Below are 108572 nucleotides of genomic sequence, written 5' to 3'. Positions count from 1 at the left end.
ACGTGAGTAATTCTACTCATGTGAGTGTTTGCAGAACTGAGGCCTAGCTTTGTAAAGGGGCACTGTCAATTTAAATTTGGCTCAAGGTTTGACAGTTGTAGAAACAAGCCCTTGTAAAGCCCAGCACCAACAAAAATATTTCCACAAATTTAAAAACAAAAGCCAAAACCTCCAACAAAAGCAATTGTTTAAGTAAATAAACATTCCCCTGCTGAGTTTCACACCCAAATATTAGAGCACTAAAGACTTAAAAGTGAAACATTCTAAATAACCAAAAGTCAGAGGAACTTAATTGATTCTCATTGTCCATTTTGCACAGAGACTGTTTTCTGCTTCCGTTTCCCTGGCAGATCCCATACCTTTCTCTAAAACTGTGCTACTGTATGTGATCGCAAATGTCCCTGAGCTAAAGCTCTGTATAGGAGTTTGTACTTGCTTTGTGTCCTTCATTCAAGAATCTCAAAGTAGTATATAAACATTCACTTTCTGTAAGCACTGTAGCACCCCTGTGAGGTACGTGAGGTGCACTGTCCCTTTGTGTTGTTTTTATTACTGTAGCCAATTTATGGTTGAGTAACCCTACTTAGATTGTAAGCACTGTCTTTTTGTTCTGTGTTCGTACACAATGGGGTCCGGGTCCATGACTAGGGCTCCTAGGCACTATGGTAATACACGTCAGAATTAAATAATAGTACTATTAATAAATATAGAGGCAGGGAAAGATGATTTGCTCATGGTCACATAGTGAGCTAGTGGCCCTGTTGGGAATGGACTGATGCACTGGGGGCTAAGAACACTTGTGCACAGGGGCTCGGGAAGGACTCAGAAGTTTTCCCACAATATGCCATGAACTAATTCCTAAAGCGGCTCAATTTAGTGAGGTGCTAAGGCCCCTGGGATATGTCCCTCAAAAATCCTAGTGCCGAGCCTGTATAATCACAGGTACATGGGTGTGAGTTGTGTGCAACTCTGCAGTGCAACTGCTTGGAGGCGGGGTCGGCAAGCACGGCTCTGCGTGCATATGAGCCACCAGCTGGGTACACTCTGCAGTGTAGACATACCCTAAGACCTAATAGTCCTGATTTCCAGTCCTCTGATCTAATCACTAACCTACACTCCCTCCCAAAGCTCCAAGTATCTTCTCTATAGTGACAGGTTTCAGAGTAGCAGCCGTGTTAGTCTGTATCCGCAAAAATAACAGGAGTACTTGTGGCACCTTAGAGACTAACAAATTTATTAGAGCATAAGCTTTCGTGGGCTACAACCCACTTCCGAAGAAGTGGGTTGTAGCCCACGAAAGCTTATGCTCTAATAAATTTGTTAGTCTCTAAGGTGCCACAAGTACTCCTGTTATTTTTTCTCTATAGTGGATGCATAGCCTGGAGAAAGATGATCTAAGGGTTTGATTCTGGGAAGTGCTGAGTACCCATTATCTTCAGCTGCTGGAAGCTGAAGGCATAGGGTTTACCATTGTATTACTGCAATGGTATGGGCCTTTATTCTAGGATACTGTTATATTTTCCCTTGAGAAGGGAAATTTAAATAAATCCTCTTTCAGTGAGAGAAACAGTCTCCTTTTGTCCTGTGTAATTCACCGCACATGTAGTACCTTGCATTTTGCACAATCCAAGGACCTTCCCCATCCCCACGTCTCTGCCATACCACTGGCACCTCAATTTTCATTTGCACTGCTCCTCTGCAAATGAAAGAATAAATTGAAAGCAGTGTAAATGTGCAACTGTTATTTGCAGCATGATGGAGAGCGCTTGGTGAGGGGAAAGGGCTTCCGCTCACAGAGGAACTGATTTCACTTTGGGAACCCTTCAAGGGCAGAAGAATCTGAAGGGAGAGGAGTTTATTTTCTATCATTTTTCATGAGCAACCGGAAATGAGACTCTGGGGGGAGCTATTTCAAGGTATGAGTTTACCATCTGTGGCCTCTTGAAATTAATGAGTATGATTGATCAGCTTAGAGAGGCACAATATGTTTGTGCTGCTGTTACCGTTAAGTTAACCCAGTATGGGTAGTATATTATGTAAAGCTGCCTTACAGATCCATCCCAATGGAGGCACCCTATCTGGAGTACTGACATGCTGTTTTGTAGGATGAAATGGGAGACAGACGTGACCTGATTGTTCAGCCAGGCAGTCCCATTACACAGCCCAATCCATAGATCTACCCTGATCAGCAAGGGAACACGAGCTGTAATCAGATTAGGGAAACTGCCACATCAGCTGTCCTTCCCCCAGGTGATATACTTAAGCTATTCTGGGAAAAAGTCTGGCCCTGGGGTTGCCAGGTGTCTGGTTTTTTACCAGAACGCTGACCGAGCCATTAAAAGTCCGGTTGGCACGGGGCTGGCAGGTTCCCTACCTGGCTCCGCCCGACTCCCCAGAAGTGGCAACATGCCCCTCGGCTCCTAGGCGGAGGGACGGCCACGGGGAGATCTGTGTGCTGTCCTTGCCCCACTTCGAGTACCGGCTCCGCTGCTCCCATTGGCTGCGAGGGCAGCACCTGCGGGCGGAGGCAGCATGCAGAGCCACCTGGATGTGCCTCTGCCTAGGAGCAGAGGGACATGTCGCCGCTTGCGGGGAACCGCCTGAGTGAGTTCTGCCCGGAGCCCGCACCCCAAAGCCCTGACCCATTTGTCTAAGGAGTGAATTACACAAAGCGTCCTGCCAGTTGGACAAATAGGAGGAGAGGTGGAGAGACGGAAAGGAGGGGTTTAGATGACTATCATGGGCATCAAGGAGTCTGTGGCAAGAGAGAACATTTACTTGTGAGTCACATATTCGGAACAAAGATATCACCTGCCAGTAAACACAGCTGAATTGTATTGCATTCACGCTCCAACTGCTACTATGCACGCACCTCCTACTCAGCGGTGGCTCCAGGCACCAGCGCTGCAAGCGCATGCCTGGGGCGGCAAGCCGCGGGGGGCGCCCTGCCGGTCCCTGTGAGGGCGGCAGTCAGGCAGCCTTCGGCGGTATGCCTGCGGGAGGTCTGCCAGTCCCGCGGATTCAGCGGCAATTCGGCGGCGGGTACGCCGAAACCGCGGGACAGCGGACCTCCCACAGGCATGCCGCTGAAGGCAGCCTGCCTGCCGTGCTTGGGGCGGCAAAAAAGCTAGAGCCACCCCTGCTCCTACTGTCATCATTTCCTCACTGTAGGAACCTTCTAATGATGGGGAAACAATGACATGTTTGAGTTAATATAAAAATGGAATTAGCGGATAGCTCAGAAGTGGTCAAAAGCTGATAACGGTGCTCAGTAAATATGTTGTATTTGGGGTGGGTGGTCTTTTTTTTATTTGTAGTTTTTCCCCTCTCTTTCTTGGCAGCCTCAAGGAACAAGAGGCCAGAACCAGATTTTCCCATGTAACAGTTGGGGCAGAAACGTGTTTAAACCATTGTGTCTCATCATTTTGCAGAAGGATGGTCTGGTGGTTGGGATGCTAGCCTGGGACTTGGGAGCCTTTGGGAGCAGGGATTCGCTCTCTTCCACTGACTTCCTCTGTGATCTTGGGCAAGTCCCTTAGCTTCTCGGTGCCTCAGTTCCCCATCTGTGCAATGTGGATGATAGCACTTCTCTACCTCCCAGGGGGATTGTGAGGCTAAATACCTGAATGACTGTGAGACTCTCTGATACTATGGTAATAGGCTTTAGATAGATTCTGTAAGCTGGTGCTTCCTGAATTCAGGACCTCCCCAGAGAGTGTGGAACTTCTGAGTTGCGTTTCCGTGTGTCCCCTACATGGTGAATGCCCCGTGCTGTAATGAGTTCTGTTTGAGCTCCCTATTGACATCAGTGGGGTTTCATGTGGGCACAGAGGTCCACTGACAAGTTTATTGGTCCGGGCCTAGATAAGTGTAGGCAGAGGCATGGGGTAGCAACTATTAAATTTCATGGTGGAGTTTTCTGGTGAGTTCTTCATTAGGCCTTTCACTTAACTATCACAGCAGGTACAGTTAGGTACTGCCTAATATCTTATCAGGCTGGGCCACATTTCATATGTGAGCATAATGCTTGTGCCCATATGGACCCCAGTGAAGTCAAAAAATCCTGTAGTTAGTAGTGCAATATGGGTAAGGGCATGTGCCAGCTAACATCCATATGGGATTATCCTGCTCTCAGGGTTTATGTATCCTGCTCTCAGCTGGACCATGAAGGAATTAAGCCTTTCCATTGGGGAGGAGGGAGAACAGCTCAACGCGTAGGGAAGACTGCCTCTTGCAAAGGAAAAAAACTGGGATTTGTGCCCCTTTTTGCTTCTTCATAATGGAAGAACAAGGCCTGAAAGCATGTTGTAAAAACAACAACAAACCAAAACCAAACCACCCCCCCAAGAAACAAAAAAACCTAAACAAACCAACCTTTCGCTCCTTCTTTATTCATCATAAAGAAGCAAAAAACAAAGGACCAAATCTAGTTTTTCAAAATTTCAGGCCAGCCACCTTTAACCTTTGTCAGGTTCTGGAGAGAAGCCCATAGCTGTGGCTTGTTTTGGAAGGTGCAGGTGACAGCTGGGCCTCAGTAAGAGAAACTCATAAGACATTAAGGGTTTGGTTGGGAGACTCCAGGGAAGGAGTTAAGTTCCTGCGTACTCTGGGGCCTGTGTTTGGGAGCAGTGGTCTCTTCTTTATATACTTCTTGCTGCAAGGCAGGCCTGTGCTATCGAGCTACATCCTGCTTGTGTGTTTCATTTCCCTGTTGCTTTGGGAAAATGACCCCAAAGAACTGATTTTGGTCTGAACTGAAGAACTGATTTTGGTCTGAAAGAGAGAGAGACATCTTAGTTTATGCTGCTTTCGTATTGCTTGCTTCTTTTAAAGGGTGAGCATTTTGTTTGCAATAAATGGTGTACACAGGCAGGCAGAATTGTAGAAAAGACATGTTTATTGGTGGCCAACTTATATTGCTGAGTTCCAGGTGTCATGCCAAAATGGATCCATCTTGAAACCTAGCCATCTTTCTCTAGTCCCACTTATGTTTTGACACTGGGCAGCCCCTCTTACAAACCCATTTTGAAAATACGGTCTCGTGTGTGTAAGGGCGTGCCTGCCTTGGGGAAGAGGTTTTGGTAGACTGTGTATAGGCCAGAGACAACAGATCTAGTAAAGGGAGGATGAATTTCAGCTTTCTGTGTCCTGGCCCTGACTCGGTTGGCTCTCATTAAAAGTTAGCTTTTAACAAAACCTGATTTCTCTGTTTGTTCCATGTAAGCGGCCACATGAGCAGTCATCCAGCCTCTCCAGAGACTACAACAGCCCTCTGTGACTATAGACATAGAGTCCTAGCAGCCCTGGGAGGGAGCACACATAAGTAGTGTAAGACCAAGATATGAGCAGCTTTAAGACTGTTAACATCTAGAGGAGCATCTCCATTCAACTTTAAATATTATCAAAAACTACCTCAGCTATTCCCTAGACAAAGAGTAAAGACAGTAGCCAGGGTCCTGGCACCTGACTAACAAAAGCTACTGCTAGAACTGTGTATATTCTCGTTGATCTCACCAGTGATGACCAATGTACATATCAAGAAGCAAATATAGGTTTATAGCAGCAGATTTTCCATTCAAAGAACAGAAGCAAAACATTGTTTGCAAAATGGACAGAGAGGAAAATTACTAAAGGAAGAAACAGAATGTCAAAATTGCTTCTTAGTCTGTGTGAGTCCTTTCTAGGATTCTGAAAGAATTTGACTTGAGCAGCAAATGTAGCTGGTTTATTTAAAAGTTTATTACAGATAATAATTATAAGTTTTGGGAAACCAAAATAGCAATCTCAACAAGTACATTTATAGGATCCTAATCAGTCTCTAGGTCACAAGTCTGAATGCTCTCTGCCTGCTTCTTAGTTGCACTCAAGCATATTAAACATAGGCCAGTATGCAATATAAAGATGCACCTCAGCCCCCAATTCTGCAATGATGGCAGATATTAGTGGGTCTCTGAATGGACCCAATGATTCACCCGTGCAGAGATAATTGCAGGATTGGGGCTCTAGTGTGTAATTTATCTTGCATTCAAACACATACCTTTCTCCAGTGCTTTTAAAGTGATAGTGATTTTTTTTAAGTTGACAGTGCTGTTGAAAACACAGCACAAGTGAATAGCCTAAATATCAAATGATATTCTTCTTTATTTGTATTGCTGTTGTGCCAAGGATTCCCAATCACGGACCAGAGCGCCATGGTGCTAGGCGCTGTACAAACACAGAACAAAAAGACAGCTCCTACCACAAAGAGCTTACAGCCTACACACTTTTTAACTGAAGATAAAATTCACCAGAAAAGGTAACAATTATGGGTTTTGTTATTATCCCCTAATATGCAAGTAAGAAAACCAGTCAAGCTTGTAAGATGGGTTTGTTAATCACTGGCAGTCACTGGGCCAGATCCTCAGCTGGTATAAACTGGCACAGTTTGTCAATGGAGGTCAATGAGAGTGTGTCGCAGCGTGTTTGGTGCTGTACAAATGAAGAGATAGTTCCTGCCCATCAAAAACCTGATCATTCTTTGATTCAGGAGTTCCAGGATTGGGCTTTTCTATTGGTGCAATAGATAGAGCACCAAACTGTGAGTCACCTGAGTTGGGTTCTATTCTCAGCCTGACCGTAGACTGACTGTGTGATGTAAGGCACAAATGCTCTGCGTCAGATTCCTCATATGTAATTGGAGGAAAATACTGCTTCTGCTTATCCACCTTTGTGGAGCACTGTACGATCTACAGCTGGAAAGCCCAATACAAGTGCTAAGTATTATTGCTGTTTATTATTAAATAAACTGTGAAGAATGTAGAAATATTGAAAAGCAATACAGATAAGACTACTTGACAGTTGCCTTTGAATGTGTATTGATTTTAAGATCCTTGTGGGCATGAAAACAAGGCTTTTGCATTTAGCATCTTGACACAGAATTCTGGTTATTGTAATGCAGACTCATTGATTGGTGTTGAATGATTCAGGAAAGCTTCCCTATTGATTACTGTTGCTGACAGATAATTCTTGCCTTGAGGACTTATCTACACGAGACTTCACCCCCTCAAAAAAAAAATTTCCCACGGTGGTTGTTATTGGTGTAGCTCCACTGATTATTGCAATGGTGGGAGTGCTAGTGTAGACATGTCACTGGCATTTTAAACACTGTGGACCTGATTTTCCATTGCCCTGTACCCTGTGTGGTCATTTACAAAGTGCAGAATGGGTGAAAAATGCTACTGAGGCTAGGTCTACACTACCCGCCTGAATCGGCGGGTAGAAATCGACCTCTCGGGGATCGATTTATCGCGTCCTGTCGGGACGCGACAATCGATCCCCGAATCGACGCTCTTACTCCACCAGCGAAGGTGGGAGTAAGCGCCGTCGACGGGAAGCCGCAGAGGTCGATTTTGCCACCGTCCCTACAGCGGGGTAAGTCGGCTGCGATACGTCGAATTCAGCTACGCTATTCGCGTAGCTGAATTTGCATATCTTAAATCGACCCCGCCCTGTAGTGAAGACGTAGCCTGAGTCTGAATGGTAGAATTTTGTTCCTACTTTGCTCTGGTATAAATGACTAAACAAGGTGCAGGGCAATGGAGAATTGGGCTCTGTGTTGACTAGACGAGCTTTGATTTAGAGTTTGGGCCCCATCTCTAATCATTAAATATATCTCATCCTAACAACCTTTCTACTCTTCTTGTTGAGTACACAGAGAAAGGCCCGGATTGTGATTTCAGACCCTGGTTTGTCCCCTTCATCCTTACAAAATCTTCTGTCATCTTTAAAATGGCTGTTTTCCCTCTTTCTCTGGCCTCTCAGCTGAAGCACCTGGTACCTTTTGAGTTTCACTGGTTGACATTTGAGGCTCTCGTGATGGGAGTGTTAATGTCTCTGAGGACACCATCTGTCAAGGCTGATTCCCCACTCTGGCACTTCGAGTGCAGTAGGTGGGGGCCCGCAAGGATTTTAAAAATTAATAGTTGCCACTCCAGGCAAGGTTACAGCTTTTCTCTGACCTTGGTTTGGTAAACACTGCCACCACCCAAATGCAAAACCCCTTTTTTGGAACCCAGGAAGGCGCACTTGGGAATTCCTCCCTGTGGAGTACCCTCAAGCCCATTCACCTCCCCTCCAGGGAAGAGCTGAGAAAGAAAACAAAGGAAATTAGCTGTTGCCACCAGCTAATTAAACAACATATGCACAAACCTCTTAGGACACCAAAAATCCAATCCTGTTCTTAAAAAGGGTAAATTTTATTAAAAACAAAAAGAAAGAAAATACATCTGGAACTTAGGCTTTTGCTAGATTTTAAAAGAGCAATTCCAAAAATTAAGCACCCAAAATAGCTTTCTTGGGGGTTCAGCTTAAAGGTTACAAGCAAACAAAAGCATCTGGGATTAGCACATAGGAGGTCACTAGCCATAAGAAATAAACAGAAATAAACCTAATTGCGTCTTTCTAAATATTCTTGATCTACTTACACATTTGGGAGTTCCAGATAAGTAGTTCTAGGTATGATCTGATGATTTATGATCATACCTGGCTTAAAGCTTCTCATAGCATAACTGCTCCCTGTTCACCTGGTTCCCAGACAACAACAGCAGCGACAAAGGGGAAGTTTTTTCCCATTTTAAAAAGTTCTAGCCTTCCCATTGGCTCTTTTGGTCAGGTGCCCACTCCCTTTCCTTCACTTGGGGGACTTTTTTAACCCTTTACAGGTAAAGCAATCAGAGAACAGCCACCAAGAGGGACTTTACAGCTAACTTACTGGCTGGATGTCCATAAAAGGGAGCTACCTCCCCACCCTTCATTTATCATACCATCACTGACAGATGTGACCTGTAAGATACCAGCGGTGCTCCCAGATGCCAATACGTGTCCGTGTTCTATATAACACTGCAGACATTTATTTCTATTATAATTGGAAGTGATCGTCTTAATGTCAGCATGAAGAGGACACTAAAAGTTAATGGCTTGAATAATGCAATGTCCCTTCCCCCAACATGTTGAACCCTCTCAAATGACCCCTTAAAATTTGATTGACGGGTCAGGCCACTCCCCACTGGATGATGAATCTGACTAAATTGCAAGTTGTCCCAGAGAAGACAGGCTACTATATTTCAGCAGGACGCGTCAGGCTACTGCCTGAGACTAATCCCCGGGTGTTATAACCTTTATCCATGATCTCATCCTACCTTAACAAACATTAATTAACGCTCACAACACTCCTGTGAGAACATTAGGTTTAACAAATCTCAGATCAATAAAAAGGTTTCCATTTTTTCAAAATGTGAATTAAAGCAGGTTTTGTTTGTATTTCAACATTTTCCCCTATAGTGTTTGCAACTCAGACATTGCAGCAGAGCTAGTGCTGGAGAGTCAGAAGGGACAAGAGACTAGGGACAGAAATGGAACAGACTTAATCTCTCTTTATTTTCCTAGTGGAGAGAAAAGCATAAAGTAAACAAGCAGCATAACTAAGGCCTTGTCTACACTACAAAATTATGTTGACCTAATTTACGTCAGCATACAGCCATCACAGTTGTTAAATCACTTGTGTGCACACTTGGCTCCTTGTGTTGGCAGTGTGTGTCCTCACCAGGAGCGCTAGTATCAATTGTACTGTCAGTGTGGAGCATTGTGGGATGGCTCCTGAAAGCCAGTAACAGTCGACGTAAGCAATGCAGTGTCTATGCTGCTGACACTGCATTGACCTAGCTACATTGACCATGACTCTATGCCACGTGGGGAGGTGGTGCTACTCAATCGGCGTAGAGAGGCACTTACATCGGCAGGAGCCAAATTTAAGTGAAGATACTTCCACAGCTCAGTCGACGCAAGGCAGCTTACCTTGACCTAACCCTGTAATGTACACCAGGCCTTAGTAAACAAGGTCAGGTTACACAGTGAATGAGCGGCAAACCCAAGTTCTGACTCCCAGTTCTCTACTCTGATCAATTAAGATTGCTGTGCCAGACTGTAAGGCCTGGTTTATACTTAAAAATTAGATCCCTCTAGCTGCATAGTTCAAGGCTGTGAAAAATTTCACAACCTGAGCACTATAGTTAGGTCAACCTAACCTCTGGTGTAGGTGCAGCTAGGTCAACAGAAGAATTCTTCTGCCAACCCATCTATTAGATGGACTAACTACATCGACGGAAAACCCCCTTCTGTCAAATTAGGACATCTACGCTGTGGTGCTACAGCGACTGTAGTATAGACATGGCCTAAGTTAGAAAGTTCCATGGCTCAGAGATGTTGAACAAACTCAGCATTGGTCTGTCTCTCAGATGATGTTACTATATTTGGATATTTTAAGGCCAGCAAAGACCATTGTGATCACTTAGTCAGATCTTGACATGCAGTAGTTTAGGTTATTGTACTTGGAAATGACTGAGTTCTTATGTTAACAATGACTGTCAGCCATAGGTCCTCTGTGATTGGTATTCAAAACAGTTTAACAGTAAGTCTCAATCATACCTTCTGCAATGGTATGGGAAATGGTTCCATTTCCAAACTATACTATGTTAATTTGTCATCAAGGCCAGTTGAGGAAAGCCCATTCTGGAACCCATTGTTGACAAGAGCTCAATTTCCCAGTGTAGATGGAGCCAAAGGGACATTCTAATCTCCCCAGAGCCATGGATTACAACCTTCAGTATAAGAACTGAGTGAAACAGCAAGAGGCTGTGAGGAGTATAGTGAATTCTATGACAACAAACTGGTTTTAGAGACATTGCACTGGTACATCCAGCAATTAAATGTTCTGTTTTCATTACAAAGGCTTCCCATGTCACAGCCTTTTGCATTCACCTCCAGCCACTGGATATATGGGCCTATAGGCATTTTGAAAACCCATTATTAGTCTGCTGATTCTGTTGCCTTTCGTCTCTCCCAACCCACCGACTCCCATTATTTATTATTCTCTGCGCCTCCTTCTTTAACCACTAGGTGTCACTGGGCCTCACAACAAAAGTCCATTTATATGCTGGTTCTTCCTAAGTAATGGGAAATGATCCATGCAGATAAACAGGAGCCAGAGAATGAATCTGCATGGTGTTCCCTAATGCAAGATCTGGAATAGTTGCAACTTGGACTCCTTATGCATTCCATGGGTGGCGTACCCGAGCCCACCTATCCACTGACACTTTAAAAACCCTTGCACCCCAATCTGGGTCTATGCAGGATATGCGATATATATGTATCTTCTCATCCTTGCAAACGATACCTGTAACCCCCCATAACCCAAGCCTGACCCCAGATGTACAGTACCTTGCCTCTTAACTAGTGTGTATTTCATTTTAAACATTAACTTTAATAAAATTTTTAAATCTATAGCTGGTAAATTCATCCGGCGGCAATGCAGAGCACATGTTGAATTGGGGTGGTGCTGGGCCAGTTTTCAATCACTTCATCTAGTTTTGTTTGTTTTTGTAATAAATGTAGCTCTGGTGAAAGGTGCTATCAAGGGCAATAGCAGTGCAAGCTTCCCCCACACTTAAACAAATGTGCTGCAATCCTACCCCGGAGGGACCACGAGGGGAGAGTAGGTAATTCAGTGTCTGAGTTCATTTTATCCTTGACTTCCCCTCTCAGAGTGCCCCCAAGGCAGTAAGTTAACACCTGACATTGCAATGGTTTTGTGACTGGAGATCAGAACACAAAGTACCACCTGCTCACTTTGCATTGGTCCCCAAACAGCCAACATAAAATCTCTCCGTTGCCACTGACCTAACCTAGATTTAAACAGGTAATCTGAATGCTGAGGTGAAATGATCCATATCCCATTAACAATCAACTCCTTGCGTCATCCAATCCCTTGTTGTTGTTGCTGCTATTTTTTAAGATTTAAAATTATTATTACTTAAGGCTTAATCTTACACCTCTTTGGGGGAATGACTGTCTTTTTGCTCTAGGTTTGTATAGTGATTAGCACAATGAATTCTGGTCTGTGACTGGGGCTCCTAGACTCTATAGTAATACAAATAATAAAGTAAATGTAAAGCTTCCATTAACTTCTTTTTAAAAAACTTTTATTTGTATTGCCTTTATATAAAATATAAACACATAAAACAAAACGCATGTAAATACACGCACAAGATGGAAACACCATATAAATTACAAAATTCAATGCTCATTATTTATAAAACCTGGAAAAACAAAACATAACCAAACAAAAAATCCTGAACCCACAGAGGTCATGCAGGGCATTAATTATTTAAGTGACTAAATAGATAAATAAGAGAACATAACCTATGAGTATCGGGGACTATTATATACTAAACTGCAAAAGTATGCAATAGTTTCGTGTGTGAGCAGACACCCTCATTTTCCTCCCAAGCATTTCTATTAGACAGAGTCATTTTTTCCATGAATGCAGCAGTAAAGAGCTCACTATGCCAGTCTGTTTATGAGGGAGGAACGGCAGAGTTCCATTTTCTCAAAATAACTCTTCTGGGTACTAAAATAGTTACTGCAATCCATTTCTCAATGTTAACTGGTAATACCAGCTCATCCAGCACCCGTAAAATACACAAGTTTGGAGAAAGAAAGAAAGAAAGATAGCAACCCTTAAAGTTTTTGAGAGAGCACTGAATATGGTGTTCCTGAACACATGCATTTTTAGACAGGTATAGAGGATGTGTGAAAGGTTGGCACGTGGTTGTTTGCATCTCCACCACTGTGTTGTAAATCTAGCCTCAAACAAATGTTGGGGAGTCCAGTAGTATCTAGAAGAACAAGTCTCTTTCATATTAAGCCAGGTATCCTCCCAGGTTTCTGTTGTAATAATAAGGCTAAGTTCTTTTCCCCATTTTGGTTTGAGACAGAGGTTGAGAGGATAATGCAAAGCATTAAGCCACCACACATAATTCCTACAAAGTGACTTTTGATTTCATATTTCTTAACATGTTCTTTTAGAGGAGAGAAAGTTGAAACAGAGCAGTTGTCTCCATCCTTCAATGAATCCTTGAGCATAGCCTCTGAAAGAAGGAACTGTGAGACAGCGGTAGCTGATATTTCTTACACATGTAACTGAAGGAGACCAGTCTACCATTTTATAATACGTCTTTAATTTTTGTTAACCCTTTTCCTATCCAAATTGCTTTAAGCATGGAGTTAGCCTTGACCATGACGCATGGGTTACCCCACAGTGGAATGAGAAGAAAATTAGTAAGATTGGATGCTGTAACAGGCTTAATGTTGCAGGGAGCCCCATGTAGATACAAAGATTGGATTGGATTTTCCCTTAAGGGTGTGGGTAACCTCTTAAGGTATATAAAAGAAGGGAGGGAACCAAATGGCATAGCTAAGCTTTTTTCAATCTTAAAACCAGGCTGGTGTATATACAGAGCTACTGGAGGGGAACCACCTTATAATAGGATGCATTTGGAATGCTAGATAATATAGATACATCTCTGGCGACCCCATACCTCCAGTTGCCAGGATTTTTTAAGGATCTTGTGTGACAAGAGAGGCTGTTTTTTATCCCATATAAATTAAATAATAAACCTGTTTATTTGAACAAAGAGCAAGGGAGAGACCTTGAAAGGCAATAGGCTAATGATACAAGTTATTTTTGGGCAGATATTCATTTTGGCTATTTCTATTCTCCCCAATAAGGACAGAAGGAGGAGACACCACTCCTCTACATCTTTGGAAATTTCTTTTAACAGATAATCCATATTTATAGAAACAATTTTGGAAAGATAGGACAAATGTTGACACCTAAATAAGTTATTTCCTTGCCTATTTGAAATGGAAAATGCTGAAATTGAGAAGAATCTGGTCTTTGGGTATACCCATTGCTTGTGTTTTATTCCAGTTAATGCGAAAACTAGAGATTTCCCCAAAAATATCAACTACATTCAGTAATGATGGATTCCATTAACTTCTGTGATGCTGGATCAGGCATTTAATCACAGCAGAAATGAAACAAAAGTTATTTCTTTCCCCAATTGTTTTGGTTTAATTGAAATACACACAAAAAGATGTGAATAGATATGAAAAGCCAGGCACACCCTGTACATTTGGAAAGTTTCCATAACAACTCCTTAAATCAGAAGGAGAACAGGACTTTGAAAAGCTCAGAACCTAGATTATAAATGATCTGTTCTCTATCACGTTCTCCCGCTGAGCTTTACCCCATCACGACTACTGGCTTAAATTAGCATGCCATTGTAAAGGAAAATGTCAAGATAAAAACAAAGTATCTTAAAAATAAATTCCTTCCTTGCATTACTAACAGTCTTATAAATTATTATCAGAGAGTCCTTTAAAATCTAATTAACTTTTCATTATTTATCTCATGTTTTATCTTTGAACATCATTGGTCATACATGATGAAACTCGATTGGCCATAGACCAACCCCTAAACAACGGGGATTAGAAACTTTTCTTGTGAGCAGGTTATTCCATAACTGCCTTCTGTAGTTTCTTACACCTTCCTCTAAAGCACTTGGTACTGGATGCTGTCAGAGACAGAGTGCTGGACTGCATGGGCCACTAGTTTGATCCATTATGGTAATTCCTCTACTCAAGTTTTCCTCGGGCATCTTGGGAATTGGTACTGCACCTCCCATGGCCAGGCCCACTATGTATATAATATATAACTAAGCAGGAGACGGGAGCTAAAGTGAAATCTTCTCCTCTAGCTGAGGTCTGGTTTACACTTAAAATTTAGATTGACCTAGCTATGTCACTTAGGGTGTGAAAAATTCAGATCCCAAACCAAAGTAGTTAAGCCAACCTACCCCCACAGTGCAGACATCACTAGATTGATGGAGGAATTCTTCCATTGACCTAGTTACTATCACTCAGGAATATGGATTACTTACATCAACGGAAAAAAAACATTCCATCGATAGAGGAAGACAGCTGTGCCTATAGGGTAGACATGACCTGAATCAACTTGAACCTAGCTGGTCTCAGCTGGACTTCGCTCTTGCATAGATCACAGTGTATTCTAAACAGTTATAGCATGGAGTTTCTACAGCTGGCACCAGCCCTGGATCAAGAGCCTGTTCAGTCCAGTGTGAAAGAGTAAAGAGATTTTTATTTGCACATTTCTCTTCACCTCAGAACATTGACAACTAATTAACTCTATTAAGACTTCAGTCCACGTTTGCTTGAAACATTAAGCAACAAACAGATTGAATCCATCTAAGTCTCTGCTGGCCTTCGACCAACAGAACAAGTATGAAATATGATACTAGATGAAATAATTCTCTCTCTTAAAGGAAGTGTTCAAGAGGACAACACAAGATGCATGGATGGACTCTTCATCCCCAACCTGCATAGTCCATTACAGAGTAAAATGAAGCATATTTAACAAAAAATTAATACCACACTGTTTTCTCCAGAAGAGGTACCCATAACCACTGTGCATGAATTCATTATCCATCATGGTCCCCATTCCCTAAACAGTGATTTGGACGTAAATGTAATGAGTTTATTCTGAACAGATTGTGGCCCTGATATTAGATTTCTTTGGCAAAAGTTTTGCATGCATTAGCAGTACATTAAGCAGGCACATTAGATTAGGGTTTACAGTGAATGCTTTTCTGCAGGAAGTACTGGAACAGAACGTCCCATAAACAGCTAAAATAGCAGGGTAGGTGTCTTGATGTGTCAGCCACTCAGTGCTCTCTGCTTTGGAAAGGTCAGAGTGCAGCATGACAAGATAAGGGCTTTAGAATGTGAAGTGGCCCTCGGAACACTCCCATGGGATGGGCATTATTAGGCAGATGGGGAAACTGAGGTACAGTTTGAAATTATGTGACTTTCCCAAAGTCACACAGCAAGTTGGTGGCAGAGCTGGGAATAATACTGAGGTCTTCTGTCTCTGAGGCCTCTGCTTTAAACTCAAGACCATGCTTTCAGTAAACAGGTTCATACCTGGCTTAGGCTGGGAATTAAATGTTTCATTACAGGCTAGTTCCTGGTAGCCTCAGTTGTCCATTTTACTACTCCCCCATGTTGAGCAGCACAACTAGAAATCTTGACTCAGGTGAAGAATAGAATGGGGATAGCCAGGGAGGCTGCAAGTCAAGACCGAGGTGCATTTTCTGAGCTGTGTGGAGCCCCAAACTGTAATAGCTGCACATATTGAGGCTCAAGAATGGGATGTGGAGTAATGGGCGGGGTCGGGGGGGTGGGCAGAGCTCTAATAGAAGTGGATGCTCCTGCAGGTGAGGAGTGAAATACAGTGGTAGAGGAGCCTGGAGCCCAGGACTGACATAACAGGGAGCACTGTCAGCAGCAGTGTTTGTGGCTCTGTTCAGTACCATCAGTATCTCACTTTCAAAGGCATAACACTCACCCTTAAATTATTAAGTACCCAGAGTTCTTAGATTAAATTAGCTGTCATTGATCACACTGGGGTTGGATGAGTTAAAATGATCACATGCCAGGTTGCCCTCAGAATAGTTTATGGCTTGTGGGCATTTGCAGGCCGGGGCATTCTCTGAAATTTTCCTCATGGTACACACTCACCCTGCAGTGGCAGTTTGGCTCTTGTCCTGAGGGGCTGGGCCTTGCTCCCTGCTCCGGGAATTGCACCCTGGTGCTTGGAGTCGCATGACAGAGGGGCCACTGGGCCAAATTTCAGTGAGTGGCGTTGTGAGCTGGTGAATTGGGTCGCAATATCACTTGGTTTGGGGCCCTCTCAAACAGGGTACCCATGGCAAACTGCTTCTTTTGCCCCCCATCTGGGTGGCCCTGCCCCCCAATTGGTGCCCCTGCCAATAATACGCACTGTGCACACTGTCCATACATCTGCAGGCACCATTGTTTACAGTCTTTTCCAGTCAGACTTACTTTGCAGAAACAAACACATGACAAAAAAGTGTCTTCTGGGAGATTCAGCATTTAATGGAGGTGCCTTGGGAATGTATCCATATCTTGATCTATCAGTCTGATCCTTTGCTATGCCAAGGAGAGCACCTAGGCACTGGTGTGTTAGTTGTTGTTTTTTCTCTGGCTGACTGGTACATCAGTCAAACAAGTTGACATCATCCCTAGATCTCACAATGGGAATATTGTACATTGACTGCAGGCACAAATCCTCATTCAGCAATAGGAATCATGCCTACCATAGGAATCATGGTACCAGGGCTTGAATTGAAGGGGTACTGAGGACTGGCACAGCCTTAAAAATGGCATTGTTAGACCCAGAATTTGTCTCCACACCCCCAACATTACAGTTGTTGTTTACCCTCCATACTCCCCTACACATCTCCCATTCCCCTGATAAAAATCATCTGCCTCTGAAATGGGTATTACAACCGTGCTAGAATCTCCTAGGTTTTGTAGAGCCATCCCCCATCTTCATTCCAAAACATCCAGGACAATCCTTATTATCTTGAGTCTGTCTTACAGGAGTCTCAAATTTATCCTGCGTCTCTTGATGCAATGCTGCGAAAGAGCATCCCAGCCTGCATCTTCATGTGGTGATGTTGAGTTAGTATGAGGTGATGTAATGCTATGATGTAACTTCATCATACCGTGATACAAACATCACAGTGTTGCAGCATGGGCTTTATTGTATTTCCCAAGTCCCAACAACAGAACATTCACCCTCAAATGAATAAGAACCTAGATTTGTTGTGTTAAATCAGTTCTGTGTCACTGACTACAGTGGACAGAATTTATTTCGGTATCTTTGGACACAGCCTACATCAGATAGGCGTTTAGGTGCAAATATTTTGTCCTGCAGGAGAAATGCCTAACGACAGAAACCCTAAGGCTGAGTCGAAACTGCAGACCAAGGTTGTTGGGATCCCAGATAAACATGTGTTCATCATGCCATCTGTCTACACTCGATGGCTTTGTGGTTGTAATATATAGGGAAGTAGTGTCGTCTAGCAGTGGGTTGAGCCTGGGACTGATGTCAGAAGCTCCAGAATTCTAATACTTGTATTGCCACAGTTTGATCTTGAACAAATCACGTATTGCCTGATTTTTAAGAGTAGTTGAGTACATCCAGCTCCTATCAAACTCTGAAAAGCAGGCAAGTACCCTCGTTGCCTCAGTTTCCCCCTCTATAAAATGGGGATAATACTTTAACTCAAAGGCAAGTTGTGATTTTTATTTAAATCATTATAATACAGCACCCCAGATGTGTGACATATTACTGCTCTAAACACATGGTTGATATAAAGTGATATCAGTGCAGAAAACCTATTACTAAAATACCTTTTATCATGTGGGATCCCCAAGCATTTAATAAAATATACTTATAAAATAAACACTTCACCAGGGCCGAGGCGAGGGAGGGGAAGCCGGTACAAATTACCGGGGCCCGGCAGTCTGGAAGGGGGCCCGGGACCCGGCTTCCCCCCCCTCTCGTCAGCCCTGTTTAGCCGGTCCGTCCTTGCTGGGGGGCCCGAAAAAATTCTGGGCGCGGTTCCCCCCCCCTCTCGTCAGCCCTGTTTAGCTGGTCAGCCCTTGCTGGGGGGGCCCGAAAATTTTTTTCACCAGGGCCCGAACCCGCTCTCAGAGGCCCTGCACTTCACCCATCACTGAAATGTAGCCACTTCTAAAGTGGAACATATCAGGTGATTAACAGTGCACAGAGTTACTATATAATAGTTCAGGACAAGAAGCAAAGAAGACTCCCTTGTCTAAGGAGAATTTAGAACATATCAATCTAAATTGAAATTCTGTCAGCACTTATATCCCTATTTGAACCAAAGGTGTCATAGAACCTTTAAGCAGTTAAGACCCTGCTTGTAACATTTCATTGAGAAACAGATGATCTCAAAACCCCTACTTAAAATGATTTGAGGGGGGGGGGAAAAAGTCCCCTAGAGAGAAATAATGGCTACAGTGAGAAAGACACTGGTGAGATTGACCCAGATCTTCAAAGGTATTTAGGTGCCTACTTCCATTGATTTAAATGAAAGTTGGGAGCCTAAATACCTTTGAAAACCTGGACTTTGTCTTTAATATTTTCCCTGTATGGCACTTCAAAAGGAACAAATAAGCATTTGACATGCTGGTCAATGGAAGGTCTTTGTTTACATTAGCAGGTTACATTAACAGTGTATGGAGGAAGTGGTGTGTTAGTGAATCATAGAGGAATATGCTGCATTTTTTCCAAGCGATGCAAGGACACTTTTTCCCCCTAAAGTAGAAGTTCAGATAATTCTTTAAGGATCAGCAGAAATTCTGGTTTCATTCAACTTTGGAAGGCAAAGTCTGTAATTAAACAAAGTCCTTCCTTCCTGGAACAGGAAATGTAAAAATAAGGATAGTGTATTTCCAACTTCTACTAAGGGAGGTGAGAATATAGCCACTTCTTTTTGCCACAAGACTGTACGTACATCTTATTTCTTGAAAGAGACAGATTTCAAATATGCATGTCCCCATATAATAATAAACATGGTGAACTAAACAGTTTCAGATATAAATATGCTTATATGTGTTTCTTTTACAGCAGCATATGGGCAAGATGAAGGCATACAGAACTTCCATCCATCCTGATTTCCAAGGCAGCTGCAGCATGTGCTAGTGGACTAGACATGGGACTGAGAACAAGGGATTCCTGTGTTCTGGTAGGGTTGCCAACTGTCTAATCACACAAACCCAAACACCCTTGCCCCGCCCCTTCTCTGAGGCCTTACCCCCTGCTCACTCCATCCCCCCTCCCTCCGTTGCTTGTTCTTCCCAACCCTCACTCACTTTCACCAGGCTGGGGGCACGGGGTTGGGGTGCAGGAGGCAGGGCTAGATTAATGCAGGGGCTTTAGGGGCTGCAGCCCAGAGCGTTGGGGTAAGGGGGGGCCCACAGGCCGGATGCAGCCCGTTGCTTCTTTTCATCCAGCCTGCGGCAAGTCTTCACGCCGCAGGCCAGACACCAGTCCCCGAGCCTTGGCGCCTCCCCCGGGGCTGGAGCCACGAATGCCGGCTTGACGATGTGCCCCTGCGGCCCCTAGGCAAGGGGCGTTCAGGGAATCTCGGCACGCTGCCCCCGCCCCCAGCACCATCTCCGCAGCTCCCATTGGCCGGACACTCCCAGAGCCCACACCCCGAACCTCCTGCTGCACCCCAACCCCCTGTCCCATCCCTGGCCCCACCTGAGAGCCCACTCCCCCAGCTGGAGCTGCAACCCCCTCCTGCATGCCAATTCCCTGCCCCAGCCCTGAACCCACTCCCCCACTCCAAAACTCCATGGACCCCACAAAATCCAATAGCACCGGGCCCACAGGAGAGTTAATCCAGCCCTGGCAGGAAGGGGTGTGGCGTGCGGGTTCTAGGAGGGAGTTTGGGTGTGGGATGCAGGCTCTGGGCTGGGGAAGTGGGTTGGGGTATGGGAGGGGGTGAGGGGTGCAGGCTCCGGCCGGGCGGTGCTTACCTAGGGCGGCTCCCGAAAGTGACTGGCACATCTCTCTGGCAGCAGCTCCTAGGCGGGTAGGACAGGGGGTCTTTGTACGCTGCTGCTGCCCACAGGCACCACCCCCGGAGTTCCCATTGGTCACAGTTCCCGGCCAATGGGAGCTGTGGAGTCAGCACTCAGGGCGGGGGAAGCTTGTGGAGACCTCCTAGCCCCACCCAGGGGCCATAGGGACATGCCGGCCGCTTCTGGGAGCGGCATGGAGCCAGGGCAGGCAAGGAGCCTGCCTTAGCCCCGCTGCACCACCGGACTTTTAGGCCTAAAATCTCCCGGTTTGGCTTCAGTAGCCTCTGGGAGGATTGGCCACCCTAGTTCTGACCCTGGCTTGGACATTGACTCTCCCTGTCCCTTTGGTCAACTCACTTAAAGCTACATTTTTAAAAAGTGGGTACCTCAGTTTTTGGGTGTCCAACATGTGCCTCATTTTCAGAAGCATTTCACACCCAGAAATCTAGTTTGCAGTCAGCAGGAACTGCAAGCATTCTGACAATCAGAACTCAAGCATCTCAGATTGGGCATCCAAAATCTAAGGGCACTAAAAATCAGAGGACAACTTGTAAAACAAAGACCTTAACCTTCCTGCCTTTGTTTGCCCACCAATACAATGGTGACTGTAATCCTACCTCACAGAGAAGTTATTAAAGTTAATGGAAAGCATTATAAATCCTAAATTTACCAAAATATACATAAAACCCTCCTGCAGATGAGGCAGTAGAATTCCACCTATTTGGACAACAGTCCCTTGCAAAACACTTCCCAAATCTTGGCTAATAGGAATAGACTCCAATACAAGCAGCCCCTGCTCTGCTTCTCCTGCCACAGGAGCCAGAGGAGCAAATTCTTCAGGTTGGACTTTGGGGGCAGTCAGAGGATAAAAGAAAGGAGTCAGTTATGTTTGAGGGGAATGGGGTGGAGAAAAATTGTTTCACAGGTGCTCCCAAAACTACTAAGGCCAGCTCTGCTCCCTGCCAGTGCTGGATAGTTCTCTCCTGAACATTTGCTAGGGCTTTCTTCAATGTATACAGCCTGTATTCAGCTACTTCTGGAAATATGATCTGTATGATAAGCTGGAACTGAGTCAATGCCCTAGACTAGGGAACAGGATACAGGAGGACTTTATTACGACTTGGGTTTCCTGGAGGGAAGTCCAGTCAAAGAGGTGGCTTGCATTCTCCCCGGGGCTATTGTTCATTCAGACTTGGACCCTGGCCTTTTCTGTTTATTTATCCAGACTGAGCATCTCCTTGCATGCCAGTCCTCCTGTATACAGTAAACAATGGCAGCTCATTGTAGTGGTAATAAATGCAGCAGTAGCTATGACCTTCCTCCTCTTCCTAGGATCATCTGATAATCTGAGTTCCCTCTGCCCTCTTCCTGCTTGTTGCCAGGCTCAGGCAAGAACACAATAATATGTATTTTCTAGAATTTCATTCCTGGTCTGAACAACTATATATAGGCACTTTCACCAGTAGAAAAAGCTGTGGTTAACTTGAAATTTTGTTTGTTTTTGTACAAAGTCCCATTTTCACTTGCTCCTGCCTTTCTCAAAGATTCTCCTTTGGGGTTGGAATTTGCCATGCTTGCCTCTGCGATTTGTGTTTGTGTGTGTGAAAGAAAAGTTTGAGGACGATCCTTTCGATTGTTTTTGAGATACAAGTGTGAGTATGGGGTACAGGGGAGAGACACGGTGGACCAGATCCTGAGCTGGTATAAATCAGTGTAGCTCCATTGGCTTTTGTGCTCAGTGAAGTAAATGGAGGTGCACCGATTTATACTAGCTTGGGACCAGGCCCTTCTCCCTTCTCCCCCACTTAAAAAAGGAAAAGAAAAAAAAAATCTGACTCTCTTTTAGACACCATGCAGATAACTCCAAATTGGCTGAGCTTTGCAATGCCAACCTGTGAATGGCAGTTTCCCTCAGCAAGGTGTCTGCACTTTGCAAAGTTTTAAAAAACAAGACTGGAGAAATAACAGGGATAGACGTCTGAAAATATTTCACCTGGCCTGCACAGTAAGTAGAATGTGCTGATGTGGCCAGCCCTTGTACATACACAGCTCAGAAAGCATATACAATTAAATAGCAATTAATCCCTCCTTAAGAGTCTATTTTGCCATGGTGCCTACAGAACCCAGACTGCTGATAACAGGTAGGGAAGTGACAGTGGTGCCTGTTCCTCTTTCCCTTTTTCCTACAATCCATCATCCCTACCTCTTTCCCTTTATAAAAGATCCTAAACATGTAGCTAACTAAAGCTGTGCTAAATCCTCACCATATTCATTTTTTGTATGTTTTAGCCTCATCTTCTACCCTTGGTCTGGTTGCATCTTTAGACTGAAAGCCCTTCAGGGCAAGGGTTTTCCCTTTTCTATGTTTGCACTGTGATCTCAGTCCCGCGGTGACCACTCTCATACTACACATATTTAATAATAATAAGCATAGTGGCTGAGATGGAAGTGCTGGGCTTTCAGTTGCTTGTAAGGATTTTTAAATAAAGGGGATACGGTGCAAGGGTGTCTCACACATATGTACGTTAGAACGCCTCATACCCTCCCAATCCCCATGTATATATATACACACACTGTAACTCCTCCTTCCCCAACCCACTTTAATCTTCTGGTTTCTTTGAGTATTATTTCCCTCCCTCCCTCCTTCTCCATTTTGCTCTAAACCAAAGAAATTCCATGAAACAAACAAACACAAAATCCAACCAAAAATACCCTACGCTAATGCAACAGTCATCAGGAAACACTTAGCTGAGAATGAACTCTCACCTTACCTTAACTTCGTCCCCTTTGTGCTTAGGTATCATTATATGGTCTTTAATTTGCAACATGTTGTGTATTATACTGAATGTCTTTGGCTTCAAGCTTCTAGGATCCATTCCTTCAGGATGCTGTGGATTATTTTCTCAACCCTTCTGCAAGATAAGGTTTCTCTACATGGGGAAATTGCCCAGCAGAACTGTACCGGTGTAATTATACCACTGTAGCGGTATGACTATAATTCCCTGTGTGGACATTCTATTCTGGAATAAAAGTTACTTTTTTGGTACAGCTTAAACTGTTTCCAATGTGACATGAGTTATAATGAAAAAAACTCTCACGTGTGCACGTGGCGGAGTTGTACTGGCATAGCTATAGTGGTATAATATTAATGCTATAGTTCTGCTGGTCAGTTTCCCCGTTTAGGCAAGCTTTAAGCAGCTGAGGTTTTCCTCTCTCTCATCCTAGCCACTCCCTGGTGAGGAAGAGTTGAGAGTTCTGAAAACCACTGAAGAGCAGACTAGGGAAAGTACAACTATGATTCCTTTTTAGTTTCAAAAAGTACAGTGACTATGGATGTCTGTAGCAATCACAGAGCCCCTTTGGGCCTGATTTACAGATGTGAGTGCCTGAGTCACAGTGCCGGTTCTGCATGTGCATATTAGCATGTAAGTGACTAGACAGAAAGGAGCAATGGCAGCTGCCAGCTAGTCTGCAGGAATTTCTATGCTGCTAAATCTGTTGTAATTGACCTGGTGTTAGCAACCATAATTTAGGCAGGGCCTAAGCTAAGGCGCAGGAGTTGTGCTTCTGATGTACCTAGTGGATGTTTTATCCCAGTGTGGGGCTGGTAATTTCAGATAGCTGGTTATATTTTATTGTGCTTCCTCCTGGTAAAGAACACCTAATCATTTCTGCGAGGCGAGGCTAATTTGTCAAGGTGGGATGCCAGCTGTGCTGCTTGTGCGATGAGATAACAAAATGGGAAACTTGCTTAGAGTGGGAAATAAAGGTCCGCTAGTCATCCTGCTTGTGGTATGAAGCCCAGATAGGCTCACGGCTGTCTCCCATTCCTCACTGAACATAAATCCGTCAGAGGCACTATGATCATTTCCAGTATGACACACTATTTGTTATTGTCTCTGACTAAACCAAAGTTTTCATGCTGCTCAGCTCAGGAAGCGACCAGGCCTGTGCACTGCATCCTCACCACCTTGCCAGCCTCAACGGGCCCTGAAAATAGCATTAAACAAAGACCAATGGTTTCTATTAGACTTTTTAATGAAGAAGCCTTGGGTTCCAGATGTGGCGATCTACCCCCAATGACAAAATAACCATTTTCAATATGCTTACATTTCAGGAACATAGAGATTCATTTCACACACACAAGCATAGCAGCCGTTGCATAGTCAGAAAGGCCTGTGCAGACCTGTGAAGGGAATGCAAATGAATCACAGTGAGGCATGGAGTGAGGGAAGGTATCTTAAGAGCTGTTCCTAAATGATGGGGCTGTTATAAAGAACTCTGTATAACACCCAGTGTGATTTGACATTCATTCACTAATCAGAGTCATCCAGCTCCCAGTGAGTCACTTGTTCCACTCCTCTGGAAACATGTCTCATACTGTATCCAAAACCACTTGATTTGTTCATATAGTTTTAAAAGGAACGGACAAACCATAGTGACCAAAAGTTGTTGCCGTCTGAGAGCTGATCCATGAAATGAGTTAACAGACCTCAGTACAGTTGCTAGTTGATGGGTGTCTACATCACAAAAAAACACCCCACTACAGTATGCACTTGGCAGTCTCTGTGGAGCAGCATCACCTTGGCTTGGATCCTAAACAATCCTCTTGCTCTTACATCTGGTCTACACTACACCTTTAATTCGGATTTAGTGGCTTTAATTCGAATTAACTCTGGAACCGTCCACACAACGAAGCCATTTAATTCGAATTAAAGGGCCCTTTAATTCGATTTCTGTACTCCACCCCGACGAGCGGAGTAGCGCCAAAATCGAATTTGTCAATTCGAATTAGCGTTAGTGTGGCCGCAATTCGATGTTATTGGCCTCCAGGAGCTATCCCACAGTGCACCATTGTGACCGCTCTGGCCAGCAATCTGAACTCGCATGCACTGGCCAGGTGGACAGGAAAAGCCCCGGGAACATTTGAATTTCATTTCCTGTTTGCACAGCGTGGAGAGCACAGGTGACCACAGAGAGCTCATCAGCACAGGTAACCATGCAGGCTGATAATCGAAAAAGAGCACCAGCATGGACCGTACAGGAGGTACTGGATTTGATCTCTATATGGGGAGAGGATTCAGTGCTAGCTGAACTGCGTTCGAAAAGACGAAATGCCAAAACTTATGAAAAAATTTCCAAGGGCATGATGGAGAGAGGCCACAATAGGGACACAGATCAGTGCCGCGTGAAAGTCAAGGAGCTCAGACAAGCCTATCAAAAAGCAAAGGAGGCAAACGGTCGCTCCGGGTCAGAGCCGCGGACATGCCGCTTCTACGCTGAGCTAAATGCATTTCTAGGGGGGGCCGCCACCACTACCCCACCTCTGACTGTGGATTCCGAGCTGGGGATAATCTCATCAGGGACACCTGATGATTCCGCGGAAGGGGAAGAGGAGGAGGAGGAGGAGGACGAGCTGGCAGAGAGCACCCAGCTCTCCGTTCTCCCCAACAGCCAGGAACTGTTTCTCACCCTGACTGAAGTACCCTCCCAAGCCTCCCAAGCCAGCACCCAAGACCATGACCCCATGGAAGGGACCTCAGGTGAGTTTACCTTTTAAAATATAAAACATGGTTTAAAAGCAAGCATTTTTAATGATTAATTTGCCCTGAGCACTTGGGATGCATTCGCAGCCAGTACAGCTACTGGAAAAGTCTGTTAACATGTCTGGGGATGGAGCGGAAATCCTCCAGGGACATCTCCATGAAGCTCTCCTGGAGGTACTCCAAAAGCCTTGCCACAAGGTTTCTGGGCAGTGCAGCCTTATTCCGTCCTCCATGGTAGGACACTTGACCACGCCATGCTAGTAGCAAGTAATCTGGTATCATTGCCTGACAGAGCCTGGCAGCGTATGGTCCCGGTGTTTGCTGGCATTCAAGCAACATCCGTTCTTTATCTTGCTGTGTAATCCTCAGGAGAGTGATATCGCTTAGGGTAACCTGGTTGAAATAAGGGAATTTAATTAAGGGGACTGAGGTGGCCGTTCCTACTGGGCTGTTTGCCTGTGGCTGAAAAGAAATCCTTCCCTGCATTTAGCCAAGTGCAAGGGGGGGGGGAGGATTGGCCCAGAGCTTTTCGCGTTTTGCTAGCAGGGATCTTCCCTGATACCAGCCACGCGGTGGGGGGAGGGATAAAGCACTCATCCCAGAGAATTCATGGCGGGTGGGGTGGTGGTGTTAGTTTGGTTCCTGCAGGGATCTTCCCTGATACCAGCCACGCGGTGGGGGGAGGGATAAAGCACTCATCCCAGAGAATTCATGGCGGGTGGGGGGGGGGTGTTAGTTTGGTTCCTGCAGGGATCTTCCCTGATACCAGCCACGCGGTGGGGGGAGGGATAAAGCACTCATCCCAGAGAATTGGATGGGGGGGGGGTGTTAACCTTCAGCAGCAGAAAACAAGCTAACAGGAAAACTGCAGCACAACGGGCTTTGCTTGGTATGTGGGAAAGCAGGGCGCAGAAGCCTAAAGACAGTGGCTTACCATGGCAGCATGCAAGGTGAATTCTGTTTCCCCGACCTGCGTCTGTGATCTCTAGCAGCAAAGCCACAGGCACTCAATATTAAGAGGCAAAATGCGACCTTGCACAGAAATCACATGTGCTATGTAATGTGAATAGTATACACCGTGAAAGAGTATAAGCATTGTTCTGAAAAATGTATCTTTTAAAAAAATTCTCTCCTTTTTTCACTCCCTCCAGCAGGTGCAAATGTTTCAAGCCTCCCTCCTCCTTCCCGAAGGCTATCCCAGATAAGGCGTCGTAAAAAAAAAACGAGAGAAGAGATGTTTTCCGAAATCATGCAATCCACCAGGAATGAAAGAGCTCATCTGAATGAGTGGAAGGAGACGGTTTGCAAGTATAGGAAAGAAGCCAGTGACCGTGAGGACAGGAGGGACCAACGTGAGGACATGAGGGACCAACGTGAGGACAGGAGGGACCAACGTGAGGAGAGGAGAGACGCTCGAGATGAGAGGTGGCGGCAGGAAGATCAGAGGAGTCGGGAAGCAACGCTGGGGCTGCTGCGTGAGCAAACAGACATGCTCCGGCGTCTGGTGGAGCTTCAGGAACGGCTGCTGGAGAACCGAGTGCCGCTACAGCCCCTGTATAACCCCCCTACCTCCTCACCATGTTCCATAGCCTCCACACCCAGACGTGTAAGAACACGGGGGGGGAGGCTCCGTACACCCTCCCATTCCACCCCAGTGGACAGCCCAAGCAAAAGGCTGCCATTTTTTTAACCTTTTTTTACTGGGCTTTTCCTTCCCGCAGATCCTCCTCCCAAACCCCACTCAGGTTCTGTGCCGCTACAGCCCCTGTATAACCCCCCTACCTCCTCACCATTTTCCATAGCCTCCACACCCAGATGTGTAAGAACACGGGGGGGGGGAGGCTCCGTACACCCTCCCATTCCACCCCAGTGGACAGCCCAAGCAAAAGGCTGCCATTTTCTTAACCTTTTTTTACTGGGCTTTTCCTTCCCGCTGATCCTCCTCCCAAACCCCACTCAGGTTCTCTCCCTCTTTTTATAATCAATTCATAAAGAATAAATGATTTTTAAACAATGGTGACTTTATTTCCTTTGAAAGCAAGCTGGGGGAAGGGGGAGGGTGGGTTCCTTACAGAGAATGAGTCAATAAAGGGGGCGGGTTTTCAGGAAGGATAAACAAACATAAATTTCACACTGTAGCCTGGCCAGTCATGAAACTGGTTTTCAAAGCTTCCCTAATGCGCAGCGCTTCATCGTGTGCTCTTCTAATCGCCCTGGTGTCTGGCTGCGAGTAATCAGCAGCCAGGCGATTTGCCTCAGCCTCCCACCCTGCCATAAAGGTCTCCCCCTTGCTCTCACAGAGATTGTGAAGCACACAGCAAGCAGTAATAACAATGGGGATATTGGTTTGGCTGAGGTCTGAGCGAGTCAATAAGGATCGCCAGCGACCTTTTAAACGGCCAAATGCACATTCTACCACCATTCTGCACTTGCTCAGCCTGTAGTTGAACAACTCCTGACTCCTGTCCAGGCTGCCTGTGTATGGCTTCATGAGCCATGGCATTAAGGGGTAGGCTGGGTCCCCAAGAATAACAATTGGCATTTCAACATCCCCCACGGTTATTTTCTGGTCCGGAAAGTAAGTCCCTTGCTGCAGCCGTTTAAACAGATTGGTGTTCCTGAAGACGCGAGCGTCATGAACCCTTCCCGGCCAGCCCACATGGATGTTGGTGAAACGTCCCTTGTGATCCACAAGTGCTTGCAGCACCATTGAGAAGTACCCCTTGCGGTTTATGTACTGGGTACCCTGGTGCTCCGGTGCCAAGATAGGAATATGGGTTCCATCTATTGCCCCACCACAGTTAGGGAATCCCATTGCAGCAAAGCCATCCACTATGACCTGCACATTTCCCAGAGTCACTACCTTTCGTAGCAGCACCTCCGTGATTGCTTTGGCTACTTGCATCACAGCAGCCCCCACAGTAGATTTGCCCACTCCAAATTGATTCCCGACTGACCGGTAGCTGTCTGGCGTTGCAAGCTTCCACAGGGCTATCGCCACTCGCTTCTCAACTGTGAGGGCTGCTCTCATCTTGGTATTCTGGCGCTTCAGGGCAGGGGAAAGCAAGTCACAAAGTTCCATGAAAGTGCCCTTACGCATGCGAAAGTTTCTCAGCCATTGGGAATCGTCCCACACCTGCAACACTATGCGGTCCCACCAGTCTGTGCTTGTTTCCCGGGCCCAGAATCGGCGTTCAAAGCCTATAACCTGGCCCATTAACATCATAATCTCCAAAGCACCGGGGCCCGCGGTCTCAGAGAATTCTGTGTCCGTGTCCATGTCCTCATCACGCTGGTCGCTGCGCTGCAATCGCCGCCTCCTCCTCCTCCTCGCCTCTTGTTTCTGGTCCTGTGTAAGCATAAACTCCACGAGAAAGCGCGAGGTGTTTATAATGTTCAAGACTGCGTTCTGGAGCACAACGGGATCCATGCTTGATGCAGAATGGAGTCTGCAGAGTTCACTCAGGAAAAAAGGCGCGAAATGGTTGTCTGCCGTTGCTTTCAGGGAGGGAGGGGGAGGCTGTACCCAGAACTACCTGCGACAATGTTTTTTGCCCCATCATGCACTGGGGTCTCAACCCAGAATTCCAAGGGGGGTGGAGACTGCGGGAACTATGGGATAGCTATGTAAAAGCTACCCACAATGCAACGCTCTGGAAATCGATGCTACTATGGTAGCTTGGACGCAAACCACCGAATTAATGGTGCCTAGTGTGGCCGAATACATTCGAATTTACAAAATCGGTTTCCTAAATTCGAATTATATAAATTCGAATTAATCCTGTAGTGTAGACATACCCTTAGAGGTGATCCCTCTATGTCAAGTTGAGGCACAGAGTGGGGAAGGCTGCACAGCTGTTAACAGTGCCTTTTCTTGAGCCTCCTTGAACCAGCCCTGAATTAATTAAAAAGATAAATTAAGAAAAAAAAATTAAAAAGAAAAAAATAAAGTGCAAAAGGCCAAGAACTCCATAGTACCATTTCCAAATATGCAAGATACAAGAAAAGAGGATGGGACAGCACTTTTTCAGTGGTTCTCAAACTTATTTGATTGCACCCCCCTTCTTTGTGTCTGTAGTTTATGCCCCCTCCAACTCCCCCGGCATACAAGTTCATATACCAGTTAAAGAAAAATCAACCTGCAACTCTCACTAAATATTAAAAACGGTAAGGCATTGATTCAAACAGAGCCAACGATCCATTGTAATAAGAGCAAAAGCAAAACTGCGATTGTGGTCAATGCTTCCAAATTAAATGTGCACACTGCGTCGTAGCAAACGGATTAACGTATAGAGGGCAACGACTTTGTATAATGCTATGCAAGATTAACAGAAATCTGTCAAAATGCACAGCGCCATGTAGAGTCAAATGCACAGCGCCCTCTGAGGACCTGATATGTCCGGATGAATCAGCTTTGCTAGTTATTCATTGCTATGGGTAAAATGTGCACAGTAGGGTTTTTTTTCTCTCCCCTAAAGCTTCTCAGGCCTCCCCAGAATACATTCCATGCCCGCCCCCCAGTTTGAGAACCTCTGCTTTACATCATCGTGTTAGGGCCTGGCCTGGGCTAAAAGTGCTTTATGAGCCACTGTAAACAATTATCAGCCACTGATGGAGAGGCACTGGGAAGAGTGTGGATGCTACATGCCAGCTTTATGAGACAATGGGGGTAAGAGAGAGTGTGTGTATGTGATGGGCCACTCATCGAGTGAGAACAGAAGGCCTGTTAGGCGCAGTCACACTTAGAACAAGGTACAAGTCTCGGTGTTCTTGTTCTACAGTCTGGTGTGGAGTGGAGCTATGGCAACCCAGCCTTGAAAGAAGCATGTCTACATGGAGCAGCTCCTGTCCAGGATTGGATTTAGGGACAGGTGACTGCCATGGGTGCTGGGCTTGGGGTGCGCTGGGCTTGGGGTGCTCTTTTTATTGTTAGCGACAAAGGGGAACATAGAATATTTGAAGTAAAATGTTTCAGGTATTCTGTATGTGGATCCATTTTTCACTAATCTCCTAGAATGTTCTGGGCCTTCGTAGAATCTCGTGAAAACTTCCAGACTTTCTGAGAACTACATTTTCCTCCAACCTCCTAGAATGTTGTCAGCCATGCCCTTGTGGGTATTTAAGTGGCGGTGCGTCACCCGTCAGTCAGTGAGATATAAGGACGAACTGAAATGAAGTGAGAGCCCAACTGTGACATGAAGAGAAGAAATAGGGGGATCCTTGCACTGAATCCAAGAGCTCTCTTCATCCCTTGTGGCTGCCATTCCTTCAACTGGTTGTGTCAGATGCATCATCATCTTCTTTAGATTCAGTATCCTCTTCGGAGTACTGCAAAGGATATGCTTCCTGTTTTCAGCATCAGATGCAAGATCCTATAGACAGTGGTACAAATTTGACTGTGAAGCTGGTAAGTGACACTCATTATTTTATTACTTGAAAATGCCATTGGCCAGTCTTTGGATCTCTCTGATGCTGTGCTTCAGTTCGCAAGGGCAAAGGCAACAAAAACGACCTTTTTAACCTAAAGGACTAGGGTTAACATTCTAAGGCTGTCATCTACTGTAACACTATTTAATACTGGTCCATCCAATGCTGGTGCACAGTTCAATTTCTTGATGTTAGTACATTTCAGTTATTCTTAAAATTAAAAAGTTTCTATAAGCTTAGAGGAAACAAATTTTTTTATTTGTTTATATATGCCATGAATAATCACAGATTTACAGATCCTAGCATGCAAATTTATCATCTTATATGACAGGAATAAAATATGCATGCTGAGTGGAAAGAATGAACAATTTGTGGCTGTGAATGTTTGTCCATGTTCTTAGGAGCTTAACAGTATCATTTCCAGCAAAAGTCTGCATGAGGACAGTGTGTTGCATTGGTTTTTTTTTACTATGATTTCTGGTGTGACTGTAGAATATTGTAGGCAAACACTTCTTTGGTCCTTTTTTCTCTTTAGATTTTCCCTCCCGGAGGGCTAGTCTATTTGCCTTCTCTCTTACAGGTTTGCTTCAGACATGCCAAACAGTGTCCTAAAGAGGAGAAAGACTTAGAACCACAGGAGTTAGAGATGGAAAATCCCTCAATGTAAGATCAGTTAGCCCACACACACCATCAGCCAATGCAGAATTGTGCCTAGACACAGATAGTCTAGCGCTATGCTCAGTCTCATTTTAATTGTCCCAAGCAATAGGGCTTCCAGAGTGACTATTCTACAGTGTAACAGATTTATTTCATAGCCAAAAGACTTTTAATGGTACTCATCCTAAATTTTATTTTGCTTAATTTCAGTCCCTTATACCATTACTCCTAATTATACCCCCTTGTGCCTCCCCAAATAGTCCTCCTTTCTCCTTGGTGTTTTACACCTCAGATAGTTCTAGACTCTTATCTTGTCCCCCTAGCACACCTAGCCATATTTAGATCTTAGGTCTTTACTCACAGGGCTGTTTCCAAAACCTTGATAATTTTTGTTGCTGTTCTATGAGCAGCCCTATACTTTCTGATAATGGGGTGCCTAGAATTGAATGCAGTATTTCAGATCTGTTTGCATCAGGGCTATACAGAAAGGTACCATTATCTCTGTCTCTGTGACTTATGCAGCTCAAAATTGCATAGGTCTTTTTGCTGTCATCTCACATTAGAAGCATGTCTAATGCCCTGTCCACTCTCCAGCTACTTTAGGTCTTGTTCAGCATTACCACTTCTCAGAATCTTCCCGCCCCCTGAATATCTGTGATTCAGAGGATCTCTCACCAGATGTAATACAGCCACACTTTTCCATGTGGAATCATATTTTGTTTCTTGAGTTTTGACTTGCCAAGCTAACAGGATAACACAAACACAGTCAACACTTTCAGATGGCGCTCAGGACTTGAACACCACTGCTCCCTTTTGCCAGAAGGCACCTTTAAGCAGCAGTAAATGACATATATCTAAGAGGTGAGTAACTGAGGCATAAAGTGGTGATATGATTTGCACAAAGTCACACAGCAAATCAGTGTCTGAGCCAGGAACAATATTCAGAATTCCTGACTCCTTATTCATTGCTCTAGCTATTAGCTGTGTAGGCAGAGCTACAGTGTGGTCTAACTTCTGGGAAGCGTATGATACAGAAGACAGGTAGGATCAAATATCCATGATAAAGTTATGCAATGTGCTGCATCCACATGGATTCACTCTTTCACCTGACTGAAAATATAAAATATATTATAAGCCAAACCAATAAAAGGTCATGTTTTTTAGTGACACCTCTTGTGGGTTTGCCCTCTTTAGAACAGCCTGTGTGAGAGCAGGACATCTGAATGGGTGAGGGCTGCAGTGCTATAGCAATCTTGCTGTGGGGAGAACGTGTGGTTAAAAAAACCCCAAGGTATTGCTGCAGCAATTTCATGCATAGCTGTTCAATATGTAAATGGAAGTGATAACATCTTTGGTGATGCTGATTTGGGTGTTCTTCAATTCTTTTAATGATGCTTTAATCAGATCCTACAGGGAGTAAACTCCTCTGTCCCACAGTCTGTTTGCAATGTGCTGTTTGATCAGGTGCTAAGTATTGTCGTTTTCAGATGATTGCTTTTCTGAGTGGTGAAAGGAGTTTCCATCAGGAACAATCTTCCTGTACTTTTTCATGACTGAAGCTCAAAGGCAAAATGAAGCTGCTAAAATCATCTTCCTTGCCCGTTAAACTGACCACAGCACCTCACTCTTTAAATCTTTCCACTGGCTCTCCCTGACACCCTATTAAGTTTACATTTCCTGTCCTCCCCTTCAAGGTCTTTCACATCTCTAACCCTCCCTTCTTGTCTCATATCACATTGCAATCTCATTGCCTCCACTCCACTAACAAAGGCAGGCCCCCGGGACTGAATTAAGGCATTTGGGGGTCCCAGGCACACCATGACAAAGGGATCCCTTGTGGCCCCACCCCCAACTTGGAATGGAAGTCACAGGGTGCCCTCCCATCTTTCCTGGAGAGGCATGGACAGCAGTAATGGGGCGCTTTTCCTCCCCAGGAGAGGCAGCAGGGACTCTCTTCGACCCCCTCTCCTCCAAAGAGGCAGAGCTGGCAGCAGAGTGTCTCCTCAGTCCTTAACACAGTGTATCTGCTTTGGTGGCTGGAGTGGGCTCACCTCACTTTTCTCCTCCTGCCACACACACTGTCCCCTGCTGGGATGGAGTTGGCAGGAACTCCCCTGAGAAGTGGATCTTGGAGTTAGCACCCCATTGAAATGCACTACAGTCCCCTCCTTCAAATCCCTCAAAACCCACTTCTGCCATGACAACCGACAGGAAATTCATTAATTATGGCTGGGTTGAAGGGCAGATGAGGAATAAGTGACACTTTATCGACTTGGCATAATTAATAAGTATACAGATATATAAAAACTGTATATCTTTGTATGTCACATGTTTTCTTCGGGGCAGGAACACAGGGGGAAACATGTCCTTTGTTCAGCCTGATTGGAGCTTTTAGGCACTTATTCAATAGTAATACATGCTGTTGATATACCCTTTAGCAGCGTTTCTCAAACCAGGGTCCGCGAACCCCTGGGGGTCCACAAGAGTACTCCAGGGGGTCCACAGGCCCCACTGATCAACTCCTCCCCCTCTCCGGCATGCAGGAGGCCCTGGGAGGGAGGGAGAGAGAGGGAGGATCAGGGAAGGGGCACGCTTGAGGGGGGGCAGGAAGAGAAGGGGCAGGGTGGAGTGGGGTTGGAAGAGGTGAGGTGGGGCCTTGGGGGGAAGGGGTGGAGTCGGGGTGGGGCCTGGGGCTGAGCAGGGAACTTGGGGGTCCACAAAAATTTTTTAAATCAAAATGGGGGTCCTCAGGTTGCTAAAGTTTGAAAACCGCTGGCCTATATAATAACAGTGAGGTTCCTTAGAGGGAAAAATACAGCTACATGATTTTAGCTGTACACTCATTTGTCTCTAAGGTACAGAAATATGGGTTACATTTATTTGTTACACATATTTAGCACCACTTACTTAAAGGTCTTGATGGGTATTAAGTTAGACTCACAACACTCCTGTGAGAGAGGCATTAATTATACCTTTTAATAGGTAAACCGAGGCATAGAGCTATTAGAAGCCCATTCCTGAAGCCATTGAAGTCAATGGCCCCAAGAGACTTGCTCCAAGGATGCACGTGGCATGGACGTTTGTGCATTGGGCTTGTGCTAGCTTAGCCCATTGTAGGATCAGAGCTCAAGTCAGCTGCATAGATGTGACCAGAAGGCACTGAAAGGCAGTAGTCCTAACCTCCAGCCCTGTTGGTCACAAGTGTGCAGGTCAGGTACAGGTTACTTAACAGAAGCAGAACTCTCCTAATGTGTTAGCAAGTAAGCAAGACGTGTGTGTGTGTGTGTGTGGTTTTTTACAAACTTTGGGCTTGACCCTGCAAACACATCAGCACCCGAGTAACTTGAATCACCTGGGTAGCTCCACAGACGTCAGTGCGACTGTTTCTGTGCGGAAAAGCGACTCAGGCATGTGTTTGCAGGGCCGGGGGTCTGTGGCTTTTCGGAGGCGCTGCAGGACTCTGGCTGCACGTGAATAGCATTTCAGCAGCGTCCTGCCCAATGCCGACTGACGATTACTACCGCTAAACAGAACAAACTGCAAGGAAACCTGCCGCCACCGGAAAACCGTAGAGAAAGCTGGAAAACAAACCAACCCAAACCACCTATCGCGCACTGGCTTTCCATTTCTAAGGCTGTCCAGCTGCGTAATGTCCTAGATGCGCCTCAGTTACTTCGTCTCTCACTCCTTAATTAGTGTCTGAGGCAAATTCCTGCCAACCTTTCCCCTGGGCGTGCAACGCATTTGGGCTCAGACCCTGCTACGCTGAATGCTGACTCCGTGGAAAGCTGGGAGAGAAGCTCTCTCTTGAAGTGAGATTCGTTGTTCTGTTGAAAGCATCCAAGATCTGATCATATTAAGGAACCGCCTCCTGCCCCCCTCTTAAAGTCACAAAGCCATAATATTTTGCCTTTCAGTTTCCCCCTCGTGGCGTGCTGTGCTTATCTAAACTCCCACCCACCGGAGGCTGGATGCAATTTCAACACATTGCTGCCAATTAAATGCAGCATTTCAAAAATGTTTGTATTTAGCAACAGAAAGCCAGTGACCAGCTCCTTGGCAGTCCAGGCAGGCGCTGTTAAGGGTGAGCTTTAACTGTGCAGACTCACACATCCCGTGCACGGTGCCCCTAATTCAAATCTTTGGTCCCCTCCCTCCCCTTAAAGTTTCCTCTGATCGGCTTTGTTACACTTGAATGTCTAGCATTAGCTGTGCCGGAGGCAGAGGTGCTCCAGGAGGAGGAGGCATGTGAAATTGTTGCATCCTTTTCTCTCTCTTCTTTTTCTTTAAAGGCTAAAGAACTTAAACTTCCTGAAATTATTGAATAGAAGCGGAGCGGACTTTTCTTCTTCCCCCAGGAGCTGGAAAGTGACTAACAGTTCAAGGAAGGCTCCAAAGCCGAGAGAGATCAGCAGCACACTTCCTTTAGGGGACTCCCTGGACTTTCCCTCTCCCCCATTTGTCTCTCCGGGGAGGAGCCAGCGAAAGGCACATTGTAAAAATAAAAACTGGACCGGAGCCAGCAAGTGTAAAATTCTAAGTGGTATTGGTCAGATCGCGGCGGATAAAGTAGAAACTCCTTTACTTCGTGATGTGAAAAGTCTCAGGAGAGAGCTGAAACATTTCTAGCAGCGGTGGGTTGTTTCATCTCATTTCCTTCTCCAAAAGCCGCGATGCAGCCCTAACTTAACATAAAAAGGGGGTGAGTGTAAAATACACTTTCTTTTTTGTCTTTACACTGGCAATCTAAGGTGGTGGGGAATGCATTGTAGTTTAGCGTAATGCAAAGAGGGGAGGGGAGACCTCTGAGGAGCTGCAGCAGCAAATGGCAATCATGTAGATTTCGGATCAGAGTGTCAGCATTTGTCTGGTTTGAACAGGAGATAATCGCAAGGTTGTTGCCATTAAAACGGCCTCTGTTGTGTTAACAAGATATTTATCTTGAGAGAGAGTTTGCAACAACAACAAAAAAGTTTGGGCTGTGTCTGATCTTCTATAAGAACCGTGTGCTTTATATTTTAGGATGACACTTTCAGCTCGTTGGGTTGTTTTTGTCCAGTTGTTAATGATTATTGAGGCATGGGATGCACTGACAGCGAGAGCCTGCTTGATTCAAAACAAAACAAAAAAACTCAGCAAGTTCTCCATTAACATAAATAAATAAAAATAGAATCTCCGGGCTTTTGATATCTTTGAAGAGCGTTGCCAGTGTAGACTAGCTCTGAGTCATCCCGAAAACAAAATGTCTCATTCTGTCCCTTCCCCTCAGGAGACACAATAATTCTGAAACGGGGGGTGGGAAAAAGAGAATTTTCTCTGGCATTTTCGGTTTGCTAAATGAATTTAATTAGAACGTAGCCTGTTGCAAAGAGACTGAAGCCATGTAACTGGCAGTGATCCTGTCCTAAAAGGCAGAGCAGAGAAGAGAGATCCATCCCTCTTTAAGCACCCCCCCCCATCTTTTCTCAGTAGTTGTGTAAAGTTCATTTGTCTGTCTGTTTTGTGAATGAAAATGGAAAGTTTCTTGTTCCCTAATAACTGCTCAGGGTCTCTGTGCACTGGGAGATTTTTGTACCTGACTGTTTTTAATAGACAAAATGTTAATAAAAACCGAGGAGTCCGGTGGCACCTTAAAGACTAACAGATTTATTTGGGCATAAGCTTTTGTGGGTAAAAAAACCCCACTTCTTCAGATGCATAGAGTTAAAATTACAGATGCAGGCATAAATATACTGGCACATGACTGTTAATATTTTCACCAGAGTTTCTATTAGTAGAAAGAATCCCAATACCCTTCTTTCCCCTGTTTTCCGAAATGTCCCAGCACTTGCAACTCTTGTCACTTGCCTGGGCTGGGCAGAAATGCGAATGTGCATATGCAGGTTTTGGGGTGATTCAGTTTATAACTGTCTATACTCTTTTTGCTGGCCTTCTAGTCATATGAGCTCTGTCCCTCGATTTTGTGTATTTTTGTTTGTCAGCACCAAGTTCTGCGCATATTTGTAGACAACACTGTAATTCTGTGGTATGAAAGGTTTCAGTTATGCTGAAGTCACCAGTGTCTGTGGTTCAACACATAATATCTGTTTACAGTGTGTGTATGTATGTTTAGAGTATATAGACAGTTATGACTTCAGCTAGGTTGCATAAATTCAGCACAGAAATTGATCTACAATCTTTCTTTTCCTAGCATAAAAGCCATAGAGAAACTGTATCACAGGCCACAGTGGCATAAACTACTTCTTGGTTAGTTTCATGTCTTCATAGTTCTAATATTTATTCAAGATTTTTCCCTAAAAATCCCCAGACATTCTAATAGCTTTACAAACTATGTCAATTCTGCTCTCTTTACCCATGTGAGTAACTTCATTAGCCTTGTCTACGTACAAAAATGACCTGTGACTGACAATGTGTGTGAGCAATCGGTGCAGCTAAATATGTGCAGTGCTGAACATAATCTGTCCTGGTCTGCAGTTGCAGTTAAACCATTTCAGCACCAATTCAGCTGCGTCTGTCATCAGTAGTGGGAAACTTCTCATAATACAGACAATGTTACTGATTTCTGTGTGAGCAGAATTTGTTCCACAACATGTCAGTGCAGCCATCTCTGGGGTGGACCGCACCAATCATTTAAAGGAGTGCACAAGAATAGTATAAAAACAATAATAAATAATATAATAAAAAAAAGGCCATTTAAATAGTTTGGGACTGACAGGAAGAAATACTTTTATCCAAGTGTTTTGGCAGGGGGAATTTAGTTAAGCAGAATGCATTTACCTTTGCTGTAATTTCCCCAGGACAAGGTGGTTAAATCTTCCTTAAATCTTAGACGTCAACTGAAAAGTGACATGGGCTCAATTTTGCAAACCTCATTAATTTATTTCTCTCTTCCCCAAACCATTTAGTTTTCCTGGTGTCTTGATTTTATGTATTAAAGCCCACTTTTGGGGGTAGTGTTGGCTGCAGGTTTTAGGGGCTGGATCTCTTTCTCATCTCTTCTTCTACCCCAGACTTTACTTTCGTCCTACCTCTTTCGGAAGAGCCTTGTGCTGTCTTTACATATTGCATCTGCCATTTAAAATCAGAAGGAATAGCTTGGCCTTATTACAATTAGTGTGCTGGGGCTAGGGAAATCTTACCCATTTCCTGTCCTGACTACTGTAAATGAGGATTCCAGGTGAAGTTTTTATAGACGCATTTGTATGAGACTATTAAAATGCTTGTGTGGTGAAACATGTTTTACAGATGTTAATATAGTTTTACTGATCTTTTTTATTGGAAGGGAACTACGTAAAATGTCAAATGTATATATTTTTCCTGTTTTATTACCCTCACCACAATGTTATCCTGATGTCTGGAGCAAAGTATATCTTAGACCAGTGGTCTCCAAAGTGGGGTGCGCGCAGTTTTTTTTTTTTGCTTCTGCAGTTCGGGTGGGAGTCCGAGTTTTTATTTATTTATTTGCTTCGGCGCAGTGCTCAAAAAATTTTTACTGATGGGGTGCACGATCAAAAAAGTTTGGAGACCACTGTCTTAGACAATAACTGTAAGGATACCAGTGATAAATATTTAACAAATCCATGGTCACCTACAATTTCATGGTTGTTGTTATGTTGCTCCCCATGGCTGCTTGGAACCTCAGTAACAGTAGTGATAGAACTATGATCTTCTGCTTCATGAGCATAGGACCCTATTATGGGAACTAAAGGAGAATCTCCATTAGCTGTCGCAGCATAGGGCAACAGGTCACACAGTTCTACGGTTTTAAATTCATTTCCATTAGAGTCCAGTGGTACGTGCAGCCACACACCAGCTCTTCCATTATACGTCATATGGTATGTACATTTGAGGATATGAAATATGGCAGTAGATTTTAAGATGGAAATAGAGATTTCATTAGATCTTTATTTCTTTTAATCTAGTAAGGAAGAATATCTAAAAGCACTTTTATTCATAGTGTCTGGGCTCAGTTTCCCTGATTAACACCATTCATAAATTCTAAAACCATTATTATCTAGTCTGACCTCTTGCGTAATGCAAGCCATAGAACCTCACCCAATAATTCCTGCCTCAAACCCATACCTTCTGATTGAGCTGTAGCACGTCTCTTAGACAGGTATTCATAATTTCTTCTCTGAGTGAATATGTCTAGGGTACTACATTTTATATGAAGAAGGTAAATCAGGTTCTCCCATTTACTTTCTCATAATTCAAGAAAAAGGGGACTTCAGATGTAATGCTTTTTTGTTACACAACCCATAATTAACACGTGTCACTCACTGCCAACAGGATGTCATTGTGGCTAAGATCTCACTAGGATTGAAAAAGGGATTAGATGCGCATATAGCTAGGCAATAATGCGTTTACAGTATGCTCAGGTTACAAGCCAATCACTAATTGATGGGGTTAGGAAGAAACTTCCCCACAGGCAGATTATTCCATAATTGTACAGCGTGGGAGTTTCTGGCACTTTTGTTTGAAGTGGCTGGTTTTGGCCACCGTCAGAGACGGGACACTTGGCTAGATGGATTTGATCCAATATGGCAATCCCTGTATTCCTATTCTTCTGCCCATCAATGATGAAAACTTTCATTTCAAAATGGTTTAACTTGGGGATACTGTGGTGGATTTTTTAAAAAGAACTCTTGATACATCAACAGGCAACAAAGCCCATTAGAAAGCCTTCTTTCACTCTATAAAAGCAAATAAAACTGGAATGTGGATATTTACAGTGTAGTTGACAGCTAGCATGGATATCATAATTGCACTCACCCTTCAAGATAAAGGCTCCTCTAAACAGTTTTGTGTAACCAATTCATGGATTATACAATGTCAGTTCAGATGAGTTCAAAGACTCGCAAGGTTCATTTTCAAAACTGAAGGGCCCAGCAATAAAAAGCTGTGTTGCCATCACTCACAATATTTGGTGTTTTTCTTAAAGTCCCAGCTCCCAGGAAACCTCAGCTTCCATTTAAAAAAAAAAAATTCTAGCTCCTATAGTTGTAAGGAAAAACAATTTGAAAACAAGAACAAAGTCTATCTCTAAGGCTCAGAAACCAGATGGCAAGGAAAAGAACTCAAAATCTATTAATTTTTTAAAACCTTTTGGTTTTTAAGTCAGTCACATGATTTTGGGAGGCTTGACTCATGATTTTTGAACATTTAGAGTTGACAGTACTGTTAACCACAAAAGTCTGACGTTGTTGTCTACACTAGATTTATTCTCTTAACATTTATCACTGGTGAGACTACAAATGTAGATTTTATACACTAAAAAGACATGTACTGTGATCCTGTTCTAGTGTTTGTCTAATGGAGGATAACAGCCTACTACTGATGCAAGCTGAGAGGTCATCTTTAGTTCAGTTATGTAAACAGCCACTAGTGTTCTTAATGGGCACGTTTTCTAACCCAGGGATAGACAACTGATGGTGAAAACACCGGTGGCTGGTCTGTTCAAGTTCTCCCACTGTTGTTACTACTGGTGGAGCTGCAAAGGTGGGAAATGCTAAGGAAGTGTCCAGTGCAGAAAAGGTTTAATTTTGCTAGATCACTTCTACTTATTGTATGGATGGACCCTAAAAGATTTGTGGTTATTTAAATTGGACTAAGTCATGTCTAAAGAGATCTTGCGTTCTCTCTAATTAGCATCTCATAAGCAATAAAATAGGTCATTAAATTTAAACTGACATGGCTTGCTTGCTTTCACTGTGATGTGGGATTTTTTTTTTAATTGAATTTGAGCAGTTGATCAGCTACATTTTTCTTTTTCTTTTAAAAAAAATCATTTTGCCAGATTTCTCCATATGCAGAGCAAAGCTCTTCTAATCTTCACAAACTATTCTGTGTGACTAGGACAGTACACTTGTCTGAATTAATACATTTACATGCTTCCTGGAGTGTTGCTGCAGATGTTACTAGTACCATTGGAGAGAGACTGAAAACAGGATACAGCAGTTGAAAGTTCATGTTGGTTTTTGAATTTGAATACATAAATGTGCTAGTTATTCCTCCGGCCAGCTAAGGCCCAAATCATGCAAAAAATTTAGGCCCTGTCTACGCTAGAAAGTGTTGTTGCTTACTCATGGTCATGAAAAATCCACACCCTGGAGAGAGATAGCTATGCTGACCTAACCCCTGGTATAGACAACACTAGATTGATAGCTGAATTCTTCCGTTGATCTAGCTACCACCTCTCAGGGAGGAGGATTCCTACTCTGATGAGAACCCCTCCCATCAGTGTAGGTACTATCTTCACTGATGTGCTACAGTGCCACAACTGCAGCGCTGCAGCCGTGCCACATTTGAAGTGTCAACGAGCCCTATGTCTTCACTACCAAAAAAAAAGTGTGATTTTTGCAGGGAAATAGCTGGAGTTAGCTATCTCACGGTAAAATTCTAGTGGAGACAAGGTATAAAACAGTTCCCTCTAGGGGTTTTCAGCAAGGTTTGAAGTGAAGACCTTCAGCACAGACTTCTACCATTTGAGTTAAAGTTAACCCCTTAGCATGTACCATGTAAAGTTAAACCCTTTAGCAGTAGGCAATTATCCTTCACTGTACAAGCTCTGGAGAGGGACCATGGCACAGCTTTTGTCAGTGTTTTAAATCTACACTAGCACTTTCACCAATGGTAAATTTTAAGAAAATAAACCTACTGTAGAGAAGGCCTTACTTCTATGGTTAGTAGTATTGCCAACCCAAAACATTCAAAAATCATGAATCAGGCCCTCAAAAAGCATGAGATTAACTTGCTGTAGTTAGTCACGGTCAACACCACCAGGGGGTTATCTTGACTAGCTACACTGTGATGGGAGAACCTCAGATGTTTGGATGCTGCTAAGCTTGGCAAAGCTATGAGCAGTGGAGGCACTAAAGCTCTCTGTCTGCAGACTCAGACAGCATTGGATTGGGTCATGGTTAAAGGTTACATTAGCCAGAATAGCTAGAACAGGGATTCTCCAACTGGGGGTCGGGACCCCTCAGGGGATCACGAGCTGTCAGCCTCCACCCCCAAACCTCACTTTGCCTCCAGCATTTATAATGGTGTTATAAATTAAAATACTTTTTTATATATTTAAGGGGGGTGGCACTCAGAGGCTTGCTATGTGAAAGGGGTCACCAGTACAAAAGTTTGAGAACCACTGAGCTAAAATGTTCTTTTTAAATGAAATCTTTCAATTCTGCAAAAAATGATGGTTTAGCACTCCATGTTTCTCTATTCTCCCCTTCCCCCAATCAGGAAAAGGTTCTTACTTGTCCCTGGCAAATGGTGTGTAGTTTTCTTAAGGCCTGGTACTGGATCTGTATTATTTCAGTTTTAAAATTTGGTTGTATCTTTTTGCCTCAGGTTGTAATCAGTCTTGTATTGTGGTGGTTGCTTAGCGGGAAATCTAGTTTGTCTTAATCTAGATTAAATCAATTCACTTCTCTTAAAGTCTGTAATTCAAAAGCGCTTTTAATTTCAGGCAGATCTGCTATGTGACTATATGGATGAGTTGTTCTTCTCTAGCACTTTCCACCCAAGCATTTTAAAGTGTTCTACAAACATTTTAAGCCTCTTGACACCCATAAAAGGTAGGCATTATTTCCCCCATTTTTCAAATGGAGAAACTGAAGCACAGGAGTTAAGTAACTTGCCAAAGATCAGACAGGAAATCTGTGGTAGAGACAGGAATAGAACCTAGTTCTCTTGGTTGCTAATCCAGTGCCTTAATTACAACATCATTCTTTCTCTGTATGCTCTGGAGCATGATCTGATCTCTTTGGCTCAAAACTAAACTAACTGGTCATAAAGAAGTTCAGCCTTTTATTTTCTTAGAATTTTCATAAGGAATTTTAGTGCTCGTAGTACATGCGTGACATACACCTATTTCACACCATAGGTTCCAAAGAGGCCTCTGTGGTGTCAGAAATAGAGTGGGTCTTTTCAAACTGTGGTGGGCTAAGTGCAAAGATTTTTCTTATGCTTCGGTTCTCAGACTGTTCCTACCACCCCCACCAAGTGTCTTGCTTGGAGTTTCAGGTTGATTCAGCCTCAACAGCTCAAAGCAAAAGTCACTTGAAACCACTGAGTTTCTTTGTAAACTTTGCATGGTTTTGCTGTTAAATCATTCATGGGGCCCAGGTTTGAGAGAACTTTCACTGAATCTGTTTAGAGGCTATAATGAAATCTTTCACCTTGGAAGTTTCCTGGCAAACACTGGAGAGATGGTTGCATCCAGTGGGTTGGGAGACCTGGACTCCATTGCTACCTCTGCTGCTCACTCATCTGAGGGAGTCACTCTAGGGCTCTGTAATTGCATTCCCTCATCTGTAAAATGATATCATGATGCTTTCCCTCCTTTGTAAGCACTTCGGGATCCTTGTGGAGTGCTAAGGATGAACACGTCACAAAGCTGTCTGGATCCCTTGTGATCTTTCATGAGATTATTTACCGAAATGAAAGAGGGGCTGCAAAGCACGATATGTTGGAAGGGCTCGTGTGAGGGGTTCAAGTACATGCCAAGACTGCGTTTTGAACTTGTTACTACTCCCATCCACAATCGCATCACTGCTCTTAGATCAGGGTGAGATGGTGGGAGATATAAGCAGAGGTACATGTTTTCCTCTGTGTTATAATTTGGAGATGTCGTCAGCCTTAAGTTAGTTGAGCTTCCGGGCTTTAGTCCAGCTAAACATGGCCGCCTTTCACATTCTTTAATCATTAATTTTTGGTATTTAATTATAGTACATGTGTTTTGTCTGGGTCATGAAGCATGTGCTTTGTGTTTCTTGGCTGGCTATTCCTGCATTCTTCTCTGTCTTTTGCTCTGAAGTCCAGCCGGCCCAGTGTGGCACGTAGTGTTTTAGTCTTCTGTATTCCCCTAGCTGGGAGCCTGAGACTTCTAAAATTTTTGGTTCTGAGGAATGGTGAAGCGGCAAGTTCAGTCTTCTTGTTGGGGGCAGCAGAGGGGAGGAGCTGGAGGCGGGGAATCCTGGTCATATCACCCCTCCTACTTACAGCTGTGAAATTGCATGCAGAAGTTGTTGCTCTGGCACTTTGGAAAGGAGATGCGTATGTACATGTTCTTGACCAAAGGTAAGGGACCTACAACAACATGCATTAAAAGGGGAGTCAGATATTGTCATTTTGTAGGCCTTGAACTTGGATATTTTCTTATATAATTGTTTGTTTTACTACTGCTGTACCACTGGCAAGACACTAACTTCACGAGCACCTAAACCAATTCTTACATACAATTCAGTTCTCTCTCCCCCAGTAATTTTGTTTTTCAGCGTACAGATAATTTTGTGAGCATGTTTGTTTTAAGCAAATGATGAGTAGAAGCTTCAGTCCTCACCTTCCAATTTGCTTGTGTTAGTTTTTTTGGGCTTTTATTGCTGTTAAATAACTTTCTAGGAGAAATCAGAACTAACCTGGAGGAGGAGATGTCAGTTACGTGGGTGGGGTGGTGTTAGTACAGTACAAATATTTTCAAACAAAACAGTGGCAAATGTGGCTTGTGATTAGGGATATCATCTGTCTATCTTTTTTTTTTTTTTTTTTTTAATTTGAGAGGGAAGTAACAGCATTTTTTTTTTTTTTTTGAGTGGCAGGTTTTACATTTTATTTTGTTATATTAGAGTAAAAATGTTTGTTAGCTTAGGTTTGGTATCAAAGCCCGCACTTAAAGCTGATTTTGACAAACTGAAAACAGTGAATCTCTTTCTAAAAATAATGATTTGTTATAGCAGCAGTTGCCTGTTTTCATTATGTTGTTTCATTCAGGGTCTACGCTAGTAAAATATCTACCTGCAACTTGGGTTAGTGGGGGTGCAGTGGAGTGGTGTCATTAGCTCCAGCACCTCCATGGGGGAGGTGATGTTAATACTCATCTGGTTGAAGTTTACTGCTTTGCAAATTGGCTTGCAACCAGCATTGCAAACTTGAGTCATTGACATATGACTTTGCAGTGGTACAGCAAAACCGACAAATAGTGCCGGTAAGATGGCAGCTGGCCATGAGGAATATTTTCTTCCCCCTCATGTTTAATCCTGTTCTGATTTTGTGGAATAGAAACAGGATGAGCCCTAACATAGTCCTTTACTTAGTCTAATGTCTTTAACTAAATTCATTAATTCCTTGAACTAGACTTTCTGCTCACAGAATTTACACGCTATACTGGTTTTACCAGCAAAGTTGGTGACTAAGGGTATGCCTACATTGGCAGACTTACATCGCTGGCAGTTACATCGCCACTCAGAGAGTGCTGAAGGGAAACCACTGTTGTGTGTTCACATTGTCAGCTGTCTGTGCAATAGCATGTTCACACTTGCAGCGGTATTCAGAGCGGTGCACTCTGGGCAGCTATCCCACAGAGCATCTCTTCCTCTTCTGCCGCTAAGAGTTGTGGGAAGGCAGAGGAGGTCACGGGGCATCCTGGGTCCTGTCCCAATGCCCTATGATGCATTGCTTCGCATCCCAGCAATCCCTGTGCTTCCGTCCGCATTTGGCACCATCTTTCAACGGTTTGTGTACTGCACGCCCTGCCTCTTCAGTCTGTAGGAATGGATCCTGTACTGTTGACCAATATGCTGCTCGCTCTCACTAATACGTCACAAGTGGCAGTGGAGTTATTCCTTAAACTACAAAGGCAAGAGGAGTTCGACATTGATCTTGCCACGCGTAGTAGCTACGACACGAGATTGCTTGTGGCATTCACAGAGGTGCTGATCACAGTGGAACGCCGCTTTAGCGCTTGGGAAAAAGCACTGAGTGGTGGGATCACATCATGATGCACATCTGGGATGACAAGCAGTGGCTGCAGAACTTTCGGATGAGGAAAGCCGCATTCATGGGAGTGTGTGATGAGCTCGCCCCAGCCCTGCGGTGCAAGGACACGAGAATGAGAGCTGCCCTGTCATTGGAGAAGCGCATGGCGATTGCACTGTGGAAGCTGGCTACTCCAGACTGGTACCGATCGGTTGCTAACCAGTTCGGAGTGGGAAAGTCGACTGTTGGACTCGTGTTGACGGAAGTGTGCAGGGCCATTAATCGCATCCTGCTTTGAAAGACCGTAATTCTGGGCAACATGTGTGACATTGTGGATGGCTTTGCACAAATGGGCTTCCCTAACTGCGGAGGGGTGATAGATGGCACACACATTCCAATTCTGGCACCAGACTACCTAGCCACTGGGTACATTAATCTGAAGGGGTATTTCTCGATGAATAATAGAGCTGGAGCATAAGAATAGTATGGCTTTAAAAAATGCGTGTATGGAAATATGTAGGAAGGCCAGTTGTGGTTGGTTTAAGCCGATGGTTAACTTACCAGGGGCCTCCTCTCCTGTTTTCGCTTTGCCAAGCTCCGACAACTGTGACTGGCTAGCCTCCTCCGGGGTAGAGAAGAGCTCCTGGCTGCATGCATCTCTGACCTCCGAGTCGTCCTCTGCCCCTCCACATCCTCATCCAAGATTTCCTTCTCCAGGCTCGTTCCACTCTCGACTGGCATGCGAGCCACCGAAGTATCCACAGTAGCCTTCGCAGTGGAGGTGGGGTCGCCACTGAGTATTACGTCCAGCTCTTTGTAGAACTGGCAGCTCGTGGGCGCAGCACCAGAGCAGCAGTTTGCCTCCCGTGCCTTGTGGTAGGCGTTCCGCAGCTTCTTCACTTTGACCCTGCACTGCAGTGTGTCCCGGTCATGGCCCCTTTCTGTCATGCATCATGAAATCTGTCCGTAGGTATCATAATTCCTACGGCTGGAGCACAGCTGTGACTGCACTGCCTCCTCTCCCCAAATGCCAATGAGGTCCAGCAGCTCGGCATTGCTCCAAGCGGGGGGTTGCCTGGTGCATGGAGCAGGCATGGTCACCTGGAAAGATGTGCTGAGACCACTGCACGCATCACCGAGCAAACAGGAAGGGGACTTTCAAAATTCCCAAGGAATTTATGGGGTGGGGATGACAGTTGGTCACCTGAGGGCAGGGCAGTAGAGTTCAAACCGATGACTAGAGAGGCAAGAACAGGTATTGTGGGACACCTCCCGGAGGCCAATCGCTGCGCTGTAATTGACCAGGGTGTCTACACTGGCACCGAGCCCTGGAGCAGAAAGCTGTACGCCTCTCGTCGGTGGTTTTTCTTTTTTTTTTCCTAGCGCTGCAACTACACAGTTTCTGCACACTAAGTGGCTTGGCAGTGTGTACAGCTCGGGATTTGCAACGCAGAAAGCTGCTTTACTGCGCAGAAACTTGGCAGTGTAGACAAGACCTAACTGGGACTTTATTCCTAAAGAGATATGCATGAGAAGCTGTTGACTCTTGATGCTGAGAATTTGACAATCTTATCAGAGGGGTGTATTCAAACTTGTAGTGTGACCCTGCAAACCCTACTCTCATCCTTGGACTGTGAGCTCTTAGGAGCATGGGCTGTGTTTGTTCAGTGTTTGGAAACTAGTCTATACTGAGCACTAGAGTAAATAAATAATGAGTAATCCTTATTCCCAGGAGAAGTCCTATTGAAGGCAATAGGACTGCTTACATGAATAATGGTTTGCAGGATTAGATCCTTGCCTTGCTTTCTAAGAGGCTGATCCAAAGCCCTTTGAAATCAATGGTTAGATTCCCATTACTTTCAATGGGCTTTGGATCAGGTCCTGAAGTCGCTATGGACCCGATTTTAAAAGGTATTTAGGTGCCGAAAGAGAGAGAGAGGCACATAATGGGGTTTTCAAAGGCACCTAGGTACCTAACTCCCATAGGCACTTATGTGCTGTTGAAAATCTCTATCTGTGTCTTTAGGCACCTAAATACCTTGGTTCAATGGGCCTAATTCAAATCCCATGGAAATCAGTGGGAAGACTCCCATTGACTTTGAAGTTTCTACTTTCACCTATCCTTGAATTAGCTAAAATAATTTCTGATCAGAGCCTGTTGTTTTAGAGCGGGGTTTTGTTAATTATGTGATTTTTGGGGGGAGAGGGGTGGGCATGGGGATTAAAACCTTAATTGACTTGGTTTAAATTCATTCTTCCTTCTCTCACTCTACCCCTCCAAAAATCAAACTCACATGACGTTTCCTTGAGGAAACTGAGCAACTGGAAAAACAAATGGAAATTGGATTGCAGCCTTAAGGGTAGCAGGCACTATCTGCGCTCACTTTAAAAACACCACAACTGAGCCCTGGTCGTCACTACAGACTAATGTCAGTATAACTACGTTGCTCAGGGGCATGGAAAATCACGCAGCTATTCCAATCTAACTACCCGTGTAGACAATGCTATGTTGGTGAGAGGGCTTCTCCTGTCAACACAGCTGCCGCCTCTCTAAGCTAAGCAACGCAGCTGCACCGGGGCAGCGCTGTAAGTGTAGACAAGCCCTTACGTTCATGCGCATGCCCACATCGTTTTGATGAACTGAAGGGCACTGAGATAGAATTTTGTGGAATATCTGCCTTTGTCAGTGTGGCCCTGAAGTAAATAATGTAAAGAAATGTGATTCAGAAAGAATCGTGACTGGATTGTATCAGCTGAACACACATCATTTCATTGATCACGTGTTTTGTTAAATATTTACTGGGCTTGAAAAAGAAGCAGCTAACAAAATTCCAGCCTGGTTCTTTCTGCACCGTTTTGTATCTATTTAGGTTGGCTAAGTGGGGTGGAGCTGTGTTTTTACTGAGGGAAGCAATTCATGGAATTGTAAAGCTGGCACAGTGGGAAATCCCTTTTGAAATTATTATTTTTCCTAGATTTTTATGCAAGAGTCCTAAAAGTTTCTGGTATATGTTATTTTTTCCAGTTGCATGAATTTTAAATCCCATTTTAAGTGTGCCTTACAATAATATCTGTGTTGCTTTGGTGCTACCTCTTGAGTCTAACTGTAGCCCCCTCCTCCCCTTTTCTCTGTGGCTAGATTGAGGAGGGCTGTGAAGGTTTTGTTGGGTGAAGAATGCTCATTTGATTTTTCCTTCTGCATCTGGTTTAAAGTTGCTTCTTGGCTTGTGGCGTCTTGGTGTGAATTTACTTTTGGTCTTGACAAATACAAGCGGTGCCAGTTATCCTATTGCAAGTCTTTCTGTCCCTTGTGCTACTGCAACGCCTGCCTCCACTGGCAGCCATCCAACACCCATGCTGCCTTTCCAAAGGAACTTGATTCCAGTGCATATTGGACCCTGCTGCCCTGGATCTGCAGAAAAAATACCAGGGAAAAGTAAAAATAATCCAAGACACAAACGGTCTGTTCTCTTGTTATTTAAATGTTTGGTTTTTTTAATCAACCCTGCATCATCTAGATTCTAGAAGATGCATATTCTTGAAGAAGTGCTGCCAACTTTCTCCCTTTGTCATCCCTTCTTTGGTATTCCTGAAGTTCCAACAAGGAGCAAGTCTTTTTGCTGATCTTTCTTCTCTTCCAGGCAGCCAGATGTATTTTGCCTGTTGCAGGGACACCTTTGGCTAAAATCTTTTTATAATGAATTCTTTGGTGGTTTTCATAACTATCAGGAGATAAACAATTTATAAACTAGCATTGGTTCCTTAATTTGACTGGTGGTGAGGCTATTTCTTACCTGATTTTTGGAAATATTAGCTTCCAACAGACGTGTGTCTGTACATGTGTTTCCTATTGCCCTGTTTGGAATCTCTAATGAAAGTGTTTTCTGAAATGTAACATATTGCAGATGGATAACATTGCTTCATTGTCAGGTTATGCATATTCTCCTGTTTAGAAATCTGGTGCCCAATCATGCATTGTTTGTGCACTTAAGGACCACAAAACTCTGTGGGCTATCTTGAGTGTGTATCAACTACAGATCTGCTTTGTTTGGGCTTCAAAGGCTTTTTGGCAGACAGATATTAAGCTTATAATTAGGGATGAGTGAATCAGTTTGGGTGTGGGCCTGTGGGATTGCGGTGGGGAGAAGACAACAATAAAACATCTCCTTGAACTTTGACAAGCGTCATATCTGAAAAACATCCAACATAATTAAGTAGATTGGGTGGAGGATCATGTTGCCAAAGAAGACAATGACTAAATTACCATGAAGAGGGCGCTACTCTGTTGCATCTAGAGGTGTTTCACAGCACTGAACCATGTGCTTGTACTGGGCTAGGTTGCAATGCTGCTGCCCAGTGCTATATGTGGCCTACAGTTCCTGAACTTGTGTTTCATGAGCACTAATAAAAGGCAGTATTGCCTAGCAGCTAGAGCACTAGACTGGGACTTGGGAGGCTTAGGCTCTATTTCCAGCTCTGCCATTGGCCTGCTGGATGACCGTAGGCAAGTCGCTTTACTTCTCTATGCCTCAGTTTCCCATCTGTAAAATGGGGAAATGATACTTCCCTCCTTTTGTAAAGCATTTTGAGATCTACGGATGAAAAGTGCTATATAAGGCTGGTGGCATTATTATTATAGTCACATGAAACATTTTACAGGCATGGAGAGGAAAAAGCTTGGACAGGACTCAGTGAAGAGCAGTAGGAGGGGGGGATACCTTTTGCTGAAATCTTTTTTAATCTAATTGATTCTTTAAGCGTTTTCATACCAAACAGAGGAAAAAGAGTTATAAACTTGTCATACTCAGCATTTTGTTACGCACTGTGGCATTCCTGGTAGCCAAAATAGCCGGAATATCATGAAGACTCCTTACAAGACTATAACTATATTAATGCCTCTCTAACCACAAAGATAGTCTCTCTCAACACAAGCTGTAAATTACAAATTACAGAACACACAACATGGACACAGCCAACAAACAACTAACACGATTTGCCTGCATAGAAGAGACAGAGTTTATAAGGAAGCCTTGTTTTGGGGACCTTTTGTTGGGGGATGGGGCAGGGGCCCAGGGTCTCATTACTGTAGAAGGAAAATTTGGTCTCCATCAAGTCTAGGAAATGCATCTGTTTGGCAGATACTGCAGAGTAATGATGGGAGGTTCAGGATCTGGTTGGATGCTTAGCAAAATGTAAAATGATCATAGAATATCAGGGTTGGAAGGGACCTCAAGAGGTCATCTAATCCAACCCCCTGCTCAAAGCAGGACCAATCCCTAGACAGATTTTTGCCCCAGATACCTAAATGCCCCACTCAAGGATTGAACTCACAACGCTGGGTTTAGCAGGCTAATGCTCGAACCACTGAGCTATCCCAGGTCTGCAAAATTTAATCTTGTTCTATCAACAGAATGTTGTCTTGTGAGCATTCTCTTTTCTCCTGCTTTTTGGGGTCTGAAAATAACAAGAGTAGACTGTAGGATGGGGAAAATGGGCTCCCACAGTTTTTGACACTTCCATTTGGAGCCAGGCAACACACTGGCTAATGGTGTTTTGATGCCCTCTAGTGACTGGTGCACATAAAGGATAATAGCTTACTATTCTTACTAGCTAATACTTGCTGCTTTAATTTAAATGGAAGAGGCTTGTCTCTTTAGGTTCTGAAGCAATGGAAAGACTTCCAATGACTTCAGTGGATTTTGGATCAGGCCCTTAGTGCTGAAGGTCTCAGGTTCAGTTCCTGCTGATGACCTGTAGTTAGGATTGTTGCACAGGAATTGAAGATGTGCATGAAAGTATGATTTGGCAGAGGGGAGTATTCATCTTTTATACACAGACCAGAACATGAAGTATCTGTCTGTGTGACTTACAAAAGCTTAAGGAAAACAACATGTAAATTGCAATGAGCAAGAGTGAGCACATTCTTTAGTAAGAGCCATTCAAGAAATCTGTTGGAGGGCCCTGCAAGATTCTGCAGCTGTAGCTGTGGAATTTGCTGCAGAACCCATTTCCTCCTACAAATTTATGCTCCAGAATCTAAGCTTTCATTTTAAGAAAAGTTTTAGCTCTCTTAACTGCAATTAAGAATATGAACCTAATGCATTTTTTAAGGGCTGGCACAGGTGTCTTAACTATGGTTCTGTACACTGCCTTGTGACATAGTGTGGCAATGCCTGTACCTGGTGTAAAATAATGTTTATACTGCACTGCATCAGCACTGAAAAATGCATACACGTATCTTGTATGTATATTCTGAATTAATAACTCTGAGAGGTGTGAACTTACCCTTATTCATTTCAATAGGCTGTTTTAACTCTGAAACCTAAAGATGATACATGTCAACACTTAACTATCTCACTGCTAATCTTTTAGGCAGAAGCATCCAGCTAACTTACTTATTCCAAACCTTTGTTCTAAATGTTAAATCTTTGTTTCCAAAAGAGCTGACTTCCCTGTACCCAGCTACCCAAACTTTCAGCTTCTCCCTTGGCAACTTCTACAATGTGGCTGGACATTTTCAATACCAAAATCTGTAGCGCACTTAAATGTCAGGACAGTGTAAAACACATGAAATGTAATATGACAGTTGTGATACTGTCCTAATCGTATTATTTATTTTCATACTTAACTTATAAAACCTCCATATTTTTAATTGAAATATAGTGGATGCAGAATCTCCAGTCTACCACCCCAAAGCCCCATTGAGCATCTGTGTAGAATTTAGGCTCATCTTGCAGCAGGTTAACTGGGGTTTTGCATCATTTAAAGGTGCAGTGCCAAGAAAAAAATGAATTGGAACATCACTGCTGCATGTGCCACAGAGCTCTTATCAGTTAGAGCTCTTATCCAAACTGTATTGAACCTGTACAAAGGATCTGGGTGAAGCTTTGGACAGAGGCATATAGACTTTAAGTTCTTTGGGGTGATGACTATTTATTAGTATAGCACTGAGAACATTCTTGGTGCTTAACAAGAATGAGGTTCCAGTCTTGTTATTTTCTTTAAGATGATTCACCAATCTGTAGTCATAACACAGTGTTCTGAGACCCTGGTAGTGAATGGCATCTCTGTGGAAAAAATGCAGTGGTGAGGAGGGTCATAGCAACCATGCCTAAATCAGTCAGGCTCTTTAGCTGTCATAGATTCTGGGGCTTCCTTGAAGTCTGAGACAAGCTCCTGAGGACAAACAAGTCTTAAAGCAGTAGGTCATAACCTGGCAGATGGATACGAAGGGTGGGGGTGGGGAGGTGAAGTCATCCTAAAACTGGACTAGTTTGGTAGGGAAAAAATGTGCCTGTCACCCATGAAAAGGTTAATTTGAAAGCTGCTAGAAATGGGTTCATGTCTTCAGGGAATGACCAGTCAATGGGAATTTGTTGTGTTGGTGCAGTGTTTCTAAACTGGATTTTCACTGGCTGACTATATTGTCTTTTGCTATCCTGTTGGAGGCATAGTGGAAAAGAGAGGTTCCTGCCTTCCATCTGTGCAGCTTAGCTAAGCATAGCTGTTTGTTTTCCCCCTAAACTGCTTGAAACTTCTAAAGTACCATGTCTCCAAATACTACAGGAGGAGACAGGTAGGAGGTGGAGTAGAGAGGCTTCAAAAGTTTTGGCTAAGTCGTGTACAAATTTTTGAGAGTTTATCCAAATTCCACCTAACTTCTGACCCTTCTGCAGTTTACCCAGGGCTACTTAATCATCTCTTGGAAGATGACAGTTGGGAGGGAAGTGCTTCTACATTTTAAACTTGGACTAGCAGTTGCACCTGGCTGTGTGGAGTAAAACCTTCAGGCCTCCTTTTGTTACATCATTGGTTCTCAAACCACTTTTGCAGTCCCCTTATTTTGTTCCTTGCAATGGGTGTTTGGGTAGCCTTCACTTCCTCCCCAACATGTCCTCACACCCAGAAAAGTTACAGATGACATTGTCTCTTCATCTTCTTTCTCCCTGTATGTTTGTTTGTTTCTTCTATTCTCTGTGTCTTCCCCTCCATACTGCCTGGGATGGGCATAGGGATGCACTAGTGGCTCCAGATTGAAGTGACTCTCACAGAAGTATTTAGGCACTTGTGCTCTCACAGCAGAGCTAAATTAAATGGGAGGAGAGAAGAGATGCTTCGGCCATTGGGCTGCTGGCTTGTTCCCATGGCTGGCTGCCATTAGGTACTGCTGCAGGGGCAGGATGGGAAGGTGGGCTGCTTTCAAAGAGCTACCTGCCACTTGTCCTAAGTGTACACTTGTGGGAGGGGTGACTTAGGGGGTATGTAGGTTTCCTTGCTCCCCTCCTGTGCCCTACACCCTTCCTTCTCTTCACCAGTCTTCAGAACTATTTTGTTTCCTGAATGCTATCTTGGAAAATACCTATCTTAAGGCATTCCATACTGTGCATGCTTGTTTAGGCCCAGCAATTACGAATCAACTCTTTGCTTTTGTTACAGGCTAAACCCTTGGATTTGAAGGAAGGAGGCCCAGTGCAATCACAACCTTGATACCCTCCTTAGTTTGACCTTCAAAAGGAGAAGACTTCTGGCCCCCTTGACACCTTTCAGTCCATCTGAATCTATGACTGGGGGTTCCATCCTAGCCCCACCCTTTGCTGTCCCATTCCAGAAAATGGGTTCATTTCGAAGGCCCAGGCCTCGCTTCATGAGCTCCCCGGTGCTCAGTGACTTGCCACGTTTTCAAGCAGCACGACAGGCTTTGCAGCTTAGCTCCAACTCTGCGTGGAACAGGTGAGGCCCTGCCAGTCCCAGGCCTGAGGTAGCTCTGTTTGTAAAGATCTCTAGATTTTGACCTCAGGCGACTGATCCAAGGTATTTCAGACTTTTTTTCAGCTTAATCAGTCTGCTAGTGAGGATGAATGAATTTTGGGTGCTCCTCAGATTTTGTCTGCATTGGGAAACTGACTCATTGTTGATACAGGTTGGTTCTAACAATCTGCAATTGTCCTTTCTTTAATGGTGTTGAGAGACTGTGTTCATCTCCACTAACAATTAAACCATTGTACACACTGGTGCTGTCTACAGAACTCGCTCCAATGTGGACAAGAACCCACAAATATTTCAGATGCACTGGTTTAGTTAGTCATCTACCCCAGGAACAACGCTGGATGCTTTGGGTTAGGTGCTGCAGGAATCCAGAAGCACTGGTACAGCCATGATTGTAAGACGTATAGTATGTGGATGTGCCACAGCCCAGAACTTTTGTGCATTTTGTGTAATGGTTTTCCCTTTAATCACTGTAGATACATTTGTCTCCCCTGAAGAACACAGACAAACAAGAGCAGTGATTTCCAGGGGAGAAAAAGTGGAAGTATATAAGTGCAGTTAAACTCCCCACCCCATTATGTCCACTCAGCTGTTGGCAGCTAGCTCACATTGCTTGGTGCGTTAAATCATCCTGACGTGTGTTATTTATGGATGGTGTACTGTCTTATTTCTCTTTGGCAGTGTTCAAACAGCAGTGATAAATGTGTTCAAAGGGGGAGGCTTGCAAAACAATGAACTTTACACCCTCAACGAAAACATCAGGTATGTTGCCAAGTTGTGTGCAGAGAGCCCTTTTGGTGTCAACCAGGTGGTGAGGTGGGGTGGAGTTTTCTGGGGGAAGGGGAAAGGCTGTGTTCAACTTCCTCTTCTTTTGCCATTGGGGGGTGGGAGATGTGTATCTAAGGTTTGGAATCTGCTGTTCTGGCCTGTATGGATGCATGTAGCTTTGATCAGAGCAAGTTTTGCGTTGATTTGGGTAGAGGGGATTTTTTCCCTTCTTTGGGATTTTATCTTCTTTGTTAGATACTAAAGCAGTGTTGCCAACTCTTACAATTTTGTCATTAGCCACATGATATTTGGTGTTTTTCCTAAAGCTCCAGCTCCCAGAGTCATGTGATTATGGAAGACTCTCTGCTTTCTTGTAATAAATAAATAAATAAGCTACTAGCCCTCGTGGTAGTGAAGAAAAGCTTGAAAATGTGAACCCTAATGGTTCAAAACTAGAAGATTCTTTTTATTTGCCTAACATTAGTTATTTTTAAAAGCTCATAATTTTTAGGCAAATCTCATGGATGTTTGAATGCTTACGGTTGTCAGGGTTGATTCAACTAAGACCTCCTAGTCAAGGGTGACTTAAAAACCCACTCTACATTAGGCGACTCGAATCTTGGCTGAAAACGGACTTCAGTAACAGGTCTGCAAAATGGTTTACTTTCTTATTGAGACCAGACCGAACTATTTTCAATATAGTTGAGACACTGAGACTGAATCTTGGTTCTACTTCGATTCTGTGGTAGAATCCATTCACCCTTTCATTTTCTGGCCTTTCCTACATTGAGAAATTTTCTTATTTCAAAACCTGCTGAATGCAGCTTCAAAACCAGTTCAGTGAAAAAGGCCCTGGCTGCTTTAATCCAGGCCTATACTACAACTCCCAACTGTTTTTGATATCAGTTTTGCTAAACTGGTTTGAAAATGGGTTCAAATTGTTAGAAAAACTTCCCCAGTGTAGCTAGGCTAGACTGAAGCTGTATTTTTCAGTCTGGTCTACTTGAGAACTTTAAACTGACTTCAGTACTGGTTCAGAAGGATCTGCAGCTTGAAAACTATTTTCAGCAACAGGTGAATTTCCTAGTGTAGATAGGACCGGTGGTAAGTGAGTCTCTGTCCCAGCCTCACAAAGACTGATTTCCTGTCGGCTTTTTACCAAATGACACTTGGTTAAGATACTTTCCTGGGCCAGACACCCACAGATATTGCTATTATGTGGTGTTTTTCCTTCCATCAGCTATCTCATTACATACACATGTACTCAGTTTGAATGTTGTCACAGAAAGGGAAGTTGACATCTTTTATGTAAAAAATTAACCATGTGGCATTATTGCAGTTCTGTTGTACACTAAATTCAGACAGCTGTTCCAACTGAAACCCTTATTTTCAGCAGCCTAACCAACCCTTTCCCTACTTTCAAAATAAAACCTAAAGGGCATGAAACTCTTCCCACTTTATCTCAGCCCAAAGGTCAAAGCTTCATAAAATTCCATGCAGCCACTTTTAAGATCCTCTGAGTAACAAAACAGTACCTTCCGTGCCTTTAATTACCTCTGTAGGTGCTGCCACAGGAGTCAGAAATCCCCAGATTTAGTGCCCCATAAGGGGAGCTGCATTTGATCTACATGAAGAAATACAGTTTAGAAATAAATGTCTTAATGATTTCAAAATAGTGTAGTCTGTGGTGCATTTGGTTTATCTTGCTGAAATTAATACAGACTGTAAAGAGCTTGTTAAAGAACAAGATTTTGGGGTGAAATTTAGAAATATTACTACCACCTTTAAATGCAGTGTGTGTTCCTCCAAATAGAGAGACACTTCTAGAGCTTGGGAGCACAATCATGAAATAAACACACTTACTTTTATTTAACATTCTAAGTGTTCCCAGTGTTGGTTACATCTCAGTGTCAGTTCTTAAAAAAATAGCCTCCCAATTCATTGAGTAGTGTATTAATTTCAACCTACGGAGCAAAGGATATGGATTTGCGCACACACAGATCTGCACTCAGCACCTGTGATTCTAAATCTTTCTTCTGGCAAACTGTCAATAGATGTGCACACTAGCCTGAGACCTGGCAAAGAAACAAACCTGGTGAAAGGCTAATTCTTGCGTGCCATGAGATTGAGTCAGTGTGTTTTCCTGGTTTGTATTACTTGGTTCATGTTACCCACTGAAATCGCCCAATGCAAGATGTTTTTTAAAAGAAAAAACAAAAACACTAACAGCATCCCACTGATGCTCCACGGAGCTTGTTTATGTGATATGAGGGAAGAATGAGAGGGCGCTAAATGGGGTAGCAAAGATGGGAATAGGGAACAACAGAGTGGTAACATTCTGCTCTGGATCGCTGCCACAGAGTTTCCCATCTCCCTGTCATTTGAGATTGCTTCAATAGCTCCTTTTTTGTTTTCCTGTACTGAAGAGGTAAGGAGCTCAGCAAGAGGAAAGCTTGGTCTATACTTAGGTCGACATAGTAAAAACCAGACTCCTGACCTACATTGTTATGCCAACCTTAGTCCCAGTGCAGATGCAGCTTTGTTGATGCTTCCCGTGATGTAAGTATTTTTGTTCGGGGAGGCAGTGTTCCTGCGCCAATGGGAAAAAACCTTCTGTTTGTATAGGCTGCATCTATGCTGCGGTGCTATGCTGGCATAGCTAGGCCAGTATATCCTCCATACCATAGTCACATCCAAGGTGTCAGAATGCTGCAGAGAGGTGGAATTTCCGGAAGCAGGAAATGAGCTGGCCATAGTTAGGCCATGTCTACACTACAGGCCCTATAGCGACGGAGCTACGGTGCCGCAGGTGTGCTGCTATAGTGCCATAGTATAGATGGAAGGGTTTTTTCCATTGCTGTAAGTAATCTACTTCTCCAAGAGGTGGTAGTTAGGTCAACAGAAGAATTCTTGAGCCTCATCTACTCTGGGGATTAGGTCAGTTTAACTATGGTACTCAGGGTGTGAATTTTTCACACTTCTGAGGTATGTAGCTAGGTCCATCTGAGTATAGCCCACGTGTTAGTGTGAGACAGTTACGATTCCCTCAGCGCAGCAGGTGCCAAAATGTATTGGTTCATGTCTCACCTTCTTAAAATGTTGTGAAGTGAATGGCTGGAACATCAGCCTCGCGTACCACCAGTGGTACATGTACCACAATTTGGGACCCCCTGCCTAGAGCCTTCAGTTGCAAGGGAGAGGAATTGTCACCAGTGCTTCACTCTCTGAGTCCTCAGATTCATTCAGCGTCCACTGACTAAATATTCTGTTTTTTTCACATCAGTGATCTGGCTGAAGCCAGTGGGAGCACTTCTGAAAATCAGGCCCCAAAAGACTAACCTTCTTATAGTTGCCGTCCCCTAGAGAGAGAATTTAACAGTGAGTCTGAGTCTCTCTTATTCCAGCTCTGTCCACCCTCTAAGGAAAGTTTCTGCTGGTAAACAGGGATGTTTAATTTTAGTGTTGTGCAATGCAATCACTCCTGCAAAATGCCCGAAATTGCCAAATTAAACTGGCTGACAAAATACAGTCCTGTTCCAGTCGCTCCTGATGCAGCATTATGGTGGTGTTTTCTCCCTGTCATTGAGCCCATATAGCATATCCTTCCCCGCCCCCCACATCCCTTTGCATTAGTGGGAGATAGGTACATATGCTGAAAACTCTACAGACCTTTGTTATCGTCCAAAAGGCCCTCGTGCGTACATATGTGCAGAGATCTAAGGGGAAATATGTACACATAATACGTATGTTCCTATGTAGAGACCTTTATACATCCTCAGAGGGTTGAAGCACCAAAAGATAATTTTATGTAAGAAATATTTTATCATGAAAATTGACTTTTTCTGAAGACTGCAAAAATAGTGGTAATGTTGTCTAGGGCTTTGAACATGAATCTGGGAGTCAAACATCTCTCTAACTCTAATCTTAGTTCCACTAGAGATTTTCTATATGACCTCTCATGAATGGTGTGGAGAAAGTGAATAAGGAAGTGTTATTTACCCTTCCCATAACACACAAACCAGAGGTCATCCAGTGAAATTAATAGGCAGCAGGTTTAAAACTAGCATAAGGAAGTACTTCTTCACACAATGCACAGTCAGCCTATGGAACTCATTGCCAGGGGATGCTGTAAAGGCCAAAAGTATAACTGAGTTCAAAAAAAGGATAAGCTTATGGAGGATAGGTTCATCAATGGCTATTAGCCAAGATGGTCAGGGACACAACCCGTGCTGTGGATGTCTCTAAACCTCTGACTGCCAGACACTGGGCCTGGATGACATGGGATGGATCACTCTGTAATTGTCCTGTTCTGTTCATTCCCTCGGAAGCACCCGGCATTGGCCACTGTAAGAAGACAGGATACTGGGCTAGATGGGCCATTGGTCTGACCCAGTATGACCATTCTTATGTTCTTACCTTGTGCACAGTCACCTCTTGGTGCCTCAGTATCCCCATCTGTAAAATAGGCATTACAGTACTAATCTTCTGGGCATGCTGCAACCCCTCCCTCATGTTTGGTTTGAAAATCTATTTAGTCAAAAAAATTAGCATTTAAAAAACACCCAACAATAACATTCTCTCAATTTAATAACTTTCCCCACACTTCACCCCCCCCCCCAAACTGGAAATATTGTGGGGGGGTTTTGTTTAAAGGGAGGGTAACAACTTTCTCTCACTTTACTTCCCCTGTACCCTCCATTCTCCAAATGAAGACTGTGGGTGGGGGAAATCCCCTAAATTTGAAACGAAACAAATTCTTGCGTAGAAATTTTGTCAAGTGGTTTAAAACAAAACTGGTAAAATGTTGACTACAATGAAAATGGTTTATTGTTTAAAAAAAAATATCTTTCGTGCGGTAGGGAACCATGTTTTTCAGCCACCTCTAGTTGTAAGGCCTTTCTATACAGGACTTTAGGGAAGAGATGAATTCCTCCCTAGTCTGTACATAACCTCCATTGGCATTATAGGAGGTATGCAGAGACATGAAGGGAATCTACCTTTGATCAGAATGACTCTCTCCTTTCTTCATGGTGTTCCACTTACACATATCAGGATGTCTTTGGTATGACTGTGGAGGTGATGGCAGTGTAAATTTATGTATGAGCGGCAGAGTTATTTCAGAAAAATTCTGTGGGAGGCAAATTTGTGTCAGAGTATAGAACATTATATGTGATTATATTATACCCTGCAAGGTCTGGGGAAGGTGGGGAAGGACAGAAAGTGGAAGACATAATAGTGTGCCATAGACCTATGTAAAGTCTGGGAGTTGGAGGGGTGAATCCATGTCGAGGAGGCAACTGCCTCCTTTGCTCCATAGCGAATGACACCCTGCCTGTGAGAAATGACCTGCAACCAGTTTATAACGCATGTTCCATTTCTTTTCAGACGTTTGCTGAAAAGTGAACTTGGATCCTTCATCACAGATTATTTCCAGGTAAGACGTGTTCCTTAACAGATAACTAAACGTTGCTCAGTTTTTTCTTTGTTTTAGTTTGCTCTTGAAAACTTTTTCATATGTAGAAAAATAAATAGAATCGCTTCTGACAAGTAGGTAGCCTGCATTCAGTGTTCTCTGCCACGCAGGTTCATGGACTCAAATACAGTATTTGGATTTTTTTTACTAAGGGCTGCATAGTCTGATATTCAATAATATTTGTCGTTATACATGGTAAAATAAAGATGACCAGCTCCCATGCTTCAGTGTGTGATGTGATCACCTGCTGGGATCAGGAAGGAAATGCCTCTCTTGAGCTCTCTAATAGAGAACTGGGTGCACTGATGTTTCTTTTTGCCTTGGGTTGGCAGTGGTCTCTAGTGGTTAGAGCACAGGACTGGGGGGCAGGGATGGGGCGGGGGGCAGGAAAAAATGTGATCTACTCCCAGTTCTGTCAATAATTTGATGTATGGCCTTGAGTAAATCACTCTGTAAACTAGGGCTGATGCCCACCTTTTATAAAGTGCTTTGAGAACCCTTTGAGATAAGTGCAAAGCATGGACAAGATAAACTAATGTGGTATGGGAATTCCTATGTTTCCAATGCAGATGCTCAGTTTCTCAGAGTGTAACTTAACCCCCCCCCCAAATATTTAGAAATAGTGGATGAAAGTTTCTTTCTCTAGAGGCGGGGGGCAGGGGGGGGGGGAACCTTACCCTACCCTACCCTACCCTATCAGCAGGAATTTAGTCTGATCACTATCTTGGGATCCCAGAAATGTAATTCCAGATTGTGGTGGAGCAAAAATCTAAAGCCCGGAGAAGAGGTAATTAGTCACAAATGTGCATAAATGTAACAACCTTTAACTAATAATGTCATTTTCTGCGGTCAGACATAACCACATAAAAGTGTGTTTGAGATGAGTGCAGGGGCATGCTGATGGTTTCAGTACTGCAATCATTCAGTGGCGCTATTTAAAAAAGAGCAGGACTGCTGAGAACAACAGGGATTTCAGTGTTGGTTTTATTCTCTACCAGTAAAAGAGAAGAAAAAATTGCACCACTTCCTGAGGTGGCTGAAGTAGCTTGTGCACTGTATCAGTAGTAAAAAAAATAACTGACTGGTGTTGTTTCCTTTCAGTATTAGATTGCATGACTTAAAAAAAAAAAAAAAAAAAAAAAAAGCGCTGTTGAGTGAAAAATAAACTCCCGTGTTGCGGGCAGCTGTGTTTCACCTCTTCAGACCCTATCTTCACAACCCTCTTTACTGGAAGGAGAAAACTTTTGCTTCACTTAATGGTAGGACATTTCCTAGAATGTGAGCCAAGAGTCTAGCAGCAGTGAGACAGTAATGCAGTGAGTCCATATTACAAAGAGTTTGGTCTGAGTGGAAATCCACTATTACTGTAACTGGCTTTGGGGTTTTTTTTTTTTTTTTAAATATTGCAAACCATTATATTTGTTTAGATTTGTGAAGGACTCCAGAAGGGCCTATGCAGGTGGTCAGATATTACGGACAGGCCTGATATAAAAACTTCAACACAAGAGAAAACGTACACTTGAGGTACGTCTACACTGTGATAAAAGATCTGTGTTATGGCCATGGCTGGCCCAAGTGAGCTGACTTGGGCTCGGAGGCTATAAAATTGAACGGTTGGTGTTGGGGTTTGGGCTGGAGCCCAGGCTGTGAGAACCTGTGGTCCCACCCAAACCTATACACTGCAATTTTATAGACCCACAGCCTGAGCCCCCTGAATCAGCTAACCCGGGCTCGGAGACTCAGTGCTGCAGGTTTTTTATCACAGTGTGGACATACCTCAAGTGTACGTTTTCTCTTGTGTTGAAGTTTTTATATCAGGCCTGTCTAGCAATGCATGCTAGAAGGAACAATAATAAAGTGCTAGTATATAAGCACTGATTGGCTCTTAATGTTCTACGTCCTGGACTATACTGAAAGAAGCAAGTTTTGTTTTTTAACTTTGAATAAGATGTGCTTACATTATGCAAGCCAATCAGAAAAGTCCTGGAGGACTCAATGGCTAGAGGCATGGGTCATAGGTTCAAACGCTGTCTAGGCCAAATGGATACCTGTGACATTAACTGATGCTTGCTCGACCTCTCCACAGTACAGCCAATGATAGAATAGGCCATATAGACTAAAATCCCCTCTCATCCTTAGTGACTGGGCCTCCAGTTCAGGGCCAAGTCATATTAGTAAGTGGAACCTTGCCTTGTTTTGTGGATAATATGGGGATTCTTTCACCAAGGTTGTCAATCAGCAACACTGGAACTCAGATAGAATTGTAAAATATATCACTTTGATAGAACAGCAGAGTAATGATATTATTATATTATTGCCCCCTAAGTCCACAATCAGGATTGGGATCCATATATGCTCAGCACTGTACAAATACAGAAGACATGATGGTCCATACCCCAAAGAGCTGGCAGTGCAAGGGCTAGTCTACACTTGAGTTAATTTTAGGTTGTTGGGAGGGGGATGGGAGTTGCACTGGTATAACTACATTCATGCAGCATCACCAGTCCTAACACGATGAATGTTTTGCCATAGAAGTCAACAGGGCCAGAATTTTACCTCTAGTATAGTCAAGTGCTAAAAATGTGACTTGCCCCAGTCTGACTCACACTGATGCAAAAAAGCTTCAGTGCAGGCATTCCATAAGAGGATAAGCAATATGAGATGTAGACTAAAGAAGGAAGCAATTTATCTTCCCCTGGTGTATTTGTGAAAGTAGACTTACAGTGCACATTATTGACTATAAAAAGTTGACATCCCTTTCCATGGATCTCAAGGCAGTAGAATGGGGCAGTCTGTTTGTTACTAACCAAACTATCTTGTTGGTAATTCTCTATCAGAGAAGAACTCTTTTCTCATTAGGTTCTCTAAAGTTCTCTTTTTTTTTGTTTTCCACCTTCCTTTGCATGGGTCACTTACTGGTTTAAACTAGAGTAAATGGTGGATTCTCTGTAACTTGAAGCATTTAAATTAAAATTTGAGGACCTCAGTAACTCAGCTGGAGGTTATTGGCCTGTTATAGGAGGGGGTGTGAGATTCTGTGGCCTGTGATGTGCAGAAGGTCAGACTAGATGATCATGATGGTCCTTCTGGCCTTAACGTCTATGAGTTTAAAATGTACAACCTGCCCTCCTCTGTCCCAAAGATAGATATGTTTCCCCCTCAAGATGATGTGCGCAATACTCTAGTGGCAAGTAGGACAATTACCTGAATCTTCCAAAGTTTGAAAATTATAAAGTGCCTTCAACATTTTTCGTCCTGTTACATTACAGAGTACACTACACTATTAGTAAATGCTAAGATAATTGTCAAATCATATTTTCCATAGTTTGAGTGCTGGCTCTTACATTTTTTTTAAAGAATTGTTTCAACCACTGAAGGTTAAGAACTTTTCCATGGAACATAGTTCAGATGCTAAGACAAAGCTAACTTTGTGAGTCACTTGAATTGGTTGCTCAGAAGTAATTTTCACCAACACTCATGGAAATTTCCAGTTCTTACACTTCATGGAATCTTCAAGAATGGAATGAGCTAGTAGGTATCTTCATATTTCTTAGATTGTCCTAATGAAGTCCAGGGAGATTTTATCTTCAAAATTCCCATGGTCCCAGTGTTATCAAGTCTGTCTTGTCGTTAAACCAAATCATACTATAACAGACTAATGCACCCACTCATATAAAGATCTCAGTGGCAATTCAAATGTTTGATTCTGAAGGAGGTTTGTGTTACTAATCTGCTACCTTAGTAACTTTAGAGGAGATATACACCATGTTACTGAAAGTGACTTTTGAGCTTTTAAAGACCAAATAACCAGCGCCCAGTATATTCTGCCACTTCTGATTTTCTGCAGGATCTACCCTGTGCTGAATGTTTCTGAATCCACATTTTCAGTTATAATCTTGCTAGCCCTCATGGATGTGAAGAAAGCCTTTAAAAATGTAAACCTATTGCAGATTGACATATACCTCTACCTCGATATATAGCTGTCCTCGGGAGCCCAAAATCTTACGGTGTTATAGGTGAAACCGCGTTATATCGAACTTGGTTTGATCCGCCCCCCAGGAGCACTGCTTTACCGCGTTATATCCAAATTCGTGTTATATCGGGTCGCGTTATATCGGGGTAGAGGTGTATTGATACATTATGTACCTGAGTCTGCAGGCAGCCTGAAATGATAGCTTTGGCTGGGGTGAATTGCTCCTTCTCACATCCCAGTGGGTTGCTAACTCTCAAATCCAGAGGTGGAAAATGTAAATGTTAAGTATTTAACTGCTGACCGTTTTAGCCAAAATACCCAGCTAATGTGCTTACCCCAAACTGAGTCCTTCTGAGGTGTGGAAACCCCAGCTGTTCCTTGCCCAGCTGCCAAAACCTCCAGCTTCCTCCAACATCTACATGCAGTACAAAACTGTGGTGTACTGAAAGCATAGAGACAACATAAAATATATTGACTTTGATATCAAAATCAGTAATAGGATTCTGTACTGATTGTATTCTTATATTTAATTTAATCAAAACCTCAATTTCTTAAAATTGAAATGAAGCTGCTGCTGAATTTTCAAGCCTGTGGCAGCAGAGGGTTGCAGAATCCAGAGACCTTGACCCAGAGTTTAGGTCCAGTTTGCTGAGGCATATACAGAGCTTTGCAAATAACCAATATATGGGATAGCTAAATCCCCATTAGGGTGTCCAGATTTTCAAAGAAAATAGACAAATTCATGCTAGAGCTGTGCTTAAAAAAAAATCACGTCTCTTCCTCTATCCCCCCCAGTTCTTGAAAGAAGAAGAAGATTTTAGCCCGAATGTTCTGTAGCTCAAATCTGCTTTTTCACCTGCTGATGGCCATGGCCCCTCTACCACGCCCAGCCTATTGGGTTAAAACTGCATAAGGCTCAAGGCTTGAGGAGCCGAGCCAGAGGACTAATAAAATTTCCCCTGCACCTGGCACTTTCCCCTGCTGGGCTCTTAGGGGGACAGCTCCACCAGAGACTCCTTAGGATTGGTCCAGTCCTCTGAACTTGGAGGGGCTTAATAGGCAAAGCAACCCCAATGGGCTGTGTGTAGGATATGATCCTACTAGAGGGCCCAGTTCTGCATGGTGCAGGTGACTGTGGAAGGTGTTCACCACCTTGCAGGTCTAGCCCACAGCTCCTTTGTGGAACTGACTGATTCACCAGCAGGGACTCTGAATTTTAGTTGTTGCCACTAAAATTTACATGAAACTGTGGGCCCTGCTTAGTCACTTTACTCTGAATTGCAACCGTATGTGGGCAGGAGTGTTGTCTGTTTTCCCTGTAGCTGCTGTAACACTGAAACATTGTGGGCTGGATTCTTACAGTAACACTCTCTTTGTGAATGGCTGTAACTCTGCCTGGCACACACTCTGTCCTCTTTACTCATACTTAGGCCTGGTTTACACATCAAAATGTTAGGTCAACATAGCTACAGCACTCAGGGATGTGAAAAATTCACACCTCTGAGCACCCTATCTATGCCAATCTAATCCCTGATGTAGATGCAGCTATGCTGACCGAAAAATGTTTCCGTTGACTTCGCTACTGTCGCTTGGGGAAGTGGAGTTCCTACAGCGATGGAACAACCCACTGTAGGAAACGTCCACACTAGGGCACTGCAGTGGCATCGTTCTGGCGCCCGTAGCTGTGCAGACATGGCCTCAGTCACTTTCTCGCTTTGTCTGCCCGTAAAGCCTCCCTCCGATTTCTTTGCATTAAAAGTAGTGAAAGGCTTGCCCAAGCCCCCTAGATCTAAACTGCTTTGTATTTTTGAGGCATTGTGACATACAAAGGTGAAAGGTGTGACAGAATACACCCCTGTATTCACACCCTACACACTATTGTAATAATCTTTTTGTACAAGATATGCCTTGTAAGGTATTATTTGAAAACTCCTAATTTGCTGGTCAGTATTGTTCTGGTAAAATATGTGTGGCAACATTGTATGTGAAGTTACAAGATTTCCCTGTATGGTGGTGGTAACACATGTTCCAAACCCTACTGCCCTGCCCAAGCAGAAGTCAGATCTGTCCTAAACAAAGGAAGGAATGTGTCCTTGCCTTAATTTGCATTTAAGCAGTAAACAGAGTCATCATGCAGGAAGGGAAAACAAAGGAAGTTCAAACGGGTGAAAAAACTTGCAGGGAACATCCTTCCATATAGAGTCTTTGTCTCCTGGGTCTCAGCTGGAAATGTTTTTCAAGAGGGGGACTAAAACAGTAAAAAGAAGGGACAAAAACCCCAAGGCACCCCACTCCCTCTCCCTGCCCAAATCAGTCTGTGCATCTGAGAAGACCAAAGGAAACCGCTATTGGACTTTGGTCCCCTAAAGAGTTTGGTCAGTAACTTTGCTGGAAGCAAGTGGTGAGAAAGTTTGCTTTGCAGCTAAGATAGTTTCTTAAGTAGTTACTAGTAAGCATTTTACCTTTATTTTTCTTGCACCCGTTTCTGACTTTTATGCCTCATTACTTGTACTCATTTAAAATCTCTCTTTGTAGTTAATAAACTTGTTTTACTTTTTATCTAATCCAGTGTGTTGAAGCTGGAGGTCTGGGCACACTGATTATAATAATAATATGGCATATTATTCCCTTAAAGGAATAACGGAATTAATATATTTGTACTGTTCAGGAGAGGGCTGGGCAGTACAGGATATACATTTCTGGGGGAAGATCTGGGATTGGGGTGTGTTGGGGTCACCCTGCAGTATAACCAAGGCTGGTCAGAGCCAGGATGTAGCTGCCAGAGTGCAGTTACACACAGACACTCTGGTGTGGCTTACATGCTGGAAGGTTGTTTGTGAGCGGCCCAGGTGGGAGCTTCTACTGCAAGGCATTATAAGGCACCCAAGGTTGCAGGGCAGGGGTTACACAGCCCCAAATAGTCTGTATTGTGCCCTGGTATGTCACAAGTATCTCTTCTGCTTCTGAATGTTGTGGCTTATTCTGTCTATTGGACCAAAATAAACTCCCATATCCACCCACCTAGCTAAATTTTGGGGCGTTTCAGGGCTGAACTCTGCAGCTAAGGCCCAATTGTGGTTTTAAAGCAACTCCTACAAGTGGGAAGATGTGCATCTACAATCTGGAGCTGTACAGAACTGGCAAATGTCTTTCTGAAAAATTATGGGAACACAATTTTAGGTGACACTTGTCCCTCAGATGTCCGTTTCCTTGCAAAATTTGATGCCAGAGCTACACGTTCAAAGCAAGACCTGTGCAAATTGATCAGAGATGGAGCTTGTATTGGGCTAAAGAAATTATGAAATATGATGTAAAAAAAATTCAGTGAAACAGGCTCAATTTTTTGAATTTGATAAGGAAATGAGACTTTCATTTTGAACAGTTGTTTGTCCTTGGTGAGTATATTTTTTAGAAATACAGGACATCTCTAGTGCTGAAATTTGAAGGGAAAAGAATATTGAAGTCGTTTCTGATTTTGTGTGTGTGTGTATTTTCTTTTGTAAAGAAGAAGAGAGGCATGTTGAAGAATGTTAATTGCTTTCTTTGGTTAGTTGGAGAATTCCTCCACCCCCTTTTGAACTTCAGGAACGTGGCCACAGGCATATCCATCTTCCAGACAAGATGTGAAACTGCTTGTGATGGCTAAAGATTCCCCTGCTGCTTTTCGTAAGATTTGGGGTGTTAACTGTAGCATCCTGGCCAATTTCCAGCTCAGGTAATTGCATTCTGCCTACTTAAAATTCACCCTCCAGATACAATTGGAGAGGTTTGCTTCATTCCCGTACAGAAGAAAAAAACTTCCGTGCTTTGTCACTTGGACAAAGAAGCTGTCACCCACCAAGTGACTGCATTTTGCTGATGGGCATGTGACTCCCTTTGGGAACTTTCTAGTCCAACAATGTCCATACAGAGCAGACAGGACTCAGTGTTTGAGGCTTTATCTAAAGAGCCCCCTTGCCACACACCTGCCTCCACACGTGCATGCGCTCTCTCTGTCTCTCTCTGTCTCTCTCTCTCTCTCTCTCTCTCTCTCTCTCTCTGACTCACTCACTGGAAAATGTATTGCGCTCATCTTCCTTGAGGAGAAAGATCTGAGTTGACTTGGCTGGGATTCTTGGCCCTCTCAGATGCTCCTTCCAGCCACAGACCTGTAACAGAGTTACTGTGATTTTATATGCATTATAAAAACATAGGAGTGCTCATCCTATCAGACTTCATACATCCATTTGTTTGTATCTGCTATCAAACACACACCTTCCCAAACTTACTTGGGCCACGTTTGCTAACTGTTTGGGGGTTAATCCAGGGTCTTGTTCCTTCTCAGTCCATCTTCTCTTCCCACAGTGAAGTAGTAATACAATGTTTGTGGCACCCATCACTAGACCTACAGCAACTTGTGATGCCCTGACTGTAAGGTTAAGATTTCACTATGGGATCCAGGAGAAAGTTGACTCCGAAGGGGAATAATCTCTTACCCAAGCATACAATTCTTCTATAATAGCAAGTGGGAAGAAGGTGGGTGGGCAATGTAGCTCCCTTTCATATAGACTTGTGTCCTTCAAGCTTGCTTGGTGGGTATGAGGCTTTATGGGGGGAGGGATAGCTCAGTGGTTTGAGCATTGGCCTGCTAAACCCAGGGTTGTGAGTTCAATCCTTGAGGGGGCCATTTAGGGAACTGGGGTAAAAATCTGTCTGGGGATTGGTCCTGTTTTGGATTAGATTACCTTCTGAGGTCCCTTCCAACCCTGATGTTCTATGATCTGCTTGTAGCTGTATCAGATTATTTTTCCCTAGGCTATATCCCTCTATGTTGCCTATAGCAACCAGGGATAAAGCAGTAATGAGACCTGTAATCTAGATAAGGTCTGGTGCAAACCTTTGCTTCATTCTGTATTTGTTAGAGTGTATTCATTCCTCAGCAGACTACACTGTTGGATTTTTTTAAATGCAAATATATCTGGCTGAGTGCTTGATCTTGGGAGGAGGAAGCTTAAATTCAATATTTCCAATCTTGGTGTCTTTTGGCAGTAAAGCAAAGCAGCTCCTGGATTAATCAACAGAAAAACCTGTTCTGCTAAATTAATCCAAAATCTGTACAGAGATGAGGTGGGTGAGGTAATATCTTTTATTGGACCAACTTCTGTGTCACTTCACCTTGACTTGTCCCTTAGAATATGTGCTAACTACCTATGCTTATCTGTTCAGTCTTGTATTTAGCTGTGATACTCTCAGTACCTTTCCCAGACCCATAGAAGAGCTCTGTGCAGGAGCGATGGAAGCTCCCTAAAAGCAGGGGAGCACGGGGGCACCGGTGCCCGAACTGTGGCCCTGCCCCCCCCTTGCTGCCCCTTCCCCCTGAAGCCCTGCCCCTGCGCCGCCCCTTCCCCCCAAGGCCCCATCCTCATGCCGCCACTTCCCCCCAAGACCCGCCCCTGCTCACTCCCCTCTGCCCCTTTCCCCCCCCATTGCTCACCCTTGTGGTCGGTAAAAAGTGATGGGTCCATGGCCCTGTGGCCCCCCCTGTTCCAGTGCCCCTTGCTCTGTGTGACTCGAAAGCTTGTCTCTCTCTCTCTCACCAACAGAAGCTGGTCCAATAAAAGCTATTATCTCACCCACCTTGTCTCTCTCAGATCCTGGGCCCAACATGGCTACAACTGCATCCAAAATCTGTAGTGATGTACCCAGAAAAGTGAATGTGTCTCTCAAAGGACCTGTCTTCACCCTCAGGAAACTTTGAGTCAATTAAAGCTCCACCAGTATTTGCAATGTAGGAAGCCTGAAGCTTTGTGGGCACAAGGTTCGTCTCCACTATAGAGCAGGTTGGAAAATAGGGGGTGGGATTTTCTGCAGAAATGTTTGACGTTTTGTCAAAAAACCAAATCAGAAAGTTGAAATTTTTCACAAAAAGCAGACCCTGTTTGCAAAAACCTTAGTTTAGTCAGGCCAGGTCCATAGTACAAACTTACATTAGTATAACTACATCGCTCAGGGGATTGAAAAATCCACACCACTGAGCGACACACTTATACTGACCTAACCCCCGGTATAGACACTGCTATTTCGACTGGTGGGCTTCTCCCATCGACATAGCTGCTGCCTCTCGTGGAGGTGAATTAACTATGCTGATGGGAGAGGCTTTCCTGTTGGCGTAATAACGACTTTACTGAAGTGGTTTAAGTGTAAACCTGTTCTCACAAACCCCAAATTATCCACTGGAAAAAAGTTTTAGTGGAAAATGCTTGACTCATCCTAGTTAGCAACCTTAGGAGCTGTAGCATGGATGGGGTGACATCTGCTGCTGGCATTCAAAGCACTGTGTTATCTGACCCTACTAAAAAGCATATTGTAACTGCATTTCTAAATCATGCAAAAGCCTTTGACCTTTGCAGGGCTGTAGCATGATGCAGAAACAAAGTGCCATCTATGATGTATGCCCAAACCATAAATTGTTTCTGTGGACTAAAGTGCTGTTATCTAGTCCCCTAACACCATTGCATCCACACTGATCTGGGTAGCTCTGCTGGTTTGTTCCAGGGATGTGAAATTGCCTGCATGCAGGGGCTAGTATGTGGGGAATGGAGCCCTAAGGGCCTATGCATTTGAATTCCTTAATCTGCTTGCAAATGAGGCACAAATGATTCTCGTTAACCTTAGTTAAAAGCTTGTGGATGCCAACAGGAAAAAGCAATGTGCTGGCAAGTCTATGATTGCAGAATAGCTGCTCTTGGCATTGTGAGAATGGCTTCCAGTTTGACAGCTTGAATTTCTGATCTCTGATGACATCCTTGGCCCTTTCTATGCCACCAATTTCCCCAGTGTTGGCAATTTTGGCAAAGTACTGGAATAATTAGAGCTGCTTTGAACAGGGTCAGATAACATGGTTTTAGAAAGCCAGCAATAGCCAGCACTCCATCCACATTGCAGCTCCCATACATGCTGTCCAGTCTAAATGTCTTAACCATCTCTGGCTCCATCAAATGTATATTCCTTGAAACAAATTCTGTCTTGACTTGCCTTCCTTGCAACATCATTGACTTGAAGGCAGATTTTGGCCCTTTCTGTGTATTTGGGGAACCTTTCTAGGTGAGTTGCGTATGGGACAGCCCGAAATCAAGTTACTGGAGCTGTTCTCTTTCTTAAAGGCTCTTTGCCAAGATTTCAGACTAAAGTAAAGATGCCAAAGGAAGAAGGTTGCTTTTTAATCTCAGGTATTTCTAGGGCACCTATCAACATAGCATGTCAGTGCTAAGCTTTAATTGCATAAGATTCCAGGGCAGAAGGAGCCTCTTGCTGTTTTGAATTCAACGACTGATTTGCCTAGCTGGGAACTTTGGGGTCTTGCTGACCCTGGCAACATTGAGAGGTCAGATTTAACTCACACACACACCTACATGGATAAATTCTTAAGTCTAGTGCATGCAGATAGATGGTCTCTTACACCAACGATCACATTAATATTCAGGTTGCTCCCAGTCCCAAAGGACCTGTCACTTACCCCAGGTCAATTGCACTTTAGATTTTTATACCAAAGACAACACTTGTAGCCAATCCTATAATAAACTAACTAAAGATTTGTTAGCTAAGAAAAAGAAAATAGTTATTTACAAGGTTAAAGAAGATAAACATATATACACACACACACGCAAGTTAGTCTTGGATTTCAAAAGATGGTAGAAGCTTCTATAATGAGCAAGCTCTGTATGTCCTTTAGAGCTACTCAGGCCAAGCACTGGCAATCCTTTGCTTATGCTTAGTAATCCTTGTTCCTCAGGGTCCAAGTAGCAGAGTTCAAGCTGATGGGATGAGTCCTTGTCATAACTATAAAGGGAAGGGTAACAGCTCTCCTGTGTACAGTACTAAAATCCCTCCTGGCCAGAGACTCCAAAATCCTTTTACCTGTAAAGGGTTAAGAAGCTCGGGTAACCTGGCTGACACCTGACCCAAAGGACCAATAAGGGGACAAGATACTTTCAAATCTTGGGGGGGGGGGGAAAGGCTTTTGTGTGTGCTCTTTGTTTTAAGGGGTTGTTCGCTCTTGGGACTGAGAGGGACCAGCCATCAATCCAGGTTCTCCCGATCTTTCTAAACAAGTCTCTCATATTTCAAACTTGTAAGTAAAAAAGCCAGGCAAGGCGTCTTAGTTTTACTTTGTTTTCTCAACTTGTAAATGTACCTTTTACCAGAGTGTTTATCTTTGTTTGCTGTACTTTGAACCTAAGACAGAGGGGGGTCCTCTGAGCTCTTTAAGTTTGATTACCCTGTAAAGTTATTTTCCATACTGATTTTACAGAGATGATTTTTACCTTTTTTCTTTAATTAAAAGCCTTCTTTTTAAGAACCTGATTGATTTCTCCTTGTTTTAAAATCCAAGGGGGTTTGAATCTGTATTCACCAGGAGTTGGTGAAAGGAAGGAGGGGGGGAAGGGTCAATTTCTCCTTGTTTTAAGATCCAAGGGGGTTTGGATCTGTATTCACCAGGAGTTGGTGAAAGGAAGGAGGGGGGAAGGGTCAATTTCTCCTTGTTTTAAGATCCAAGGGGGTTTGGATCTGTATCCACCAGGAGTTGGTGAAAGGAAGGAGGGGGGAAGGGTCAATTTCTCCTTGTTTTAAGATCCAAGGAGTTTGGATCTGTATTCACCAGGGAATTGGTGAGAGGTTTCTAAAAGCTTCCCAGGGTAGGGAATGGTGGCAGCGGACCAGAACTAAGCTGGTAGTTAAGCTTAGAAGTCCTCATGCAGGCCCCCACACTTGTACCCTAAAGGTCAAAGTGGGGATACAGCCTTGACAGTCCTCATGCACTTTTCCTCTTCATGTGTGTATGTGTGTGGGGGCAATCAACAAAGTCTTTTGTCCTCTGATGTTCCACAGTGGTTTGTCTGGTGTTTGTGGGCCTTCCTTTGTGGGCAGAAGATAACACCTCCTGTGGCAAACTAGTATTTAACACTTGGTAATGCTTCTCTTCTGACTGTTCATTTACAATTACAGTGCAAACACGTGGCAGTGTAGGGATGGCTATGTGCTATGGAGGCCTGTGACTCCTGCTGGTCTAAAGGCTGCTTCTGTGTTACAGAATATTGTGCGGACAGTGTACATTGGGCATTCAGACTGGCACTGCTTCCCCATTGGTTAAAGGAGAATAGGGGACGAAGGTTGTGACTCCCACACAATTACCTGTTCAGAGTAACTGATTCTCGGGGATATTATGGCAATGAAAAGAAACAACAACCTGGTAGATACCAGACTTTGCACAGTGGGAGAGAGAGATACCCCCTGAATATCCATTTTGCTCTGATGGTACAGCATTTCCCATGAGCAGGAGGCACATTCTCTATTGATGCAATGCCTGTGGTAGGGTCCAGCCTTTCTGAGATGAGAATATGTACATTACCCATCTCTAGCTCTTCCATCCAAGAATCTCAAATCATTTCAGAATAACTGATGTTCTTCCCACAACAGTGCTAGCAGGTTGGTAAGTGTTAACCCTTTTTACAGATGTGGAAACTGAGCCACAGACAGTCTAAGGCTGGATTTACAAAGGCATTTAGGCACCTAAAGCTGCAACTAGGTGCTTACTGGGATTTACAGAAGTGCCTAAGAAGATTAGGCACCTTTGTAAATTCAGGTGCCTAGCTGCATCTTTAGGTGCCTAAATACTTGGGTAAATCTGCCCTAAATGGCTTTTCCTTTGGGCACATGGGAAAGCTGTGGCAGTCCCAGGAAGAGACCTAGCTGATTCTCCTGATTCCCGTCTTGTGGCCTAAAACAAGCTCATCCTTCAGTTCACCTGAAAGTCCAGTTGTTTTGTGAAATGCTCCATGTATCTGCTGCACCTGTTGTTCTGCAAAAATAGCTGTAGGCTAGGTAGGGGTTAATACCCTGTGTGAGATTCTTAAGGTGCCCAAGTCCAGTGTTAGGGCTGGGAGTGCTCTGACTGAACTTTAGACACCTGCATGTCAAGCAAATAACAGCAATAAAACTCTGTCTTCAAAATTTATTTTAAGTCTTGGGAAAAGCAAATGCATGTCTCTCTCTTCTCTCTTGGCAGAACCAGCTCCTTGCGAAGGGCTTGCTGTTCATAGAGGAGAAGGTTAAGCTGTGCGAAGGCAAGTATAGAGAGACTGTTTTGGAATGGGGTCCTGGAGGGCCCTTGTGAGTCAGCCTTTGATGATTGGACAGCTGAGATTCATCTGTCATAACCCCATCATCTTCGAATGATTCACACGACTGGAAATTCTAAGGCCCCTTCTATGCAACTGAGATCACATGCACTGACTAAGCCCAGTTCAAGCTAGCATACCGCTGAACGAGTTTAACATATCCATGCTACCCCTCTGGGAACTACATTGTACTGCAGCCTGTATGTTACTTGAGGGATGTTGGATCTTGTTGAGTCAGAAGCATGACTGAGGCTTTTCCATCAGCCCCTCTCTTCGCCAGGAAGACTCACACATGGTTCTGCAGTGTAATTTAAACCCAGATTCCAAATGGTGCCAATCCTTGATGTGAATCCTGTTTCCCTGCTTTTAAACAGTGTTAAGCCCCTACAGGCTTTTGCCTTATTTCTTAAGATGGTTTGAAACTGTGCAGAAAGGCCTGAACTCATGAGTCTTGTGACCATAACCTTGGTACCACTAATATCCTAGCTTTGTTCTGTTGAAAGCCCTCAACAAATGTACTAGAATGAGTGTGTGTTTCACCAGGATGGGGATGAAACCCCATTAGGACTCAAACTCTCCATATGTGAAGAGCTAGTGGCCATTCAAACTGCTGGCCCCACAGTGTCATGCTCCAGTTGCACCTGAAGGTCTGGTGGGGTGAGAACAGTGGGACAGCGGCTGTTATGGTTGAGCTTTGGTGATAAGACACTTTTGCCTAATGGACTTGTGCAGCTCTGGCTCTTGAAAACTAGATTGCCATTTGCTGACCCAGTTTTGTAGCCTCTGATCATCAGCAAGCCAGCTTCCCCATTGACCTGCTTTTTCTGGGTCATTAAATGACAATAAAGACACATACTCTTGCACTGCTGGATTCCTTAGCACTGCTTTCTTTTAAGCTGATATCTCAACCCCTGTGTTGCCAGTGAGCAGGTCGGTAATCCCAGTGTGCAGGAGCCGCAGGGTTTGCTAACCTCCTCCTTACAGGGGCCACCTTCCGTTTGACTTACTGCCCACTTGTTTGGTGCAGTCCTGTAAAGGAGAATACGGGAGGAATGGAGTCTGCACACTATATCTAAGGGCTTGTAGACACGACCACTTGTGTCGGTATAACTCACGTCGCTCAGGGATGTGAATAAGCCACCTCCCAAACGATGTAAGTTACACCAACCTAGTGTGGACAGCACTATGTTGGCGGGAGAGCTTCTCCTCACGGTCGAGGGGAGAATTCTCTCCCATTGCCATAGGGCATCTCTACCAGACGAACTACAGCTGCATTGGTGCAGCTGCGCTGCTGTGGCTCTGCTAGTGTAGACTAGCCCCAAGGGTGTGCTGCACTCAGTATCCGAAACAGGGATCTCTGTCTTGCTTTTACCAACCCCTCCGCTTTCTAAAGAACAAACACTGGCCAGTTAACAAAACTCTAAAACAAACAGACAAAAAAACCCTTGTAAAACTGTCCCAATTTGTGATGCAGATTAAAACATACAGCTCCCGTTGGCAGCGGGTTTGTGAGTCATCCATCATCATGTTAAAATGAAACAAAGGTGCCAGCATGTGGCTGCTGATTGCTTGGGAAAGATGTTCCAGCTAGACAGACAAGGGCCTTCCTGCTGCCCTTTCATTTGTCTGAGGTGGCATTGTAAACACGATGCTTACAGGAGCTAAGATCACTGTGATGCAGTTAGGAGCCAGATGATTAATGGAATTTCCAAGCATTGATTTTTTTTTTCTTCCCCGTTCTTTCATAAATTTATCGCTTTGTTCCAGAGAATCTTGCTTGTGGTCACTGCAACAAGAGCCACTTGTGCCCACTTCCCAGTTAGCTTTGACTTCCAAAAAGGGAGCTCCCTTCCCAGCTCTGAGTCGAAGTAATGCCCATGCTGCAGAGAGCAGCAATGTTTTTAGTGCATGTTTGTCTTAATCAGAACTTCTGCTCTTAATGCAGCACTTCAAATTTCTGTAGGATTTATGATCTCTTGCACAAATACACCACTTCCCCGTCCTAAAGATTACCTTTCCTTTTATTTCCATTCCCACGCACTGCAACAGCTCAGCCCTGAGACAGGTAGGAGGGGGATCCTAAAACCTGTCCACACACTCATTGCTATTAAGGACAGAAAGGGCCATCATGATCATCTAGTCTGACCTCCTGCACATCGCCGGCCACAGAACCTCACCCACCCATCCTGTATTAGGCCCAAAACTTTTGTCTGAGTTACTGAAATCCTCAAATCTTAATTTAAAGACTTCAAGTTACAGAGAATCCACTGGTTACTCTAGTTCAAACCTGCAAGTCACCTGTGCCCCATGCTGACAGGGAGGCAAACATCCCCTCACTCCTCCCTCCTACCTCCCGTGTCTGCCAATTTGATCTGGGAGGAAATTCCTTCCCGACCCCAAATATGGCTATTAGACCCTGAGCATGTGGGCAAGACCTGCCAGAGAGACACCTGGGACAGAATTCTCTGTAGTAACTCAGAGCCCTCCCCATCTAGCATCCCATCTCCGGCCGTTGCAGATATTTGCTAATAGCAGTCACAGGTGGCCCGCGTGCCATTGTAGGCAATTCATCATACTATCCCTTTTATCAAACTTGAAAAAAAATTAGGTTTTTTGCCCCCACTACTTCTCTTGGAAAGCTGATCCAAAACTTCACTGTTCTGATAGTTAGAAGAGTGGTCATGTCTACACTGCCACTTATGTAGGCAAAACTTATGTTGCCCTGAGTGACATAAGTTTTGCTGCCATAAGAGCGTGTGTGCACAGCGCTATGTTGACAGGAGAGCGTCTCCCGCTGACACAGCTACCGCTGCTCATTTAGGCAGTTTAATTATGTCGACAGGAGAGCTCTCTCCCATTGGCATAGAGCGGCTACATGAGCGATCTTACAGCAGTGCAGCTGCATCGCTACAGTCGTGCTGCTGTAAGTTTGCTAGTGTAGACATGGCCTACGTCTAGTTTCAAGCTAAAACTTATTGATGGCCAGTTTATATACCTTTGTTCTTGTGCCAACATTGGCCCTTAACTTAAGTAACTCCTCTCCCTCCCTGGTGTTTCCCTCTGATGTATTTATAAAGCGCAATCATATTTCCATCGGCCTCCTTTTTGTTATTGTTAGGCTAAACAAGCCTAGCTCCTTAAGTCTCCTCTCATTAAGCAAGTTCTCCTCTCATTAAGCAAGTTCTCTGATCACCCTAGTAGCCCTTCTCTGAACCTGTTCCAGTTTGAATTAATCTTTCTTAAACACAGGAGACCAGAGCTGCACACAGTATTCCAGATGAGGTCTCACTACTACCTTGTATAATGTTAATAACACTTCTCTATCTCTACTGGAAATACCTTGCCTAATGCATCCTAGGATTACATTGTTTTTTTTCATGGTTGCATCACATTGGTGGCTCATACACCCAGGTCTTTCTCCTCCTCTTTCGCTTTCAACTGATACATCCTCGGCTTATAGCAAAAATTCTTGTGGTAGTCCCTAAGTTCACTATTGCAGTATTAAATTTCATCCCATTCCTATTAGTTCAGTTTTCAAGGTTGTCCAAATCTTCTTGTATGATAGTCCGGTCCTCCTCTGTACTGGCAATACCTCTCAACTTTGTGTCATCCACAAATTTTATTAGCACATTTCTACTTTTTGTGCCAAAGTCATTTAATGTAAATGTTAAATAAGATTGGTCCCAAGACTGATCATTGAGTAACTCTACTAGTAACCTCCCTCCAGCCTGATAGTTCACCTTTCATCATGACCTTGTAGTCTCCCCTTAAACAAGTTTCTTCCCACTTTTTGATTCTCATTTTAATCCCCATTTTCTTCAGTTTAACTAATAATTTCCCATGTGGAACTGTACTGAAATCTTTACTGCATTTCCTTTATCCAACAAATCTGTTATCTTCTCAAAGAAGGAGATCAGGGTGGTGTGGCATGATCTACTTTTTGCAAAAACATTTAGTATTTTATCCCAATTACTGTTTACCTCTATGTCTTTATCTACTCTGTCTTTCAAAATTTGTTCTAAGACCTTGCATACAATTGAGGTAAAAATAACGGGCCCGTAGTTTGCCAGATCACTTTTTTCCCCTTTCTTAAATAAAGATACTATGTTTGCAATTCTCCAGGCATAGGATACTACTCCCATGTTTACCGATTCATTAAAAATTCTTGCTATTGGGTTTGCAGTTTCATGTGCAGTTCCTTTAATATTCTTGGATGGAGATTATCTGGGTCCCCCGATTTGGTCCTATTAAGCTGTTTGAGAATGGCTTCCACCTCGGATGTGGTAATTTCTACTTTCATATCCTTGTTCGCATTAGCCACCCTGATACTGCCCCCACGCTCCTCATTACCCTTATTGAAAACTGAAGCAAAGTATTCGGTTAGGTTGGGCCATACCTAGATTATCTTTAATCTCCATCCTATCCTCAGTGCTTAGCGGAGTCCTACTTCTCTCTTCCCTGTCATTACAGACAGTGTGAATAAAGCATGGCTCCATCAGGGCTGATAGATGAATTTTTTGGTGTATTCTTGTAGTTGGGATTAAAAAGCAGACATAGGACCTGATCCTGTAATCCGTTGAAGTCAATGGGGCCTTTACTCCTGGGAGATAAAGCTTGCAGAATCAGGTCCTATGGTTGCACGTTCTCTTTCTGATGGCTTAGATCACAAGTAAGGTGTGCTACAGTCATGCTAGGGGAAACAATCAGTAGTAAACATGAAAACGGAAAGTCTTTGGAATTTTCCTGCATTTGGAAAACATTTCAGTACAGGTAAATAATGTTCTTGTGAGATGCAACTTAAAGAGAGGCAACTTATATTTAAGTCCCTCTGTGAGGAACTGATACAACTGCTACACACAAGTTTAAAACTGAGATTTCAAAGCTGCTTAGGGCAGGGTTTCTCAACCTTTTTCTTTCTGAGCGCCCTCCCTCCTCCCCCCCCCGCCCTCCCCAGCATGCTATAAAAACTCCACGGCCCACCTGTGCCACAACAATTGTTTTTCTCCATATAAAAGCCAGGGCCAGCGTTAGGGGGTAGCAAGCAGGGCAAATTCCCGGTGCCCCATGCCACAGGGGGCCTTGCGAAGCTAAGTTGCTCAGGCTTCGGCTTCAGCCCCAGGTGGCAGGACTTGGAGCCCCGGGCTTCAGCCCCAGGTGGTGGGGCTTTGGCTTTCTGCCCTGGGCCCCAGCAGGTGTAATGCCAGCCCTACTTGGCAGACCCCCTGAAACCTGCTCACAGCCTCCCAGTGGGACCCAAACCCCTGGACTAGGGGATGGGAAACTGGATGTCCAAATCCACTAGGCAGCTTGGAAATCTCAGCCTAACTTTTTAGAAACACAAGAAGCTTTGTGAATTGAGTTTATTCATGAGTTAATTAAAAAATATTCCATTTAAATGACCAAATGTCCCCATTGCATGATCATTTATACATCACTTTGTGATGAAAGCTACGTGCTTGCCATGTGGGTTACGGGTTGCATGACTTTCAGTCTGCATTTATTTTAAATATCCAAACTTGTGACAGTTGAAGCTTTTGTTGTGGCTGGCTGGATACAATGGGAGCAGTTGAACCTTGTGAGTTGCCAAGTTTAAAACTTCTCTAGGCACTCTTCTCATTATGGCTTTGTGGCTTGTTACAACGGGTGTGCGGGTGGGTTTGTTCTGTGACTTCTAGATCTATGTTTGGGGCAGGGAGAATCTCAGAATTAATGTAGCTGGTTAAAGAGGTATCTGTACAGCATTGGCTCCCTGACTTCAGCCTCTGGGCTCTCTCCTGTCTGCTTCATTCACAGCTGCTCAGTGAGACCATACTGGAATATCAGCTTAATGTTTATTAGGTGCTTTTTAATTGCAACATACTTGGCCAGTGGAGATAGATCCTATTGCCTAAGGAGCAGCATCACCCTTTTACTTTAATTGGGCTGTTTTACATTTCACGTGGAACTGTGTTCTTAGAGCTGGGAGGGACTCCGCTGTTTCTGATCATAGATTTATGCCCCCTCACTTCTTTGCTGTGAACAAATACCAAGCAAAACTCAGCTAAAGCTGCCAAGACTTGTCTACTTTGGGGTAGGAGACGCTAAATGAGGTGGGTTTGTGATGCTCACCTAGAAAGGTAAAGAGCACTGGGACATTTGAATCTGACTGTAGTATCCTAATTGCTAAAGGGTTTTTCTCCCTCCAAATTCCTGTACTTTTAGGTGAGGATCGCATTGATATCCTGTCTGAAATCTGGGATCACTTCTTCACAGAGACCCTTCCCACACTCCAGGCGATATTCTACCCTGTCCAGGTAAACCTGATTAACATATAGTCTGGGAGATGGGGAGGGAATGCAATGACAGTACCTGCTTAATGGTCCCTTGGTGCTTCCCTTCTCTCCCTGCAGCAATTAAGGCTCCATCTCTGCTGGCTAAACAGGTTTTAAAAACTGTAAACCATGGTTTGGGCCAAATGGGCTCCTAGTGAAGTTTGTCCTAGTGAATTATGTAAATGGAACTAGTGTGATAAACTAGGTAACCTAAGGTAGAGTGCAATGTTTTGAATCCTGTTTGGTCCTGTCCTCTCTGGCTGTTAGGAGCCTGTCTGTGGTGGAGTTTAAACAGTGCTTAAGCACTGATACAACACTGTACTTGGGCCTTGTCTAGACCGAGGATTTGTCCCAATTATCTTCATTAGTTCTTTAGTCATTGCGGTAGCTATAGCTCCATCACTGCAAGTAGTGGCTTTGCCTGTCTGCATTAGAGGATAGCACTGGCACAGCTATTCCAATGTCTGGCTGGCACTGGGGCAAATCCTGCGTCCAGTCCAGGGGAGAAATTTGTAAAGGCGCATATGAAAGATTTCTAACTCCCATTGACTTTAATCGGAAGTTAGGCACCTAACTGTCATTTGTGCCTTTGAAAATGTCTCCCTGGGTCTTGGATGCTTTCGTGATGAGTGGCCATATATGTACAGTACCTGCAAAGTGACATCACTCTGGTTTCTCTCTAAGTCCCGTTTACAAGGCTAAGCAGCCGAGTGTCGCATTCCTGAAGGAGTTTTGATTTTAAACCTATATTTTACTTCTTTAATTTGCTTAGATTGTAAACCATTTGGGGGCAGGGACTGTCTTTTTGTTCTCTTTGTACAGTGCCTAGCGCTGTGGGGTCCTGGCTCATGACTTAGGGCTCCTAGGCGCTACGGTAATACAAATAATAATAGTTTTGGTCAGGATTTCCAGCACCAGCAATCCTAATTGTTGAGGAGCTATTGACAAATGAGCATGTTTATAACTTCTCACCAGTCATGAGGGAGGCGGTGGAGGGAGGGGTCTGAAAAGGCACCAAAAACACATCATCTGTGTAGAATGAAATTCTTAGAAATGTTAGGCCTTCCCTTTTGGTCTGTCTCTGCTCCTGGAGAACCAGACTCTAGATACATTCGATTTTTCCTTTTATCACTTGAAAGTCCGCAGTTGAAATTTGAAGGTTGCCCTTTCCTAATGATTAAAGTTGGCATTTCCTAAAAGTGGCCAAGAACTTATCTAAAGATGATTGCTAACTGTCCAATATATTTGTTTTTACTCTCTCCTGGCTGTACTTGCTGCAGATGCTAGAAGGTATGTGTGTTTGGGGGGTGGGGTACAGGTGAAATTGTGCAACTGAGAAGTCTTTTTACTCTTTGTGCTATGTGTGTGTGCGTGCGCATGTTCATGTGCGCACATACTCTGGAGACATGGAGTGACCTAGTCTAGCAGGGTGAGATGCCGAAACCTGGTTTTTAATGTACTAAATTCCTTGAGGAGAAGAATCTTTCTTTCCATTTTATTGGGAGTTGCTTCTGCTCTCCTTGTATTTTAACAGCTCTCCTGGCTACAGAAAAAGTGATATCGTGTTGCTTAGTGGTGACACCCTTTTCCACTAATGGCTCCAGGGAAAATCTCTTTGCTGCTATACGGTGTCTCAATAATAAGAAACTGAACAAAAGTTACTGTAGAACTTTGTGAATTTTTAAAGTAAATGATATGAAGGAAATCAAGATCCTTTGTATTTTATTTATTTTTACATTTTCCTAAGGCATACATCCCCAGTAGTATCGGAGAACCTCATAAACATCTCCTTGCCACTCCCTTTTGAGTTAGGGAAGCACTATTCTCATTTTACAGATGAAGAACTGAGGCACAGAGTGACTTGCCACAATCACACAGGGAATTGGTGGTGGATCTGGGGACTGAATCCAGATCACTGGACTCTGAGTCCAGTGCCTTAGTAACAAGAACAGCCTCCTTTCCCTGCAGAAAGGAACTGTATTGATCCACACATGTGGCACTGTTCTGGAGGAATCATGTCTTTGAGTGAGAGGGTCCTGTCAGTTTTCGGACCCATTCAGCCTGTGACTTTTTTACTTCAAATGCCATTAAGGGTATAGTAGTGGCTTTTGTGATGGGGACAAGTGTCCACTTGGAATGTAACTGAGCCCTTCAACCATAAGCTACCGAACCTCCATCATATGGAAGTGATTTCTGGTTACTAACACTGTGACGGGTTGGATCACAGAAACCCCCTTGGGAGCTGCCACCCAATGTACCAAGACTACCCCTGTTCCTGTTTTCCCTGCCAGCTCAGGACTCCAGCACCCTGTCTTGCTGAGCCAGACACTCCCATCTGCTCCAACACAGACCCAGGGTCTGAATCACTTGCCCCAAAGCTGCAAGTTTACCTGAAAACAGCTCACAGAAGTGTGCTTGTCTTTAGCACTCAGATGCCCAACTCCCAATGGGGTCTAAACCCAAATCAATCCGTTTTACCCTGCATAAAGCTTATGCAGGGCAAACTCATAAATTGTTCGCCCTCTATAACACTGATAGAGAGATATGCACAGTTGTTTGCTCCCCCAGGTATTAATACATACTCTGAGTAAATTACTAAATAAAAAGTGATTTTATTAAATACAGAAAATAGGATTTAAGTGGTTCAAAGTAGTAACAGACAGAACAAAGTAAGTCACCAAGCAAAATAAAATAAAATGCGCAAATCTATGTCTAATCAAGCTAAATACAGATAATCTCACCCTCAGAGATGCTTCAGTAAGTTTTTCTCAGACTGGACACCTTCCAGGCCTGGGCACAATTCTTTCCCCTGGTAAAGCTCTTGTTCCAGCTCAGGTGATAGCTAGGGGATTCTTCATGATGGCTCCTCCCCCCCTTTGTTCTCTTCCACCCCTTTATATATCTTTTGCATAAGGCGGGAACCCTTTGTCCCTCTGGGTTTCCACCCCCCCTCACTGGAAAAGCACCAGGTTAAAGATGGATTCCAGTTCAGGTGACATGATCACATATCACTGCAAGACTTCATTGCCCACTTGCCAGGACACACATATACAGGAAGACTAACAGGTAAACACAGTCATCTGCAGACAATGGTCCTGGTTAATGGGAGTCATCAAGATTCCAAACCATCATTAATGGCCCACACTTTACATAATTACAATAGGCCCTCAGAGTTACGTTTTATATTTCTAGTTTTAGATACAAGAGTGGTACATTTCTACAAATAGGATGATCACACTCAGTAGATTATGAGCTTTGTAATGATACCTTATAAGAGACCTTTCGCACGAAGCATATCCCAGTTGCATTATATTCACTTATTATCAAATCTTTATAAAACTATCCCAGTTACATTATATTCACTTATTATCATGTTTTTATAAAACCATATAGACTGCACAACGTCACAAACACCTTCAGCTAGGTTTGAACCTGTGACCTACGTATGACCCTAAGACATCCAGTCCCCTAAATTGCCAACTACATGCAAACAGTTTATATAAGTCACACCGCTCTCACTGAGTTACTGAGTGACTGCTCTGCTGGGCTTGAGAAGAAAAATGAGATCAAATCTTTCTGTTTTCTATGGGATGTTCTTTTTAACTGAGATAGTAAATTAGTTGGGTTAAATTGGACAATAGGAATAAATGGAAAAAGAGTGTCATGTTATTGCTGAGATACATTTCTCAGCTTTGTGCAGCTCCTTTTTACACCTGGCATTCTCAAACAAGCATTGTGATGTCTTAGAAGAGCAAAACACTCATGTAATGACCAGGCCAGTCTTGGCGATAGGTCTTAAGTTATTTGCATATTGATGTAGCTGTTAATTGCAACATTAACCCTATTTTAAATGTATGGTTAACTGGCGTTGATTCCCTCCAGTCAGAGATTTGCTTCACTGTGTGTGTGTGTTATGGATCCCGAAGCAGAATATAGGTCAGAGTTTAATTCCCTCAAGAGAGAGGGGAAGAGACTCCACATTGGAAACCGTTGGGGAGGGACGGGAAGAAAGTTTGAGCAGTGAAATCTTAGCTGCAGTTGGTTTAATGCAGTGGTTCCCAAACTTTAACAACCTGTGAACAGTCTCGCGAACCCCCTCCTAAAAATGAATATTTCCAGGCATTTTCTCCTTTATCTGAGTATAAATTATAAAAGCAGTGATCTTGGAAATATAAAATTTGTTTTTATGACACTTATTACACACTATTTATTATTTATCATTACAGTATTTTTATTACATTATGAAAATGGCAACACTCTTCCAAGATTTCACTTTCGTATCTTGTATCACTTTGAATAAGCCTGTTATAAGACAAGGCTCCTATGTTTCATCAAGGAGTATCAGATGTGAAACAGCATGAAGGTATTTAAGAAGCCAACTCAAAGAGTTCCTCCTACACAAGCATTCAGGTCTTGAGCAGTCGAGGCAAACAGCGCATGTTAAAACAAAGCTTAAACTTGTTCTTCATAATCATTTTAAAAACAATACTAGCTGCCTATTTAATTATAAAAACAGCAAAAAATATCCACCTCCCTTTCCATTGCTTATAAGGAGTCTTGAAGTTTTAATCTTCTCAGTATGATAAATATGCTTGCTTTGATCTGCTTAGCTCTTGGAAGTCCAGGGGCTCCGTGCTGCTGACCCCGTGCTGCCCAGGGTCCCTAGGGACAGCTGTGTCCACCATTAAGGAATTTTTTCCCGAGAACCCCCTGTAACATTTTGCGAACCCCCAGGGGTTCACGAATCCCAGTTTGGGAACCACTGGTTTAATGGTATAGTAGACTGTGTTGTGCGTGCTAGGCATAGCACTGGGTTACTGTGATGCTGGAATGTTGGACTGAGCTCAATTGTGTTTAAATATGCTGTGAAATATTTCAACATCTTCATCTGTTAAACCTTTACAGGTGCCCTACATTAATGTTGAAAATGAAAACAAAACACTCTTTTAACCTAGTCACATTGGAAAGCCAAAGCTGTTGCTTTCCTCACTTTCAGTGTAAAGAATGGGACAGGGCTTGGCTCTGGCCCAAAGTGAATAGTAAACCTAATAATTAATTAAATTGTATTTTCGTTTGCAATTTCCACCGCTAAATGTTGGTGTTCAATATGGGGTCTGACACAGACTAGAAGCAGGTGCATGCTATACAAATTCATCCCCTCCCAGCATAGCCAATGTGCCTCAAGTCTGACCAGCAACACAACAGTGGCTGTACCAGTCCTGGGCTTCAGACTGCTAATCCTAATCACAACCAAGATAGTGGTTTGGGTTTTGTGAACAAGTGACATTTTCTGCTGAAATCATGGCTCATTTTTTGCATGACTGTCACTCATAGATTAGAAATGGGGCAGGAAAGGTGCTCTCTAGATAGGCTACTCAACAGTATAAGGAATCATGAGGCTGAGCAGCGGATGGGTGCTCTACCATAACAGCACACAACAATAATTTGCAAGACAGGCTTTGGGTGTGTGTGGGTGTGCGTGTGCGCATTATGCACACACACATTTCCAAATTGTATTTTTTCAGGGTCAGGAATTGACTATCCGCCAGATTGCCCTGCTCGGCTTCAGAGACTTGGTCTTATTAAAGCTGAAGTTAGAAGAGATTCTTCCTCTAGTCCAAACAAAGCTCCCAGCTTCCATTGTCCAGATGCTGCTGGTTCTACAGGTAGGGAATTTCCTTTCTTTTTTTCTCCTTCTATCTGTCTCTCACCCATGCATACACATCTCACAGCTACCAATTCATATTGCCCCTGGAAAGAAGAAAACCAGTCGGCATGATGAGATTGGGGAAGGAGTTGTGTGTGTTCATGTGGGGAAGCTGGACATGAAAATGAACTAAACTGAACATTAAGCATTGTGGCTTGAGTTTCCTGAGCAAACAGATGGAAGGGGGTCAAGCTTTCCCAGTGGGAAGGAAATGAACCAAACTCTGGGGTCTTGGGGCTTTTTCCTTGGTGACTGAGAAGTCCCAGTGCTCTTGCTTCACTTACACACAGATCTTAGAGCATCTCCAAATGCCTTTCACTTCTGATTACAATTCTCATAGTTGCGACCCCCATATACGAGTTCTTCTAGTTCAACAGCTTTACACTGACAGGGAAGTGCTCTCTCTCACTCACATGAGACAATGGAATCTAATGAGCACTGGCTATTCACTCTTAATACTCAGCTAGTTAGGGGGTTGAGCTGGGGTCCAGCTTTGCCTGTGAGGGGAAGAGCACTGATGGGAGGAGTACCCTTGGCAGCAGGCAGTGGGCTACAGATCTTCCAAGGGCCCCTCTCAAGCAACACAAATGTTCTAAGGGAACCAGCCTACCCATCCAAACCTCAAGGGAACAGGAACAGAATCTTCCACATATGATCTGTGCATCCAAGTGTACCAGCTGTGTCATCGTATACAGCCTGATGTGGAAACCATGGAAAATATCCAGAGTCCAGACCTTTATGTAGGCTCCTCTGGGTTTTATTTCCATACAGTTTCCATGGTTTGTTTGTTTTTTTTCCTTTAAAAGGAAGAGAGAGAGAAAAACCAAGAGCAATTAAAGTTTCTGAAGCACAATCAGTGTGGAAAGTGGCTAAGTTTGTGTTTACCTAAGAACTTTTAGTTTTCCAACCATAATTATTGTAACCCAAGTGGTGCTAACAGGAGCCATCCGAGTGAAGGTTGAATTTCTCTTTTAAAGATTTTAGGAAAAGAAGGTTGAGTGTGGAGGGGCAATTACCAGAGTGAGGAATTTATCACTAAAAGGAGAAATTCTTAACTAGTCTTTGCAAGAAAACTATAGAAATCTATAATGAGTTTCTATCATCAAACACCTGGGTTAGATAGGTTAGCTTTACAGATAAAAGAAGGAGAAGAGAGGGGTGGTGACTCACAGTTCCAGTTAAGGGAGGGGCAGTGATTTGCCCAAGTCAATGTAAGGACTTATCTTTATAGGGAAATTTATTGGCAGAACTTTACCAGTATAATTATATTAGTACAGTTATACTGATATAGTGGACACTCTTATTCTGGAAGACTAGGGTCTTTATGATGCTTTGCAACATAAACTAAACCAGAAAAGGCATTCTTCTTGCAGAATAAGTGGGTCCACACATGAAGAGTGCCTTTTTCTGGTTTAGATTATGTTGCTAAGTGTCATAAAGGCACTCTTGTTCCAGAATAAGATGTTTACATGTGGAGTTATACTGGTATAACTTCAGTGGTATAATTCTGCCATAAATATCCCCATGTTTCTACTCCTTTAGAACTGGAAGTAGACCCCAGGCATTCTGGCTCCCAGAATATGTGATGGAAGCTGTGTAGTTGTGTGATGACACATTTGCTTTGATGCTTGAATTGCAGGGTGTCCATGAACCTACAGGCCCCAGCAAGGGCTACGTATTGCTGGAAGAGCTGGTCAAACAGGTGGTCTCTCCATACCTGGGCTTGTGTGAGGATCACAGCTTCCCTGGCGGCACCTGTGCACTCGGTAAGACATGCCACACTGTAGCTATTGTAAGTCCTCTTATTCAGGCACCTCCACTGGTTAATGTAAGGAAATGTGCAGCTGTGCCAGACAAAGAGATGGGAACTGACAGATGCACAGCTCCATGAGAGAGAGAATCAAAGGTTAAAATGTCCCCAAGTGGATTCCGATCAATACAGCCCTGGATGTAATTTATGCACATGTGAAAGGCTTTAATCTTTTCTCATGCCACAGTGAGCTGTAATGAAACCCCACAACATTCCCCACTCTCAGGTTGCTCCTGTGGGTGGAATGATTAAAAGCTGTCACTGCACTCTGTTTATTTCCAGCATCTTGGCTTTTAGATTGCTCACCCCCTCGCCCAGCACGAGATCTGATCCCTCCTCCTTCAACACTCACCTCCTCCCTCTTCTATCTGATCCCCTCATTCCACAACCACTTCCAGTTGCCAGTGTTCTCCTCTCCCCCTCAGTTCCTGGAGTAGCTGATACATCTGCCAGATTGCTAAGGCAGTGAGTTTCCAGGTGTTGGTTCTCAATGGTTAAGTTTCTCTTACAGAGATTTTCTACTGTCTTTTGGTGTTCACCGCCTGGGGTTTCTGGGCAAGAAAAGCTACCCCAAAGATTGTGAATAAAAAGGGGTGGTTTAGGTCTAGACTAGTAGGTGGCTATCTAGAGCACTACACTCTGAGTGAGGGTATGCTGTGACTCCAGGAGATGTTCCTCTACAAAAGGAATCTCTCCAATGGGTTACCATGCTCCAGAAGCCCAGCTCTGGATCCTGACTTTCGGGAGAAGGCAGAACTACCAGGAGTGAAAGATCACAATCTGACTGTGCAACCAAAGGGATGGTATAAAAAAGTGTCCCCCGTTCAGTTTGTAGCATTTCATAGACGATAGGTCTCATTTTAGAAAGGGGTCACAGTTTCAGGGTAACTACACCTATATTCCCCCTCTGTGGTTCCTCAACAGCACCCAATTTAGGCTTCGAGCTCCCGGCCATCATCTCTTTTGGCTGGAGACCTGTGTCTGACTCTCTCTTGGAATTTTAAGGCTGTGCAACTCCGCTCCTTATATTACACTGTGATATCCACAGTAAGCCATATTGTCTGAAAAATCCCAGCGTCTGTGCTTTGCTTCTCCCTGAGGGCTATGATTGGTGTGTTGCCCTCAGTTATAAGTTACCACACAGCTCCTCTAGGCAAGCACATTTATTCTTAAAGTAAAAGCACTACAGAGAAAACATATAAAAACAATAAGAATTCCTACATGCATGCTAGCTAACCAGAGGTCATCCCCAACTCCAACCTCAGGGTTGGGTAGGTTCAAACTCACAACTGGGTTTTCCCTATGGTTACAAGTTCATATACCTCTTAGATCCAGAACCAGAACAAAGGCTGGGCACATCAGCCATTTCTTTATACAGCTTGGGCCTTTGATCTTGGCCTTCTGTAACAAGTAATCCGTAGACAATGACCCTTTCCTCATAGCATAGCTTCAAAAGGCTGGGTTTTTGCGTAAGTGGAGTTGGGGAATTTGCATTAACTTCTTCATAGGACTTCCCCAGGAAATTACTTAACATTTATTGTCCCCAAAGTCCATACTTGTCTGACACATTTTCAGTGTAGTACTTTGAACTCCCAGGTCTTATATCTGTCACGTCTCCCCCTAGAGAAGTTACATACAACCCTGGCCCATGATAATACATAAATTTAATAGAGTAAGGCCATTTAAGAATATTGCAGGAAATTTCCATATCTGTCACAGGACTCTCAATATGATAGCTGGAGACACATAGCCTCTCATCCTCAGTCTCTAGAGCAGGGGGAGAAAAGATAGCCTTGTGGTTATGGCACCTGACTGGTACTTGGCCTCCATCCTGGCTCTATCAAAGACTCACGGTGTGACCTTTAGGTGAGTTATTTCTATGGGCTTTTTGTTCCTCGCTTCTCAATAAAATGGGGATGTTGGACAAATTAGCAAATATTCAATATATGCTGTAGCAGTGCTAAGGTGCCATCATTGTTACATCCATTCATGAAGCTAGAAGTGGTTAGTCCACCTGCACTTCCACATGCAAACCCGATCATTGTACAGACTGCTTGTCCTAGATGATTAACCCTTACCCCACATAGGGTAACTGAGTGTTGACCCGATGGGTCTATGTGTCTGGTCGCTTCTGGGGATTTGCATCCTGCTGGAATAGTTTGAAGTGTAGCCACCTGACCCCTATGAAAGTTTCTAGCCATCTTGTTTCCTGCCAAATAAAGAAGGAGCTAGTGTCATAAAAACCAGTTAAATCCAATCTGGCCTTGTAAAGTTTGTGCATTTAAAATCATTGTGTTTACTTTGATTTAGTTGCTGTTAATTTGTGGTTTTTTTCCCAGATGGTCTTTTTCTCCAGCCCGCCCCTTCCTTTTTTGAGCTGGCAGGGAAAAAGAAGGGAAAACTTGTGTTTGCGTTACACAGTCTTGACAGCAAAGCAGAACTCTTCCCCGGATAACCTTGGCATTTCAAAAGCACACACACATTTTGCAAAACCCTCTCCCTAGTCTGCAGGCTCCTCTCTCTCTCTGGTTCTGAAAGAGCCAAGAGGTAGCAATCTGGGCTCTCAATGTGCAGCATAACAGCTGTGAAATCCAGAGGGGTCCAGGTGATTGCGTAGCTCTGTAGTAGCCTCTGCGGAATGATTAGTTGGACTCTGGGTATACTTGCATTCTCAACAGAAGCCAAGGACTGAATAAAAGGGCTGTTGAGCCTGAATTAACCTCTCCTCCCTAGAGCTGGATCCTTCAGGTCAGGATTAGGGAATAAAGCTGGGTTGGTTTGTTTGGTTTTTTGAGATAAGGAAGTTTGCACTGGCCAGGCCTCTGCTGTAGGTAAAGAAAGGACTTCAGCCTCCAGGGTTGTCAATCTGCCTACCTTCAATTTACATTAAACTTGATTTTAAAATGGGCAGGGATTGCAGCTGGAACCAAAATAAAAGGGGATGATGGAGACTGGGGATATTAGTAGTAGTAGCACCAAAAGCAGCAATTTACAAAGATAAAATGTGGCACTGGCAGGGAAGGCAGGATCTGAGAGCCTGAGCATAGGGAGACTGGATTCAGCCCTTGAGAACCCATTTTACTTCTGTCCTGTCATACAGCAACCTGTCACTGTGAATGAGGTTGGATCTTGGCAATGCGACACTGTGTTAGAGATTAGCCTCCCCTATTCTTTCAAGTTCTCTTTCACTGCTCTTGCCTTACCCCCTTCCTGTTTGTAGTTCTGTCCAGTATAAGTTAACCACAGCTACCCCAGAAAACAAGTGTTTGCATTATAAATGGGGAAGAAGATAAGCCCTCCTCCCAGGTGGAACTGCTTGACTGACCCAACATGCAGAGGCTGTTTGGCAGGAATGTCAGTGCTCATCTGGGTATGTATCCAAAGATTCCCTCCAAAAACCTCCCATTCAAGTTCCTATTTCACTCCTAACAAATCAAATGTGAACTGAAATCCCAGCTCAGCTATTCATGAGAATTTCCTCAGGGCAGAATCTTGTGTGGCTTCTGGGAGGATGTGAGATACGGCCTTGTTTCTGGTTTGAATCGTCTCCTATAAACCCATGAGTAATGCTGTCCATACCCACAACCAGCGCTCCCTTCACCTTCTGCACAGCGAGTTGGCTGCACTGGGATTGAGCCCAAACTCATCCTGGCTTTCAGCCCTTGGCTCTAAGCTAGGGTGACTGAGTTTTGGAAATGGAAAACCAGAACACCTTTTTCTCCAGAGTCCTGCCCTGCAGGAAAGTTTTGAAGATCAGAAAGGAGTAGAGTGAGGTCTCTGGTGTTGCATGTGTCAGAACTCTACTTCGCACTCCAGAGCCCCTTCTGGTACTCTCTTCGAGGAGCCAGGAAGGAATTTTCTTCTCTCCTACTCCTCTGCATGACAGCCATACACAACTGTCTAGGTACATTGCAACTAGCATTGGCTGGTTGTTATGGATTTGATGCGATGGAATGCTGCATAATGAGCAATGCGTGGGGCTGAGTAGAGAACAAAGCAAAACGGGCTGAAACACATTTGCCACCATTGGTGGCAATATTAGACTTGCTGGACTCTTGGTCTAATCAGGTTTAACAAATTCTGGTGCCAGCCATGCTAATTGCTCAGTCTGACCAAGAGGAGTTGAGCCTTGGTTCAACTGATGGCCACCAAACTCCCTGCCCCCTGTCTAGTTTTAGCACCTCTCCAGACATCATCTGCCCAGGTGAATCTATTGATCTCTCTTCTTCTCATAGCTGTAATTTGAGGCTACCCATTTCCAGGTACAGACAGGGGCAAAGAATTATTCTAGCTTCTTTCATAGTAGTGCAGAGTCAATTCCTTTCCACTAATTGTTACGGTGTTATCCCTTCTGGAGTATATATGTGTTCCCCATTACATTAGTATCTAAGCCCACCACAATCTTTAATATATTGATTTATCTCACAACACCCCTGTGTGGTAGAGAAGAGCTGTTATCCCCCATTTCACAGACAGGGAACTGAGGCCTAGATCCTCCTTTAGGTGCCACTGACATTTTCAAAACTTCCACCTTAACCCTGCCGCCTGACCCTGTAGGTGCCTACATTTCTGTCAGTTGGCACTCCCAAAGCTGCTTATGCCCCAGTTCCACGCCACAGCTAACAAGCTGCTCAGAGCCCTGGGTGCCCCAAAGCAGGATTCTCAAACTAGGCAGGAGAATGCCTGTCTCACCAGAGAGGCCTGATCTGAGCACAGACCTGATTCCTGGTAGATGGGCTGAAGCATGATACTGTCAGAAAAGACAGCTAGGGGCACAGGGAGACCTAAGGTAAATGTAAGAGAAGTGTGCTGGGAGCCCCAGGGTGCAGCCTGGCACTGTGGGGTCACTATGCCCCCTTAAGTCTCCACCCTGGGCTGTCTCTCAGTTCTTCACTAGTGACAAGCAGCAAGCCCCTCCAGGCACTGTTATCAGCAAAACCGCATGTGGAGCCCCCCCGTCCAGCTAGATTGCATGAATGCTCCCAGAGCTGCTCATGAATCACACAGAGAAAGGCACCAGCCAAATCCCCCTAGCTCCCAGCCTTGTACCTCAGGAATATACCATCGTGCATTGCTCACGATGAGCAATGCAAGTTTATTAATTAGTTCACCACTTCATCAATGGAAAGTGGATATACACCAGTCTTTGTGAACCTGAGCAGATTTACCACACACTTCAGGAAAACTCACAGATAAAGATAAATAGTAAAACAAGTTTGACTACAAAAGGTAGATGTTAAGTGATTATAAGTGAGAGGCAAAAAGTCAGAATTAGTTACCAAAGAAAACAAAATACGTGCACAATCTAAATCTTAAACCTGTAAGACACTAGGCAGTATTTAGAGCAGAGGTCTCAAACACGCGGCCCGCTGCAGCCCGCGAGCCCCTCGCAGCCCCCCAGCCCTCCCGCAGTTTTTACCAGAGGGGCGGCCGGACGTGGACCGGGAGCGGGGCAGGCTCCCTGCCTGCCTGCCCTGCCCTGCGCAGCTCCGGGAAGAGGCTGGAACGTGGGAAATGGGGGGCGGAGGGGCTGTGTGTTTCTGTTGCTTTAGGCAGCGCCCCCAGCAGCTCCCATTGGCCGGGAACGGAGATCCGCGGCCAATGGGAGCTGCTGGAGGCGGTGCCTCAAGCAACAGAAACACACAGCCCCTCCGCCCTCCCTTCCCCATGTTCCAGCCTCTTCCCGGAGCTGCGCAGGGCAGACAGGCAGGCAGGCAGGGAGCCTGCCCTGCCCCCGGTACGCGCCGGGCCAGATCCTGCCCCCCGAACCTCTCCTGCAGCTGAACCCCCTGCCCTGAGCCCCCTGCCATACCCTGCACCCCTCCTGCACCCCAACCCCCTGCCTCACCCCTCACCCTTCCTGCATCCCAACCCACTGCCCTGAGCCCGATGCCGCACCCCTTCTGCGCCCCGACCCCCTGCCGTACCCTCCACCCCTCCTGCACCCTGACCCCCTGCCCTGAGCCCCCTAACACACCCTGCACCCTGACCCCCTGCCCTGAACCCCCTGCCATACCCCACATTCCTCTTGCACCCCAACCCACTGCCCTGATCCCCCTACCGCACCCCACACTCCTCTTGCACCCCGACCTCCTGCCCTGAACCCCCTGCCTCACCCCACACGCCTCCTGCACCCTGACCCCCTGCCCTGAGCCCCCTGCCACCCCTGCCATACCCTGCACCCCTCCTGCACCCCAACCCCCTGCCTCACCCCGCACCCCTCCTGCACCCCGACCCCCTGCCGTACCCTGCACCCCTCCTGCACCCTGACCCCTGCCCTGAGCCCCCTACCGCACCCTGCACCCCGACCCCCTGCCCTGAACCCCCTGCCACACCCTGCACTCCTCTTGCACCCCAACCCCCTGCCCTGAGCCCCCTGCCGCACCCCGCACTCCTCTTGCACCCCAACCCACTGCCCTGAGCCCCCTGCCGCACCCTGCACCCCTCTTGCATCCCAACCCCCTGCCCTGAGCCCCCTGCCGCACCCTGCCACACCCTGCACCCCTCTTGCATCCCAACCCCCTGCCCTGAGCCCCCTGCCGCACCCCACACTCCTCTTGCACCCCAACCCACTGCCCTGAGCCCCCTGCCGCACCCTGCACCCCTCTTGCATCCCAACCCCCTGCCCTGAGCCCCCTGCCGCACCCTGCCACACCCTGCACCCCTCTTGCATCCCAACCCCCTGCCCTGAGCCCCCTGCCGCACCCCACACTCCTCTTGCACCCCAACCCACTGCCCTGATCCCCCTGCTGCACCCTGAACCCCTCTTGCACCCCAACCCCCTGCCCTGAGCCCCCTGCCGCACCCTGCACCCTGACCCCTTGCTGTACCCCTCACCCCTCCTGCACACCACACCCCAACTCCCTGCCCTGAGCCCCCACCACACCCCTCCTGCACCCCCTGGGGGCAGGGAGGGGGCAGAGTTGGGGTGGGGATTTCGGGGAAGGGGTTGGAATGGGGGCAGGGAAGAGGCGGGGCCTCATGGAAGGGGTGGAGTGGGGGCAGGGCCGAGGGCGGCGGGGGGAGGGGAGGGGAGGTGTCAGTAATGCGGCCCTCGGGCCAATGTACTAGTCCTCATGTGGCCCTCATGGTCATTTGAGTTTGAGACCCCTGATTTAGAGCAAGCAGTTTTCTCACCCCACTGGATGATACAGTTCATAATACACAGGTTTCACCCTTGAAACCTGGGCCAGTCTCCTCTGTTGGAGTCTTCAGTCTTCTGAGTATCCTTGTTGCTTGCAGCATAGGTGGGGGGAGGAGGAAAGGCAAAGCATGGGGCCACGCTGTTCTGTTTTATACCCTTAGTCCATGTGCTTGGAGAACATAAGTCTGGGCATGTCTGGTAGGCATTGCTGAGTCACCAGGCAAGGTTAAGCAATTCCTCTGGTGTGCCTTGTGCAAGTGAGTCATTGCATTGTAGCTCCCTTGCTGGACAATGGCTGTTGATAGTAGTTTGACATCCGCCCGGGTGTTGGTGATGCCCCTGGTTATTGTCTTTGGGGAGCTAGTATCTGGGTGCTTCCCAAACCCACTGCATATTTTAGTGACAACCATACAACACAGTCTCATAACCATACAACACAGTCTCATAACTTCATATGCACTAATGATATACATATTTAGATGGAACAGTGGGTTTTAGCAGATCAGAACCTTTCCCATGATACTTTACAAGGCATGCTTTATATGCAATATCACAATTATGTACTAATAATGAATACAGGGGGTATAGGGTGTACCGTGAGTGTCGCAAGAGGTATCAAGCATGAGCAGGAGAAGGAGAGAGAGGGTTTCAGTTGCTCAGGTTCTAAGCTGCCTTGGGGGCCTACTTCCAGGAGAGAGTTCACAGCTGAGGATCCTGCACAGAGAGAGGCCCCTCTCTTTCGACCTGGCACATCAGAACAGACACTTAGGTGTCTAAACCCTGCCCTCTCCCCAGTATTTCCCTCCTGTGTTAGTTTATGTGGCTCCCTACTCAGTTTGCTGGCTTCTGAGGAGCCCTTTCTCTAGCAGGACTTAGGTGCACTAAATACAGGGGGAGAGTTGGGCTAAGTGCCTGCTGAGGATTCCACAAGGCAGCAGGCCCGATAGCCATTAGGGGTTGCAATGCCAAAGTAACCTTTCAGGATCTGTCCTGAGAGACTTTAGGCTCCTAACGTCCATTGAAATCAATGCTCATCTTTCAGGGAAAGTTAGGAGCCTAAATACCTTTGTAGATCTGGGTCTAACTGACTGGCCCAAGATCATAGAACTGAACCTGGGTCTCCCAAGTCCTAGGTTAGGGCCCTAACCACTGGACCATCTTTCCTCCCTTAAGCTCAGCTAAGATCTTCATTGCCTCTATACTTCTTCTGAATGGGCTCTTGCCCCTTCACCTGGCTCCAGTTGGTGTAACTATCTGCTCTGTTGCATTTGGGTTGGAGAGATCTCATCAGGCCTTTCTTGCCAGCTTCACAGAGGTTTTCTAGCTGCCTTTGTTGCTGTCCTTCCAAGCTGGCAGCTGGAAGGGATAATTGAAGGTATGGAATCCAGAGTTCTAAACAAATGAGAGACATATGAAGCCACTGCAAAATCTAATTTAGAAAAGTGGGGTCATATGCTGGCCCAATAGAATGCTGCCATTCAGCTCTCTCCTTATCCCAGCTAACTGCAATAAATAACCTACAGTTTAAACAGCCTCAGTCCTAGCAAATTCCAGCAGCACAGGAGATCTTAGCCCTGTAATTTTTGAAGCTGTCCCTTTCTATTAAAGTCCACTTTGCTTGGTTATCAAGTCTGTTGTCATATGCTTCCCATTATGTACTATTGCACTGCAACTGGCTCATAATACCAACTTGAGCAGCACTTTTCATCCCAAAGCATTTTAGACTGCAGGAAGAAATCAGTGAAATGCAGCAATCTGTGGGGTGGAATGCAGCAGTCTGTCTGCATCAGCAGCTATACAGAACAATTTTTAGCAGAGAGAGTTAGGATTTAACTTCTCCAGCTGAAAACACAGGAGAAGGAGTTCAGTCACTGGCGATAAGTTACTGAAATGTGGCTACCTATGTTCTTGCAAAAGGTATTTTGGGAAGGCTGACTAGCACCTCAGCTTTGATCCTCACACAAAGGACAGCAGCAAAGCACCCTATAGCCATGCTGGGGCACTGATTTAGGGCTTACTAAGAGCACCACCCGTTGAATCACTATCGCCACTTGTTGCAACTCTTTTTATTTAAAATCTCCCAATCCAAATTCTGACCAGGCTTGACCCTATTTAGCATGTGAGAGCGGATGTGCTGGCTGTCCACATCACAGAAATTGCCAACAGAGAGGCCAAGGAGTGAGAGGCAAATGCGCTCTCTTTTGAGTCCTGGGATAGCGGGAGCATGGTTTGTGAGGAGGCTTGCATTGCTGTACTTGCTCTGGAAGGACTTTAATCCGCAGGGTTGTCAGGCTTGCCTCTTTCAACAGAACGAACATTTACACACACTCAAAACCCAATGGAGCTTTATTCCTAGAGAAGTAATTTTTGAAGTGAACACAAGAGGCCTATTTGCTTGTGACTTTTCTCCTTGTGTTGAGTCCCCTGTTTGTTCTGGCTGTGAGTTTGCCAGGTGAACTGTCTTGGGCTTGGCTAGTCCTCAAATCTGCCCTGCTATGATGAAGGATATACAAGTTTTTTAAAATGGAGTGTTTAGAAACAGAGAAAAGAACCAAAATTCCATTTTCTAATGCAGAACCTGCAACAAAACAGGGAAGTGGGCAGCATTTTCCATAGCTTAGTTCAGTTTGATCTCCTGGAGACTAAGTACTAATACAGTAAACCCTGGGGGTTGAGATGAACCTCCTCCCTAAAAAGCAATTGAGCCACCTTGCCTCCTGGCCCTTGGGGTTTGGAAAGCCTGAGAGGGTTAAAGTCTAGTGGGATTGAAGTTACTGAGCTAAGTAACTGTTGCGCTGGCTTCTGTCTCTCACTGTGTCAACCTTTGGGTTTGTTTACTTCAGTCAGAAAAGCAGAAGCTATCATATGATTGCTCTCTATAAATACGCTAGGGGGTAAACACCAGGGAGGGAGAAAAGCTATTTAAGGTAAAGGATAACGTTGGCACAAGAATGAACGGCCATGAGCAAATTTAGCTAGAAATTAGGTTTCTAACCATCGGAGGAGTGAGGTCCTGGAACAGCCTCTCGGTAGGGATATTGGGGGCAAACAACCTAACTAGTTTTATGATGGCACTTGATACATTTATGAACAGGCTGATATGATGTGGTTACCTGTGATAGCTGGGGACTGGACTCTATGACCAGGGAGGTCCCTTCCAGTCCTAAGTCCTATGTTTCACCAGGAAAGATGGAGAGGCAGCGACTGCCAATTACCACTGTGTAGTTTAGGTCTTGTCTATGCTAGACTAATTTTCCTACGAATAAAAATATCACTCAGTGACCACTCCTCCCTTGGGGAGCACTAGGGTAAACCAGCCACTCACAGCCAGCAGCACACTAGCACACTTAGATGACCCAGGGCATAGTCACTGAGTTTTCTTTTTCCCTGGGGGTACTCCACCCCTGCTCCGCCCACTCCCCTGAGGTCCTGCCCCCTCTCTGCCTCTTCCTGCTCCCCCCCCCCGCTCCACCTCCCCCTGAGGCTTCACCCTTGCTCCGCCTCTTCCCTCCTCCAAGGCCCCGCCCTCAGCCTGCCCCTTCCCGCCCCGCTCCAAGCCCTCCCCCAAGGCCCAGTCCACCTACCGCTCCCTGCTCTCCGCCCTCCCCCAAGCTCCGCTCCCAGCCACCAAACAACTAATTGGCAGCAGCTGCCTGAACAGCTGATTGCCAATTGCCACTGAACAGCTGTGGCTAGAGGGTGCTGAGCACCCACTATTTTTTTTCCGTGGGTGCTCCAGTCCTGGAGCACCCATGGAGTTGGTGCCTATGACCCAGTGGTTAAAATGCTGTTGTCCAGTCTACAATAGTGTTGCCCATTGTTAGTATCATTGGAGGTGCACATGTGGTGGCAATGGTGAGACATTTTAGGAGAAAAGGGCTAATGTGGACACCCCCAACAATTCTCCCATATACCCAGTCCAGCTCGCAGTGGGGCTAGTTGGAGTTGGGTCTGAAATAATGCATTTACTGTGCCTGTAACATGCCTAAAACTGATTCCACCATTCTCTTAAGCCTGAAATGAACCTTTTTGAATGAGTGCATTATTGGCAGCATCAGGGTGAAGTTTTGTCATAGCCTGACTGCTGCCAGTGGTGGAGTTTTGGCTGCTCCCCCATCCCTCCCTGTCACAATATAGAGTTTGTTTCGTGCCTTTCTTACTGATGCAAGCTTCCAAAAATGTTTCATAACCTTCAACGACTAGTGCTTTGCAGTTTGTTATTCTGTGTCTCATGCTTTTCACTTTTTGGCTGGACAGATTTTATAGGATCTCAAAAGTGCTGCCTAAGAATTAATTGTTCCTTGACACTCTCTTAGGTCATAGATAGGAGAGATACAGGGATCCACATTATCTGCTATTGGAATACAGCCACTTCTGGGGTAGTGCACACCATCTATTTAACAATGCATAGCAACTCTGCACAATGGTTTAGAGCAGGAGATGAGAAAGAATGCTGTGTTCAGTTAGAACTGCTGGGGGAATTTAGCTGTGCAGATTGGAATTACCTGAATAGCAATTAGCCAGGACACAGGAGTTAAAACTCCATCTCCTCCTAAAAATACCAAAGTCAGTATTGAATCAGTGCCTCAGAACGCTGGTGGGATGCACTGTGATGCAGGAGGTGACATCTTAGATGTTGAGTTTAAAATTAAGGGACTCTTTTCAGCCTTCTTGGATGTTTTGCAGAGAAGGTGGTAGGCCCCAAGTCCTGGCTGTTCTGATCATTCCATTCTGCATACTAAATTTCCCCCAGCAGTTCTAACTGAACACTGAGTTTTTCACTTCCTGTCCTAAACTGTTGGCCATGGCTGGAGATGGGACACTGGGCAGGGTGGGCCAGAACTCTGAGGTGGCACCAAACATTCTCTGTCTCAGTTGTTTGGCTCGCTGGTTCTTGCTCACATGCTTAGGGTTTTACTGATCACCATATGTGGGGTCAGGGAGGAATTTCCCCCCAGGTCAGATTGGCAGTGACCTTGATGGGGGAGAGGGGGTCCATCTTCCACTGCAGTGTGTGGGTCACTTGCTAGGATTATCTGGTATCTCTCATTTAACCATTTACCTGCAATTTTGGGGGCCTTGGGCACTGCTACACCTCGGTCCCTCCTATTCTTTGCCTGTGGTACATAATAGTCTAGTTTCCTTGGATGTCATTTATTTTGGCTAGGGTGACCAAACATCCTTTTATAAGCCCGGTCCCGGCCAGCCTGCCTTTTTTGGCAAAAGTGGGCAAGAGCAAATGGGACAAATGCCTGCTTTTGTCAAAAAAAAGTGGGGTGTGGAGCAGTGTTCCCTCTAATATTTCCCACCCATGTGTGGAATGAATTTTGTTAGGTGCACCAATATGGAGGTGATGTGTCACACATCACCTCCATATTGGTGCTCCTAACAAAATTCATATGGCAGGGTGCGTCTGAGGGGTTCGGAGTGTGGGAGGGGGCTCAGGGCTGGGGCAGAAGGTTGGAGTGCGGGGGCTGGGCTGAGGGCTCTGGCTTGGGGTGCAGGCTCTGGGGTGGGGCCAGGGATGAGGGGCTCAGGGCTGGGGCAGGGGGTTGGGGTGCGAAGGGGTGAGGGCTCTGGCTGGGGGTGCAGGCTCTGGAGTGGGGCTGGGGATGAGCAGCTGGGCAACAATGGGGAGAGAGGACTCCTCCCCCCAGCTCGCTCTCCCTGCAGCACCAGGAGCACCTGAGCTGTGGGGACGGAGAGGTGCCTCTCCCCGCTGTGGCAGGTCCAGGCTGCGTTGGGCCGGGGGAGGGGTGCCTGTCCCTCGGCCACAGCAGCTCTGGGCCAAGCCGGGTCAGGTCCGGGGGAGGGGCTCCTGTCCACCGGCCGTGGCAGGTTCCGCGCTGGGCTGGGTTGGGGCAGGGGAGGGGCACCACAGCAGGTCCAGGGCTTGTGGGGAGGCATCTCTCCCCCGGCGCAGCCCTGACTGCCTGCGTGGCGCTTAATAGACAGCTGCACGGCCGTGCAGTTTAGGGGGAACTTAGGAGCGGAGAAACATGTGAGGAGAGGGGGGGCAGGCGGCAATGTCTGGTGGGGGGGAAGGCAGGGCTCAAGTGAGCAGTGACACCAGCCCCAGCCTTTGGGAAGTATGCTAACCCTATTCAGTATGCGCATCGCTGCTCACCCGAGTCTTGCCTGCCCCCTGCGCGGGGAGAGGGGCTTGGGTAAGTGGCTCTGGCCAGCCCCGCATGGGGGTGGGAGGAGGCTCGGGTGGGGTCGGGGGACTCGGGTGACTAGCTCGGGCCAGCCCCGCACGGTGTCGTATTTTCCCTTTGGGAAATATGGTCACCCTAACGTTGGCCTCATTTCAGTTGTTGGGTTTAATGTGTGGGTGTTGGTGGTGGCCTGTGAAACACAGGAGGTCAGACTAGATCTAGTGGTCCCTTCTGGCCTCAAATTCTATGACACTTTGTGTCCCACCCCAGGAGTGGCCACATTGCAGCAGCGAGTGACATGCTTGTTGCACATGTAATCTGTATAGTGCACGAGGATAGTGCTGGCACCTCAGGTGTGTGCAGCTGTGACAAAACAACCTGTGCCCTGCCCCAAATAGTGGACTGCACAAGTGTAGTGTGTTTCATATTGACTTTATCTGATGGTAGAGCATTTTCTTGCAATACATTTGTTAGGCCAAAAGAATGGCTCCCCAAATCCTCTCTGGGGCTTTCCTCGGAGACAGTTGAGGAGGGAAGTTAGGCACCCAACTCCCATTGACTTTCAGTGGACATTGGGCCCCCAGGTGCCATTTGTGTCTTGACAGTCTCCCCCAGAGAGCCTGTTTACCACTCGTGTTTATCCCAAGTTAACTCATTGGCTTCAGTGCAGCTACACCTGATTCCCACTGTCATAAGTAAGAGGGGAGTCAGATCCAGACACTGAAGAAGTGTCTGAGTTGCAAACTCCCTGTCAGTTTTTGTCCCACTATCCCAGCAAGTGGCATTGCCTCTGCTGCATGCACTTTCAGGATACCCTAAGGCCAGTGGTTCCCAAACTGGGGTTCGTGAACCCCTGGGGGTTCACGAAATGTTAAAGGGGGTTCTCAGGAAAAAAATTCCCTAATGGCGGACAGAGCTGTCCATAGGGACCCCATAGGGCCAGCAGCCCAGAGCCCCTGGACTTCCAAGAGCTAAGCAGATCAAAGCAAGCATATCTATTACACTGAGATTTAAACTTCAAGACTCCTTATAAGAAATGGAAAGGGAAGTGGATATTTTTTTCTGTTTTTAAAATTAAATAGGCAGCTAGTGTTCTTCATAATAATTTTAAAAACAATAAGTTTAAGCTTTGTTGTAACATGCGTTGTTTGCCTGGACTGCTCAAGACCTGAATGCTTGTGTGGGAGGAACTCTTCAAGTTGTCTTCTTAAATACCTTCATGCTGTTTCACATCTGATACTCCTTGATGAAACATAGGAGCCTTGTCTTATAACAGGCTTATTCAAAGTGATACAAGCTACGAAAGGAAAGTGAGATCTTGGAAGAGTGTTGCCGTTTTCATAATGTAATAAAATACTGTAATGATGAATAATAATTAATAATAAATAGTGTGTAATAAGCATGTCATAAAAACAAATTTTATATTTCCAAGATCACTACTTTTATAATTTATACTCAGGTAAAGGAGAAAATCCCTGGATATATTAATTTTTAGGAGGGGGTTCGCGAGACTTGACATTTTAGTGAAAGGAGTTCACAGGTTGTTAAAGTTTGGGAACCACTGCCCTAAGGCAAGCTCTTCAATTCAGCAGGACACTGTTGGATTTATTTATGCCCTGCTGATCTCTCCTGCTTCATTTTTATTTTCCAGAGAGACGGTATTCCAGATCTCGTCCCAAGGCAAACCTGCTGAGCTACTCTTCCCATAGCGTGACGGTTCGGCAGCCCAGCGAGACGGCCCTGACGCCACTGACGGAGCAGGAGGGTGAGGCTTACTTGGAGAAATGTGGCAGCATCCGTCGCCACACTGTTGCCAATGCTCACTCGGATATCCAGCTCCTGGCCATGGCCTCCATGATGCACACAGGGATCGTGATAGAAGAGCCAGACAACAGTGACAAATGCCTCCTCCTGCAGCCCAGCTTCAGCCACAGGCAATGCTCCAGTGAGCCCAGTATTGCTGATGGGCCGGAGGGACTGGTAGCAACGGGCAGGCAGGAACCTACGGAACTGAACTGCACCTCCGTCAGCTAGAAGGGATGTCCCCTCCAGGAGAGAGAACCATGTGCACTAAACCAGACGATGGGCGGTTGTGTTCCTGCTGGGAACGGTGGAGAACATGAGCCTTGGGGATGTATTTGCTCATGTTGTGGGAGCGGTCTATGTTCTCATGTCTCTTGGGAAAGGCACCTTAGATTTTTATCTCTGACTTTCTAGGATCATTGTCAGTGGAGGTACCAGGCTGCTCCCAGCAGAGCATTCAGGACTGCAACGGTTTCAGTGTTAAATGCCACTGTCTCTGTATTCTATAGAGTTTCTTCCTGAGCTGCTCAACATCCAAGTTCCACTGCTATAGCCTCAGGTTCCCTCCCTTTTCTTTTTAGTGAAAGAAATTAATCTAAACGTTTTTCAATCTCATGCCTAACTCCCTGGTCTCATTAAATGGAGCCCTCCTCCAACTCCCAGCAGCAATTGGAGAGACTGTGCTAAAAGCTCACTTGGTCCTTGCCCTCAGTTGTAGGATGGTGATGCCTGGGGTTGGGTTTTTCTTTTAAATGTATTGTACTCAGGGATTAAACTTTGTGAGTCTTGTAGAGAACTCTGCCCCAGATGCTTTGTGGTTTCTGAGGGTTGGGGAGGGATTTCCTTTCTTCTTTGCTCCCACTGCATACAGGGGAGAGACTTCATCTGACTTAGCGAGAAGCCCAAATCAGAGTGAGCTAAAGCTCTGAATGTTTTTTCCTCTGAGAGTGTTGCCTGTCCATGTTCAGCCCCAGTGTGCACTCCCCCTTTGAGGTCAGTGGAGTCTTATGGGGAGTAAATAAGGGTAGGATTTGGTCCCACGTGCCCTACTTGGACGTTGGCATCAGGCGTGCTGTCAAAAATGTTAGCATTATCAGGATTCCACCATAAGGAGAAACCTAAACAGGTGGCTTCCAAGAGAAAAGGGGCAATACAGTAACTGAGGGTATGCTCCTGCATTCGAAAGGTGACTTGAAAGTGGCTTTTCGAGCCCAGGCATCCATGGGTCCAACCCCAGAGCTAACATGGGGGAAATCAGCTTTGGATTGGTGCCTGAACTTCTAGCTCTTACAGAATTTATGAAATCAAAAATAGCCGTCTGGGTTAGAGACAGGACTCTAGCTCTGTTTGCAGCTAGGTTTGGGGTTTTTTTGTTTTATTTGGAAAGCTACAACTTGTCCAGTTCTTAAGCAATGTTAGTGTCTGTCTGACTGTGGCATACAGTGAATTCCACTCTGACTGCTACAGAGGGACCGATAGGTACTCCAGAAGCTGCTCCCATAAGAGTGGAGTCAACCTGCTCCACAAATCCCCCTAGATATTCTGCTGATGTCTTGCTAAACAGAATTGTAAGTGTAATTACAAGCTGCTTTGAATTTCAGACTCCATTTAAAAAGGAGACACCTCCCCATCATCTCTCAGAGTGTTGCCATGTTCAGCCCCGATGTGCACCCCCACTGATGTCCCCATGGTCATCAACATGCACATGTAGATGACAAATAAATCCGTGATTGGAAAGGTTTTCTCTGCCTGCCAGGACCTGAATTCAGGTCTCTGTATTTCTCATGCTATAGGTAATGACTTTGTGTAAGGTCGGCTTTTGCAAGGCGGTGAGCACAGCTCCATTCCCATTGACTTCAATGAAAGTGGAGGTTGCTGGGCATCTCTCAGGATTGGGCCTCAATCGCCCGAGCAATGTCAGGAGTAGAGATTCTTCCGAGGCTGCTGTTAGCATCAGAAATACCAGGGAGGAGCCCTGAGCTCTGGAGCTCTTTGCAGCTCCTGTGGTTGGTAACTGTCGGTCTACAAATGCATTTGACAAGGGCCTGCTTCTGCCCCTGGTCAAGCTGACTGGAGTTTCACTGTTGGCTTTAGCAGAAGTGCACTGATCTGGGAATGCAACCAGCTGTTTGCACTTTAAAATCCTGGTCTACCGTTATGTTCAAGCCTCCCAAGGAGGAGCAGCACAGAATGTGCAGCCCAGCAGGAGGAGGGGCCACTTTTGCTCTACCTGGATTCCCCTCCTGGCCATTACTTGGCCTGCCCCCCTACATTAAGGCTTTTAAGGTGGGGTGCAGGATTGGGCTCATTATGTTGGCCCTACACCGCTCCTGCACCAAGATTATTATTCTCTGGCCACTTGTGGTACTTTTATGGCTCTATTGGATACCAGTGACGGGATGTGGTGCGGGGAAGATAATCTCTCCATAGCATTTCAGTTCAACCTCTTCCCCCTATTTAGTAAATATCAGGAATGTTTTTCAATAGCCCGTACAAGCTTCTTTTTATGACTAAACAATGAGAAATGGCTGTTTGTTTCCTGACGTACTCTGGGATCATCATCCATTTCCCTCTCTGGGAAGGGGAGTCTCTGAGGAGTATGGGACTCCATGCCTGGTATTAACTTGAATTTCTTTTTTTATCTAGCTCTATCCACTTGTTTGACCTTTTTTAAATTTGTGTGGGTCTGCTACTTTGCAAAAATTTGTACCAAGATGGTCGGAGTTGGGCACGTCCCACGTTTGATTTTGGCAGGGGAGGGAAGGGTAAAGCTGGTGGTTCCATTTTGTAAACAACGTGCGAGGCTTAAGGAAAGAGCGAGGGTGTTTAGAAATGAGGTGGGAAAGGTGATGCTTACTGGGCCACCAAATGAACATATAAGGTGCACAAGCTTTTGGAAGCACAAAGAGGCTTGGTCTCCTGTGAGCAGCTAATGCAAACTAGTGTTGTAGAAGGTGAGTAGCCTGCCTGCTGTGACTTGCATGATAGGCGAGAGGAAGGGGTTGCATTGAAGGGCAGGACACTGCTGAGTGCTAGGGCATGGTTGCATCATATTTGCCCAGTGGATGGCAACAGGCTAGGAGCTCTAGGAGTAAAAGGAGCCAATGACAACAGTGATCCCTGCTGCTCAATAGAAAATATGACCTGTGGAAGGTTTCGAGCATGCAGTGATCTATCTTGATTCAAACAGCCAGACAGGGCTGCTTTGATATTGGTCCAAGGCAGGTCCTAGACCTCCTATCTACATGCCTTCTTGCATTGCTATGGACAGTAGGGAAGGTGGGTGGGAGGGGTTCAACTCCCCTGTATCCTGCCATTTGATGCAAACCTCTATAAGCTGCCAACAAGTGATGAAATGATTCCCCTCCTACCCCCCAAGGTTGTACAGTACCTCCTTATTGGATTAAGAGAGAGAGTAAGTCACTTCCCACCTCAGTTGCTCTGTCTTACTCCTACCAGATTCAAGACCACGTGGACAAGTGGTTTGTTATCACCTCCATGTGTCCATACAGTTTTGCTGTAGTCTGTGATGCAGATTTACTTAAGGGTCCAGATTGAAACCTAAATTTTAGTAAAACTTCTCATTTTTCTACCACCCTCATGGGTCAAATGGTATGGTTTTATCACTAGCAAGTTTAGTCTCCTCCAGTCCACTACTGGGATGGGCAGTAACCTGCTTTTATATTTTAATTCTCAGTCCAAACATAGGCAGTAAATCCTGTTGCTATTAAAGCTTGGT

The 108572-nt window shown here is 44.8% G+C and overlaps 1 protein-coding gene across 1 annotated transcript; it reads left to right on the top strand.

Moving 5' to 3' along the window:
• The first annotated feature begins 36639 nt into the window (after positions 1–36639).
• Positions 36640–105064, top strand: PRR5L (proline rich 5 like). The gene is made up of 9 exons (XM_065404132.1): positions 36640–36711; positions 55200–55493; positions 56211–56291; positions 61683–61731; positions 75789–75846; positions 82102–82193; positions 87737–87877; positions 89558–89684; positions 104682–105064. Exons 2-9 carry the CDS (start codon positions 55324–55326, stop codon positions 105062–105064), a joined length of 1101 nt encoding a protein of 366 aa, XP_065260204.1. The 5' UTR covers positions 36640–36711; positions 55200–55323.
• Positions 105065–108572: the final 3508 nt, after the last annotated feature.

The sequence above is a fragment of the Emys orbicularis genome, chromosome 4 (assembly GCF_028017835.1).
Source record: "Emys orbicularis isolate rEmyOrb1 chromosome 4, rEmyOrb1.hap1, whole genome shotgun sequence".
Taxonomy (NCBI): Eukaryota; Metazoa; Chordata; order Testudines; family Emydidae; genus Emys; species Emys orbicularis.
The sequence above is the reverse complement of the archived record's forward strand: the minus strand, read 5'-3'. Positions and strand labels throughout refer to the sequence as shown.

Coding starts and splice junctions, on each gene's coding strand:
- PRR5L (XM_065404132.1), top strand. CDS start 55,324: ATGACTGGGGGTTCCATCCTAGCCCCACCCTTTGCTGTCCCATTCCAG. Junction 75,847..82,101: donor GAAGGTTAAGCTGTGCGAAG/GCAAGTATAGAG, acceptor CTGTACTTTTAG/GTGAGGATCGCATTGATATC. Junction 82,194..87,736: donor CGATATTCTACCCTGTCCAG/GTAAACCTGATT, acceptor GTATTTTTTCAG/GGTCAGGAATTGACTATCCG.